Source organism: Mustela erminea, chromosome 20 (assembly GCF_009829155.1).
Source record: "Mustela erminea isolate mMusErm1 chromosome 20, mMusErm1.Pri, whole genome shotgun sequence".
Classification (NCBI taxonomy): Eukaryota; Metazoa; Chordata; class Mammalia; order Carnivora; family Mustelidae; genus Mustela; species Mustela erminea.
Window position 1 is genome coordinate 24,188,779 of NC_045633.1, and position 144,179 is coordinate 24,332,957.

The window sequence follows — 144,179 nt, forward strand, 5'->3', positions numbered from 1 at the left end:
AAATATTTTAGCAAAACAGACAAAAGTTGCAACACCAAGAAAAGAAACCAAAACAAAGAGCTCTCAGCATCCGGCTCCTTCTCCAATGCCACCTTCCAGGAGAGCTGCATCGTGCTAGAAAACTTCCATGCCCCTCCCAGCTGGGGCCAGTACAATGAGGGGGGAGAAAGCAATGGCTGTTACAGGAATAGCCTGTCACCACACATCACTGCTCATGTCTGCCCACATTCTCCAGCAAGAAGTCATGTCTTAACAATGAAAAAGGATCATTGCAAACTAATAAGGCAGCACATTCCAGACACGGAGGCATCGACATCCTGGACAACACTTCCTCTATCTTCCTCAGCCACCAGAGAAGATTTTGGTTTGGTCAGAATAGAGAGAATGTGACGAAACTGGATGCCCTTTCTCCACAAAGTTTCTGAGCCACTTGAGGGGTATCGTTGGCCTGTAAGTCCCTGACTCTCCCCACGCTGCCTCACTCCTGACAAATAGTTCCTCTACTTTCTACACTTTCTGTTTATGGCTACAAAGACACTTGAGGAATTAGGGCCTTGTGGTCTGAAATGGGCACTGGAAAAGTGTCTTCCGAGGGACATAATACGAAAAACCATTATTTACACTCAGCAGCTGTGTTTGTCTTATTTTTTTAAGATTTTAGTTATTTGACTGACAGAGATCACAAGCAGGCAGAGAGGCAGAGAGAGAGAGAAAGGGAAGCAAGCTCTCCACTGAGCAGAGAATCTGATGTGGGGCTTGATCCCAGGACCTAGGATCGTGACTGAGCCTAAGGCAGAGGCTTTAACGCACTGAGCCGCACAAGCGCCCCCTGTGTTTGTCTTAAACACAGTCATTTTGAAATTTCAACCTCCTGAGTTCCAGAGTAATTTTGTACAATGGGAAATGAAGATGGGAAGGCCATATAAGAGGATTCACAAACGTGTATATGCTTCCCAGTGGAAAACTCCACACATGTGATGAGAAAAGAAATCAGCTCTCACACTAACTTAGGACCAAATGACCTGCTCCTGGAAACCCAGCTGAAGGGCTGGGAGGCAGTGGTCATGCACGTAATCACTGACATCCCCCTTCAGAACGTGTGAGCCACTGTGCGATTACGACAGTGCACCTGAGACCTTTGACACTTCAAAATACTGTAGAAAGGGCTGTTATGTGGGATGGTTCTGCACGGCACATTTTCCAGCAGAAGTAAATTGGGGATGACTCTTGAAACATGCCCTGAGAACACTGCAGACTGCAAAGGAGACAGTATAAAATGCAGAGAGAGTCTTCCTCAGTTTCCATTTGTGAGGATTACCAGACCCATCTATCTCCAGCATGAACAGAACACCAGTGCACCTGAACGTAACCTAGAGGGAGTCGGGCTGGCCAGAGGACGTCACTGTGGAGGGAGGGGTCCTCCTCCCCCAGTTACTTTCCCGGTGTGCACTGTGGGCAGGCAGGGGTACACATCCGCCCATGCATCTTCCCCACCACCATGTTCCAAGACAGTAGCATCTCTGCCAGAACAGCCACCCGCCCCCTGTGTCTTACCTAGAACCTGGGGTGAAGAGATGCCATGGGGAAAACTACTGTCACCACATGTTAATATAGGTCTGCACATCTCGACAGAGACAAGAGTGGGCAACCAAAGATAATCAACTAAGGAAAAAACTCCACTCAGGACAGGCCAGTATCAACAGCTGGGACCACACCTCCCCCATCACGGCAAGCACAGCAGCTCCTTCTATACATTGAGAACAAACACAATGAGAGGCCATGGGAAGCCTGGTGTCCACGCATGGAAGTGCAGGCGCTTGTGGGAAAACCGGAAGCCCACCAGCATCCCCCCTGACCAGCTCTGCTTCCCTCCCTGACAATGGGATCTTCTACGCTCCACAAGGGCTGTCCATGGCCACAGACACCACTGAGGAGATAGGAGTGTCCGGAGTCCTGCAGAGGACCTGGAAGAGTGCTTTCTGAGAGTAACAGGACCCCTTCGAGTGAGCGAGACCAGCTCTGTGGATCCACGTCCCCGACATTCGGACAGTCCTTAGCTCAGGCACAGAGCAAATGCCTAGTCCTTGGTGCTGAGAACCAGTGATGGGCTGATTCGATATGCCCAAATGCAAACCGGTGTGTCTGGAGAGCACGGGCAATGCTCCCAGGATGGGTGGGGAGAGACGCTATGAGCTGGCACAGCCATCAGACCCCATCAGAACCCGCTCATGGGAGCACAACTGGAACACGTGTGAGTTGTGGGCCTTGCAGAGAGTCACTGGGATTCCCTCTTCAGGGCTGCTGCTACAGGGGGTATTTTCTATGACACACCTGGCACCTGCCACAGTTCACCATCATCTCACCCAGGGGCCACCTGGAGGGAATCCAGCTGTCGTCTTCATCCACTCAGATGGGACGCACGGGAGGTCACAGCTCACCTTCTCCACAAACACTCAAGCTGCCCAAAGCATGTGGGGCAAGTGTGACGCAGTCCTGGCTTTTCCCATTCTCCATCTGAGGACCTCTGCAGACATCCTCCCAGGTTAGTCTCCTGACCCAAATACTAAAAATGCTCCTCCTCCCACAGGAAAGCAAACTGCAAGGAGTCAGCCGGACTAGCTGACTTCACTGTGGAGTTAGATGTCATCCTCCTCGAGTTATTTATATACACACATACATGCACGTGCGCGCGCACACACACACACACACACACACACACACACACACGCGCGCGCGCGCGTGAGGTGAGCATCCTACCTTCCCATGTCTCAAAGCATCTACAGCTTTGGGAGGAAGCACAAATTTGAAGATCTCTAAGGGAGCATCAGGGAGGCTCCTGGGTGAACAGCGAGCACTCTGAAAGGGATGATCACAGGACACACCAAGGCCATAAGGCCAGGACAGGGACCTGTACACACTGCAATCCATTTCAGAAACAGACACAACTAAAAATGCCCAAGTACTTATCATATGCATCTCTGGGTTCCTTTGGAGGGCTAGTGCTGCTGTTCATCCTGGGAACCAGTCTAGATGCTAGATTAGACAAAGGTCAGAGGTTTATTGTGGTTTGCATGCCCTCCATGCCTTCCTCTCCCATCTTGCACTCTTTCCCACACTTGGGTCCCTTATCAGAGGGTTACTTGTGTCCCTTATCAAAGGGTTTCATCCGTGACTCCTTTGCAAAGAGAGACACCAGTCACCTCTTGCATGAGACACTCCAGGGCCCTGGTTCCAGTGTTTCTGTAAGTAATCCATCACGTGTGGACAGTTCGGGGTACAACTGGCTATCAACACTAAAATTGGGGTGCTCAACACACATCAGACAAGATCACTTTATCTTCATAGATTAAACACCTAAGTGAGAATAGCCTTGCATGGGTGACATCCACAAAACCTCAAATGAACAGCCCATGTTCTCTTCTCAGGCCACAGGTGGATGGTTCATTTGTCCATCCTGCAGTTGAGACCTAGCATGCGTGACTGGCCAACAAATAAACATTTCAGGGAAGAAACAGACTTTGACATTTGTATAGTCACGAACACAGAAATCATAGGCAGATTGAGCAATAAAGCTATGGCATTGCACCGATAACATGAGAGGAGTAAAATATATTTCATTGCTGAATATGGTCCTATGGATGACAAATAAAAAATATATATAAAGGAACCTCCATAATGAGTAAATAAATGCCCTTTTTCACAAGTAGTTTTTTTTCCCCCAAGACTTGACCGCTGAGTCAAAGTGGGAAGGGCGCTCACCTCGCACCTTCTCGTGCTCAGCTCTTCCGAAGGGGGTAGCAGGTGGAAAGGTGTGGAGCGGTGTGAGCTCCATCTTTCATGGGGGCAAGTGTCCTGCTGCCTGGGGGCATATAAGGAAAGCACCCTCTTGTCACCCCTTCAGACAACCTGCAGGCTTGTGATTCTCTCCAGGACACACAGCGATCACCCACAGGAACAGGAAGGACACCGTGTGGTTTCACAGCAGAAATCAGGCTGCTGCATTTCCCATCGTGCTCCCTACCTTGCCACACAGGCTTCTGCAACTCAGGCCTTCCTGGCATCGGTTCCCGCCTAATGGATCCCACAGGCAGAATCTCCCCTTTCATCATGCGCAGTCTTGAACACAGAAAAAGAATGGACGTCTCTAAGAATTACAACACCACGTCCTCTCCTAGGCAATGAACAGCATAGCCGTCACCTCTCCAAATACCCGTTAAAAACGCACGTCAAACTCTCACACCTGTATTTCAGGTAGGTGTTCTCCCTGCTCTGCTGCATCATCCTTGTTTCCCAATACCGAGCCTTCATCTGCGGCAGAAAAACACACCCACCTTCAGTTGTGCCCGACTGTGCCCCAAACGAAGATGAGGAAAAGGAAAACACTTACCCAGTTAGCCAGAGCATTCCTTTCCTGAACTGCAATCTGAAAAAGCCAACACACCAGAAGCCCATGTTCAGGGCTCTAAGGGCCACTACCATCACCTGCAGGGGGCGCCAAGGGGTCAGTGTGTTGGACACAACTCAGGTTACCTTGTAGTTGAAGGTGAGGTCAGACTCCTGCAACTGATTTCGCATTTCTTCCACTTCTTGTCTGTGAGGGACAATTGTTTTCATCAGACAAAACCCAACACTGGGTGTGATTTTCAATCATCTGCCAATGTGGCCATCCTCCTCTTATCTGTCCCCTCATACAATTGATCCTGACACAGGAAACACTTTCACCTGACTATAATTGGACTGTAGGATCAAAGCTATTCTTTCAGCCTTTCCTTCATCATTTTTCTTCACCTGCAGTTTCAGAATTGACATATTTTCCTTATGTGTTTTCAATCTATCCCTCAGTTATCACATGACAAATGTCTTTTGTCATGAAGCTCTCTTCTCCTTTAACTTCTATCCTCGCTATGGTTCCCAGGTTTGCAAAGACCAGCGCCATCAGATGCCACTACCGGGTTTATGGGTAGGACTCATCCTAGGACAAACTGTCTCCCTCACGACACAACCCCAAGGACACTGGTATGGAGCCAGTTTCCACAGAGTCCGGCCAACAGGGGGATCTGGACATGTTTAGTAACGTAATTGTTTTGTGCCTTATCTTTCCGTGTCTGTTAATTCGCTCTGTATACATCCTCTGATTTTGGTGTATATTACTTAATTGACTCCTCAACATGTACAAAGATTAACAATCCGAAGGGAGGGAGGAGTCAAGATGGAGGGGAAGCATCAGGCTGAGATGACATCAGGTAGAAGGAGATGAGCTAGATAGCTTATTAAACCATTCTGAACACCTACAAATCCAACAGGAGATCGAAGAGAAGTAGAGCAACAATTCTAGAAACAGAAAATCAACTACTTTCTGAAAGGTAGGACCCATGGAGAAGTGAATCTAAAGTGACAGGAAGATAGACCCCAGGGGGAGGTTCCGGCTCCTGGCAAGCAACAGAACACAAAACCAGGACTTTTAAAAGTGATGTCCACTGAGGGACATCGCTCCAGAGGCTAAACTGGGGTGAAGCCCATGTGGGGATGGCGTGGCTCCAGGTCCTGCAGGGTCCCAGAAGGATGGGGGTGTCTGAGTGTCACAGAACTCACAGGTATTAGAGCAAGGAAGCCGGCAACAGAGACAGAGCCGAGGAGTGACCTCTCAACTCAGGGTTACCTTGAACCGTAATCCATGGCACAGGCCACTGCTCTGTGAGTGGGGTCCCCACAAGATCCAGGGAGATCCCCCCAGAAGAGCTCAGGGATCTAAGGGTTTCGGAGACTCCAGGTGGAGCTGTGTGCCAGAGACAGAGACAATTGGTCACAGCCTGGGTGAGCTCTGAGCGCAGCCAGAGGCCAGGGGATGGGAATGGTTGAGCTCTTTTCTCTGAGGGCGCACTGAGGAGTGGGTCCCTGAGCACTCGGCTCCTCCAGGCCAGAGATTGGGAGGCTACCACTTTCATTATCGACCTCTGGAACTCTATGGAAAGTGTTCAGGGATCAAAAGCTCCTGAAAGCAAACCCGAGTGGATTACTTAGTCTGGCCCCTGGAAAGGGTGGTGCAATTCTGCCTGGGGCAAAGACACCTGAGAATCACTACAATGGGCCCCTCCCTGAGAAGATCAACAAGAAATTCAGCCAAGACCAAGTTCACTTACCAAGGAGAAAAGCTTAAAGCAGAGGAGAAAGCAAACCACGGAATTCATGTCTTTCTCCTCTTGATACTTTAGTCTTGCAAAGTTAATTTTTTTTAATATTTTTTATCTTCTGCTAATTTTTTTTAACTTTTACCCTTTCTTCTTTTAACGTTTTATAACTAGTTTAACTTAACAATACTTTTCATTAGAAAAATCTTTTTCAAGGGTGGCCCAGTTGGTTAAGCAGCTGCCTTCAGCTCAGGTCATGATCCCAGCGTCCTGGGATCGAGTCCCACATCGAGCTCCTTGCTCCACAGAGAGCCTGCTTCTCCCTCTGACTCTGCTTGCCACTCTGTCTGCCTGTGTTCGCTCTCGCTAGCTCTCTCTCTGACAAATAAATAAAAACATCTTTTTCGAACCTTCATTATTATTGTCATATGTTATCCTTCATTGTATCTAACTTCAGTTTTGGTATACATATAGGGTTTTTTCTTCTAAAAAATTTGGGGTACAACTTCTTCTAATAGATCAAACTACATCCTAAATCTACCGCCGGACTTGTTCTACTCTCCAGCCTGAGCAAATCCTCTCCACTTTTTTTCTTTATTCTCCCAACCAACTTACATATCAACTCCTTTTTTAGAAATTTAAAAAACATTTTTTTTCATCTTAATAGTCATATTCCATCCCTTCATTGTGTTTACTCTTATATATGTTTTCCATTCTTTAAAATTTGGGGAGGTAATTTCTTCTAAGAGACAAAAATACATTCAAAATTAAGTGAGTAACTCTGTTCTAGTTACCAGTCTAGTATGTATATATATATATATATATATATATATATATATATATATATTTCTTTTTTATATTATTTCCTTATTTGTTTTCTTTTTAAAATTTTTTTCCCTGAACTTCTTTTTACCCCCTTTCTCCCCCACCATGATTTGGGGTCTCTTCTGATTTGGCTCAAGCACACTTTCCTGGGGTCTTTGCCACCCTTTTAGTATTTTATTTGCTCCTTCATATATTTTTATCTGGACAAAATGACAAGGCGAAAAAACTCACCACAAAAAAAAAGAACAAGAGGCAGTACCGAAGGCTAGGGACCTAATCAATACGGACACTGGTAATATGTCAGATCTAGAGTTCAGAATGACGATTCTCAAGGTTCTAGCCACGCTCAAAAAAGGCATGGAAGATATCAAAGAAACCCTATCTGGAAAAATAACAGCCCTTTCTGGAGAAATAAAAAAAATGCAATTTAACCAAGTTGAAATCAAAAAAGCTATTAAAGAGGTGCAATCAAAAAATGGAGGCTCTTACTGCTAGGATAAATGAGGCAGAAGAAAGAATTAGTGATATAGAAGACCAAATGACAGAGAATAAAGAAGCTAAGCAAAAGAGAGACAAACAACTACAGGACCACTTGGGGAGAATTCAAGAGATAAGTGAAACCATAAGACAAAACAACATTAGAATAATTGGGATTCCAGAAGGAGAAGAAAGAGAGAGCGGAGCAGAGGTATACTGGAGAGAGTTATTGGAGAGAATGTCCCTAATATGGCAAAGGGAGCAAGCATCAAATCCAGGAGGCACAGAGAACCCCCCTCAAAATCAATAAGAATAGGTCCACACCCCATCATCTAATAGTAAAATTTACAAATCTTAGCAACAAAGAGAAAATTCTGACAACACCCCGGGACAAGAAGTCTGTAACATACAATGGTGAAAATATTAGATTGGCAGCAGACTTATCCACAGAGACCTGGCAGGCCAGAAAGGACTGGCAAGATATATTCAGAGCAATAAGCGAGAAGAATATGCAGCCAAGAATAGTATATCCAGCTAGGCTATCATTGAAAATAGAAGGAGAGATAAAAACCTTCTAGGACAAACAAAAACTGAAAGAATTTGCAAACAACAAACCAGCTCTACAAGAAATACTGAAAGCGGTCCTCTAAGCAAAGAGAGAGCCTAAAAGTTGTAGATCAGAAAGGAACAGAGACAATATACAGTAACAGTCATCCCAGACAATACAAGGGAACTAAATTCATATCTCTCAATAGTTACCCTGAATTTAAATAGGTTAAATGCCCCAATCAAAAGACACAGGGTATCAGAATGGATAAAAAAAACAAAACCCAACCATATGCTGCCTACAAGAAACTCATTTTAGACCCAAAGACACCTCCAGATTTAAAGTGAGGGTGTGGAATACAATTTACCATGCTAATGAACATCAGAAGAAAGCTGGGGGTGGCAATCCTTCTATCAGATCAATTAGATTTTATGCCAAAGACTATAATAAAAGAGATGAGGAAGGACACTATATCATAGTCAAAGGGTCTTTCCAACAAGAAGATCTAACTATTTTAAATATCTATGTCTCTAACATGGGAGCAGCCAACTATATAAACCAATTAATAACAAAATCAAAGAAACACATCGACAATAATACAAGAGGAGTAGGGGACTTTAACACTCTCCTCACTGAAATGGACAGATCATGCAAGCAAAAGATCAACAAGGAAATAAAGGCCTTAAATGACACACTGGACCAGATGGACATCACAGATATATTCAGAACATTCCATCCCAAAGCAACAATACATATTCTTCTCTAATGCACATGGAACATTCTCCAAAATAGATCACATCCTGGGTCACAAATCAGGTCTCAACCAGTATCAAAAGATTGGGATCATTCCCTGCATATTTCAGACCACAATGCTCTGAAGCTAGAACTCAATCACAAGAGGAAAGTTGGAAGGAACTCAAATGACAGAGGAAGGAGGCTAAAGAGCATCCTATTAAAGAATGGATGGGTCAACTAGGAAAATAAAGAAGAATTGAAAAAAATATTCATGGAAACAAATGATAATGAAAACACAATGGTTCAAAATCTGTGGGACACAGCAAAGGCAGTGCTGAGAGGAAAATATATAGCGATACAAGCCTTTCTCAAGACACAAGACAGGTCTCAAACACACAACCTAACCCTACACCTTAAAGGAGCTGGAGAAAGAACACCAAAGAAAACCTATACTGAGCAGGAGAAGAGAAATCTTAAAGATCAGAGCAGAAATCAATGAAATAGAAACCAAAAAAACAATAGAACGAATCAATGAAACTAGGAGCTGGTTCTCTGAAAGAATCAATAAGATTGATAAACCCCTGGCCATACCTATCAAAAGGAAAAGAGAAAGGACCCAAATTAATAAAATCACGAATGAAAGAGGAGAGATCACAACCAACACCAAAGAAATACAATTATAAGAACATATTATGAGCAACTCTGTGCCAACAAATTTGACAATTTGGAAGAAGTGTGTGCACTATTAGAGAAAATATAAACTACCACAACTGAGCCAGGAAGAAATAGAAAACCTGAACAGATCCATAACCAGTAGGGAGATTGAAAGAGTCATCAAAAATCTCCAAACAAACAAAAGCCCAGGGCCAGATGGCTTCCCTGGGGAATTCTACCAAACATTTAAAGAAGAATTAATTCCTATTCTCCCAAAACTGTTCCAAAAAACTGAAATGGTAGGAAAACTTCCAAACTCGTTTTATGAGGCCTGCACCAACTTGATCCCCAAACCAGACAAGGATCCCATCCAAAAAGTGCATTACAGATAAATATCCCTAATGAACACAGACACAAGAATTCTCACCAAAATACTAGCCAATAGGATCCAACAGTACATTAAAATGATTATTCTCCACCACCAAGTGGGATTTATTCCAGGGCTGCAAGGTTGGTTCAACATCCACAAATCAATTAATGTGATACAATATATTAAGAAAAGAAAGAACAAGAACCGTATGATACTCTCAATAGACGCTAAAAAAGCATTTGACAAAGTACAGCATCCCTTCCTGATCAAAACACTTCAAAGTGTAGGGAGAGAGGGCACATATCTCAATATTATCAAAGCCATCTATGAAAAACCCACTGAAAATATCATTCTCAATGGAGAAAAACTGAGAGCATTTCTGCTAAGATCAGGAACATGGCAGGGATGTCCATTATCACCACTGCTATTCAACATAGTACTAGAAGTCCACGCCTCAGCAATCAGACAACAAAAAGATATCAAAAACATCCATATCGGCAAAAAAGAAGTCAAACTCTCACCCTTTGCAGATGATATGATACTCTATGTGGAAACCCCAAAAGACCACTCCAAATCTGCTAGAACTTGTACAGGAATTCAGTAAAGTGTCAGGATATAAAATCGTCAAAAAGGCAAAGAAACTATACTCAGAAAACTATAAAGTTCTCATGAAAGAAATTGAGGAAGACACAAAGAAATGGAAAAATGTTCCATGCTCCAGGATTGGAAAAACAAGTATTTTGAAAACGTCTTTGCTACCTAAAGAAATCCACACATTTAATGCAATCCCTATCAAAATCCCATCCATTTTTTCTTTCAAAGAAATGGAACAAATAATCCTAAAATTTATAAGGAACCAGAAAAGACCTCAAATAGCCAAAGAAATATCAAAAAAGAAAGCCAAAGTTGGTGGCATCAGAATTCTGGCATTCAAGCTCTACTACAAAGCTGTCATCATCAAGACAGAATGGTACTGGCACAAAATAGACACACAGATCAATGGACCAGAAGAGAGAACCCATAAATAGACTCTCAACTCTATGGTCAACTAATCTTCAACAAAGAAAGAAAGAACGTCCAAAGTCCAAATGACAGTCTCTTCAAGAAATGGTGTTGGGAAAATTCGACAGCCACATGCATTAAAATGAAACTGGACAACTTCCTCACATTACACATGAAAATAGACTCAAAATAGACGAAGGATGTCAATGTGAGAAAGGAATCCATCAAAATCCTTGAGGAGAATACAGGCAAAAGCATCTTCGACCTCAACCACAGCAACTTCTTCCTAGAAACATGGTCAAAAGCAAGGGAAGCAAAGGCAAAAACAAACTATTGGAACTTCATCAAGACCAAAAGCTTTTGCACAGCAAAGGAAACAGTTTACAAAACCAAAAGACAACTGACAGAATGGGAGAGGATATTTGCAAACGACATATCAGATAAAGGGCTAGTATCCAAAATCTATAAAGAGCTTCCGGAAACTCAACACCCAAAGAACAGATAATCCAATCAAGAAATGGGCAGAGGACATGAACAGACATTTCGGCAAAGACATCCAGATGGCCAACAGACACATGAAAAACTGCTCCACATCACTCGGCATCAGGGAAATACAAATCAAAACCACAATGAGATACCACCTCACACCAGTCAGAATGGCTAAAATTAACAAGTCAGTAAATGACAGATGCTGGCGAGGATGCGTAGAAAAAGGAACACTCCTACACTTTTGGTGGGAATGCAAGCTGGTGCAACCACTCTGGAAAACAGCATGGAGGTTCCTCAAAAAGCTGAAAATAGAGCTACCCTATGACCCAGCAATTGCACTACTGGCTATTTACCCTAATGATACAAACGTAGTGATCTGAAGGGGCACCTGCACCCGAATGTTTATAGCAGCAATGTCCACAACAGCCAAACTATGGAAAGAACCTAGATGTCCATCAACAAATGAATGGATGAAGAAGATGTGGTACATATATACAATGGAATACTATGAAGTCATCAAAAGAAATATATCTTGCCATTTGCGACGACGTGGATGGAACTAGAGGGAATTACCCTTATCGAAAGAAGTAGATCGAAGAAAGACAACTATCATATGATCTCCCTGATATGAGGAAGTGGAGATGCAACGTGGGGGGTTGTGGGGTAGGAAAAGAATAAATGAAACAAGATGTCACAAAACAAACTGAGGAATGCTGGGTGAGGGGGGTAGGGAGAGGGTGGTGGGGTTATGGATACTGGGGAGGGTATGAACTATGGTGAGTTCTGTGAAGTGTGTAAGCCTGGCGAATTACAGACTTGTACCCCTGGGGCTAATTATACATTATAGGTTTATAAGAAACTTTAAAAAATTAAAAAAAGAAAATCCAAAGGGAACTTTTCAAGAGCCAATAGTATGTAGTGTCTGAACTTACCTGTACTTCTCCATTTCTTCTTCAGTTACTTTCAGATATTTATCGGCAGCTAACAGCTCATTCTTAGTTGCATTCAATTCATACAGTGTCTCTTCTAGCTTCCTAAGATGGGAGAGGTATATACATTGTCCAGTAGCCAAGGTCCTGAATTTCTGCCACTTATTCTCCCAGCACACTTGATGGCCTATGTTGGAATGTCCCCGCTAAAAGCACAGACTGACAACACAACAGGGAAATGAATGAAGGCCCCATTTAGGGTTGAAGAAACATCGAACTCTGGCTGCTGGCCAAGTTCCCTGCAATCGGGGCTCTCTTTATACTTCTCTACTTTAATTCATTCACCATGTCACCAAATAACATTGAACTCTGTGCCCTCTTGGAATACATCTTTGGTTTGAGATGGTGAAGGCTCATTTCAATTCAAAGTGAAAAGCCAAGCCCAACGAGCTACACTCATTAGGATGAAGCAGGGGCCCATCATTAGTCTCACACCTCCGTGGGGAGCTCTGATCCTCAGACCAAGGCTGTGCCCCACACAGTGAGCCCAAAGGAACCTTCCAGAATATGGCTTCACTGGCATGGAAACTCACTCCCACACATCTCTAGGCTTTAGAAGTACAACCCCTGGCCCCTCGTGAAAGATCCTGGTGTAGGAAAAGATCAATCTTAGTGCCGAAAATATGTCCTCAAATAATCCATGTGAACTGTCACATACTCAGGGTGTTATCTCAGGGGAACAGACTTCAGATGGAAAACTGTCAACTCCACTGAGTCTACCTTTAAAAAAAAAGATTTTATTTATTTATTTGACAGAGAGAGATCTCAAGTACACAGAGAGGCAGGCAGAGAGAGAGGGGGAAGCAGGCTGCCCACTGAGCAGAGAGCCCAATGCAGGGCTCCATCCCAGGGGGACCATGAACTCAGCTGAAAGCAGAGGCTCTAACCTACTGAGCCACCCAGGTGCCCCGAGTCAACCTTCTTGAACAAGACCAACTTCATGGATGGTGAAGGCAGCAAACTGCGATGCTTAGAAAGGTTGTTCTGCTGGGCTTCCCTCGACTCTTTTGTTCATGGTGTTGATTCACAAGGTTTCAACAGGACACTTGTCAAGAATCTCATGCAGAAAGACTTAGGGACAGACAAAAGCTCTAGAAAGAGAAGGACAGGAGCATCTGCTTCTGGTCTCTCAACTATCCTTCTGCAAATGTCTCCTGGAGTGGCAGTCAGTGTGTGGCTCAGGGATATGGTGTTGAAGAGAGAATGGTGGTCAGGACACTGGAAGCGCCACAAGAAGAACTTACCAATGAACAGAACCCAAGTGCCTGTGAGAGAGAGCGGCCTCCACCCCCGATGTGGAAAGGAATAACACAAAGCTGAGTCTCCAGGGTAGACAGGGAACAGTTTTGCTTTTCCACATGAATGAGGGACTCCAACGTCCTGATCTCCTCCTGAGAAATAAAAGGAAACACTGGACAAGAGAGCAAACTTGTGAGTGAATGCACACAATTTCTAAAGATCACAAGAGGAAACATGAGAACCAGATGAAGAAGAAGGAAGCCTAGGAGAAAGCAAGCCTGACAGTGGGAGCCAATTTCCCGAGGACACATCAGTGAATTCTAGAACAGGCAATGAATACAAAGTAAATGAACAAGCAACCTTTTGGGGACAGGTTGGAATGCAACAAGCGAAGCTCCGGTCCAGCCAGCAAAGATGAGACTGAGTGAAAGTGCAGGCTTTGGTTGGGATCCAAGAGAGTAACACCTAGAAAATCATGTGGAGGGGCACCAGGATGGCTCAGTCATTATCTGCTTAAAAGTATTTGGTTCAGGTCATGATCCCAGGATCCTGCAATAGAGCCCCACACTGGACTCCCTGTTCGTCAGGAAGCCTGCTTCTCCTTCTCGCACTCCCCCTGCTTGTGTTCTCTCTCTCGCGGTGTCTCTCTCTGTCAAATAGATAAATAAAATCTATATAAAAAAAGAAAGAAAGAAAAGAAAAAGAAAAAGAAAATCAGGTGGACAGGAAACACCCTGGCCTCCTAAGGGATTGGGCTGCAGCGAATAATCTCAGTTGTATACCAGATGAAGGGACCCAGTATTGCTGAAGCTGCAGCACACTTTCCACAAAGAAACTTTCCCTGTTTCTACAGGAAGAGAATTCCATTTTTCTCTCCATGTTCTGGACCCAAGTCTCATACTGAACAAGAAATGGACCTAATGCAGGAGTGGACAGAGCACGTGATGAGAGTGAAAATGAAGGGACAATGTAGACTGACCCAGAGGGGATCCAGGTATCAAAGTGATTAATGTTGGTATCTTCCCCCTTCTTCCCCAATGAATCACACAACAACATGTGGCGAGTTGTTAGAACAGAAAGGAAAATGCAGGTTACACAAATCAAGATAGGAAGAGCAGGCACAATTCTACAGGATGCATTTGGCAAAAGTACTCGAAGATCCAATTCCAGAAGATCCAAATACTTGCCGCCACGAAAATTCATACAACGGTATCTATGAAAACACCGCAATAGCTTACTCTTCTGCAGTCAGTTTTTGTTTTTCAGAGAACTTCACCGCCATATCCAATTTCTTCTTTAGCAGGTTCAATTCTGCTTCTTTAGCTGTTTTCTGAGAACTCGGGGCATTACCCCAGTCTTCCAGGAACGTTTTCCTTTCTGTAAAGGATGAGTTTGCTTTAGTGGGTTTGTGCCATGACCTGAGAACTTGGTTTCGATGGGGAAAGGAGAAGGGCAAGGCTGTGAAGGCAGGAAGGCATTCTCTCCCTGCCCGATGCAAACTCATTGCCACTATATGGAGATTTCATCCCCCAAAACAAGGTACCTTTCAGTTCTTGGTTTTTTGATGTCAAGGCTCTCAGCTTTTGATCCGCCAGTACATCTTGGGCCTTTAAGACAGATTTGAGAAAAGACATATGAGGGCAACTAACAGGACAGGATCATGGAGGGCAACAAAGAAAGCCCTTGAGGCATAAATAGACTAAGGGGAACGTAAAGAAACCAGTTCATGTCAAAAAACGCACAAATGACTTTTTTAGAGGAACAGATATAAAACAATCTTCTACTATACAATTGGGCTTGCTATCATCCTTCACTGCTCATGTATTTTGTGGGATTTTCTACATGACTTAGAGGGCAGCGCTGAATGATGTGACGCTTACCCAGCTGTGAAATAAACCATAGTTCCTAGGCCTTGAAATTGCAAACCTCATCAGGGTGGTCCTAAGTGAAATCGCAGCTCATGGTTCAGTAGGAGTTGCAGTGCCCAGACACCCACGCTCTACTGCATAAACAGCACACGAGTACTCTGCACTCACTTCACCCAATCAACCAAAAGCCTCCCAAGCCACATTATGATACAACTAACACCTAACTTTTACCACATCCACATTCTTGATATTCTTTTCTCTCTCAGCTTGTAAGAGAGCCTGTTTACAATGAAGGGAGTCCTTCAAATTTTCATTAATCTCTTCCACCTTTTTGATGTTCTCCTCCAAGAAAACATATTGAATGAGTAACAGTGATTCATTCCTTGGGGCACCTGGGTTGCACATGGGTGGCCCAGTCTGTGGAGTGTCTGACTCCTGCTTTGGTTTGCCTCAAGTCCTGATCTCAGGGTCATGGGACTGATCCCTGCATCAGGTGAAACACTCGGCATGGTGTCTGTTTGGCATTCTCTCTCTCTCTCCTTCAGAGCCCCTCCCCTCACTCTTTCCTTCTCTCAAATCAATCTTTGAAATAATAATAATTTAAATAATAATAATAATAATAATAATATTTCATTACTTTTATTTCTGCTGTTAGAACACAATTCAGGCAAAGAAAGGAGCCTTACTTTTAATTTACATACTTCAGCAAGGGAAAGCTGATGTTCTCTCTTTGTTTCTGCTTGCTTCTTTGCTTCCCTGATCTATCACACATTGAGAAAGGAATCAAAAGTCCAAAACAGCATGTTAGAGAAACCTGTCTTTGTGACTCCTTTCACAAAGAGAGAGGCAGTGCTCTACATTTGTGAAGCTTCTCTTACTCAAGGATCTTTTCTGGGTTGCACGAAATAGATCAATAGAATGAACTACCAGAGGGTATGTAATCAAAATGAAATCATGAAAAAATATTTGAAAGGTCACACATACCTTCTCCTCCCATCTCGCTATGTTTTTTTGAAGATCCCCGTTTTCATTTTTAAGGTCATTAATCTTCATCTTGATTTGGTCTAAAGTAGCTGAAAGGAGAAAAAAGAATTTTAAGATAATTAGCAAAAACAGCAACATTGAATAATCCCCATATATTAGCACCAGTGTAGATTCTCTGACACTTGGGTGTCACTAACTTGCTAGCATTCCCATTGTGCTTGAAGAAAGCACGTTGTAGAAGCATTTGAAACCCAAGACTTTCTATATCAGTGAGATTCCTACTTAAAATGTTTTCCAAACTTAAAAAAAAAAACAACAATCGAATGTCTTCTCATTTTTCTCCCACCTGTAAGCACCATTCTTGGAAAATTCAAACCTTGCATATGCTAATGTCATCGCCAGAGACATGACAGAAAAATCAAGCATCCTAGCAACTAACATCTCTCTCCTCAAGTGATTCAGATACAAAACCAGGTCCCTGCAAATAACCCATAATGAGCAAAACTATACTTTGTTCCTGCTCAGTGGAACGTCCACTTCCAGGTCCTGCTTGGAATTCCACACAAGGAAAGCTCAAGATGTCAGGTGAGTGACAACTCACAGGCCTTCAGAGACTTTCTGCTGCTCACAGATCGCCTTTCATGGATCCCAGGCTGGGGGCTCTGGAGGACAAGATCTCTGCTATTAACACACTTGGGTACAATCTCCACGTTATGTAAGAGAGTCTTTGGAGGCCCTGGATAATGCACAAGCCTGAGAAGACAAGCTTTTTTCATCACAACAGGAGAATGTTACCCTCCACCCTTACAGGAAAACAACACTCATGAGGAGACTGCATAACACTTGAAAGGTCTAGAACACAGACTCCCTTAAGAGCCACTTAATTTTCTCATCGTGGGGCACCTGGGTGGCACAGTAGGTTAAGGGTCTGCCTTCTGCTGGGGTCAGGATCCTGGGTCCTGGGGTCGCATCCCACATCCAACTCTCTGCTCAGCAGGGACCTGCTTCTCCCTCTCTGTCTGCCTCCCACTCTGCCTGCTTGTGCGCTCGCTCTCTATCAAGTGAATAAACAGAATCTCTTAAAAAAATAATTCTCTCATCTTGCCTCAAAGTGTAAACTTCTCTTCTCCTGACCCACTGTGAGCGCTCTCCTGCTCTGAGACCTCTCTTCTCACCAGTACCACTGCCGCACTCACAACAACGAACGACATTCAATGGTTTCCTAAGCTCCAGGTGGCCACCCAGGCCATCAACAGCCAGCACCATGGAATCACCACAATCCATGAGCCCCACACACTATCCATTATCCCCGCTGGCACAGGCTCTATTCCACTCATTCTCCCCTGGCAGGAAAGGCTTCCTCCACTTCAGACTTAAAACCATGATTTAATTCTCTCCTGTGACACACACTCTGCATGACAAGATCTGCCTTCTTCTCTAAGTGTAGCCGGTTTGCTAGACTCAGAGAGTTTTCTCCTCTTGACATTTCACCAAGAGCCAGCTCATGGAGAAGTACTCACTACAGACCTCACGCTGTCATCATCACTTGCCTCCTAAACATGTCTCTGCAAAATTACACCTTGTATTGTCCATAGTCCTATGAGGAGTTCCCTCTCCTGGTCTCTTAGAGATGGCAACTCCCTCCACACTGTCACTTAGACTCCACATGGGGAAGAGAAGCATTTTCAAGACTTAAGTCAGTGAGACATCAGAAGTCACCATATTTATTCCTCATCAACTTAAACACACATCAAACACGGGTACCGAGAATTTTTGGCAAAGAAAACTAAAGCTGAAAACCTTACCTTCATATTGTCGAGGCTTTATCTAAGAGAGGAAGAAACAAAGATAAGCTGGATGTCAAAACATATTATGAGTAATAATCTATAGTACAGATAGTACCACAATTGTAATCGAAAGATATTACAACAATCACTTTTCTTAGCAGCATGAAATCTCAGGATTAAAAAGGAAGACAAAATTAGAATTTCTGATGAAGTCATCATGGTTCACAATCAATTTATGATAAAGAGCACAAGTGTGTTTGACTTATTTTTGACCCCAAATTCTAGTCACATGGTATTCAATGAATGTTCAACCTATTCAATTTTGACAAGGGATCATGCAGACATTGAAAAAATATCCATTAATTCATCATTTCCCTAGCTATTTTTTATGTTAGTCACCACACAGTCTGTCATTAGTTTTTGATTTTTATTAATTTATTTTTTATTTATTTTCAGCATAACACTATTCATTGTTTTTGTACCACACCCAGTGCTCCATGCACTCTGTGCCCTCTCTAATACCCACCACCTGGTTTTCCCAATCTCCCATGCCCCATCACTTAAAACCGCTCAGACGGTTTTTCAGAGTCCATAGTCTGTCATGGTTCACCTCCCCTTCCAATTTCCCCCAACTCCCTTCTCCTAACTCCCCATGTCCACCATGCTCCACAAATAAGTGAACCCATATGATAATTGACTCTCTCTGCTTGACTTATTTCACTGAGCATAATCTCCTCCAGTCCCATCCATGTTGCTACAAAATTAGGTCTTCATCCTTTCTGATGGAGGCATAATACTCCATAGTATATATGGACCACATCTTCCTTATCCATTCGTCCATTGAAAGGCATCTTGGTTCTTTACACAGTTTGGTGACCGTGGCCATTGCTGCTATGAACATTGGGGTACAGATGGCCCTTCTTTTCACTACATCTGTATCTTTGGGCTAAATACCCAGGAGTGCAATGGCAGGGTCATAGGGAAGCTCTATTTTTAATGTCTTGAGGAATCTCCACACTGTTCTCCAAAGAGGCTGCAACAACTTGCATTCCCACCAACAGTGTAAAAGGGTTCCTCTTTCTCTACATCCCCTCCAACACATGTTGTTTCCTGTCTTGCTAATTTTGCCCATTCTAACTGGTGTAAGGTGGTATCTCAATGTGGTTTTAATTTGAATCTCCCTGATGGCTAGTGAGGATGAACATTTTTTCATGTGTCTGATAGCCATTTGTATGTCTTCATTGGAGAAGTGTCTGTTCATATCTTCTGCCCGTTTTTTTTATATGATTATCTGTTTTGTGAGTGTTGAGTTTGAGGAGTTCTTTGTAGATCCTGGATATCAACCTTTTGTCTGTACTGTCATTTGTAAATATCTTCTCCCATTCTGTGAGTTGCCTCTTTGTTTTCTTGACTGTTTCCTTTGCTGTGCAGAAGCTTTTGATTTTGATGAAGTCCCAGAAGGTTATTTTGGCTTTTATTTCTTTTGTCTTTGCAGACATATATTGAAAGAAGTTGCTGTGGCTGATATCGAAGAGATTACTGCCTATGTTCTCCTCTAGGATTCTGATGGATTCCTGTCTCACGTTGAGGTCTTTTATCCATTTTGTGTTTATCTTATGTACGGTGTAAGAGAATGGTCGAGTTTCATTCTTTTACATATAGCTGCCCAGTTCCCCCCCCCACCATTTATAGAAGAGACTGTCATTTTTCCACTGTATATTTTTTCCTTCTTTGTCGAAGATTATTTGCCCATAGAGTTGAGGGTCCATATCTGGGCTCTCTGTTCCACTGGTCTATGTGTCTGTTTTTATGCCAGTACCATGCTGTCTTGGTGATCACAGCTTTGTAGTAAAGCCTGAAATCAGGTAACGTGATGCCCCCAGTTTTATTTTTGTTTTTCAACATTTCCTTAGCGATTAGGGGTCTCTTCTGATTCCATACAAATTTTAGGATTATTTGCTCCATCTCTTTGAAGAATACTGGTGAAATTTTGATTGGAATGGCATTAAAAATATAGATTGCTCCAGGCAGTATAGACATTTTAACAATGTTTATTCTTCTGATCCAAGAGCATGGAATGGTCTTCCATCTTTTTGTGTCTTCTTCAATTTCTTTCAGAGTGTTCTGTAGTACTCGGGTGCAGATCCTTTACCTCTTTGGTTAGGTTGATTCCCAGGTATCTTATGGTTCTTGGTGCTATTGTAGATGGAATTGATTCTCTAATTTCCCTTTCTGTATTTTCATTGTTAGTGTATAAGAAAGCCACTGATTTCTGTACATTGACTTTGGATCCTGCCACATTACTGAATTGCTGTATGAGTTCTAGTAATTTGGGGGTGGAGTCTTTTGGGTTTTCCATATAAAGAATCATGTTATCTGCGAAGAGAGAGAGTTTGACTTCTTCATTGCAAATTTGGATACCTTTTATTTCTCTTTGTTGTCTGATGCTGTTGCTAGGACTTCTCATACTATTTTGAACAAGAGTGGTGAGAGTGGGCATCCTTGTCGTGTTCCTGATCTCAACGGAAGGCTGCAAGATTTTCCCATTGAGGATGATATTTGCTGTGGGTCTTTCATAGATAGTTTTGATGAAGTTCAGGAATGTTCCCTCTATCCCTATACTTTGAAGCGTTTTAATCAGGAACGGATGCTGGATATTGTCAAATGCTTTTTCTGCATCAATCGAGAGGACCATGTGTTTCTTCTCTCTTTTCTTAGTAATTTGTTCTATCACATTGATTGATTTGCAAATGTTGAAACATCCTTGTAGCCCAGGGATGAATCCCACCTGGTCATGGTGGATAATCTTTTTAATGTGCTGTTGGATACTGTTTGCTAGGATCTTGTTGAGAATCTTAGCATCCATATTCATCAGTGATATTGATCTGAAATTCTACTTTTTGGTAGGGTCTTTGCCTGGTTTGGTGATCAGGGTAATGCTGGCTTCATAGAAAGAGTCTGGAAGTTTTCCTGCTGCTTCAATTTTTTGAAACAGCTTCAGGAGAATAGGAGTTATTTCTTCTTTGAAAGTTTGGTAGAATTCCCCAAGGAATCCGTCAGGTCCTGGGCTCTTGTTTTTTGGGAGGTTGTTGATCACTGCTTCAATCTCGTTACTAGATATCGGTCTATTCAGGTTGTCGGTTTCTTCCTGGTTCAATTTTGGGGGTTTATAGTTTTCCAGGAATGCATCCATTTCATCTAGGTTGCTACGTTTATTGGCATATAACTGTTGATAATAACTTCTGATGACTGTTTCTACTTCCTTGGTGTTTGTTGTGATCTCTCCCTTTTCTTTTGGAATAGTGTGGCCAATGGTTTATAGATCTTATTGATTCTTCTGAAAACCAGCTTCTAGTTTCATTGATACATTCTACTGTATCTCTGGTTTCTACCTCATTGATCTCAGCTCTAATCTTGATTATTTTCCTTCTTATGTGTGGAGTTGGTTTGATTTGCTCTTGATTCTCCAGTTCTTTAAGGTGTAGAGACAGCTACTGTGCTCTGGATTTTTTAATTTTTTTTTTGAGGGAGCCTTGGGTGGCTATGTGTTTCCCCCTTAGGACCTCCTTTGCTGTATCCCATAGGTTTTGGACCGAAGTGTCTTCATTCTCATTGGTTTCCATGAATTGTTCCAGTTCTTCTTTGATCTCCTGGTGGGTCCAAGCATTCTTAAGCAAGGTGGTCTTTAGCTTCCAGGTGTTTGAGTTCCTTCGGAACTTTTCCTTGTGATTGAACTCCAGTTTCAAAGCATTGTGGTCTAAGAATATGCAGGGCATCATCTCAGTCTTTTGGTATTGGCTGAGTCCTGATTTGTGGCCCAGTATGTGGTCTATTCTGGAGAAGGTTTCATATGCACTTGAGAAGAATGAGTATTCTGTTGTTTTAGGGTGGAATGTTTTGTATATATCTGAGGTCCAACTGGTCCAATGTGTCATTCAATGCTCTTGTTTCTTTATTGATTTTCTACTTCGATGATCTGTCTATTTCTGAGAGGGGCGTGTTAAGACTCCTACTATTAATGTATTCATATCGGTATGACTCTTTATCTTGATTAATTATTTTCTTCTGTAATTGGCTGATCCCATATTGGGGGCATAGATATTTACAATTGTTACATCATCTTGGTGGATAGTCCCTTTAAGGATTATGTAGTGTCCTTATGTATCTGTGACTACAGTCTTCAGTTTAAAATCTAATTTATCTGATATGAGAATCGCTACTCCAGCATTCCTTTGAGGCCCATTGGCATGAAAGATGCTTCTCCATCACTTCTCCTTCACTTTCAATCTGGGTGTAACTTTAGGTTCAAAATGGGTCTCTTGTAGACAACATATGGATGGGTCCTGTCGTTTTATACAATCTGCAACCCTGTGCCATTTTATGGGTGCATTTAGGCCATTTACATTGAGAATGATTATTTATAGATACGTTTTTATTGACATCGTGTTACCTTTGAAGTCTTTCTTCCTGTAGATTGTCTCTATATTTCTATTCAATACTATTCTTAGGATTTTCCCTTTTAGAGAACCCCCCGTTAATATTTTCGGCAGTGTCGGCTTGGTGGTTGCATAGTCTTTTAAGCCTTGCAGGTCTTGGAAACTCTTTATCTCTCCATCCATTTTGAATGTCATTCTTGCTGGATAAAGTATTCTTGGCTGCATGTTCTTCTCATTTAGTGCCCTGAATATATCTTGGCAGCCCTTTCTGGCTTGCCAGGTCTTTGTGGACAGGTCTGACGTTATTCTCATGGGCTTTCCTCTGTAAGTAAGGAGCCTCTTTGTCCTAGCGGCTTTCAAGAGATTATACCTACAATTATGATTCCTCAATTTGACTATCAGGTGTCTTGATGTTTTTCTGTAATCTATAATCTTGGGTGTAGACCGTTCCGCCTCTAGTACATGAATGCTGGCTCCATTCGCGAGACTGGGAAATTTTCATGAAGAACATGTTCCACTGTATCTTCTAGACTTCTTTCTTTCTCCTCCCCTTCAGGGATTCCAATAATTCTGACTTAGGAACGTTTCATGGCATCATTTATTTTCCCGATTCTGTTTTCATGGTTTCTAAGCTGTTTGTTCCAGGTTTCCTCTTGATCCTTTCTCTCTATCTCTTTTTCCTCCAGATCACGAATTCTATCTTCTGTCTCAGTTACCCTAGGTTTGAGAGAATTTAGATTAGATTGCAACTCATTGAGAACATTGTGAACATCATCCCTGGTAACTTTTAGCTCTGCCCTAACATTGTGAACATCCTGTCTGGTTGCTTTCAGCTCGGCCCTAATCAATTCCGTTTGGTCATCCATGGCTTTCTCCAACCTAGCTATTGCCTGGATAATTGTTAGCCTGAATTCTCTTTCCAACATGTTGTCTATGTTGATAGTCTTTAGCTCTGTTGCAGAAGGTCCATCCTCTGTATTTTTCTTCTGTTGCTATTCCTCTTCCTAGTCATTTTGGTGAGAGATGACTGAAAGATGTAGCTGGATGTATCGACCGTGGTGCAGTCAGGGTGCACTCTGGAACACTTCTGATCAATCAGGATTCCCCACCCAAATAGAGAAAAAAGACAAGAAAAAGAAAAAAATAAGAGGGAGAGAGAGACTGGAAAGAAAGGGAAGATGAAAGAGAAGGTTCAGCCCAAATGGGCCTCAAGGTAAGATTTATGAGGTATAGAAACAAAAATAGACAAACAAAAAAGACTGATAAAATTATATAACAAGAGAAAAATATTTAAATATATGCAAATACAGGAAGAACCTTGTTGAAAAGAACCCCAAGTGTAAGATTTATATACTATCAGGACAAACACAAAAACACAGAAACACTGGTGGAAGAAAAAGATGGGAGAGTGGTTGTAAATTCTCAGTGTGGGCAAGGAAGGTTGTTTTGATCCTTCCTGCATGTATCTTGATGTCTTTGTTAAAGGACTCAACTTTCCTAGGATAAAGGGGGATTAAAATTTGGTTTACCTATAGGGGTAGTATTGATTGGGGAATGGGGATTACTTTGAAGTTTAACTCCATATGAATATTAGAAAATAAAAATGAAAAGGAATAAACTAGACTAAACTAAACTAAAAAAATTTTATAAAATAGAAATGCAAAAGAGAAACACAGGTGTATGCATCAAGAATTTCAGGTTAGAAGGTTATTATGGAATTTGATGTAGTGGACAGCTCACTGTGATGATAAATAGGTTAAAAAATTATCTATATAAAAAAAAGTGACCATATAGTGGGAACAAATTAAAAATAAAAGTTGTCCTATGAAGTAGTCATGATGGTTCTCTTGTAGTCCTTTTTTTCTCTTTCCTGGTAGGTTTTCTGGGGGAGAGGACTGCCACGTGGGTTTTCAGTCAATGATGTTCCCTGAGTTAAGTCCTCCAGTCCCCCTCAAGGGGGTGGGCTCTGAGGAAACCAGTTTTTTCAGGCTTTTGTTCTCTGGAGGTTTTTATGTTTGTTCACCTTTCCCCCCCCACCCTCGTCTTGACCACTTTTGATGGTTTTTGTAGGTTTAGAGGAAAGAAAACTGCACACTGACCTCCCTCTCAGAGAGATGCCTCAGTCTGTTCTTCTGTGGGTGTTGCAGAGCCCCTATAAATTTCCCCTTGGCTGCTGGCAGAGTAGGTTCCAAGTCGCGGTCCCTGGGGACGTAGGATCTTCCGCTTTTACCAAAAAGCATGGCAGCAGCGGCTGTCTGGTATCTCCAGACCGCCAGAGAGGTTCCAAGCAGCGATCGCACTCAGATTTTCCCACTGGCCCGGGCTGAGAGTGCCTGGTCTTTCTGGGACTTAGAGCACCTGGCTTGGGCGCACCTCTTTCAGGGGAGGCTCTGGGTCGCACGCGCATCTCATGCTCTGAGAATGGGGCGTAGGTCCAAAAGCACCAGGCTGGGCCTTCATGCACCTCTCTGGGGGAAGAGTTTGGGGTGCACGTCTTAGGCTCTGAAACAAAGGCGCGTATCAAAGAGCGCCGACTGGGCATTTGTACCTCTCTCAGGGGAGGATGAGGGGCGCACGCATCTCAGGCTCTGTAGCAGGGTTCGCGCATTCTGCCATCTGGAGTGGCTCCCAGCCCCTCAGAGGAACCAGAACCCACGCAATCTCGGGCACGCTGGCGACTCAGGAACCAAGACCTGGTTTTGCTGCTGCACTCTTTCTGGCTCAGCACTAGGTGAGGCTGTCCTGGAACCAGGGACTTAAGACCCTGTTCTTAACTGCCCCAATTCCCACAATTTACCCCCCTGCGTTCCTTTGCTCTTTTGGAGTGCTTTCAACCAGTCTCCAAGTTAATGCTGGTCCCCAGAGGCAGGGCAATCTCGCTCGTATTAGGGGTATTACATTCCAACCAGTCGCCTCTGGTGGCTCCCTCCCCCTTTTGTTTATCTTCCTATATCAGTCTGCCTTTCCCACTCTGCATTACCTGCCCCCTGGCATCTTCTGCCCCTGAAGAGATCCAGATGTGTAAAATTCTGATCTCAGGCTTATTTCATGGGTGACTGGAGTTCTTTGGTAGGTAATCAGCTCAATTTGGGATACAGGTTAAAAAGGCGCTTCCTCCTACTTCCCCGCCATCTTGTCCCCCCTGTCATTAGTTTTTGATGTAGTGTTCCAGGATACACTGTTTGCGTATAACACCCAGTGCTCCATGAAATACGAACCCTCCTTATTACCCATCACCAGGCTCCCCACACCCCTCTCCTCTAAAACCCTCAGTTTGCTTCTCAGAGTCCATAGTCTCTCATGGTTCATCTCCCCCTCTGACTCTGCCCCCCCTCAATTCATTTTTCCCTTCCTTCTCCAAATATTCTCTATGCTATTCCTTATGTTCCACAAATAAGTGAAACCACAGGATAAATTATTTCTCCACTGGACTTATTTCCTTAGTATATTTCCCTCACTTTTTTGCAACCAAGTATCTGCACTGAAGTACAGAACATGGGACTATTTTAAAATCCTGAAAGAAAGAAAATGGAAGGAAGGAGGAAAGAAAGCAGGCAGGCAGGCAAGGGAGCAAAGGCTGTGTCAAGGATATGCCACCTCTTTCCTTCTCTACAAAGCTTTCCTGAAACCTTACAAAGAGTTGGCTGTTTGCTGAATTCACACACAGTTACGGCACATCAGGTGTATGAAGTTTCCCAGACTGTTTAAATGCAGTGTCATCAAAAAGAAGTAAAAGCCATCGGATGAGAGAAGAGTGGGCCATGATGAGAGATGAAGCATAAGCCACGACAGAAATGACAGCTGATGTTTCCAAAAAGGGGGGCCAGACAATGCAGACTTGAGTCACCCTGATGTTATGAAAGCTCAATAACATCTAGGCAAGACCACATTTTGACACCATTAACATATTTCCTGTTTTAAAAGTTTTACAGCATGATGAGAGACTGGGGCTAACCACCAAATCTTGCCAGGATATTGGAATATCACCATGCTATTAATAAATCAGTCATAGTATGTTGTTGGGGAGAGTGCATCAGGGGAGGGAAATCAGAAAGCCATGGTTATTCCTTTAATTTCACATGTTGATTAGGAACCTCTGAGCTCCCGTGACCTGTCACTAGCCCCATGGGCAGGGGAAGTGGAAAGGTAGATGGCTACATCAAATACATAATATTTTTCTTTTCTCTTTGAAGGGAAGTTTTCTCCATTGTGAGGGAGAGGGGGAATAGTCCCACAGAGAAAGAAACTTAAAAAAAAGAGTTCTTTCTTCTTACAAAGGTCTGCCCTCCAATGAAACTATGTCTCCAGAGTCTAACTGGGGGTTTCCCAAAGACTAAGCCACAGAGGTGAGGGAAATACCCAACTCCAGTGCCATCTCCTCCCTGTCTCACCAGCGAGGACCTCAGTCTAACCCCGAGCCAGAGGAGCAGAAAACTTCACCCTAACTCCCACTTACCTCACTTCCCTCAGCAGGACACAGTATCTAGCTTTCAACACAACCCTACAAGGCATGCTGCAGGTAAAAACCATGACAGCAAGCACGAGAATCACACTTCCTGTGGCAGAAGTGATGGGGAGAGCAGGCTGGACTTTCAAGTCTCTTCGATGTATGATACTGGGTCTAAGGGAAAAGTGCACGAGAGGAAGAAGAGATGGTAAATGTGGGCAGAGATAGGAAACTCTAAGATTGTAACATGTTGTCTAGAAAGACAACAACACCACTATAGAAATCAAGAGAGCTTGTGCTGGCTTCATGAAGAGACTCAAAATAAACCAGAGGAAAGAATCATTGACAGTAAAGAATGCCAGTAGAAGCTTCCAAAAAAGAATCACAAAGACAAAAATTACAAAGACAACACGGAAAACCCAAGACTGGTAGGTCATTACAAAATGTGTAACACACACATAACAGGAATACCTATTCCTATAGGAGAGTGGATGGAGAGCTATTTGAAGCAATAATGACAGAGGATTGTCCCAAATTAATGGAGTTACCTAATCAACATCCAGGAAAATCAAAACATTGAAAGCAGGATAAATACCAAAACACACACACAAACAACGAACCAAAACCACCAATGTTGCATAATCTAGAATATTCAGCTACAGATCATTAAAGACAAAGAAACTGTTCTGGAAATCTGGAGCAGGGGTTGGGAGTGGGAGTGGGAAGGGTGAGAGGTGAGCAGTAACACCTTACTCCAGAGAAAAGGGATAAGAACGACATCACACTTCTTTTCAGAAACCATGCCATCAAGAAGGATGAAGTGTTTATACTGTTTAAAGGAACATCGAGCTAGAAACCTGTGGCCAGTGAAATGATCCTTCAAAACATACCACAGAATAAGGAAAACCGTCAGGAATAATGACGGGCATTATTTCAATGATGAAGGGGTCAATTCTCCAAAAAGACACAATTTCTAATGCGCATGCATCAACAACAGAGTGTCAGAGCACATGAAGCAGAAACTGAAAATACTGCAGGTGGGAACAGATGAATCCATTCCTACAGCTGGAGAATTCAAAATCCTCTTATCCCTCATTGACAGACCCAGAGATGCAGAAGTTCCATGAGAACACAGGTGAACTGACCAGCATCACCCATCCACCCCATTCACTAACATCGGCAGAATACTTCATTCAACAGTGAGGTATAGACATTCTGCTCAAGCGCACATGAAACAGTCACTAAGAGAGCCAATATTCGGGGCCATACAACACATGTGAACCACCAAAGGAATCGAAATCACAGGAACTATGCTCTCAGACCCCAGCTGACTCAAACTAGAGATCGAGAACAGAAAGATAGCTGGAGAAATGACCAGAGAGAGAGAGATTCAACAGCCCACTTCTAAAGAAGACATGGGTGGAAGGGCAGGTGGGTGGAGGGATGGGTGAAGGAGGTGAAGGGAAAGAAGAGTGCACTTCTTCTGCTGAGCACTGAGAAATGTACAGAATTGCGGAGTCATGTTGTACACCTGAAACTCACATTACACTGTTTGCCAATTATGCTTGAACTTAAAGAAAAAGAACATATGGGGGCGCCTGGCTGGCTCAGTGGGTTAAGCCGCTGCCTTCGGCTCAGGTCATGATCTCAGGGTCCTGGGATTGAGTCCCACATCGGGCTCTCTGCTCTGCAGGGAGCCTGCTTCCTCCTCTCCCTCTCTCTGCCTGCCTGTCTGCCTGCTTGTGATCTCTGTCAAATAAATAAATAAAATCTTTTAAAAAAAAGAACATATGGATCAAGAAGGCACTTCAACAGAAATTTAAAACTACATCAATCCAGGTGATAATCAAAATTGTCATATTAGAGGGAAATTTGTAGTACTGAATGGACATAAAAATGTCCAGGGACTATAATATTTTTTTGCTTATTTATGAATGAAAGTACAGAAGGTACATTAATATACTTACAGCGAGGATGGTTCTCCAGAGGTAAATGAGAAAGGCACAAGTTCCCAAGAAGGCAGTTAAAATGAGAAGCTTCCACAGAACTTCAATCCCATGAGGGCCAAGACGGAAATGATCAGGCAAGGAAAGGACAAGCTGAAATACCATTTGAGACAATGAGGAATCTCAAAGACATTTACTGTGTATCTGTCACAAAAAATCAACTTTACAAACCCTCAATCAGCCTCCAGGAGGTAAGCATACCTCCCAACTAGCTCTTCCTGGAGGAGAAGGAGCACAGAGGCATTTCCAAGGAGCTGGGGCAAACTGTTGGCAGTGATGAGTGTGTTTATCAACTTACCATGATGATGGCTTCCTTGTTGCTTCCCTATGTCTAATATCAACAAAAAGTATTCTTTGAAAAGATGTTGTGATCATATATACATTATGACACACTGAAGCTGCAGGCAAAACCTAATAGACAAATCTTAAGAGATTTTATTTTATCTACAAGCACATTGCAATTGTTTTTTCTATAGCTAACAGAACTTGAGAATTTATAAGCCAACATAAAATAAACAAGGTAAGTCAATGTAAACTTAGAATAGGTAAGGAGTCAGTGACTTCTATTGTACATCCATGAAGGACCTGGAAAAACTCCTTTGGACCATTTCCAAAACGTCCAAAATTTATGGACGAATGAGAGAAAGCATGAATAGAATTTGTACTAGAGGTACAAATGAGCACATTATATGGACACATGTTTATAGATCAGGACATAAGTGAGACAGACAGGAGGCTGCTTGTTAATATGACATGTGATTATTGCCCAATAAAAATAAATCAGAGTTACTGATTAGTTTCTGAAAACATTGATGTTTTCTTTCAATGCTCACTCTGATTCTGAATCACAAACCCAGATGTCAGATTTCTGAAGTACATAATCAGGTGATCATGTATGTTCTAAGGATATCTGTGAGGTTTAGTATCTCCAAAAAGCCAATGGAAGCAATTCATGTTCCTATTTCTTGGTACTGTAAATCAATCATGCAAGAGCAACTTAAAATTTAACTTTCTAAAGAGGGAAAATATTAACGAATGTATTTATTTATTTGAAAGAGAGAGGGGGAAGGGCAGAGGGAGACTGAGTAGCTGAGTGCCAACTGAGCAGGGAGCCCAACCAGGGCTCAATCCCAGGACCCTGGGATCATGACCCAAGCCTAAGGCAGACACTTAACTGCCTGAACCACCCAGGTGCCTGTGAATTCTAAGAATACAAAATTCCTGGATATGAACACCAAGGCTAGGAACACATCACTTTACAAAAACTACATTTAGAAGTATTTCAGGAGAAAAGACACTAACAATGCAATTCATACTAATTCACACCAAGCTTGAATTTTGTGCAAACACACCTCTCTAGAAAGGAGCTCCTGAAATCTAAAACATTTTCCTCTTCAGCCCTCACAGCTGAGGTCAGGAAAATGTGTGCTGGTGGGAAACGTACACTGTCTTTGAATAGCCACTGTCTGGAAGAGAGCAGTAGCTGTCAGCACAATGGTTGGTCATGGGGATCAAATGCACAAAAGACAGAGGCTGTCTTGTCAGGAATGTAAAACACGCCCAGCTGTGGGCACTCAGTACATCTGGCAGCTGTCTGGATGCTGATACCAGTAGCTGAGTCTTAACTAGAGGACAGCCAGTGGGGCCAAAAACCATCAGTTCTCTGACAGTGGCCATGAGCAGGAGGAGGTGGGAAATGCAAGACCAGTTCATTTAGGCAAGAGTTCAGAGATGAGGAAGGGTGAGAAAGGTGAACTGATCCATGAGATGTAGCCCAGGTAGAGGGGAATGATTCCAATCCAGACGACCAAGAAATTCCCTCTTCTGAAGACTCAAATGAAACAGAATGGAGTCTACTTTGACTAGAGGTCTTCATGTGGGATGGGTGTGCCTCAATACAAGCAGCCTTCTTGACTACTGACACTTCCGGATCCCTCTTTCATAATCTGGTGCAAGCAGATCTAAAGAAGTCTACTTATTTCCAGGGGTGTTCCCTAACTGTTGGCTGACTCTCTCTTTCTCCTGGGGGTACAGGGTTTACTTTTTCATGACAGAGTGAAATATTCATGCTGGGAACCACGTATTTCTTTATATTTGGACAATCCTAAGGACATCCAGAACTTTCTTATTTTGGGAAAATCAATACTCTGCACATACTTTGTCAAAGAAAGGACAACAACTCATTCACTTCCTGATCACATCACTCCTAGTGATTTTCCTGTGACATATATCCCAGCAGGTTGCGGTCTATTAGTGTCTTCTGGGATTCTCAGGTCTCCATGGACCTGGTGGGACACACGGTCCCTGGGGACAGCCTCCAAGACCAGAAGGAAAGGGCTGATTCAAAAGTTGCTAAAAGTCAACCAACCAAGAAGCAGAGCAAAAAGGACATTTCACTTCTTAACACTCTAGTCCCAACACCAATGCTTAAGATACCCACGGCTGTCAAACTTTACAAATATAAACAATGCGCTGACACAAAAACAAACTAAACAGAAGCTGGACCCTGAATTTACCAGGCTTGCAGTAGGATCTTCACCAGGATTCCAGGGGACAATCTAACACCCCTAGCTCCTACTAAATTAGAGTTCCTGACATTTTCAAAGACAATTTTAAAGAGACATAATGTACATATCACAAAGCCCCCTATTTAGGACAAAGAGCTCAATGGCTTTTCCTATCTTCACAAATCCTTCCTCTTGACACTATAAACCTGGTGCCTTCAGGTTTCCATCCTACCAAAGCTGTGCTTCGTGGACCAAGCAGCACAGACAGGACCCAAAATATGAGGGAAATGGCTGTGCCCACAACCCTTTCAGGTTGACCCTGAAACCTGCCCTGTGGTGTCCAGTCGTCAGGAAGAACTCTCGTTCTTCTGAAGTTACCATGAAGAACCCCATGAAAAAGCTGTGGTTAAATAACCCAGTCGGAAGGAAGACACCACTAGCAGCTCATGGGCACCCAAGTAGCTCAGTCAGATAAGTGACCAAGTCTTGGTTTGGATGAAGTCATGATCTCATGGTCCTGAGGTTGGGGCCCACTTTGGGCTCTGTGCTCACTGCACAGCTGGTTTGGGATTTTCTCTTTCTCACCCTCTCTGCTCTGCCCCCTACACATGAGCCCTTTTTCTCTATTCCTCAAATAAATCATATCAAAAGAAGAAGAGGAATAAGAATAAGAATAAGAATAAGAATAAGAATAAGAATAAGAATAAGAATGAGAATGAGAATGAGAATGAGAATGAGAAGGAGAAGGAGAAGGAGAAGGAGAAGGAGAAGAAGGAAGACACGAGTGAAGTGTCACATTTACTCACATTTGGGTTTGGGGAACTGGGACACTGGAGCAAGACAAGCCAGAAGAGCAGCCTTTGCACCATCATGTCCTGGTCCTTTTAAGGGGCACTGTGGGCCCAGGGAGGAAGTGGAGATGGTTGGGGGGCAGGGGAGTTTGAGGTGGGGGTGTTCGGAAGGGGTGGGGAGGGGCAGGGTGGTAATTAGGGAAGGGAATAGGGAAGAAATAAGAGGGTAGGATGGGGAAGGTGTTGGTCAGGAGAAGGAGGGGTCAGGGACAGTGTCAGGCAGTGTCAGGGTCAGATTAAGTACTCAAGGGGAAGTAGCACGGTTCAGAAAGGTCAGGAGGTCAGCAGGTTAGTAAAGGACAAGGTCAGCAGGACACATTAGCAGGTAAAGTGAACTCTCAGGAGCAGTTGGTGTTGAGAATCCATCCTCCACCAAGCCTTCCGGGGTTGGAACGTTTCCTTAGCAACCTAGAAACATTCTAATCTCTCCACCAATCCCCTGCCTTTGCCCCTAGTAGCTCAACATGGATGCCACAGGTGACCTCATTGGTACAAAGCCCCTTCCCACCTGATACCCCAACACGTGCCATCCCAACGACAGATCCTCTCTGGATCTTTAGCCATCCTTCTTGTTTGCTTGCTCCAACCCAGGTCCCTGTTCCCTCTTCTGGGCGCTCTCTGCTTCCCTTCCAAACTCCCGTCTGAGAGCCACTGGCTGAACAATGTAGAAAGCAAAGGAGAACCAAACTGCAACAACAAGCAAGTACACAACCAGAGTAGGAGGTTCGAGCCCTCTCTCAGCAACTCAACGCAGACAGAACATCCACAAGATGTAGATCTTAATGGCAAACCATCTGAATCCCATAGCTGTCTCCATACATCTGTCCACATCCACAGCCACTGATTTTAGGCACATAGGAGACCATTACAAAAATGTGCCCAATTTACTTTAGCCATAAGGGAAATTTCAATTTTGTTTCAGATGCATTAATTCAGGCAACTACAGAGCATCTTGTGGTAATATAATGTGCTAGAAATCACTGATAAAAAGTGAACTAGAAATTCCCCTATGTTTAGAAATTGAGAAGTACCTCTATCATGGGAACAGGAGTAAAGAAATAGAAAAAAGAGGGGCTCCTGGTGGCTCAGGTCATGATCAGGTCCTGGGATCAAGCCCCACATCGGGCTTTGTGCTCAGCAGGGAGCCTGCTTGCCCCTCACTCTCTGCCTGCCTCTCTGCCAACTTGTGATCTCTCTCTCCCTCTGTGTCAAATAAGTAAATAAAATCTTAAATAAAAAAGAAATAGAAAAGGAAAAGAGCAACACTGGAACTGAATGATACGAGGATGATACAACTGAAATCAAATATGTCTTCTGGGCTGGAATATACTCCGGTATTAGTCTGAGAAGACTTAATGGTCTCAAAATCATCCCCAATTGGCTGAGACATTGGAACACCTCCGACAGAGTAGATCTGTCACTTCTCTTTGTGACCCTCCTACCCACTAGCTTCGGCTTTACATGAGGAACCTTTACAGGGAAACAATCCAATCAGACTCTCATGTCATCTTCTGGGACCTCCAGGAATGAGAGCATTTTAAGAGAAGACTTTCACCAGCTTCTCCCCTGGCGGATCCAGGACAACACCCAGAGAGCTGGCAGCTCCATCTGTGCTGGGTGGGGACAGCCAAGCAGGTGGGCAGGGCCAGGGACCCAGGAGACTAGACAAACCCCTTGTTATCCTCTCTCCTGGGGCCTGTCCTGAGCTGAACTTCCTAAACTGTGTCTCCCTAGGACTCTCAAATGTTTCCTCAACTCCTTCTGGCCCAAGACAGCTGATTGTCAGTGCTCTACAAACCACCACTTTATTACTGTGTAAATTTCTTGTAGTACTACTTAAATAGAACAACAGCTTGTTTTTTCTAATTAACATATAATGTAGTTTTTGTTTCAGGGGTAGTCTGTGATTCATCAGTCTCACACAGTTCAAGCACTCACCAAAGCACATACCCTCTCCAATGCCCATTCCCCAGCCACCCCATCCTTCCCACCCACTTCCACTCCTGCCACCCTCAGTTACTACAACATCTTAAACATACACATACAGAAACCATAAAAAACAAGCCAACAACAAAACAAGGATAACAAAACAAAGTATTCAATTCTGCTTAGATGCTGCTGTCCACCTCAAGAGCCCCAGAGTTGGGCTGCCCTGGTTGTAGAAGGAGACCAGCTATGGAAGGGGTGGAGTCAGACTAGCCCAAAAGTGAACAGGAGAGAGGCCCAACCTGTAAGGGGGGCCAGGGACTTCCATGGAAGATGGCCAGAGTCACCTTGATTAGAACTGGAACCGGGAGCAGGGAAAGAAGCAGGGAACAGAGTTTGGGGGCCTCAAATAGGTGAGATCAATCATGGAGTTGAGGAGGTGTCCCCAAAGCCAGTGTCAGCCTCCCATCTATGAAACCCTTTGTAGCCCCTGGAGACAAGACGGGAGCCTAGAGTTTGAGATCCAGCTGTCCTGCTTACCTGCTGTTTGGCAGGGTGCTCATTTCCTTCAGTGGGCCAAGAGTGTCCATGCCCGTGTCCATAACTGTGTGGAGGACAAGAAAAGTCAGTTGTTGAGAACACACAGACATTGGCGTCATCACCTCCATGGGCTCAGTGTCTTTGGAGATCCAGTGCCTCATGTCTCACCCCTGTTAATGGCAGCCTGGGTGACAACCACAGGTCCCTCCTGTTTCAGGCCTGTGCTATGCCCTGCCCTTTGCCCACATCAGCATTCCGGCACCAGATGGCAGGAGGACCCCATGAACTGTGGGGAGAGCTCTGGGTCCCTGGCAATACTGAGAGATTCCTGGACCGTGGGAAAGGTGATCAAGTGAGGGATTATACAGGACTGGGCAACTGAGCTCCAGGGCACCCTGGAAGGAATGGGGAATTGGGCACCTGTGGAAAGGGCTGGAGGCATCTTACAAGATTCCTGGGTCCCCACAGGGCAGATCCCTCCTACACTCCTGCTGGTGCTGGCAGGGATCTGGAAGCACCAGCAGCACCAGCAGCAGAAGTAGCAGCAGATCAATGGGATGCTGGATGGACCTGGGAAGAATGGTCTGGCAGGTAAGTGGAATCACCAGGCTGGGATGCCCTTGGCCTCCTCCTCCTTCCCCAGCCACCTCTCAACCTCTGACCCTGACTTCACCTTCCAGCAGGGCGTGGGAAAGCCAAGCAGAGGTGGACACCCGCGGCCAAGGAAGGGTCCCTCCCCAGAGCTCTGTGTCCTTGTTTCTGAACAGACAGAAGGAGTCACCCGGGGCCCCTGGAACAGGGAGGGAGAATCTGGCCCCAGAGCCCTCTCTGATGGGGCCTGGGGAGAATCCTGGAGGGACTGAATGTAGCACTGGTTCGTAGTCTAAAAAGTCTATGTTTATTAAGGAAATGGAAAAAACAAGTTGCCAGTTGAGCCTCTGGAAGAGAACAGGACCAGTTTCCATTCTTCCAATTTCTACTCTTTGCCTGGAAAATTACTTCACCTCTCCAAACCTCTGTGTCCTTCTCTGTGATGTGGGGACAGCACGGCTTCATTCCTCAGGGCATGGATGCAAAGATTCATCGAGATCCATCATACAAAGCTGGTTTAAACTGATACTCATACCTATAACTATCCTCATTTTTTCTTAAAGATTGAACTTATTTTTTCTCAACATTATGCTAAATAAGCTTTATATTTACTTTCTTAAAAAGATTTTATTATTTGAGAGACAGTGAGCACAAGTCATGGGCAGACGCAGAGGGAGAGGGAGAGGCAGCCTCCTCGCTGAGCAGGGAGGATGCAGGGCTCAGTCTCAGGACCCTGAGAACAGGATGCCAGTTAAAGGCAGATGCTTAACTGACTGAGCCACCCAGTCACGGAGGGCCCCTGAGAAGGAGCCCCCAGGGCTGCAGCAGTGGGAACAGCCCCAATCCCAATCCCTAGCGGGAGACATACATCCCCAGCGCCAGGATATCCTCCAGCCCTGGGAACTCCATCTTAGCAGTGCCTGCTTCCCCCCACCCCGGGTGGCCCCAGAGTCCAGCCTGTGCCAGTCCCTGCCTGCCCCCAGCCCTTCCTGCCATTCCACCCCCTCCGCTCCATGCAGGTACCTAGTCAGGCTCTTCTTGTGGCCCATGGTCAAGGATGGACTGTACCCCCGCCCACCCTCCAAAAGCCAAAACCAGCGCTGCTTGGAGGAGTAACGCCATAGGTGGAGTCCTCGTGGTCCGTCCCTCTCCCTTCACAGCCCAGGACCTCAGCCCTACCTAGGCCACTGGGCCTCGAGCACCCTTTACCGCCGCCACCACCTCCACTGCCGCTCCTTGAGCCTCCACAGCTGCCAGTCTCCTGAGACCAGCTCCCACCTGTGCTGCCTCCACTGAGTGCATGTCAGGGAGTGTGTGCTCCTTGGGGGCGTGCGGGTCTGATGGTGACCTAGTGGCCCAGCGAGGTGGAGCGTGTGATTCCGGCAAGTGGCGATGGGCTCCAGACCCTGCAAGTCTGCCTTAAGGGGCTGTAGCGGGGACCCAGTCCAGAAGCCGTTCCCAGGGAAGCAGTTCCCCACACTGAGGCTTGCAACTGCCAGTGCTGCTTGCTATGCCTCCAGGCTTGGAGTGCCCTGGGAGCCAGCGGGCCTCTTTCTTTTGGCCCCAGTTCCCCTGCTTCCTTCTGCTCTTCTGCCACCAGGAGCTTTGGAGCAGCCTCTCCTAAAATCCTGGCCTCCTGCCCATACCCCAGGCCAAAGCCCCTTCCCAGGCTTCTGAGGCAGGAGAGAACTGTGCTGACAAAATAAAGACAGCAGTGCATACCCTGGAAAGCTAAATCCACACGTGACAACACAGAGACCAAAGGCTTAATTACACGTGCTCCATCAGACCCTGTCCAGACACCAGTGACCTGTGCGGCAGGGAGTCATTCACAATCTCTCTCCTGCCTGGGACTACTGATTTTAATGATGGCATGCCATGTTCTTTTGAGGAATTGTGTAATTTTCTGAATGAGTCAAGTGACAAACAGTACAGTCAGCAGTGTTCTACTACATATTCTCAGTCCATTTTCAGGGCTCAGAGGGTTTAGCATCCCACTCCCGACTCTGGCTCACTTCATGATCTCAGGGTCCTGGGATGGAGCCTTCAGTCTGGCTCCTGGCTCAGTGCAGAGTGTACCTGACATTCTTACTCTCTCCCTCTACCCTCCCCATGCCCCCGATGGAGACTCTCAAATAAACAAATATCCTTAAAAGGATAAAGAAACCTTTCAAACAAACAAAACAAAAACAAAAACAAAAACAAAACCCTCCTTCCCTAAAAAGGAAGGAGGGAACCATGGGGGCGAAGACGCCACCCACAAAAAGGCCCTCCTGAAAGAGCCAAAGAGAAAGTGAGAGCCAAAGGACTGCAGCACACGTCATTTAGGTGTCGGAGGCAGGCCCCCGACCAGGGCGGCCTCCGCCATTAAAAGATGGCGCCTGGCTAGTTGCCAGGTTACGATTGCCTCATGAGACTAAGCGGAATGCCCAAAGAGGAGGTAAACAGCATTGGTTGCTAGCACAGTTGTTCGTTTAGGTGTGCAGCCTGATTCGCTCCCTCCTGTACCCTGCTCGCTGATTGGTCATGTAAGCATATATAAGTGTGTAGACTTGCGGAAATAAAGAGAGAGAAGATACATCTGAACTGGGGCTTCTTGTTGTCCTTGCGGGTCGAGGGCGATAAATGGCGCCGGCATCCGGGAACTAAATAAAGGAATCTTGCAAGGTAATCCGCAGGAAAGCGGGGAGTAAAGTTCCGCAGGTAAGCGGGGACATTAGCCACGTTCAAAAGTGGGAATTCCGCGATAAAGCGGGGAGTAAAGGCCACATTCAAAAGTGGGAATTCCACGGTAAAGCGGGAAGTAAAGGTCGACTGAAGTATATGCGTGTAAAAAGTTAATGTGTTAGTTACTGTCTTTAACGTCCGCGTCTGTTGTCTGTGTGTTCATAATGGGATCTGAAGTATCTAAAGTGCGGTTGGAAGAGTCTTTAAAAGACCTGCTGAAAGCCAATGGAACTTCACTAAAAGCAAAAACTGCTCGGGCCTTTTTGAATACAGTGGAAAAGGCGGCTCCATGGTTCCTAGATGAAGGCTTGCTTAACATACCTCAATGGGAAATTTTCCTTAGGGGAAAATTTGAAGAAACAGGACAATAAAACGCCTTTGCCACCCGGGTCCCTGGCAATATGGACCTTAGTCCGGGGATGCCTGGTGGGGCCTAAACCCAAATGTGAATCAGCTCTACAAGAGGGAACATTGGCACTGGAGGAAGTGAAAGAGGAGCGGTCTTCTCGTGCCTCAGAGGGGGGTAGTTCTAGTGAAGAGGAAGAAGAAATGTCAGGGGAGGAGTTAGACCGTAAAATGCATTCCAACTTTGACAGTTGAAACTGTCGATTCCAGCGACGCCTAGTGCTCCTCCGCTGTATAATCCTATGGCGTGCCAAGGAGCTTGTAGCTGCTTCACCACATGTGGTAGTGGCAGGGTTTCGAGCTGGAGAGATCATGACCTGGCCTCTGCCTTCCCGGTTTTAGAGGACCAAAACAACCAGCGGTATCATCAGCCTCTTGATTTTAAACTAGTTAAGCAATTAAAGGAAGCAGTCATGCAGTATGGCCCTCAGGCAGTCTTTACGGTATCTTTGTTGGAGACCATAGCAGGAATGAACTTAGTCCCTGAAGACTGGGGTAACCCAGCCCGCACAACCTTGTCGGAAGGGCAATATCTAGTATGGAAAACAGCCTGGCAAGAATACTCAGAGGACACTGCCTGCCGTAATGCAGCAGCTGGAAATCCTCAGTGGGACCTAGAAATGTTAATGGGAATAGGACCGTACATGGGAAAGCAGGCCCAAATACAATACAACCCTGCGGTGTATCTGTAAATAGCCGCGGCGGCCACTAAAGCATGGAAGACAATTCAAGGCAGTGGGGATTTACAGGGTCAGCTGTCTAAGGTAATACAAGGACCAAATGAAGCATATGCTGATTTGGTAGCGAGGCTGATGCAAACAGCTGGTCGAATATTTGGGGAGGTAGAGGCAGCCATGCCATTGATAAAACAGATGGCTTATGAGCAAGCTAATAAATGGTGTAAAGAAGCCATCAGACCTTGGAAAAGCAAAGACTTGAGTACATATATTAAAGTTTGCAGGGATATCAACGACAGTGTTATTCAAGGGCAGGTTATGGCTGCAGCTATCACTCAAGGTTTACAAGGATTACAGGGAGCTCAACAATATAAACATAGGGGTGCTCCTGGAGTTTGCTATTACTGCAAGGAGCCAGGACACCTTAAGCGTGAGTGCCCCGAGAGAAAGGTTTCCTATCAAGAGCCTAAAAAACCAGGTATCTGCCCAAGATGTGGGAAGGGTGCCCACTGGGCATATGAATGTCACTCAATAAGGGATATACAAGGAAACTCTCTGCCTCCAAGAGGGTCAAAAAATGGGAAGGGGGGCCCCACACCCCAGGGCCCTCAAATGTATGGGGTGCTCCAACAGGTGGCTCGCTCGCATTATCCGCCAACGAGCCAAGGCGAGCCACAACAGGGAGTGCAGGATTGGACATCCGTGCCGCCACCAGACTCATACTGACTCCAGTATGGGGACCCAGGTAGTCGAATCAGATTTTAAGGGTCCATTACCTGAGGACACCGTGGGCCTCTTGCTAGGACGGAGCTCCATGGCGTTATCAGGACTCATTGTTCACCCCGGAGTTATAGATGCTGATTATAAAGGAACGGTGAAAATCCTGGTATCCTCCCCACGTGGAATTACAGCTATTAGTCCAGGTGATAAGATAGCTCAAATCGTGGTATTGCCTAGTTGTCACAAGCTTTTTGGAAGCCATGAGGTTACGCGGGGACAAAAGGGGTTTGGTTCATCTGGAGCTCCTCTAGCATGGGTCACGCTAGGCATGGAAAATAGACCCCTTTACTCTTTTTGGATAAGAGACAAGAAATTCATGGGCTTATTGAACACTGGAGCAGATCGCAGTATCATCAATGAAGCTGATTGGTCTAAGGATTGGCCTGTGCAAAAGGCTGATCAAACACTTCGAGGATTAGGGATTGCTCATAGCCCCATGTGCAGTGCAGCTACACTGCCATGGAAGGATGATGAAGGCCACCATGGACTTGTGCAGCCATATGTCCTTAAGATTCCCATTTCATTGTGGGGACGGGATGTCTTGGCCCAAATGAACCTGAAGTTGACTACAGAATTATTCTATAGTGAGGAAGCTCAAGCCTTAATGACTAAGTCTGGTTATCCTGGAACGGGAGGCCTAGGAAAACAGCTGCAGGGCACCCCTGAACCTATTCCCTTGACTAATTACTTCTCTCAAAGAATAGGTGGGCCAGGGCTGGGTTTTTCTTAGGGGCCACTGAACCTCTAAAAATTCAATGGAAAAACAGTAAACCCATGTGGGTTCCTCAGTGGCCCCTGCCTAAAGAAAAATGTGAAGCTGCCCCCACGTTAGTAAAAGAGCAACTTGCCACCGGGCATATTCGGCCCTCCACATCACCATGGAATACGCCTATTTTTGTGATTAAGAAGAAGTCGGGGAAATGGCGATTGTTACATGACTTACGAGCTGTTAATGAAAGATGGTGGCCATGGGAGCAGTACAGCTAGGGGCTGCCTTTAGTCTCAGCCCTGCCCTCTGGTTGGCCCTCTGTTGTAATCGATATTAAAGACTGTTTCTTTTCCATCCCATTGCACTCCGAGGACATCCAATGTTTCGCTTTCACAGTACCATTACCATTAATCATTCTTGTCTGGATCAACACTATGAGTGGGTGGTATTGCCTCAGGGCATGGCCAACAGCCCTACAATGTGCCAATTATTTGTGGACCAAGCCCTGAAGGAGGTTAGAACACAATTTCCCCCACACACTGGGTATCATTATATGGATGATATTTTGCTGTGCCATAAAAAAGAACAATATATTGAGAAGGCCCTTTCTTTTCTTTTCAAACATTTTGAGAAATTCGGATTACACATAGCACCAGAAGAGGTCCAAATGACGCCCATTAAAGAGTATTTGGGAACTAGGTTAGAGAATACTAAAGTCAGACCTTTAAAGATAACCCTGCGGATGGATCACCTAAACACGTTAAATGATTTTCAAAAATTGTTAAGAGATATCAATTGGATCAGGCCCTATCTAAAACTCACTGATCAGGAATTGTCACCCTTATTTGAGACACTCAAAGGAGACCCTAACCTCACCTCTCCTCATCAGTTGACTGAGGGGGCAAAAGCAGCCATCAATCTGATCCAGAAAAGGCTAGAAGCTGCTCAGATAGACAGAAATGACTACTCCAAACCTTTGCTATTTTGTGTCCTTGCCGAAAAACGAGCTCCCACTGCAGTTTTTTGGCAATCTGGCCCCATATCATGGGTTAGTTTGACCCACTCTCCAGGGAAGGTCTTGCCCTGGTACCCAAGTGCCATTGCACAAATTATACTTAAAGGGATTAAACTTAGTATAGCAGCATTTGGTAAACAACCAGATACTATAATATCACCATATACGCAGGAACAAGTAGTGCCTAGAAGCCTGTGATGATGACTGGGCCATTTTGATAACTATAACGTGCACTCAATTTGATAACCACTACCCATCACATCCATGGCTACAGTTCAGTTTATCCAATCCAATCATATACCCTAGGATCACTCACCATAAACCCCTCAGTAATGTAAGGCTTATATTCACTGATGGATCTAAGCAAGGAGTAGGAGCTATAGTTACCAAAGAAGAGAGTTGGACCTTCCTATTTCAAAGCTCCTCTCCCCAAGAAACCGAGCTGCTCACAGTGATAAAAGCATTTCAAATGTTTCATCAAGAACCCTTCAACCTTTTATCAGATAGTAGATATGTGGTGCAAGATGTCTCTATCACTGAAAATGTGGGTTCTATTAATGCCAGGTCTACTATCTCTGAGGCATTACAAGAAATCCAAACATTAGTTTGGGACAGGAAGGCTCCATTTTATATTGGCCACATATGAGCTCATACAACCTTACCAGGCCCCCTGACAAAAAGTAATCGGTTAGCAGACGCCTGAACCAGAGGAGAATTTGTCTTTGCCATTGAGGACCCAGTGCAACAGGCGAGACATTATCATAAGCTGTTCCATGTGAATGCTTTAACTCTTTGCCTCAAATTTTTTTTTAATTTTTTATTTTTTATAAACATATATTTTTATCCCCAGGGGTACAGGTCTGTGAATCACCAGGTTTACACACTTCACAGCACTCACCAAAGCACATACCCTCCCCAATGTCCATAATCCCACCCCCTTCTCCCAAACCCCCTCCCCCCAGCAACCCTCAGTTTGTTTTGTGAGATTAAGAGTCACTTATGGTTTGTCTCCCTCCCAATCCCATCTTGTTTCATTTATTATTCTCCTACCCATTTAAGCCCCCATGTTGCATCACCACTTACTCATATCAGGGAGATCATATGATAGTTGTCTTTCTCTGCTTGACTTATTTCACTAAGCATGATACGCTCTAGTTCCATCCATGTTGTCACGAATGGCAAGATTTCATTTCTTTTGATGGCTGCATAGTATTCAATTGTGTATATATACCACATCTTTTTGATCCATTCATCTGTTGATGGACATCTAGGTTCTTTCCATAGTTTGGCTATTGTGGACATTGCTGCTATAAACATTCGGGTGCACGTGCCCCTTTGGATCACTACGTTTGTATCCTTAGGGTAAATACCCAATAGTGCAATTGCTGGGTCATAGAGCAGTTCTATTTTCAACATTTTGAGGAACCTCCATGCTGTTTTCCAGAGTGGCTGCACCAGCTTGCATTCCCACCAACAGTGTAGGAGGGTTCCCCTTTCTCCGCATCCTCGCCAGCATCTGTCATTTCCTGACTTGTTGATTTTAGCCATTCTGACTGGTGTGAGGTGATATCTCATTGGGGTTTTGATTTGTATTTCCCTGATGCTGAGTGATATGGAGCACTTTTTCATGTGTCTGTTTGGCCATCTGGATGTCTTCTTTGCAGAAATGTCTGTTCATGTCCTCTGCCCATTTCTTGATTGGATTATTTGTTCTTGGGTGTTGAGTTTGCTAAGTTCTTTATAGATTCTGGACACTAGTCCTTTATCTGATATGTCGTTGCAAATATCTTCTCCCATTCTGTCAGTTGTCTTTTGATTTTGTTAACTGTTTCCTTTGCTGTGCAAAAGCTTTTGATCTTGATGAAATCCCAATAGTTCATTTTTGCCCTTGCTTCCCTTGCCTTTGGCGTTGTTCCTAGGAAGATGTTGCTGCGGCTGAGGTCGAAGAGGTTTCTGCCTGTGTTCTACTCAAGGATTTTGATGGATTCCTTTCACACATTGAGGTCCTTCATCCATTTTGAGTCTATTTTTGTGTGTGGTGTAAGGAAATGGTCCAATTTCATTTTTCTGCATGTGGCTGTCCAATTTTCCCAGCACCATTTATTGAAGAGACTGTCTTTTTACCATTGGACATTCTTTCCTGCTTTGTCGAAGATTAGTTGACTGTAGAGTTGAGGGTCTATTTCTGGGCTCTCTATTCTGTTCCATTGATCTATGTGTCTGTTTTTGTGCCAGTACCATGCTGTCTTGATGATGACAGCTTTGTAATAGAGCTTGAAGTCCGGAATTGTGATGCCACCAGTGTTGGCTTTCTTTTTCAATATCCCTTTGGCTATTCGAGGTCTTTTCTGGTTCCATATAAATTTTAGAATTATTTGTTCCATTTCTTTGAAAAAGATGGATGGTACTTTGATAGGAATTGCATTAAATGTGTAGATTGCTTTAGGTAGCATAGACATTTTCACAATATTTATTCTTCCAATCCAGGAGCATGGAACATTTTTCCATTTCTTTGTGTCTTCCTCAATTTCTTTCATGAGTACTTTATAGTTTTTTGAGTATAGATTCTGTGTCTCTTTGGTTAGGTTTATTCCTAGGTATCTTATGGTTTTGGGTGCAACTGTAAATGGGATTGACTCCTTAATTTCTCTTTCTTCTGTCTTGCTGTTGGTGTAGAGAAATGCAACTGATTTCTGTGCATTGATTTTATATCCTGACACTTTACTGAATTCCTGTATAAGTTCTAGCAGTTTTGGAGTGGAGTCTTTTGGGTTTTCCACATATAGTATCATATCATCTGCAAAGAGTGATAATTTGACTTCTTTGCCAATTTGGATGCCTTTAATTTCCTTTTGTTGTCTGATTGCTGAGGCTAGGACCTCTAGTACTATGTTGAATAGCAGTGGTGATAATGGACATCCCTTCCGTGTTCCTGACCTTAGCGGAAAAGCTTTCAGTTTTTCTCCATTGAGAATGATATTTGCGGTGGGTTTTTCATAGATGGCTTTGATGATATTGAGGTATGTGCCCTCTATCCCTACACTTTGAAGAGTTTTGATCAGGAAGGGATGCTGTACTTTGTCAAATGCTTTTTCAGCATCTATTGAGAGTATCATATGGTTCTTGTTCTTTCTTTTATTTTTTTATTTTTTATTTTTTTTTTAAAGGTTTTTGAGGTTTTTTTTTTTTAAAGATTTTATTTATTTATTTGATAGAGAGAAATTACAAGTACACTGAGAGGCAGGCAGAGAGAGAGAGAGAAGGAAGCAGGCTCCCTGCTGAGCAGAGAGCCCGATGCGGGACTCGATCCCAGGACCCTGAGATCATGACCCGAGCCAAAGGCAGCGGCTTAACCCACTGAGCCACCCAGGCGCCCCAATTCTTTCTTTTATTGATGTGTTGTATCACATTGACTGATTTGCGGATGTTGAACCAACCTTGCAGCCCTGGAATAAATCCCACTTGGTCGTGGTGAATAATCCTTTTAATGTACTTTTGAATCCTATTGGCTAGTATTTTGTTGAGTATTTTCGCATCTGTGTTCATCAAGGCTATTGGTCTATAGCTCTCTTTTTTGCTGGGATCCTTGTCTGGTTTTGGGATCAAGGTGATGCTGGCCTCATAAAATGAGTTTGGAAGTTTCCCTTCCATTTCTATTTTTTGGAACAGTTTCAGGAGAATAGGAATTAGTTCTTCTTTAAATGTTTGGTAGAATTCCCCCGGGAAGCCGTCTGGCCCTGGGCTTTTGTTTGTTTGGAGATTTTTAATGACTGCTTCAATCTCCTTACTGGTTATGGATCTGTTCAGGCTTTCTATTTCTTCCTGGTTCAGTTGTAGTTTATATGTTTCTAGGAATGCATCCATTTCTTCCAGATTGTCAAATTTATTGGCGTAGAGTTGCTCATAGTATGTTCTTATAATAGTTTGTATTTCTTTGGTGTTAGTTGTGATCTCTCCTCTTTCATTCATAATTTTATTTATTTGGGTCCTTTCTCTTTTCTTTGTGATAAGTCGGGCCAGGGGTTTATCAATTTTATTAATTCTTTCAAAGAACCAGCTCCTAGTTTCATTGATTTGTTCTATTTTTTTTTGGTTTCTATTTCATTGATTTTTGCTCTGATCTTTATGATTTCTCTTCTCCTGCTGGGCTTAGGGTTTCTTTCTTGTTCTTTCTCCAGCTCCTTTAGGTGTAGGGTTAGGTTGTGTACCTGAGACCTTTCTTGTTTCTTGAGAAAGGCTTGTACCGCTATATATTTTCCTCTCAGGACTGCCTTTGTTGTGTCCCACAGATTTTGAACCGTTGTATTTTCATTATCATTTGTTTCCATGATTTTTTTCAATTCTTCTTTAATTTCTCGGTTGACCCATTCATTCTTTAGAAGGATGCTGTTTAGTCTCCATGTATTTGGGTTCTTTTCAAACTTCCTTTTGTGGTTGAGTTCTAGCTTTAGAGCATTGTGGTCTGAAAATATGCAGGGAATGATCCCAATCTTTTGATACCAGTTGAGTCCTGATTTAGGACCAAGGATGTGATCTATTCTGGAGAATGTTCCATGTGCACTAGAGAAGAATGTGTATTCTGTTGCTTTGGGATGAAATGTTCTGAATATATCTGTGATGTCCATCTGGTCCAGTGTGTCGTTTAAGGCCTTTATTTCCTTGTTGATCTTTTGCTTGGATGATCTGTCCATTTCAGTGAGGGGAGTGTTAAAGTCCCCTACTATTATTGTATTATTGTTAATGTGTTTCTTTGATTTTGTTATTAATTGGTTTATATATTTGGCTGCTCCCACGTTGGGGGCATAGATATTTAAAATTGTTAAATCTTCTTGTTGGACAGACCCTTCGAGTATGATATAGTGTCCTTCCTCATCTCTTATTATAGTCTTTGGCTTAAAATCTAATTGATCTGATATAAGGATTGCCACTCCTGCTTTCTTCTGATGTCCATTAGCATGGTAAATTCTTTTCCACCCCCTCACTTTAAATCTGGAGGTGTCTTCGGGCTTAAAATGAGTTTCTTGGAGGAAACATATAGATGGGTTTTGTTTTTTTTTATCCATTCTGATACCCTGTGTCTTTTGACAGGGGCATTTAGCCCATTAACATTCAGGGTAACTATTGAGAGATATGAATTTAGTGCCATTTTGTATTGCCTGTACGGTGACTGTTACTGTATATGGTCTCTGTTCCTTTCTGATCTACCACTTGTAGGCTCTCTCTTTGCTTAGAGGACCCCTTTCAATATTTCCTGTAGAGCCGGTTTGGTGTTTGCAAATTCTTTCAGTTTTTGTTTGTCCTGGAAGCTTTTAATCTCTCCTTCTATTTTCAATGATAGCCTAGCTGGATATAGTATTCTTGGCTGCATGTTTTTTCTCATTTAGTGCTCTGAAAATATCATGCCAGCTCTGTCTGTCCTGCCAGGTCTCTGTGGATAAGTCAGCTGCCAATCTAATATTTTTACCATTGTATGTTACAGACTTCTTTTCCCGGGCTGCTTTCAGGATTTTCTCTTTGTCACTGAGACTTGTAAATTTTACTATTAGGTGACGGGGTGTGGGCCTATTCTTATTGATTTTGAGGGGCGTTCTCTGAACCTCCTGAATTTCGATGCTCGTTCCCTTTGCCATATTGGGGAAATTTTCCCCAATAATTCTCTCCAGTATACCTTCTTCTCCCCTCTCTCTTTCTTCTTCTTCTGGAATCCCAATTATTCTAATGTTGTTTCGTCTCATGGTGTCACTTATCTCTCGAATTCTCCCCTCGTGGTCCAGTAGCTGTTTGTCCCTCTTTTGCTCAGCTTCTTTATTCTCTGTCATTTGGTCTTCTATATCACTAATTCTTTCTTCTGCCTCATTTATCCTAGCAGTGAGAGCCTCCATTTTTGATTGCACCTCATTAATAGCTTTTTTGATTTCAACTTATTAGATTTTAGTTCTTTTATTTCTCCAGAAAGGGCTTTTATATCTCTCGAGAGGGTTTCTCTAATATCTTCCATGCCTTTTTCGAGCCCGGCTAGAACCTTGAGAATTGTCATTCTGAACTCTAGATCTGACATATTACCAATGTCTGTATTGATTAGGTCCCTAGACTTCGGTACTGCCTCTTGTTCTTTTTTTTGCGTTGAATTTTTCTGTCTTGTCATTTTGTCCAGATAAGAGTATATGAAGGAGCAAGTAAAATGCTAAAAGGGTGGCAACAACCCCAGGAAAATATACTTTAACCAAATTAGAAGAGATCCCAAATCGTGAGGGGGGAGAAAGGGGATAAAAAGAGGTTCAAAAAGGAAGAAAGAAAAAAAAAAGAAAAGAAAAGAATTTAAAACAAAGAAAAATAAGAAAAATATAAAAAAGAAAAAATTTATATATTAGATAAACTAGTTAAAAAACGTTAAAAAAGAAAAAGGTAAAAGTTAAAAAAAATTTTACCAGAAGGCGAGAAAAAAACAAAAAATGAAAAAGAAAAAAATTAAATTAACTGCAAGACTAAAAAAAAATCACAGGGAAAAAGCCGTGAGTTCCGTGCTTTGCTTTCTCCTCCTCTGGAATTCTGCTGCTCTACTTGGTATTGAAACCGCACTCCTTGGTAGGTGAACTTGGTCTCGGCTGGATTTCTTGTTGATCTTCTGGGGGAGGGGCCTGGTGTCGTGATTCTCAAGTGTCTTTGCCCCAGGCGGAATTGCACTGCCCTTAGCAGGGGCCGGGCTGAGTAATCCGCTCGGGTTTGTTTCCGGGAGCTTTTGTTCCCTGGGCGCTTTCCGTGGAGTTCCGGAGAACGGGAATACAAATGGCGGCCTCCTGGTCTCCGGACCGGAGGAGCCAAGAGCCCAGGGCCCCACTCCTCAGTGCGCCCTCAGAGAACAGCGCCCAGTTACTCCCGTCTGCCTGACCTCCGGCCGCGCTCCGAGCTCACCGAGCCTGCGACCGGTTCAAGGTAACACCGAGCTGTGAGCTTACTGTCAGCTCTGTCTCTGTAGCCGGCTTTCCCGTTCCAATACCCGCAAGCTCTGCGACACTCAGACACCCCCGATCCTTCTGTGACCCTGCGGGACCTGAGGCCACGCTGACCCCGCGTGGGCTTCGCCCCGGTTTAGCCTCTGGAGCGATGTCCCTCAGCGGAACAGACTTTTAAAAGTCCTGATTTTGTGCGCGGTTGCTCCGCCGCTTGCCGGGAGCTGGCCCCTCCTCCCGGGGTCTATCTTCCTGTCGCTTTGGATTCACTTCTCCGCCGGTCCTACCTTTCAGAAAGTGGTTGTTTTTCTGTTTCCAGAATTGCTGTTCTTCTTCTCTTCGATCTGCCGATGGATTTTCAGGTGTTTGCAATCTTTAGATAAGCTATCTAGCTGATCTCCGGCTAGCTGAAGTAGTCTCAGCCTGCTACTTCACCGCCATCTTGACTCCTCCCTCCTCTTTGCCTCAAATTTAACATAATAAAAGCGCAGGAACAGGACATAGTAGTCTCCTGCAGAAATTGCGTGACCTTACTACCTGCACCGTCCTTGGGGGTTAATCCTAAGGGTTTGTTACCTAATCATATATGGCAAATGGATGTCACACATGTTTCAGAATTTGGAAAGTTAAGATATGTTCATGTCTCTGTAGATACCTCCTCTGGAATAATTTTCACCTCAGTGCATACGGGGGGAAAAATCCAGAGATGTTATCGCCCATTGCCTACAGGCTTTCGTGGCATGGGGAAAGCCACACCAGTTAAAGACAAATAATGGCCCAGCCTACATCTCACAACCCTTTAAAGCCTTCCTACAACAACTTGACATTCACTTGATACATGGAATACCCTATAACCCACAAGGACAGAGTGTTGTGGAGCGCGCACATTTTACAATAAAAAATGCTCTTTATAAACAAAAAGGGGGAATAGGGGACACCTTCAGGTCCCCTAAAGATAAGCTCAACACCATTCTCTTTATTTTGAATTTTTTAACGTTGGACAAAACGGGTAAATCAGCTGCAGACAGACATGCAAGTGATGCTGCTGCTCCCCCTAAGCCTTTAGTACTTTGGAAGGACATCCTCACAGGAAAGTGGAATGGACCAGATCCAGTGTTAGTATGGAGTAGGGGGTCTGTTTGTGTTTTTCCACAGGAAAAGGAGGCTCCAATTTGGATCCCAGAGCGGTTGGTGCGTGAAGCCTTGCCTCCGAACACCAGTCAGATGCTGAAGATGCTGATGATAACTCTGGGGATGCTACACCTCCTGCAGCCGACTCAAGCCAGAGAGCTGTGGGCAGTGGTTAAAGCATGGCCATATCCTTTACCAGTGACTAACTCTTCTCTCATATTCCCTCCTCTCCCTTTGATGCATGGCAGGTCTGTAACTTGCTAGGAGCATGTACTGATATCTCAGCAGTGTCCATGTTAAATGGTGGCAAATTCCTCAACTGTTCTTATAAACAAAATGACTCTAGTACCTTTGAGGCAACAGTTAATGTGTCTTGTCCCAATAATATTACTTATCAGCCCACTCCCATATGCGTCTTGCCACCGTTCCTTTTCCTCGTAACAAATGCTAGCGAGCTGAATGATATGTTAATTGCACTAAGAATTGCCATCTTTCCCAGTGCTGGAATGTAACGACCTTCAAGCTGGCTGTGATTATGCGTATCCCTACCCATGTTCCTATCCCAGTTTCCATTCCAGAGGACAAGTTACCGGTGGTGCTATCCAGAAAGAAGAGAGATTTTGGTATCACAGCCGCCGTTGTGACAGCACTGGCTATATCTACAGCAGCTGCCACGGCAAGCAGCAGTCTCACTTGCTACAACTATACCCACTGCAGAAGCTGTGAACACCCTTGCAGAAGGAATGGCGGCTGCCCTTCAAACACAGTCTCAGATCAATGCACATCTGCAAGCAGGAATCCCAATAGTCAACCAGAGAGTGGTTTTGGTTCAAGAACAAGTGGACATATTGGGGGCCCTATTGGGACTTGGATGTATAGCACCCTTCCCGGCAATTTGTGTAACTCCCATAGCCTATACTAATATGAGTGACTTAAAGAATGTCTCCTGACAGCTCTCCCAATACTTGCGGGGGAATTAGTCCGCAGAATTCCAAAACTACACTCAGCACCTGCTACTAGGCATAACAAGGATAAAGAACACCAGAGTTGAGCTGGCAACCCTCCCAGAGATAATCAAAACATTGCAAGATGCGTTAACCTTTACGAAACAATGGGCTAGCGTAATTGGTCTGATGATAAATCTCGTAGTGGGCTTGATTCTGCTAGTAAGGAAACTGCAAATTTGGAGGCGACAGCAACATAGGCAACAGCAAGCCATGGTGCAGGACTTGTTAGCCATCGAGGCTGGAACATCCCACCAAGTGTGGCTAAGTATGCTGGATCGGTAGTCAACGGCGGGTAAGATTGGTGGGGGAAATATACCAACCTAAGACAGGACGCAGATCATTGATATCTGCCGTCTAATGATGAGTAAGGATATTCCCCGCCACTGACAACCTAAGACAGGCACGATCCCTGCCATTAAAGAAAAAAGGGGAGATGTCGGAGGCAGGCCCCTGGCCAGGGCGGCTTCCGCCATTAAAAGATGGTGCCTGGCTAGTTGCCAGGTTACGATTGCCTCATGAGACTAAGCGGAATGCCCAAAGAAGAAGTAAACAGCATTGGTTGCTAGCAAAGTTGTTCGTTTAGGTGTGCAGCCTGATTCGCTCCCTCCTGTGCCCTGCTCGCTGATTGGTCATGTAAGCGTATATAAGTGTGTAGACTTGCGGAAATAAAGAGAGAGAAGATACATCTGAACTGGGGCTTCTTGTCGTCCTTGCGGGTTGAGGGCGATATTTAGGGATCCACTATTACCTGAAGTTCTACTGAACTGAGTTAGTGCTGACAACTTCCTCAAGTAGCTGCCGTTTACCAAAAGAGCTTTTACTAATCTTGGAATTTCTTCAGCATTGACAGAAGCACAGGAGAAACCTATTCCACATGAGGAATGCACTCCAACCTCCCATCCCAGTAATTGACAGGATACACTGACAAGTTAGCTGGCCTGGTCTCATGTGGCAGGCAACTAAGGAAAGGTTGACTAGCCTGTCCACGAAGGTTCCACCTTTAATTCTCCCCAACCCCAGGAGCTAAATGGCAGAGTCTTCAGAAATAACCTACAGAAGTAACTACCCCTTGCCCCCAAAACAAAGGAGTGTGCACGCTGCCCAAAAAGGCAAAGGTGTACCTTAACACTGTCTAGAACGAGTTTCTCATCATTGTGTAGTTTCACATTCTGCTCTGATTTCTCAAAACACTTGCCACTGGCCACAGTTATTTCACTTTTCTGTTTACTTGCTGAATTTCTCTTCTTCTCCACAGTATTCCAAACGCAATGAGAACAAGGACATTGTCTGTTTTTCCACCACTAGACACTAGAGCCCATTTCATAGTATGCTCCAGAAAAACCTGTCAAATAAGAACAACTACCCAGGTAATTTACTGGAAGGTTACCAAGTAGACAGAAGATCAAGTCAGTATCAATAAATCACTAAGCCCAATGTAATAGCAAATACAAACAAAATTATTACCGTTTTGGGATAAGGGCGATCTTAGAAGCCAAAAGGTTGGGTAAATTAGATGGCTCAGAAGACATGTAGTTTTTCCATGTATTTCATGGAGAAGGTTTATTAAAGACAAACACTACAGTAAAACCCATGTGCCCTAAGGAGCAAAACCACTGTGGTGGATGACCCCAAACCACAGGGAAGAAGCCTGGCTCTACTCCAGGTTAGCTACACCCCAGCCCTGTTTTCTGGGAGTTGTTCTTTTTTTTTTTCAATATGAAACTCATTACCTCAGTGAGATGCACGTTTGAGGCAAGATTAGAACTTTCATGTCTCGCTAAGGATGAATGTTTTCCCCGAAAACTTCTAAAGTACTTCATGACTATCCAAGGGCTATTGAGTTGTTAGGCTACCTGAATTTGAGGAGAGAAACGTCCAAACTTACAACTTCAAAAAATGAGGGAGCTCCAGAAGAAAGGAAATGTTTTACAAACAAAACAGTGTACCAACTTCTCATTCAATATCCTGAGTACCAACTTTTATCCTTTCAAGACATTATTTTATGACACATCTAAAGTAAATTCCTCACTTCTCCCTGCAAAAGCTCTACAAACTTCTCAAGGAGAAGGTGTGCAAATAAACACGAGTTGACCCTAGTATCCCAATAAAATCGGGCACTGAAGAATACAAAAGTTCTAAATCCATGGGAATTACCCAACACCAAATTTTACGAACTTTCGAGTGAGTGTCACATAAGCAGTAGCTGAGGGTTCAAATGCGGCACTATGATCAAAGAGGCACTAATCATCTCCTGCTGCAGCAGTAGCTTGGCCATCTTTACTTCCAAAAAAGACATGATTGGATTCAGAGAAGCAGCAAGACTGAAGCAAAGTACATTGAATCTACCACCGAGTCTAAGAAGTTACTCTGCTCAACACTCAAGAACGTCCACTTCACAAAAGGGTTAAGTAAAGTTGTTAATTTGCAGGGGTAGCTCATCCTAAAAGCCGATGGCATCATCCTTCATGACACTGGCAAACCCTACTTTATCCGTCTCCTCTTATCACAGAGGAAAGGGACAGAGTTTCCTCCCCACCCACAGCCACCTTCAATATACACCCCTTTATTTCCTATGTTGAAAGGCTTAGGGTAGAGTTCTCTCAGCATGGTGAGGAGTCAACCTTCCTGGCCAGGAGCTGGTGACCCCTCCAGGCTCTTAAGTTGTATCACAGAACAAACAGGAGACAACCACAGGATAGGATGGAAATCTTCTCAAACTGGTTTGTGGTGATGCTTGCACAAGTCTTTAAAACAACTGAAATTCAATGAATTGTGCACTTACATGAGTGACTTCGACAAGATGGAAATCATACCTCCATCAAACTACACAATAATCACCAGCCAGGGGCAGACTGCGATGACACAGTTAGAAAAAGGAGTGTATCCAAGACTCACAGAGACCCTCCATATGACTGACACACCCAATATACATCTCTGTTGCTCCCTGAACCTCCGAGGATCCTGTTCAGTATTTCCTCCTGCTTCCCTTCACATGTTCCTCTGGCGCATCTGACCTCCTTCCCATTCTGCTCCAGAGCAGACCTTATGAATCCCTTCCACGAATCCACCTGGAGTATTCAACACATAAAGTACACCTGGCAATAACAATGAAAAGTTGGCAGGGGATCTTGTAGACATCGATTCCTTTTTTCAGAAGAAATGGGAAGGAAAAGGAGGCATTCGAATTGACTCCCCTAGCCAGAGTGCTCTAATCTCCCACACAGCACCTTATTTATACCTGTCTCCGGGGCTGTAAAACTTGATTCTGCTCATCCTAGTGCCTTTCTAACCAACTCCTTCCCCACCCCTCACCAATATCTTGACCAGTACCTTTCACCTCCTAGGAATTTCATAAATGCTCTTTGGGGAAGTTATTATTCTCCTCACCCAATTAAGTGACACCTGTTCTATCCTCAAAGGGTAAATACAGTTCTGTGTCCTACTGGACCTACCACTCATCAAACTCTGACTTCCTTCCTAGACTTGGTCGATTATGGCAATAAAGACCAAAATGATGAACAAACTCCAAAATGACCACGGGTTAGACCACCAGTGAGACTGTTGTCATAATACGAATATGAAATACCAGCTCAGAGCCATAAAACCTAACTTCTACGCCAGCCAACAGGTTAACAAATCCCTTTTAAGATTTTTTAAAGATTATTTATTTATTTATTTGACAGAGAGAGATCACAAGTAGGCAGAGAGGCAGGCAGAGAGAGAGGAAGGGAAGCAGGCCCCCTGCTGAGCAGAAAGCCCCATGTGGGACTCCATCCCAGGACCCTGAGATCGTGACCTGAGCCGAAGGCAGTGGCTTAACCCACTGAGCTACCCAGGCACCCCCCCCTTTTAATATTTTTTAAAGCTATTCTAAAATCCCCAATTCTTACCTCATCCTCAGCATCCAAACCCAACAAGTTTTCTACTGTCATCAATACCAATATGCAAGACAGAAAGTATGAAATCTCTGCAATACCAAAAAAGAATTACAAGAAAAAGACCCAGGAAGATCACAGAGCAGTAACTAGGATGGCAGGGAAATTAACCAACTGTTTCTATACCTCATGACACCTGGATGAAGACCTGTTGAAAGTCCCCTTCCCACAGGAATCCCATTTCTGGCCTAAGAAAGCCCAAATGGGGTTTGCTTTCCAATTAAAGATGGCTTCAAGAATGTTTCTCCAATACCTAAACACTGACAATAACCAAGTGATGAAAAAATAATGAATACTGTTATGCTGAAAATAAATAAATTAATTAAAAAAAAGATGAAACAAAAAGGCCACAGAAAGTTGGTGCCACTTTTCAGAGTGTTAAGTCCTCTGATCTTGGAAATCTGAGTTCAAATCCCACTCAAGCAGAGACCTCAAAAAATTACACGAAAACCCTTAAAGAGAAGAGAGAAGTACCCTTTCCTAAAACAGTCTGACTTCAGTAATCTCCTAGATTCATTAAAAATTGGAATGTCACTCTCAACATCTGTAACTCTGGAACAAACTTCGAACATTTCTATGGCTTTTAAAATCAAAACCTCTCATGTGCTTCCAAAATTTGGTAAATCAGATTTTTTGTAAGAAACATGTAGAAACTGAAATGCATTTCATTAGAAGATAATTATTCCCTGCAATACACATCAGTATAAACTTGAATTTGGTTTTGGTCTTCACTGGTAAATTTCTCAAGTTCTTAGGAGTTTCCTAGACATTTACTTGAACATCATCTAAGGGAACACTCAAAGCAGTACCACAATAAAGAGGTTTGGCCTCTGCGGGATTCTACATGTAAAAAAACAAAAAAACAAAAAAACCCAGGACACATAAATTAAACACAATCACACTGCTTTAAATAACATTTCTAAACTTTCATGCCACTTGATGGAACTCCCTGTTTCGGAGAGCAAAACAAAATCTATTCAGCTCCCATTAAGTGCTTTTTCTTTTCTTTTCTTTTTATTTTATTTTATTTTTTTTAAAGATTTTATTTATGCGACAGAGAGAAATCACAAGTAGTTGGAGAGGCAGGCAGAGAGAGAGAGAGAGAGAGAGAGAGAGAGGAGGAAGCAGGCTCCCTGCTGAGCAGAGAGCCCGATGCGGGACTCGATCCCAGGACCCTGAGATCATGACCTGAGCCGAAGGCAGCGGCTTAACCCACTGAGCCACCCAGACGCCCTTTTCTTTTCTTTTTAAAAAAGATTTTATTTATCTGACAGACAGAGATCACAAGTAGGCAGAGAGGCAGGCAGAGAGAGAGGAGGAAGCTGGCTCCCTGCTGAGCAGAGAGCCCAATGCAGGGATGGATCCCAGGACCCCAGGACCATGACCCCAGCTGTGCAAGGTAGCATGGTCCAGGCCCAGATGTTGCGGGGTGCCAGTGGGGGCGCCCTGTCCACTCCCCAATCCCTGTTTCGGTCCCTGGAAAGAGTGGGTGGGTGGTGGCCCAAGCCATGGTTCCAGCCCAGGATTCCTAGGAAATTGCTATGGCTCACCAGCGCCTGTGTTTTGCTGTTTCTCCCCACTTTTCCCCTGCTCCAGGTCCCCACTCCTCACTCCTCCTAAAGCCAAAAGGACCAGTGAACCTGCCACAGATGAAGGCTTTTGGGATTGGAGCATCTCCACCTTCAGAAGCTGCGCTGAAGCCTTGAAATGCAGTATCTGCAATGTGAGGGAAGCCACCTCCACCAGATACTTGAAGATCTGGGTTAGCTTTGGCAGAAGGGCTTTTGTTGCTTAAGGTGTGGGAGAGGGTGGAGCGCTATCCTTGAGGCCCTCTTTCCAACTTGTTGATGATGGCTTTTTTGCATTTGGGGGTGGTTGATGTGTGGTTTTGGTTGTGTGTATTTTGTGTGTATTTCCCCGCCACAGCCTCTCCCTGTCCCTGGATCTGCGTTTTAGCAGCGTGTGCCTCCCCACACCCCAGGTGGCCCTGGAGCCTAGCAGTCACTGGCCCACAGCAAGCCCCCAGCCCTCCCTCCCCTTCCACCCCCTGAGCTCTGAGCAGGTACCTGGTCAGTGATATGCTGTACCCCCACCCACCCACCCCCGCCCCAAGCGGAAAGTGGAACTGCTGGGAGGAAAAACGCAGTCCCCCTCCCTTCCCCGAGCCCTTCCTTGGCCCGACCTCAGCTGGACCTCAGCCCCTGGGACTCAAGCTCCCAGGCCACCTCCGCTTGCACCACTGCAGCTGCCAGTCTCCCTCCAACCTGCACCGCCTTCTCCAAGTGACTGATGAGGGGCAGGGCCAGGCGCTGCACTGAGGCATGCAGTGGCATGGCATGGCACGGCGTGGTGTGCTGTGGCATGTGCCAAGCTGTCGGTGCGCCTGCCTGGGTGGGTGTGCTAGCTTGGGGCGCGTGGGACTGCTGGTGACCTGGGGGCCCGGCGAGGTGGAGCCTGGGAGCCCCACAAGCAGTGATGGGCTCTGGACCCCTCATGTCCCCCTTACGGGGCTGCATTTTCAGTGCCTGAGTTTTGTGATCATGGGTCTTTTAAGTATGAGTTTGCCTGAGTATGTATGAGTTTTGTGATTATGTCAAATTTATTCCTAAATCATTTAAGGTTTGATGTTTTTTGTAACTGGGATTGTTCTTAATCTCTTAATCTCATTTTTGCGCTGCTCAATTTTGGTGAATAAGACTACAACTTGTCTTGAGTACTGATCCTGTATGGTGGAACTATGCTGGACATAATGAGGTCTAATGGCAATTTTGCGGATTAATTTTGTTCTACAGAAGAATTCTATAGAAGAATTTTTTTCTATAGTATCTTCTGAAAAAAAAAAAGACATTTTCACTTCTTCCACTCTTATTCATACTCCTATTATTCCCTTTTCTTGCTAAATACCCAAGACAGAATTTCCAATAAAATGTTGAATAAAAATGGCAATTGCAGGCTTTTTTTCTTGTTCCTGACCTTAGGGAGGAACCATCTCGCCTTTTACCATTAAATATGTAAGTGTGGGTTTTCATATACAGCTTTTTATTACGTTAAGAAAATTCTCTTTTATTCAGTTGACAGATTATTATCACCAAATGGTGTTGACATTTAACCACTTTTTTCTTCTATATTTATGAAGGTAATCATGTGGTTTACCCTTTATTATATTAATATGGTATATTAATTATATTGATTAAATATAATTTTATTTATTTATTTGAGAGAGAGAGAGAGAGAGAGAGAGAGAATGAGTGAGGGAACACAAGCAGGGGAAGTTGGAGAGGGAGAAACAGGCCCTCTGACGAGCTGGGAGCCTTATGCAGGGCTTGATCCCAAGACCCTGGGATCATGACGTGAGCTGAAGGCAGATGCCCAATGACTGAGCCACCCAGGTGCCCCTAAATATCACATTTTGAGCAAACTGTGCATACCTGAGATAAATCCTCTTTGGCCATAGCATTTTATGTGTTGCTGAATTCAGTTTACTAGCATTAGTATTGAAGACTTTTGTGTCTACAGTTCTAAGAGATATTGGTCTATAATTTCATTTTCTTGTGGTATCTTTACCTGGTTTTGGGATCTGGCTAATACGGACTCTCACAGAATGAATGCCAAGTGTTCTCTCCACTTCTACTTTTTGAATGATTTTTGAATCTTCCTTAAATGTTTTCACAGAATTCACCAATGTGTGATATGGTCCCAGATTTTTCATTATGGAAAGTTTTTGGATTACCTGTTCGATTATTTTACTTGTTTAAGTTCCATTCAGATTGTCTACTTTGGGGTTAAGATTAAGGAATTTGAGTCTTTCTAGGAACCTGCCAAATTTCTTTCGTTTTCTAATTTATTAGCATGCAACTGTTCCTCGTATTGCAATTTAATTCTTTTTATTTCTATAAGGCTAATAGGAATGCCTCTCTTTCATTCCAGATTTTTTCATAATTTCATAGCTTTGGTAAGAATAGCCAAAAAATTGTCAATTGCTCATCTCTTTAAAGAATTAGCTTTTGGGGCACCTGGGTGGCTCAGTGGGTTAAAGCCTCTGCCTTTGGCTCAGGTCATGATCTCAGGGTCCTGGGATCAAGCCCCTGATCAGACTCTGCTCAGCAGGGAGCCTGCTTCCCTTCCTCTCTCTCTGCCTGCCTCCTGCCTACTTGTGATCTGTCTCTGTCAAACAAATAATAAAATAAAATCTTTTTTTAAAAAAAGAATTAGCTTGGGCACCTGGGTGGCTCAGTGGGTTAAAGCCTCTGCCTTCAGCTCAGGTCATGATCCCAGGGTCCTGGGATCGAGCCCCATATCGGGCTCTCCACTTCTCGGGAGCCTGCTTCCTCCTCTCTCTCTGCCTTCCTCTCTCTCTGCCTACTTGTGATCTCTGTCTGTCAAATAAAAAAAAAAGAATTAGCTTTTGTATATATTGATTTTCTCTGTTGTGTCTTATTTCATTTATATCTGATCTCATCTATCAAAATTTCTTTCCTTTTGCTTGCCTTTTAACTCATTCTTCCTTTATCATGTTTTTATTTTATTTCTTTATTTGAGAGACTGAAAGAGTGAGTGAGAAGGGAAGAGCAGAGGGACAAAAGCAGTCCTCACTGAGTACAGAGCCCAACACGGGGCTCGATCCCACAACCCCGAGATCATGACCTGAGCCAAAACCAAGAATTGGTCACCTAACCAACTGAGCCACCTATAAGCCCCTAATTTGTTTTTCATTTTGTCATTTCTTAAGATGATAGGTTATGAAAGTAACACTTTCTTCCTTTTTATATATATATTTACAATCCTAAGTTTCCCTCAAAAAAAAAAACTTAACTGTATCCCATAAGACTTTGTATTTTATATTTTCACTTTCAAGAGATGAGCAAGTGACAGATTTTTGGCTTTCATTCATCTCAAGGTATTTTCTAACTTCTCCCGTGATTTCTTTTTTGACTCATGTCTTATTTAGTAGTGTGTTATTTATTTTCCACATACTTGTGAATTTTGTTTCCTTTTGTGAACCATTTTTATTTTATTGCATGGAGTTAGAGACCATACATTGAGTGACTTTAGTTCTTCAACATGTATACTATATTTATAGGTCTTTTGGTTTTTCAGACTGGATAATCTCAATTGATCTCTATTTATATTCCCTGATTATTTCATCTATTACTACCACTGAGCTCATCTGGAGAATAATCTATTTCAGTTATACTGCAACTTTCATTTCATTCTGTTCTAATTTTATTTTTATTATATTCTTGATTTGGTGTGGCACCATTCTTGTACTTCCTGTGTATTCTTTTTTTAAAGAGTTTATTTATTTATTTGACAGACAGAGATTACAAGTAGGCAGAGAGGCAGGCAGAAAGAGAGAGAGGAGGAAGCAGGTTCCCTGCTGAGCAGAGAGCCCAGTGCTGGGCTAGATCCCAGGACCCTGGGATCATGACCTGAGCCAAAGGCAGAGGCTTTAACCCACTAAGCCACCCAGGCACCCCAGTGTATTCTTTAAACATGGTTTTTCTTCAGTTCTTTAACATATGGATTTAGAAGAATGACAGTTTTTGTCCACATCTTTATCCATTCAACCTATATCTGGAGTTCTTGGGAAATGGCTTTAATTGATTGTATTTTGTTTTTTGTTTTCCTAGTGTATAGATAGCTATAATTCCCTTTTGCTGGAGTATTGTGCAATTTCTTGAGAAAATTAAGGTTTAAATTATATAATGTGGTAACTATAGAAAGTAGATCCTCACCCTGGGTTTTGAAAGGCAGCCTAAACATCAAGGCCAGATCTCCTGAGACTACATTTCACTCTGTTTCCCCCCTACATACACATACTTGCACACTTCATCTGACTGTATTTTAATTATTAAACTGGTTATTGGAAAGCATATGTCTATTTACTTATTTACTGCTGTTTAATTTTGATGTTATTTTCTAATTATACAATGATTCTCTTTTAGCTGCTACTCCATGGAGTGTGCATCAAGAATGCAACAAAATTCTATTGGCTTTCTTACCACAAATGTTGTTTTTCATTTCACAAATGAAATGTGAAATTTTCACAAATGTAGGCTTTCATTTGACTTGAGCTCCCCAATACACTCAAATCAAGAAAGATTATTAAATACATAGAAAAATGGGGATTCAAATTGTGTCATGCTTTCTGCCTACGCATAATAGGCATGTGATGTAAAACGGATATCGAGACAAAAGATTTAGTTTGGTTTTTAATCGTTGCACCTAAATACTGTCAGACTGCAGACAAATCAATCATTATGTTCTTATTTGTAAACTGGGAGTAATATCAGCTCTACTTAATACTTCAATATTTATGCATTTTTACATCAAATGTTACATATTTCTACATAAACATTATAAAATGCATTTTATTGAGATAAAATGTATATATTTTCTCGTGTACCTACCTAGTTAGTATATAATAGATATGGTCATAAATTACTTTCCCAAGGTTACACTCTCTTAAATTCTGTATCTGAAAGTCAACCTTTTCTTTTTTTGTTTTTTTTTTCCACATGAAACTATGCAAATTTATTACACAGATGTTCTTAGCTCTATTCACAATGCCAAAAACTGGAAAACTACCTATATACACAAGTATATGCATACATAAGCACATATGTATATATATACATGTATACACAATGGAATAATGTTTTTTTAAAAATTTATTTCTTATTTATTTTCAGCATAACAATATTCATTATTTTTGCACCACACGCAGTGCTCCATGCAATCCATGCGCTCTCTAAAACCCACCACCTGGTTCCCCCAACCTCCCACCCTCCCCGCCCCTTCAAACCCCTCAGATTGTTTTTCAAAGTCTATAGGCTCTCATGGTTCAACTCCCTTCCAATTTCCCCCAACTCCCTTCTCCTCTCTATCTCCCCATGTCCTGCATGCTATTTGTTATGCTCCACAAATAAGTGAAACCATATGATAATTGCCTCTCTCTGCTTGACTTATTTCACTCAGCATAATCTCTTCCAGTCCCTTCCATGTTGCTACAAAAGTTGGGTATTCGTCCTTTCTGATGGAGGCATAATACTCCATAGTGTATATGGACCACATCTTCCTTATCCATTCGCCTGTTGAAGGGCATCTTGGTTCTTTTCACAGTTTGGCGACCGTGGTCATTGCTGCTATAAACATTGGGGTACAGATGGCCCTTCTTTTCACTCCATCTGTACCTTTAGGGTAAATACCCAGGAGTGCAATGGCCGGGTCATAGGGAAGTTCTATTTTTAATGTCTTGAGGAATCTCCACACTGTTCTCCAAAGAGGCTGCACCAACTTGCATTCCCACCTACAGTGGAAGAGGGTTCCCCTTTCTCCACATCTCCTCCAACACATGTTGTTTCCTGTCTTGCTAATTTTGGCCATTCTAACTGGTGTAAGGTGATATCTCAATGTGGTTTTAATTTGAATCTCCCTGAGGGCTAGTGATGATGAACATTTTTTCATGTGTCTGATGGCCATTTATATGTCTTCATTGGACATGTGTCTGCTTTGCACCCAACACGAAATACACACAACCAAAACCACACATCAACCACCCGAAAATGCAAAAAAGCCATCCTCAACAAGTTGGAAAGAGGACCTCAAGGATAGCCCTCCACTCCCTCCCACACCTTAAGCAACAAAAGTCCTTCCACCAAAGCTCACCCAGATCTTCAAGTACCTGGGGGAGGTGCCTTCCCTCACATCGCAGAGGCTGCCTATCAAGGCTTCAGCTCAGCTTCTGAAGGTGCAGATGCTCTAACCCCAAAAGCCTTTCTCTGCAGCAGGTTCCCCGGTCTTTCTGGCCTTCGACGAGTGAGGAGTGGGGGAAAAGGAAGGGAAGAGACAGGGATCCAGTTAAAAAGGAGGAGAAACAGCAAAACACAGGCACTGGTGAGCCCTCGCAATTTCCCAGGCATCCAGTGCTTCAAACTTGGTTCAGAGACCGACCACCCACCCACCTATTCCAGGGACCGAAACAGGGACCAGGAGTGCACGGGGCGCCCCCATGCGCACCTCACAACCTCTGGACCCAGACCATGCTGCCTCCCACAGGCAGTGGAGATGGCAGCGGCCTGAGAGAGGCCAAGGCCGGCATAGGGAGCGGCGGACTTGTGGACTGCAGCGTGGGGCTGGGGGGGGGGGTGCGGCAGGGGAGACACTGGCCAGATTTGGAGGGAGCGTGTAGAGGCAGCCAGAGGCCTGTGGCGGGGAATGGGCCAGCTCCTTCCTTCTGCCCTCCCAGGCTGGTTCCCTCCCTTCCTCCCTACCTGGGTAAATCTCCCTTTGCCTGGGAGGAATGGCCATGGCGGTGGCAGCGGCGGAGGGCCACTGAGGAGGAGCTGCCAGGGCTGCTGCACTCAGAGCCGCCAGCCTCCAGCGGGTGCGACGGCGCCCACTGCTGCCGCAGCCTCCCCCAGCCCCGACGATCTCCATTTTAGCAGCACTGGCCTCCCTCCGCCCTGGATAGCCACGGAGACTGGTCGTCGCCAGCTCCCTCTAGCCCCCAGCCCTCCCTCCCCTTCCACCCTCTCAGCTAAGAGCAGGTACCTGGTTGGGCTCTCCTTATCGCACAAGGACGAGGCTGGGCTCTACCCCCGCACGCCCCCCTCCCAAAGCCCAAAGTGGCGCCACTGGAAGGAAAATGCCGTCCACGAAGTCCTCCCAAACCCGGCCCCCCTCCCTTCTCGGCACCAGTCCTCAGCCCTACCTCTGCCCTTCCTCAGTTGCTGGCCCTCGAGCTCCCGCTGCGGCCGCTTGCGCAGCCCCCGCCGCCGCCATCTGCGTTGCTGCCATCTGCGCCGCAGCCGCCGCTTGAGTCGCCAACACCGCTTGTGCAGCCAACGCAGTCTGCGCCGACGCCACTATGTGCTCCACCGCTGCTACCGCCGCCGCCGCCGCCGCTTGAGCCTTGGACGCCCAAGCGGTCGCCGCTTGTGCAGCCCAGCTGTCTGCGCCAGTGCTGCTTGCACCGCTAACACCGTCGTCTGTGTCACCGCCCCTTCCGCCGCCAACACTGCCTGCGCCGCCGCCGATGCCGCTTGTTCGGTCGGAGCCACCACCGTCTGCACCGCCGTTTGCGACGCCGAAGCCGCTGTCTGCACCGTCGCTGCTACCGCCGCCGCTGAAGCCGCTGCCGTCTGCACCGTCGCCATTGTGCGCCGAGGCCGCTTGCACCGTTGACGCCGTCGTCAGAGCCGTTGCTGGTTCCGCCGCTGAAATCGTCTGCGCCGCCACCGACGCCGCTTGTGCCGCCTCTGAAGCCGCCGCCACTGCTATCCCCACCGACGCCAACGCTTATGCCGCTGCCGCCACCGCTTGAGCCCCGGACGCCTTCGGAGCCGAAGCCGCTTGTACAGCTGAAGTCATCTGCCCCTACGCCCCTTGGCGACCTCGAGGCCACTGTCTGTGGCGCCACTGCTTCCGCCGCGGAGGCCGCCTGCGCCTCTGACGCTGCCGCTTCCGCCGCCAGCGGCGTCAGCCCCCATAGCGGCGATGGCGCAGCTGGGGCATCGGCGGCCTAAGCGGCGTCTGAGGCGGTGCAGAGGGCGTTGGCCGGAGAAGAGGCGGCGGCGTCGCCAAACAGGCGGGGACGGCGCTGGCGTCGGCGGCGCATGCGGCCTGGGCTGTACAAGCGGCGTCGGGATTCAAGTGGCGGCGGCGGCGGCAGAGTCGGCGGCGGCAGCGGTAACAGCGGCGGTGCAGACAGCGGCGTTGGCGGCGCTAGCGGTGGCGGGGCCAACGGCGGCGGCGGTGGAAGCAGCGGTGGCGCAGACGACTGCGTCGGCGGTTCAGGTGGCCTCGGGGCAGACAGCGGCGGCGGTGCAGAAGGCGGCGGCTTCAGCGGCGGCGGCAGAGTCGGTGGCGGCGGCGGTAGCAGCGGCGGTGCAGACAGCGGGGTCGACGGTGCAAGCGGGGCGGTGCAGAGGGCGGTGGCTTCCGCGGCACAAGCGGCATCGGCGGCGGCAGCGGCGGAGGTGCAAGCGGCGTGGGCGCAGACAGCGTCCGCTACACAAGTGGCAACGGCTTAGGCGTCGAGGGCTCAAGAGGCGATGGCGGCGGCAGCATAAGCGGTGTTGGCGGCGGTAGCCGTGATGGTGCGGACAGGGGGGTTGGCAGCGCATGCGGCGGCGGTGCAGACGGAGGTGGCTTCCGCGGCAGCGGCACAAACGGCGGTGGCGGCGGCGAAGGCGGTGTTGGCGGCGGCACAGACGACGGAGTGGGCGGTGCAAGCGGCATTGGCGCAGACAGCTGGGCTGCACAAGCGGCAACCGCTTGGCCGTTTTCAGCTCCAGCCGCGGTAGCGGCGGCGTCGGCGGCGGTAGCAGCGGTGGAGCAGACAGCGGCCTCGGTGCAGACTGCGTCGGCTGCACAAGCGGTGTTGGCGACTCAAGCGGCGGCTGCGGCGCAGATGGCAGCAACGCAGATGGCGGCGGCGGGGGCTGCGCAAGCGGCCGCAGCGGGAGCTCGAGGGCCAGCAACTGAGGAAGGGCAGAGGTAGGGCTGAGGACTGGCGCCGAGAAGGGTGGGGGCAGGTTTGGGAGGAATTCCTGGACGGCATTTCTCCTTCCAGTGGCGCCACTTTGGGCTTTGGGGGGGGGGTCGGGCGGGGGTACAGCCCACCCTTGTCCTTGCGCGATAGGGAGGGCCCGACCAGGTACCTGCTCTGAGCTGAGAGGGTGGAAGGGGAGGGAGGGCTTGGGGCGAGAGGGGGCTGGCGACGACCAGTCTCCGTGGCTACTCAGGGCCGAGGGAGGCGCGCGCTGCTAAAATGGAGATCGTCGGGGCTGGGGGAGGTTGTGGTGTCAGCGGCCCGGTCGCTTCCGCTAGGGGCTGGCGGCTCTGGTGCAGCAGCCCTGGCGCCGGCTCATCAGCCCCCCTCCGCCGCTGCCACCGCCATGGCCATTCCTCCCAGGCAAAGGGAGATTTACCCAGGTGAGGAGGGAGGGAGGGAGGGAGGGCGCCAGCCTGGGAGGGGAGAGTGAAGGAGCCGGCCCACTCCCCGCCACTGGCCTCTCGCTGCCTCTGCGTGCCCCGTCCAGATCCAGCCAGAGTCTCCTCTGCTGCCCCCGCCCAAGCCCCACGCTGCAGTCCACAAGTCAGCCCGCTCCCCGCGCCCACCACGGCCTCTCTTGGGCCGCTGCCATCTCCAAAGCCTGTTCGAGGTAGCACGGTCTGGGCCCTGAGGTTGCGGGGTGCCCTTGGGGCGCCCGGTGCACTCCCAGGTCCCCGTTTCCGTCCCTGAAAAGGGTGGGTGGGTGGTCTCCGAGCCAAGTTTGCAGCACTGGATGCCTGGGAAATTGCGAGGGCTCACCAGTGCCTGTGTTTTGCTGTTTCTCCTCCTTTTTAACTGAATCCCTGTCTCTTCTTTCCCTTTCCCCCACTCCTCACTCGTCAGAAGGCCAGAAAGACCAGGGAACCTGCTGCAGAGAAAGGCTTTTGGGGTTAGAGCATCTGCACCTTCAGAAGCTGTGCTGAAGCCTTGATAGGCAGCCTCTGCGATGTGAGGGAAGGCACCTCCCCCAGGTACTTGAAGATCTGGGTCAGCTTTGGTGGAAGGACTTTTGTTGCTTAAGGTGTGGGAGGGAGTGGAGGGCTATCCTTGAGGTCCTCTTTCCAACTTGTTGAGGATGGCTTTTTTGTATTTGCAGGTGGTTGATGTGTGGTTTTGGTTGTGTGTATTTCTTGTTCGGTGCAAAGGTCCAATTCCCAGCATGACTTGAGGGAGGATATTTGTCCAAGTTTTTGTCTCATTTCTAATGGGCTGGATTGGTTTGACACTTGTATCCATTGGGTTATTGGTATGGATGGGCTCAAAAAGAGAGGAAGCAGGGATTTTTCTGTGGATTGGAGGAGTTTAGACATTTTCTTTTGACCGTGTGTAGAGTGGTTTTAATTTGCCTGTCCTGAATTACGTTTTCTTCTCCTGAGCGATTTGGTGGTGGAGGTACAGTTATGCTGGTTGTTGTGCTTTTCCTGTCTTGAGCGGCAAATGTCTGTTTCTTTCTTGTGTTTGAAGATAAACGTTGGGGTTGGATAAAGAAAGTGTAATTTTTTGGAAAGCTGAACTGTCAGTTTGTGTTTGTTTGTTTTCTGATGATCACTGCAGTGCGGTGATGGGTGTCTTTTTAGACAGCGTTAAGGTACACATTTGTCTTTTTGGGCAGCACACAATCTCCTTTCTTTTGGGGCAAGGGATAGTTACTTCTGAAGGTTATTACTGTAGGTTTTGCCGTTTAGCTCATTGGGTTGGGGATAATGTAAAGTTGAGACCTTTGTGTAGAGGCTATTCTGATTTTCCTTAGTTGCCTGCCATCTTCTGAGGCCAGGCCAGCTAACTTGTCAGTGTATGCTGTTAGTTGCTGGGATGGGAGGTTTCAGTGATGTAGGTTCATCCTTTGCTTCAGTCAATGCTGAAGAAATTCCAAGATGAATAAAAACAATTTTGGTAGGGATGCCTGGGTGGCTCAGTGGGTTAAGCCACTGTTTTCGGCTCAGGTCATGATCCTGGGGTCCTGGGATGGAGTGCCCCATCGGGCTCCTGGCTCGGCGGGGAGCCTGCCTCTCTTTCCACCTCTGCCTGCCTCTCTGCCTGCTTGTGTGCTTTCTCTCTTTATGACCAAAAAAACCAAAGCCAAAACCAAAAACAAAACTAGTTTGGTAAATGGCAGCTGGGTGAGGAAGTTGTCAACCCAAACTCAGTTCGTTAGAACTTCAGGTAATAGTGGATCCCTGGATGTCTCCTTTGCAGTCTGAACTGAAACATGTTTATTCTTTGGCTCTCAGTTTCTCTTTGGCTCTGTCACCTGGGCCTTTTTGGTTGTGTTGTCTTCCTCCCCATGGGGAAGTTCTCTTCTTCTTTTTAAGGGAAGGGGTTTTTTGTTTGTTTGTTTTTAAGGCTTATTTATTATCTTAAATATTCTTTTTTCCTTGAGAGAGTCTCTGTGGGGGCAGGGGAGGGCAGAGGGACAGAGAGAGAATGTCAAGTACACTCTGCACTGAGCCAGGAGCCAGACTGAGGGCTCCATCCCAGGACCCTGAGATCATGACCTGAGCCAGAGTCAGGAGTTGGATGCTTAGCCCATGGAGCTACCCAGGCACCCCTTTAAGTAAACTTTTTGAACCGCAGCATATATACACAGAAGTGCACAGATCATAAGCCAAAAGCTTGAGGAACCTCCACAAGGGGAACACACCATGTGACTTTACACCCAGGACCCCAGAGTCTGTAATAACCCTCTTGAGGGTCACTTCTGCCACGGTTCTTGACTTCTGTTGCTGGGGAGCTGTTGCGCATGTTCCTGAATTTGGTGTACGTGGAGTCATCCAGTTGGATGCACTCCTGGGCCTGCCTTACGGAGAGTCATCCGTGTTTAAGTGCGTGGTTGTGAGTTGACCAGTGCTTCTGTTTCATCCTCAGACTATTTTAGAGCTCCACTCTGCGTGTAGACCCTTAAACATTCTAGAAATAGGATAGCTCCTTGGTGCCTTTTTATTACCTGCATTAAAACAGGTAATTTTTTAATGAACAGAAGGTGTTCATTTGAACACAGGTGTCTTCTTTCAGCTGTAGTGTAAGGATCAAGCCTGGTGTGTGGAACTTTTCTACAGCCCATAAACGGAGAAATCTTTTGCCTCCTCAGTTTTAGAGTTCTATCAGTCACTGCTCTTTCAAGTCATTGGTGAAGTGTATAGAAAATGCCTACTTTCAGGGAACCGAATGGATGTTGAAAAGGTGAGACAAAAAAGGTCTTCAGTGGTGGGAGGCGCACCCTTGGAATAAGTGAGTCCATGGGAGACATAGTTGGTCTGTGTGGGTACATTGGGAAAGGCTTTACTGAATCTGGGATTTATGATTCTTGGAGGTCATTTGTTGGGCAGGCCACTACACGTTAGTTGTTTGTTCCCTCCTCCATCCTTTTTCAGCTCTTCCTTCACTTCAGAGGTCATCCACTCCTTTCCACTTCTCCCCACAGGCTGGTAACTCCCATTTACTGTATAATAACCATCACCAGCCTTATGCGTCCAGGCCCGAGGCAGGCAAATCCAGCTCTCTCTGCTTGGTCCACTGGCAGTTTTCATGCCTTTTCTTTTCTTTTCTTTCTTTCTTTTTTTTTTTTTAAGATTTTGCTCATTTATTTGACAGAGATCACAAGTAGACAGAGAGGCAGGCAGAGAGAGATAGAGGAGGAAGCAGGGTCCCTGCTGAGCAGAGAGCCTGATGTGGGGCTAGATTCCAGGACCCTGGGATCATGCCCTGCACTGAAGGCAGAGGCTTTAACCCACTGAGCCACCCAGGTGCCCCTCTCGTTGCCTTTGAAATAAAGTCCAAATGCCAAGCATCACGAGGGGCTCCTGATTCAGTTCTTTTGTGTTCCCTTAGGATTTCTGCAAGCAGACTGCCACCAATCCCCATCTGCCCTCCACATTAGGGGTCTGTGTTTCCTGCCAACTGCTTTTGTCTTGGGCTTGGACCATGGGACCTCATTTCCATACCTTCACACCTTCTCTTCCTCTGGATTTTCTCTGAAATGCTTTCCTTTGCTTCTGTGTCCTGCCTCACTACCATTTGGACTCCTCGATGTCTCGGGAAGCCTTTTCATCAATCCAGTCAGGTGTAGCTCATCTTTGTAACACTCGAGTTGTATTTTTATTGGCTTACCTCACCCTCCAGATCGTGCACAATTCATTTAACACTTGAACAGAAGTTTTATTGGATCACCTATTACATTTTACCATTTTTGAGGGTAGGACCTTTTGAAAACAAAACAAAACAGAACAAAACAACCTAATGATTTTGAGGGGGGTGGGGACAGAGGGAGAGAGAAAGTTTTAAGCAGTCTTCATGCAGACTCTGAGCCCCACATGGGGCTCCATCTGATGACCCTGAGATCCTGAGCGTCTGACCCTTAACTGAATTGAGCCACACAGGTGCCCCCTGAGGGCAGGACCTCTCTTTTCACATCTTTATTTTTCTAAACTGTGTAGTACAGTGCCTGGCACTGACAGGGCTTCAGGAAATGTGTATAGCATAGATGAAGACGAGTTTTAGTTGGAATCCCCCTTAAAACTGTTCCATCCATTTGAAAGTTTTATGTAATAAATAACCTTTCATACTAGGGCTTGAATCCTGTGTCTGTAATGTTACTAGGATAGGAGAAAGTTGTCTTGATGAAATGTGTCCTTAAAAGTAATAAATCTGTTTTTTCTCATTTTGTTTTTCTCACCATGGGCTGGAAATTAAACCCAGAACTTGAGTCTTGGATGCTGTAGGCAGTGCCTTGAAAGTACTTCCTGGAGCTTTGTGGAGCTTCAGAGCATGAACACATTGACCTGAACCAGAACTCTGATGATTCCTAATCCTATTTGGTTGTCCATTTGGTTATTTAAGTGGCTGAGAAAGTCTTAAAAGTCTGCTGAGGAAGCGCAGATCCGTCATGTGCAAAATCGGTTTTGAGGAACTAGATGGGTGTGCACGTGACCTGGTGTCTAAAGGCAGTTTAAGAATGGGAACAGAACATGTTGGGTATCGATGGAGGGGTTATGCTGTCCGTCGTGTAAGTTCTCTTGTGTTCATCTACCTATAAGTTGGAAGTTGTACACAGAGTATATTCTGTTGAGGACTGTGGATTAATTCTGTTAAATGGAAGTCTTGACTCATTCACTTCACGTATTGAGCTTTAATGTCAGTTCTATTCAGTGATTGACTGTCGTGTCAAAGAAGAATTGTCAGTAAAGACACTGCAAAAAACTACAGTGTTAGTCAGAAATCAGGAATAGTGGAAATCATAAGGTAAACAAGGGAAATTTTAATTTTTCAACAGGATTAGATAATGCTCTCTTCTCCCTCCCTTTCTCAGTTTAGAAAAACTATTTAAGTGATCCTTTGGTTGAGAAAAGAAACTGGTGGAAGGGATATGTTAAAAATAATCTTACTTAAAACTTCATATTAAGAGCATTCGCAATACATTTTAAGATGAAGTTACTTTTGCGAGGGACAGGAAATTAAAGGGAATGTAGGCTGCCAGTATTATCAGCCTGTATTGGATCTTCAAATCTGTCGAGTACTTGGTGCTTAGTCAGGGAGAAAACAAAAGAAAACAAAACATAAACCTGATGACTGCTTTCTGAGAAGAGATGAGATTTCCTATGTACGGTAGAAGGTTTATACACTGTTCATTCTTTTCTAGAAGTAAAAGTTGTCGAATATCATAAGTCTGCCAGAATATTCGAGGTTTCAAGAAATAAAAAATTCAGCTTAAAACGACCTTCAGTCAAAACCAAACCGTTCTGTGGTCTTGGGGTGCCTGGGTGGCTCAGTTGGTTAAGTATCTGCCTTTGGAACAGGTCAGGATCCTGAGGTCCTGGGATTGAGCCCCATGTCGGGCTCCCTGCTCAGAAGGTCTTACTTGGAGAGAAATGGGGCACTTATCCAGGTGGATAGGAGGTAGCTACCGTAGTAACACCTGCTTGTAGCCGGGTTAATACCCATGTGTTCACTTCGAATTTCAAACTTTAATAAGCATGAAGGTTGGAACTCGGTTTATCTGGTACTACCAAAGCCTCTTTTGAATTTTTATCCCACGAAGGAGAGAGATTATCGGCACATTGGTAAAATTTAAAAAATAAGTGATGTATTTGTAGGGTATGTTCCTGTATCATTCCATATATTCCTGATTCTCCTTTCTTTTGGTTGTGAAGGTGGTAATACATGCTTGGATGAAATTAGGGGACAAAACAACATAAAGGTCACTTTTATTCTGCCCATGCAGAATTACTTTTATTTGACCAATTTATTTGTTTATTCCCTGGACCACAAATATTTGCATAATTATAGTTTTCCTGGTGCTGTTTAATATGCTAGTTCATTGAATTTTGAACGTGCTCTAGGTTGTAGTTCCATGTAGAAATGGGGGTATCAGGCAGTGTGTGATACAAAACTAATTGAGTCTCTGGTTTGAAAGACATCAGTTCTGACCTGTTGGTTCTCTGTGGTTCATTTGGGGTTTTTCTTCTCTAAGGAAATTTTTTTGTGATCACTTCATAGTTTTAGGGATTCCTTTTTGTAGGAAATAAAGCTAACATCCAGTTTCCAGTTTTCTTTTTGTTTTGTTTTGTTTTGCTTTGGGGGAGAATGAAAATATGTCTCTGGATTCTTAGGATCTGTGGCATGATTAACTTTGCTGAAGTCTTTCATGAAAAGAAAAAGTATGGAAGACAATCCAGATTTAATGTTTTTCTACTAAATTTGTTTAACATTGTGGTGCTCCAATGTTCCTATGTATCGGAATCCCCTGGAATGCTTGTTGAAACACATTGCTTGATTTCCGGCTCTACCCACCACTTTCTGGGGTTTTTTTTTATGAAGTAGGTCTGGGGTAGGGCCTGTGAATTTGCATTTATTTCTTAGAAGTTACCAGGTGATGTTAGTGCTGCTAGTGCTGGTCTAGAGAGCGCTATTGGGAACTATTGGTTAGATGACCTTAAATGCGAAAGAGAGGCCAGCCACGTTTCTTAATGAAACTGGAGATAGTTTTATTGTTACAGAAAATTGACGTCTTGGTATTTCACAGGGAATTTAAGAGAAGTGATATCCATTCACGTTTTAATTCATTAATTAATTAATTTAAATGATTTTATTTGTCGGGGGAGGTGGGGGAGAATGAGGAAGCACAAGCAAGGAGAGAGGCAGGCAGAGGCAGAATCAGGCTCCCTGCTAAGCGGGAAGCCCCATGCGGGACTCGATCCCAGGACCCTGGGATCATGACGGGAGCTGAAGTCAGTTGCTTAAGTGCCTGAGCCACCAAGACATCCCTGCGTTCATTTTTTTCACTTAGAGCTGGAATTAGATGTGGTTTCTTAATAAAGACATTGTGTGTAGTAGCAGAGCACTTATCAATTGGGGAGCCATATCCACTAAATTTTTATCATCCACATTGAAAAGTCAGATATTGTCTTGGGCTATTAATATGTGTTGGATTTCAGATACATGTAGTTTTAAAGGATGTTTCTTTTTAACATATGTTTGAGCCAAGTTTGATAGTCAGTAAACTAACCTTTCAATAGAATGTTGGCCAAAGAATATGAATAGGTAGTTAAAGAATGACAAATTAAGTCCAGAAACATGAGAAATATATAACTTCTATTACTTCAATACAAAACAATATTTTTGGGAAGTCAAATTTTAAAGACTACAAAATTGTTAGTGCATCTAGTAAGAAGTGGACATTGTAACAGCCTTGGTGGCTAAGATAAGCTGCTTTACATTTTCTGAAGGCCAGTTGGTAGCAATTCCTTTAAAAATATTTGTAGCTTGTGACCCAGCATTTGCACTAGGAATTAGTGTTCTCTGCATATGCATTTTCTGTGTAAATTTATTTGTTATATCGTTATTACAACAAAAAATAGCTTCCTGGCCAATATACTCATTAAATGTTGGTAGTATGCTTCATGAGGGGCAGGTCTTTTGCTAAGACCACAAAGGTCTGTGGCCCAAAATGTAGAGTTTGATAGTAATTCTTGCTGCAAGTTAAAAACAAACAAGCAGTCTACATAGAGGTCAGGGAATTGATACAAAACTGTGTAATAGTTACAAATATTTGCAGGTCTTAAAAATGTCAGCTTTACTTTTCGTATGGTAAAACTGGAAATAACCCAAATGTCCTTCAGTACAAGAGTGGCACATCCATACCAGATGGAATACTTCTCAGCAATTAAGAAGGAACAAACTCTGGATGCATGCAACAACTAGTATGGATTTCAAGGGCATGATGCTGAGTGAAAAAAAGCCAGTCTGTACAGTTCACACACTGTAGGCAGCCATTCACGTTTTTGTTATCACAAAAGTTAGATTAGCAGTCACCAAAGGGTTAGGGCTGGTGAGGTTGGGGGTAGAGTGGGTGGTTGTGACTGGAAAGGGTTACTGAGAGGGAACGGTTTTGTGTTGATGAAATCTGATCTTGATTGTGGTGGTTGTTACCTGAATCTACACTTGTGATAAGGTGACCTAAAATGGTACACATGTGTTCCAATGTCAGTTTCCTTGTTTTGATGTACTGTAATCCAGAGGATGCAACCCTGTCTGGGAAATGGGGTGCAAATTATATGGGACTTGATACTGTTTTTGCAACACCCTGTGGCTCTGTAGTTATTTCAAAGTAAAATGTGAAGTTTTAGAAAGCATATATAATAAAAGGAAGTATTCACAGTATTAGAATAAAACAAGTTTCAAAGTGATAAAACATATGATCCCACTTTAATATTTCATATCACTTAATACATCTGCCTGGAAGTAATGAGTGATCAAAATATTCCGAGCAGTAGCATGGTGGATTCTTTTGGATTCTTTTGTGAGTGTGTGTATGCTTCTCCATAATGTCGATAGTTTAGATGAGCTGGTATCACTTTTGTCGTTTGAAAAACAGTATTCATAATAAGTTCCAAAAATCTAATTCTGGAATGTTGAAATTTAAATAACAGTTACATTGAGATTGTAAAGTTTTGTTTATATTGGTTACACCAAGTTAGCATTTAATGAGGTCTTAGCTGAGATTGGAGAGTATATTTATCCTCTAAAAAGCTCTTTTTTGCTCTTGGTATTACAAATGTCCTGTTTGATGTTCTGACTCCCCAGTGTTGTCCAATGTAAGTATATACATTGCAGGCCACATGAAATTTCAAGCTTCATTAACCACAGTGAGAAAGTAAAAAGCAGGCGAAATGATTATTTTTAAAGATTCTATTTCTTTTTTGTCAGAGAGCAAGAGTGAGAGCAAGAGCTACAGCAGATATGCTCTCAAGCCAGAGAGCCCCTGTGGGCACATGCACAATCCTGGGGGAAGGGCAGGCAGTGGAGGCAGACCAGGCAGAAATGAGAAGCAGGCTCCCTGGTAAGGGGGAATTTGATCCCAGGACTCTGAGATCAGGACCTGAGCTCAAGCTTAATTACCTGAGCCACCCAGGGGTCCTTTGGTGAAATCATTTTTAAGAAATTTAGTTTGTTTAATCAGTTATATCCAGAATATTATCATTTCAATCTGTAATCAGTATAAAATCACAGTGAGATGTTTTACATTCATTTTATCATACTGTGATAAAAATCATACTGATGTGGGAAACAGAGGCAGAAGAAACATTATTAAATTTCCTTACCTCCTGACAAGCCCTTAAAACAGGCAGTGACTCTCCTCTAGGGACTCACCTACCCCCACCTTAAGGGCTTGCTAAGGGCAAAGGGCAGTCCTAGCCTGATGGACCCCCTCTCCCTCACCAGGACCCTGTGAGCACTTTAACAATTCCTTTGGAAACTTTCTCTGAACCTGCCAGATAGTGCTGATGATCATTCCCAAGCATATGGCCTACTGATAGACATGTAAAGGGTCTCACAAAAAGGTATTACTACTAGTAGAGAATAACCTTTCCCCCCCCAAAATAGCTGGCCCCTGAAGGTCCTAGAAACCTTGCTTCCAAAATTCTTTAGAGACTGACACCATGCCTAAACCCTTCCCCACCTTACAAATATATAATAGACCACTCCTGAGAACCCCAGGGCAGCATCTCTTCCTGCCCACAGGTCCTGTCCCCATACATTAATAAATCACCATTTTGAAACAGAGAGGCCTCAGGAATCCTTTCATGGTACTGAGCTCCAGACCTCACCCCACCAAACCTCAACTATGTTCTAGAATTTCATCATTTGGCATCCAACTGGGGCTGTGAGTCTTTACATTTGGACTCTGAGCTTTGGTGCAAAGTTGGTGAGTCCGTTCTCGCTTCTTCCTTTACTCTCACTTCAGGGCTTTTCAAGGAGTATGGTCTTACTGGAACACTTTCATGTCAGTTGCTCAGGCTTTAATCTTCTAGCCCGTGGCTACTCCACAGGGAAGAAAACATCAGATTTTTGGCTGGAAGTTAGTACACTGGCTGGAATGGTAATAAGACCCAGAAACTTGATGTCCTCTCTTTATTCCTGTTCTTATATAAAGTTGTCTTTCTTGTGTACGGGGCAGCCACCTCAGTTACCAGGAAGGACAGCTGCCAATCTTAAGACTCCCATGTGAGGTTTCTTTCTGATTGATCTAATGTGATCTCTTCCACATGCCTGGCCTCGCCACTTCCTGCCATGGGACTGCCACTGGGAGATGGCCAAATGCAGCCCCCGATTGAATTAAAATGCAACCGGGGATCGTTTCCTAGGGAAGTGGGTGGTAAGGACCCCATGTGTTGGAATGTCACATAGACCATGATGTTTCAGTCTTTACTGTTTCACGTCAGTGTCTTCTCCAAACTACTTAAAGCTATGAAATTGGGTAATTTCCCCTTGCCAAACATTTTTTTGTTTCCCATGGGTTAAAAATGGCAGGGCAGCCACACAACTTTTAGAGTATAGGATGGCACAATATCCTAGTCCATTCACCGGGCACCCATCTGTAGCCTAGGATGCGATGGGGAAGAAGAGGGATGCTGGCACCCCTCCAGGGCCTTTTATGGCAGGAATGCCTTCCAAGGAAGGTAGAATGGTGATCAATAGCGAGTTCTTGAGGGACACCTTCTTGAGGGTGGCTTTTGACATATGGGCATCTCTGACATATCCTGTGTGGGACGCCACCCAGGCATCAGGGGGGATTTGGTAATGGACCTTGTTTCCTTTTCTGGGAGTATGGCCTTAGTAGGCTTCTTCAGTCCCAAGGACTCTACCATGGGATGCTTTTGAACCCACTGGAAATAATTTGGATTGCAAAATTTAGGAGAGGACTGAGCTCCTGTAACACTGCATGGCCTCAGTGGGATCTATCAGTTAGATCTCCTGTGCAGGAAAAGGGGTGAATGAACCTATGTTGCCTTCATTGTTCATGCCTAGGCCATCATTGCTCTACACCAGGACCCTGACCTAAGGGTGTTTTGCAGAATGTGTTTGCCTGAACGAGTGAGCTAGTCAACTCCCTCCTGACATATTGGGTGTCAGGGTGTCATATTATGTCAATAAGCCTTCTAGTAAACCCAGGTTGCTAGGCCACCCCTAGGAAAGGGGACTCTGACTTTCCCTCTCTCTGTTTCTCCTCATAGATGGCGGGGGGGGTGCTTCTCCTTTACTCATTTCTGTGTTAATGGCTATAACTGGAGGCAACTGGGGTTAGTCTAACTCGAGATGGAGACTTTGAGGAATATTCCCAGGCAGCTGCCAAAACTCCCTTTGTTTCAGGGAAATTCCCTTTCTTCTTTGGCCTGACATGGACTGCTTAACCCCTCCTTCCTGGCAGGAAAACATGGCTTCTGCTCCTCTGTTGGAGCTGTCCTTTTAACCATTGCTGGTTTTCTAAGGTTTGCTCTTCCAGACTAAGGAAACTTTATTCTTAAGAGGTCCGTGACTTAGAGCAATGTAAAAATATTTATTTGTAAATCAAGCCTTCAACTTTTCTTTCTATCTGAACGCTCTAAAACTCAAAAGGTCTCAGTAAGTATTTTCCTCCATGGCAATCAGTCATTTGAATAAGTTCAATAAGAATCTGTTCTCCTTGTAACAGAACACCATGGGAAACATGGGATATTTTGCCAAGGCTTTGACTGGAATGCCCTATTTGAGAAAGACAAAAAGAACAACTCAGATATGACCAGACAGCTTTAAGGAACTAAGGTTGCCTTTTTGAAACCTAGAGCCATAAAGCCCCTTGAAACTGTTGGCCCAATACCTGGCTTACAGTGTTCCCAGAAGCCTCACCAGGTGAGTAAAGAATGTCACTTTCTGGCAGGTGCTGGAACCTTGGGATACCCTGGGGGACCTCAAGAAGAGGAATTCACCCAAATTCACAGGTATTGCAGGCATGTCTGATGGCAAGTACGTGGCTTGGCTTCTGGCCTGGAGAGGCTATAAAAAGTTCAACCTAGAAATTCCTTACAAGAAGTTCCAGTAAAGCAGATTCTAAAAGATCTATATGATCACTCACTGTTCTTGCTGAGCTTATGTAAATAATTAGGCCACATTTGTTAAAACTGGACTTGTTTTTCAAATAAACTAGTCCTGATTTGCCTATCTCTGGAAATGAGGGTTATTTTAGAGAGAAATTTACGTTTTAATAACACACCTTTATGAAGGTTACATTCTAGATTGAATTGTCTTTAAATGTTTGTTTACCTAAGCTAGACAATTTGAGATGCACTTCAGAAAAGTTGCACAATAGCTCATTCAGAGGATCTTCTTGCATTTTTATTCTGTGGGGATAATAACATGAGCCCATGGCACTTGGTTAAACCACTGGAAAATAAAATTGATTCCCAAACAATTGTATAACTTAACTATCACCTTGAGCATTGTACTTCTCTATAGAGCATAACTGTTCAGATGTTACTGATCTTGCTTACTGTATTTGGCTAGATTTAAGATGCCCCTGTTTAAAATACAAATGATAGTTGGTTTACTAATGCCATGAGCTTTCATGAAAAGAGTAAGAAAATCTAGGTGTGCCATAGTGCCCACTATCACTTTGTAATTGCCAAAGCCTTAAAACGTTAAATATTTCGTGCATTCAGCCTGGCATCCAAAATCTTCTGGAAAGGTAGAAAAAACGAATCATACCTTAAAATGTCATATTACTACGCTTAGTCTATAAACCCAGGAAAATTGAATTACTCTCCTACCAATAGGACTTCTCACGATGAGAACTGCTCCAAAACAAGCTGTAGTACTCAGCCCTTTTGACTTATTACATAATAATATTATATAATAATGATTATTATAATTATTATATAGTAATGAGTTATTATATATATGTATATAAAATATCTCTTTCCATAGATCTGTTATTAGATGAAGATTATAATGCCTTATTAAATACTCACCAGAGGCTGGTTTAACTTATAAGATACTCAATGAAGATACTAATCATGTACTCCCCAAACCTGATTTAATTATAGCTGAAAACCGACCCCATGTAAATCTCAGAGACATGGTTTATTTAAAAAAAAATTGGAAGTCACGTACAACAGAAAGCCTACATCCAAAATGGAAAGGTCCGTATCGGGTCATACTATGTACTCCCACTGCGGGAAAGTTAGAAAGACACTCTTCATGGGTGCGTATATCTAGAGTAAAACCCTAACCTCCTTCACAGAAACCGAGTGAGCAAATGAATGTGCCTTCTTACTCCTCTTAGCCCATAGAAGACCTCAAACTTCTCTTCAAACCAAAATGAAGGTTGTAATTCTCTTTATCTTCCTTTCACCTATCTTAACTGACCGTTCCTTTCTACCGTGGGCACAGCAGTATACTGAACTACATAATCAGTTTGTTGGATATGTGGAATTTTGCCTATGTCAAGTACATCCAGGTTACCCTGGTGTGTTTTGCCTTTACAGGGCATTCTCTGCAGGATTATATTTCAGATATAATATATGGAGACAGTATGTACCAGGATAACTCTATCACTAATCCAGATGTTTCTTCCTGGCCCATCCTCAGTGAAACATAGAGTTCACCAGGACTCCATGACCAAACTTTTTCATACTCTCAAACTATTAAAGTCTTAACTGACCTTATAAGCCTACAAATTAATACCCAACAACTAGGGCCTAAGCCTAAGCTACAAAACCCTCCTCATTGCTATACCAAGGATGGCATATATCAGATTTGGGATACATATTTGTGGGTCCTACCCACCATTGGACAGCTCAGTCAAAAGGCAGTTTTATACCAGGAACAAAGAAATCATATGTATGAAACATGGGCAAAATGCACACATCTAGGACGGCTATCATTAGAAATATGTTCTGAAATAATAGTACTCCAGGCTACTGACTGGTTTGCTACTGATTGGGTAAGGTGTCCTGGCATTAGATGGACAGCTCCAGATGGAACCCACTGGCTATGTGGAACTAACCTGTGGCCCTGGCTTCCTCCAGGGTGGATAGGTCGCTGCACCTTAGGATTTGCCTGGATTCATGGGCGCGATACTAAAATCATCACTACTCCAGCTAATCTCCCAGTTTAAAGCAAAGATGGACATGATCTGTTTTTAAGTGCTATGATCACTTCACATCCATCCGTAGTATGTATGGACCACATCTTCCTTATCCATTCATCCGTTGAAGGGCATCTTGGTTCTTTCCACAGTTTGGTGACCGTGGCCATTGCTGCTATTAACATTGGGGTAGAGATGGCCCTTCTTTTCACGACATCTGTGTCTTTGAAGTGAATACCCAGTAGTGCAATTGCAGGGCCACAGCAAAGCTCTATTTTTAATTTCTAAGGAATCTCCACACTGTTCTCCAAATTGGTTGCACCAACTTGCATTCCGTCCAACAGTGTAAGAGGGTTCCCCCTTCTCCACATCCTCTCCAACTCATGTTGTTTCCTGACTTGCTAATTTTGGCCATTGTAACTGGTGTAAGGTAGTATCTCAATGTGGTTTTAATTGGAATCTCCCTGATGATGAACATTTTTTCATGTGTCTGATAGCCATTTGTATGTCTTCATTGGAGAAGTGTCTTTTCATGTGTTCTGCCCATTTTTTTGACATGATTATCTGTGTGTATTGAGTTTGAGAAGTTCTTTATAGATCCTGGATATCAGCCTTTTGTCTGTATAGTCATTTGCAAATATCTTCTCCCATTCCGTGGGTTGCCTTTTTTTTGTTGACTGTTTCCTTTCTTGTGCAGAAACTTTTGATATTTGACATGGATTTCTTACATGCAGATATAATTGTGTTTCTTTTTTGTAAATATTGTAGTCTTTGCCTTTTTAAAGAGACCATTTTGGGTTTTTATGTTTATTGATAGGATTTGTTTTAAACCTGTCTTGCTATTTGTTCTCTGTTTTTCCCACCCATCCTCTTTCCTCTTTTCTTCTACTGTCTTTGGCTTAGTTGAATTGGTTTTTGTTTTTGTTTTTAAATCCAGTTTATATCATTTCTTTTTAGCTATAGCTCTCTGGTTTTAGTTGTTCGTTTAGTATACCTCTTTACTATGTATCTAAGGTCATCTTCCAGATTTTTTCCCTATCCAGGTGACCCCTGACCAGCTTGGGGATTAGGGATGCCAGCCCCATATAGAGTTGAAATCCCAATATAACTTATGAGTCCGCCAGAACTTACATACTTCCAGCCTACTGTTTACAGGAACACTTACCAATAACATAAGCAGTCAGTTAACGTATTATGTATGCCGTCTATATTTTACAGTGTATAATGTGAATTCAGTTAGAGAAAAGAAAATACTAAGAAAATCATAAGGAAGAGAAATACTGTATGAAAAATACAGTATTTTTCATACCATGTATTTTTTGAAAAGATATCTGTCGGGAGCCAGTACAGGAGGCCTACTATAAGAGCTGTAAGGGACTGAATATGATTGGCTGTTCATTTAGGCCCACTCGCGCGGGAGGTGCATGAGCACAGTGCGGTGATTGGCTAGGTGGGCTAAGCTGCCGGTGTATATATGCTTGAATGTACTTGTAGAGGGGTGGGCCCGCCGGGAGCCAGGCCCTGCCGCGCCGCGCGGGCCAGAGGGGGCCGCAGCCCGGACCATGGCGGCGGCGGCCCCGGTGCTGGCGGGGCGGCGGGAGCTGCGTGCTGTGCTGCGCCAGAGGGGGACGAAAGATAAAAAGAAGCCATTAAAGAAGCTTGCCTCCACGCGTGTCTCCGCGTCGTTCTTGCTGGCGAGAGCGACAGATATCCACTTGTAATTGAACCCACGTAGTTCAAACCATGTTGTTCAAGGTTCATCTGTAGTAGAAGAGTACAGGTATGCTGCCACTTTCCTGTAACTAGCCTTTCTGCTGATAGTGCTGTTGTAATCCTCCGTAAGAGAATTTTTATATAGTCACTTATCTTTTAAAGTGATTGCAAAATATAAAAGAAGAAATCTTTCCTATTTTTCCACATACGTACCAGTTCTGGTGCTCTCCATTCCTTTGTGTAGAGCCAGATTTCCATGGGTAATGTTTTCATTCTGCCTGAAGGACCTCCTGTAACATTCTTTTGTTTTTTTAAAGGTTTTATTTATTTATTTGACACAGAGAGAGATCACAAGTTGGCAGAGAGGCAGGCAGAGGGGGGGGGGGGAGGCAGGCTCCCTGCTGAGCAGAGAGCCTGATGCAGGACTGGATCCCAGGACCCTGAGATCATGCCCTGAGCCGAAGTCAGGGGCTAACGCTCTGAGCCACCCAGGTGCCCCTTCCTGTAACATTCTTATAGTTTGCGTCTGCCAGTGATTGATTCTTCTGTTTATTTCTCAGATTTTATTTTGCTTTTCTTCTGATAACAGCTTTTTGAGCTATAATGCATATATAGTACGGTTCATCTAGTTAAAGTGTGCGGTTCATTGGTCTTGAATGTATTGGCAGAATTATGAACTGTGGCCTCATTTCATCACCCCCATAAGGAATCCCCTGGTTTTTCCTTGTCACTGTTCAGGGTGCCCCCACTCCCAGTGCACACAGCCATCCCCAGTGCTAGGGAACCCCTGATAAACCCTCTCTCTAAAGATTCAGGGTTCTGGGTATTCTGTATAAATGGAATCAGATGACATGTGGTCTCTTGTGACTGGGTCCTTTCACTATCATCATGTTTCTAAGGCTCATCTTGGAAACATGTATGTTGTAGCATGTATCAGTATCTACTCCTGTTAATAGCCAGATGATATTCTGTTGTATAGGTAAATGACCTTTTGGCTATGAATGAATAATGCTGCCATGAACGTGAGTGTACACGTTTTTGTATGGATCCATGTTTTAATTTCTCTAGGATTTAGGATTGGACTTGGAATCACTGGGACAAATGGTAACTCTTTAACCTTTTGAAGTATAGGCTATTTTTGATTGTGGCTGCACCAGTTCATATTGCCAACGGTGTATGAGGCTTCCAGTTTCTGTCCTTGTTTTGAAAGACGTTTTCAGTGGGTATAGAATTCTGGGTTCAGTTTACTTCTTTCAGTACCTTAAAGGTGGTGTTCCATTGTTTTCTGGGTTTCATTATTTCAGATGAGTAATCTGCTGCCATCTCCCACCCCCTTTTTTCCTTGTCTAAAAGGTGTGTCTTTCTTGCTTCTACGATTTCTCTTTATCCCTGGCTTTTAGCAGTTTATGATGGTCCTTGGTGTTGTTTTCTACATGTTTCTTGTGCTTAGGGTTTGTTGAGCAGCTCTGTGCTTTCTACTTAAAGCCTGTAGGCTGTTGGGAAATAAATAAGGAACATTTTTATAAAATGAACTAATGTTCAATCTACATTCCTAATGACTATAGTTGCAGCTTGCCCAGAGAGCTAGGATTCTTTGAATTGCCCCGGGTACTGTTTTTCCTCCATGGAAAAACTGCTTTAGAATGGACCTTAGAGATCATTTTATCCAGTAATTACATCCAGGAATCCAGTGAACTTAAGTGACTGGCCCCAAGTCATGAAACAGGTTAGTAATAATAGAACCTGGACTAGACTTCTGGACTAGTTTTGTCCTCTTCTGCCAAGTCGTATCACCTTTCTGACAGACCAAGCATTAGGAAGATGATAAGAGGCATTCCTCTGTACTCTGCAGTATGAGTGCTATTATGCCTTAGATTTTATGGTTTCTTTACATTGAAGATTCAGAACTGTGGTACACACGTGTGTATTTCATAACGAAATAAGAACTGTTTCTTCTCAATTCCAGCTCTCATTTTTCTCTGTAGAAAGCACTTCCGTGAAATACTCTCCTTTACAGTCTGAACTATCTTAGACTTCCAGTACTTGGGTGTTGTCATAGGAAGCCCTGTGATTTGGTTTGCACAACAGGGAAATTTGATACAAGGGGATTCAGGGTGTGAATTAGCTTTCTCTTGATTTGTCTGTGGACCTAATGTCTCCCAGTGGGAGAGATGTATGAATGTGGGTGGTGATTTGTTGTTGCCATCACATGCATAAATCTCCCTAAGATTTCCTTTGTTTTTCGACTCCTTTCCTTTGATTATTCTTCTCGGATGATTTTCTTCATAGATGATTGTGGAGCTCCTGTAGTACTTTGGCAGAGGCAGAATGGTTTACATGCTTTTATCCTTTTTGAAGTTTATGAGATTAGCTCTACAAAATATGCATTGGAAATACTAGATTGTCTCGTCATATGGAACATCTGGTTGTCTTGGAGTTGAAGTTTGATCAGTATGGTTATATGAGGCTTTCAGAAGTACATTTAGAAGTACATGATGAGAGGATTTGTTAGAGAAGTTTGAATGGAGCTTGGAAAACTGAAATGTTAAAATATTTTAAAGAAAATACTTAAGAAAAGGATGTTTTTTTTAAAGGTTAGATATACATATACAGAATAGTCAGATTAATCCTTCTTGGTGTACAGGTCTGTGAATGTTCATGAACTTATTAACCCTGTAATTACAAGCAGTAATAATATTTGCATCATCCCCAAGAGAACCATTTTGTTTTTCATCATCAGCAGTGTAGAATTCCGTTTGTGCATCCTCAGTTTTTGACATCGCTGGTTCTTTGTCCTTTTGTAATACCAATATAATAGATTTAATGGTCTATCTTTGTAGTCTTAATTTGCATTGCCTTAATGACAAATGATAAGTGTCTTTTAATGCGTGCTTTTTTTTTTTTAAGATTCAGTTTATTTTACAGAGATCACAAGTAGCCAGAGAGGCAGGCAGAGACAGAGAGGGGGAAAGAGTCTCCCCACTGAGTGGAGATCCCTAGGTGGGGCTCAATCCCAGAACCCTAGGATCATGACCTGAGCCGAAGGCAGAGGCTTTAACCCACTGAGCCACCCAGGCACCCCATCCTTTCATGTGTTTTTATGCAAGTCACCCATCTATCTCTGGGGAAATGCTTTCAGATATATTTTTTTGCCCATTGCATTTATTACTCAGCTTTCGTACAGGTTTTCATATATTCCAAATAACAGTTTATTAGATACATATTTTGCATATTTTCTCTCCTAGTCATTGGCTTTTCATTTCCTTCGTGGTGTCTTTCAGTGGGAGAGGGAATTTGAGGAAGGTGGTCAAAAGGCACAAATGCCAAGTTAGAAATAAGTACTAAGGATGAAATGTACAGCATCATGACCATGAGTCTGTTGTATTATGTATAGGAAAGTTGTTAAAGGAGTACATCCTGAGAGTTCTTACCCAAGGAGAACTTTTTTCCTTTTTATTGTATTTATAGAAGATGATGGCTGTTCCAAACTTGTGGTAATCATTTTATGACATATGTAAATCAAATCTTCATGCTGTTCACCTTAAACTTTTATAGTGGTATGTGTCAATTATTTCTCAAACCTGGGGAAATGCCCTCTTTCAGAAAATGGAGATTTTTAATTTTTTGAAACTCAATATATGTATTTTTTTCTTTTGCAGATTATGCTTTTTATGTTTTTTTTTTTTTGAAGATTTTGCTTATTTGACAGAGATCACAAGCAGGCTGGGAGGCAGGCAGAAAGAGGGGGGTGTGGGGAAGCAGGCTCCCTGCTAAGCAGAGAGCCCGATGTGGGGCTCCATCCCAGGACCCTGGGATGAGGGCCTGAGCTGAGGGCAGAGGCTTTAGCCCACTGAGCCACCCAGGCGCCCCTGCTTTTTATGTTTTATCCAAGGAATCTTTGCATAGACATGGTCCTAATGATTTTCCTTTATTTTTTCTCAGAAGTTTTATAATAACTTTAGTTTTACATTTAGGTATTTAATCCATTCTTATATATGGATAAGAATATGGATTGAGGTTCTTAATTTTTTATGTATGGGCATCCCACTGTTTTATGTACCAGTTATTGAAGACTCTCTTTTCTCTAATGAGTTAAATTGGTATCTTTGTTCAAAATCAAATGATCCTATGTATGTGTGTATATATATCTGAACTTTGTGTTTTTGCCAATACCAGCCCATCTTTAATTACTATTAGCAGTCATCATAAATCATGAAATCCATTAACATCAGCCCCTCAGCTGGGTACTACTTTTTCAGAATTTTAAAAAATTACTTTCTTACTCATTTAGAGTCTATGAGGTCCTCTTTTTTCATCCTCATTTCTGTGAAATTTGGTGAGATTGTGGCTGGATTGCATTGACTCTGTAGCTAGCACTGTCCAGTAGCAATAAGAACTTCTTGTAATGAGGGGGATGTTTCCCATCTACACTGTCCAGTATGGCAGTGATGGACAACATGTGACTTGAGCACTTGAAAAGTGATTCGTGAAATTGAGGAAACGAATTCTAAATTTTATGTGATTTTAATTAAATGCAAATGTAAATAGCCATGTTACTAGCGACTGTTGTGTTGTGTATCATAACTACAGGTCATTTTGAGGAAAATTGATTTTAACATTAATAAGTTTTCTCACCTACAAGCATGGTATATCTCTTACTCAGTTAAGTCTCTGATTCTCTCATCAGTGTTTCGTATATTGTAGCGTACAGATCTCCTACATATCTTTTTACATTTATCCCTGAATAGTTAATGTGTTTTTTATGCTATTAAGTTGTATTTTATGTTTTATTTCCAGTTGTTGGTAATATGTCAATAATATTGTATTTATTTTAGTATTTTCATGTTTCAGGTATGAAAGAACTTTGCACTCCTGGTATAAACTCAATTCTTTATTACGTTTTACCCTTTTTATGTATTGCTGGATTCAATTTTCTAATTTCTTAAGGTGTTTTGGTTCCATATTCTTGAGAGTGCTGGATCGTTCTCTTGTGTTGTCTTTATTTTTGGTGTTCTGATAATGCTGACTTCATAACACTGAGTTAAAAAGGGTGTTCTCTTGGGAAGGAAGAATTGGTGAAGCATTCTTTCTTAAATTTTTGGTAGAAATTCACTAAAGAAGTTGTCTTGGTGGTGGTATTCTTTTGGTTTTGTTGTTTTAATTGTTGAAGTCTTTAAGTACAAATCAGTTATTTTAATTATATAGGTCTTTTTACTTCACCTATTCTTATGTAACCTTTGATAATTGGTGAAATTCTTTGAGACATCTCATCTAAGCTGTCACATACACAAATTGTAAGTTTCCCTTATCCTTTTAATATCTATAAGTCTTGTAATGATGTCTTTTTCTTGATTCTTGGTAGAATTTGCATCTTTTTTCCTTTGACTTAATGTACTTTTCTGTTTTTAAAACCTTTGGAAAGACGATCTTTTAAACTAATAGAAAAAGATGAAGTAATACTCATTCCCTAAATTTAAGAAATGTTAACTCTTTTTGTGCATTGGATTTGGATAGTTTTTTTAAAATTAAGATTTTATTTATTTATTTGCCAGAGAGAGAGAGGGAGAGAGAGAGCGAGCACAGGCAGGCAGAGTGGCAGCAGAGGCAGAGGGAGAAGCAGGCTCCCCACGGAGCAAGGCGCCTGATGTGGGACTCGATCCCAGGATGCTGGGATCATGACCTGAGCCAAAGGCAGCCGCTTAACCAACTGAGCCACCCAGGCGTCCCTGATTTGGATAGTTTTGATTAAAATATTCAAACACTGAACAATTTGCAGGAATCAAAACAGTGAGCACGTCTTCTTTTTCTCCCTCAGTGCCTTTCTGAACCACCGTTTCTGAAGGAGATCTATATCATTCCTTTGCATATTTCTGTATTTTTTTGGTACATATTTGTATGAATTCATCATCTGTATAAACCTTTTTTCTAGTTGGAAAATCTGCCTAAATGGTGTACTTTACGTATCTTTTTGCACCTTGGGTTTTTTGTTTTTGTTGTTGTTGTTGTTTGACTTAGCTTTGTGTGACATACAACCATGTTGATACTGGATCTAGCATGCATAAACAGAATTCAAATTTTCTTGTAGAATACCAACAGTTTGGGGTTATCAGGTTTCAGGTCTAGAAAAGAGAGTGGAAAATCGGAGGGTGATAAATGGTATTCGAATCTTTTATTGTACATTTTCCTTATCCAGAAGTTAAACTTCTTTTCGTATGTTTGTTAGCTGTTTGAAATTCTTCTGTTTGTCAACTGTGTTGGGATGTTAAGAAAGTATAATCTTCTGGGCATTTTTCCCAGAGTTATAATTTGAACTTTGGTGCTCCTTTCATTTTGTGCCTTTATACACTTTTCTTATGTTTTCTGTCCTTTGTCTTGTTACCTGTAATTTCAGGGTGCAAAAGGACCAGAGTATGTGCCCGTCTTGATTTTCTTTCTTTTACAAGTTTCAGGTAATGTAAGGATGTTACAGTTTTCAGATGGCTCCTTTACTGTTGCTTTTTACTTTGAAATGGGAAGGAAAGCTTCTTCACCTTTACTCTCTGCCTTCCTTTTTCTGGCAGCTGTCCATTGCATGTGAAGACTTGCTGGGTGCCATCAGTAGGTCACCAGGTGGAAAGGGGATAGCTTTGCATGCTTTATGGGGAGTTAAGAGACAAATCGGGCTCCCAAAAGATTTCCACTAACCAGATATCCTATCAGATGGGAGTTGAAGGTGTCAAGGTGCTAAGAACCTAGGTTGGTGATTTGAACTGACTTGGTAAACTTGGAATTAATAATAAAGTGTATGCCTCTGTGTGTGTCCTACAATCTCGAAGGCATGGCTTCATCTGTACCATACCTTTCTGATTGAAGAGATTGTTCCAGGGTTTTTGGTTAAAAATTAAAATCCACCTCTAGAGATTGTGTTTTGCAGCTCGATGTAGAAGTTTTCAGTGCTGAATTTCTTTCCTGTGTTTGTTCTCTGGTGTTTAAGAATCAGTGGCTAATGATTGTTTGAAATCACTTTTCTTTGGTCTGCTGTGTGAAGGGTTTATACCCCATAAAAAAGATTCATATATTGGAAGACTTAAAACGTGATGCAGCCTCAGAATATGTGAGCTACTGGTATTCTGTAGAGGTAGCAGTGCAAATATGCTATGTTGAAATTTTTTTAACTTTAAAAAAATTTTATCTTGAAATACTTGTAGATTTATATGCAGTTATAGGAAATACTAGAGACATCTCACATCTCCTATAACCTTTATCCTGTTTTTCCCGGTTATAATGTCTTGAATGACTGTAGGAAACAGTAACACATCCAGAAACTTGACACCGACACAGTCCAGACTTTATTTAAATTCCCAAGTTTTACTTAGACCTATCTGTGACATTGTCAGGTAGAGGAAATGAGAAAGAAATAGAGTGTATGCGTAATTAGTTGTAGGTAATGTTACCATACATGTAGTTTGTAATGCCACCATCACAGTAAAGATACAGAGGAAGTCCGTCACAAGAATCCCTACAGTCCCGTACTCTGCTCCCAGCCTCTTCGGCAACCACTCATCTGGACTCTCTCCAGTGATGTTGTCATTTCAAGAAGGTTTTGTAGATGGAATCCTATATATGTTACTCATTAAGAGTGGATTTTTTTTCACTTAATCATAATTTATTTAAGGTGAATTCAAATTGTGTGTTTTACTAGTTATCCCTTTTTACTCTTCAGTTGGTATTCCATGCTGTGGACATACTGTGGCTATAATATCCACCCATTGTAGGGTATTTGAGTTGTTTTCAGTTTTGGGCTATGATCAGATAAAGCTGCTAGAAACACTTACGTAAATGTTTTGGTGTGAAAATAGGTTTTTCTTTCTTTAGAATAAATGCCCAAGAGTATACGTACTGAGAAATGTATTGACTGTGTTTTGGATTTTTTTTTTTTGACCATGTAGATGAGAATGAAATACCTGCTGTTAGACATTGCTAAACAATACACCTTAAATGGAAAACTGTCATCTTAAGTTCCTTTTAATTGTATTACAGTTGGTTTTTGAAAATACAATCTTTTGCCTTTGGTAACTGTGAGAATTTGTTGAAAACTAAATTAGCTTCTACTAAAAATTTTGGAGGGTTGGGTTTTCACTTATAACAGTATTGTTTTTAATATTATAATACACAATTCACCTGTCAAACAATTTAGCGAGTTTATACATGTGTCCATTAAACAGATATTTGTGGAGAGAGGGAGAGAGAATCCTGAAGCAGACTCCCCACTCAAGATGAAGTCCAACGCTCGGCTGGATGCCAGGACCCTGAGATTGGGACCTGAGCTGAAAGCAAGAGCTGACCGCGCATACCATTTGGTTTAAATGGTAAAGATGTTTCTTAATTCCCAAGATACCCATTGAAGGGCAAAGGTCAAAATGGCTTCAGATTGCCTTAGAGATCCAGGATCCCTCTGCTACTTCTTGTTTCCCTAAGGCTGGTTCCTCACAGTTGGCAGAAGACCTTCACTGGTAATTTGGGCTTCAGGTCCTGGTGTAGAACACTAAAACTTTGGTTCCTTGTAGCGTACACCAGGGAGAGTTTAGGCTACCATAGCATTTTCCAGGTTGTGTAGATCAGAGTTCAGGCTACTGCGCCATTTTCTACGTTGTAGCTATTATGTTTATTGCTTCCTGGTTTTCCCACTGCGACCTGCCTAAGGGATGTGAAGGAGTGGTACCTATTACAGAGCTGGGGGAAAGGCTTAGGAAGTCATTCAAGTGAGTTTTAGGAAACAATCTTGGAGCTCTTTTCCCATAGACCTAGAACTTGTGGTCGAGCAGAATTGTCTGACTGGCTCTTGCCAGTGAGTTTGCTGAGGGAATAAATGGTGTCAGGTCTTCTAGGTGAGCTATGAGGTGAGGTGCTGTGCTCTGTAGGGTCCTGGGAAGGGAGTTAGGCACCTGAGCAAATAAAGAGAAGAAACGGCCGCTGGCAAGGGGTGGAACGGTGAGGGGCTGTGTACGTGAGCACCAAGACAGATGGCTGAGTCTTTGTAATGAGGTTTGTAATGGTGCATGAAATGCGCCTCTGATGACCTTTGGAGGTAGCTGATTGTCCTCCTTGACCTGCTTCCTGAGAACTGGGCCCGAACCTATTGACCTCCCTTCACCTGCCTCATTTCTTCCCTTATAGGTCTGCAGTAAGTGTCAGCTATTGGCATGATCCTTCCATCCAGCATTTTATAAGACTGTCTAAGGAGAAGAAGGCCTCCAGAATTAACAGAGGCAAGTGACTCCCTCCCTCCCAATGTCCCCTCATCATCCCAGAGGCCTGAGGTTTTAGGGGTTCATTCTTCAAAAGAGAGAGTTCCAGTGTTCACTCTCTCTGGTGGCATATGAAAGTGCTCATTTCCCAACATCCTCACCAGCACAGGGAACTTTTCATTGTGGTTCATCTGTTATGCGAAAAATGTGATCTTACAGTATATTTATGTTATTGTATTCCTCTTATTTGGGGGCTGAAATTAAGGATCATTTTTATATGCTTAAGAACCATTTCTAGTATCTTTTACAGTGAATTGTCCAAGTAAGGAATCACCTTTTTGGCCATATTAAAGTGATAATAACACTATTAGGCTCTGCAAGTCCTTTCTATCAAGGAAGGCAATGAAAAGATTTGAGATGGGAGGGTGACTCATTCTCGATCAGATGGAGAAATTAGCCCAAATGACCCCACGTCCTTGGGCATGCAGGGAATCCTGGCTAAAAAGATAGAGCCTCTGGGTAGATTTTGTAAGAAATGCAAAGAAAGTTTAAAGTGACAGTAAGGACAAGGACCTTCCTTTGAGCTGAGGGTGAACCCAGGCTTTAGGAAGATGGGACCAGGCCTGCCTAAGAGGCCTGAAGCCTCCATTCGGGGCTCCTGAGGCAGCTTTCGGGGCTGCCCCTTGGAGCCCTGGGGACCTGGGTGCCCTGAGGCAGCGAGTCAGCAGCCTGCCTGCCTTCTTTCTCTGCATGGGCTGGCATGTCCAGAGTGCTTCCCAAGTAGGGTGTGGTGAGCATCTTTTCAGTTTTTGTTTCAACATCCAGTCTGTTGTGGATGATGCTGTATAACATACAACAAAAATGATTTCCTAGAAATAAAATGCAAGATAACCTGTAAACTACAAGCTCAAATGATTTATTAGGAGAATCAATAGAAACAGAACTCCTATATCACATTGCAGTACATTTCTAAATGCTGCTCAGGTTTTGTTCTTAAGATAGTTACACTTTAAGCAACAGGGCTGTAGAACACAGATTCTATCTTCCTTTCCCCCTTTTATTCGCCATCTCCTTTACCCAAGCTCCTCACCCTGGAGCTGAATAAGTCCATTTTGGGGGCAATGTTTGCTCGTGCCTTCCTCTCCTGCAGTCGGTATGTGAGGTCAGTTTATAAGCATAGAGAGTTTTACCCACACAGGTTGGAGATGAAGGGAACATGGTAAGAAATACGGCTTTATTTTATTTCCTTTTGCTTGGATATTTATCTGCCCCATATTCTGACCGCAAAATATTATATCGCCTTGATCTCGCATGTTGATGTTTAGCTGAGTCCTCAGTAGTTTGCACCTGGGCACGAAAAGCATATTTCGAAGAGGAAATTAAGATCTGATGTTTTGATGTAAAACACTTGTCTTTCCTGTGTACAATCATGGGACATTTTATGGTAATCTTTAAAGATTTCATTTATTTATTTATTGGGGAGGGAGAGCATGAGTGGGAGAGCCAGAGGGAGAGGGAAAAACAGGCTGTCAGCAGAGCAGGGAGCAGATCCTGACCTGAGCCAAAGGCAGATGCTTTACCGACTGAGGCACCCAGGTGGCCCAAGGGACATTTTTATTTCTAAGATCTTTATTTCCACCATTAAATCATTAAATAGATTGTAGTTACTTTGGTTCCAGCAGGTTTAAGTTAAAAAGAAGAGAATGTGAAAGTCTTGATTTCTCCCATGAGTCCACAGGAAAATCACTGACCCCAAAGAAGAGCAGCCAAATCCTCATTGGCTCTTCTCCTAGGGCGGGCTCTGCAGGGATGCTTTCTGATCTCACTGAGCGATAACTTGTCTCTGTGTCTCTGTCTCAGGATATTTTGCTCGAGTCTATGGCGTCAGTCAGCTGATAAGGGCATTTCTGCAGAAGACAGAATGTCATTGTCAAATTCTACATCTTAGGACTGGGATGGAGACCACCTTCTGGAGATTAAAGGTAAGTGAACATTCGCCCTCTTGTTTCCTGAATTGTTTCATTTGTGAAGGTGCCCGCCTGGTTCAAAATGTTTAAAATATATTAGAAGGTGACTGCCTGTCTCCCACCCCTGTCCCCAGCTACTTGCGCCTGCTGCCGCCGTCAGCCACGTACTTGATGTCACCGGGGCCCCGGTGAAGGATGGGTGCCTGGCTTCTCATCCTTTGCTGTTATCAACAGGGCTCCTGATAAAAACCCTTATCGACGTGTCCTCTGCATGAGTGGAAGACCCTGCCAGTGGGACTGTGAGCGCTAGACCCCCGTGTCTGCTGTATTCACAATCACGAAGATTTTATTGTCAGCGTGACAGTGTCTTCAGTACAGTTTAGAGATGTGCAAGGCTGGTGATAGTGATATGTACAAAGGCCTTTCATAGCTTCTCCCTGATTTCATCCCTCACCTGCTCAGTTAACGATCAAGAACAGTTTTAACTTCTCTCACAGGAAATGAGACGGGTCCGGTTAGTGGCAGAAGCAGGACCGAATAGACTGCCGGTCCCACAAGTCCAGGTTGCTCCCGTGTTTCTCTGTACAGAGCCTTGTGCTTGCTCAGGGATGTCTTTGTGGTCCATCAGTCGGTGGTGCCTGTACCTCAGTGGCCATCGTGTGGCGGAAGGAGCTGGATCAGAATGCAGGGGCAGATCGTGTGCAGTAGGAACAGATCCCACTGGAGAAATGCCTCCTCTCAGCCCCACGTCCTTTCAAATTGGTCCCGAGGTTTGTTTTCTCCTTCGTGTCATATAGCTGGGTTGATCAGGAATACATCTGACATTTTCATTTCTGGTCCAGGTACACTGAGTCTTAGGTACCCCTTCCAAGGATAAGGTTATCTGTCAGTAGTAAGGATGGCAAATAGCACAGGGTAGAACAGATTTAGTGGAGGTGTTTTGGATCGGTCCAAAGGGTTTTTTAAAAAACTCAAGTCCCCTTGAAACAAAAGAATGCCTGTTCCAACCATCTTCATGTTCATTCCCTGCTAGAGGGTAAAACTACTTGACACTTGCCACTTGACAATGGCAAGGTCTCCAGTATCTTGTAGGTTTTCCTTAGCATAGGACAGTTCTTTTGAAACCCTTCCCTCTCCTTACCTCCCCCACCTTTCAAGGGTGTATCAGTCCCCCCCCCCAACACTGATGCCACTCTTTCTGTGCACAGATCCTGTCCCCGTGCTTTAATAAAACCACCGTTTTGCACCAAAGAGGTCTCAAGAACTCTTTCTCGACATCGGCTCTGGACCTCACCCCACCAAACATCACATACATTCCAAAACTCTATGACTGCTCCCCTGTCTACCTGCCGTTTGGCATTATTTCTGTCATTTCCTACAAATGACGGCAAAGGAGGCACTGCTAGGCTTTAGGGGACAGGCATCAACTCTGGAACAGGATCAGTGCACACTAAGATCATGGAGTGGAGTAGCAACCAAATTAAACACAAAACAAAGCCACTAAGCGAAAAGTTATGGGGGAGGGACCCGCAAATCCTCAATTGCAAGTTTAGAAAATGAGAGGGGGGAAGGGTCAAGATGGCAGAGAAGTAGCAGGCTGAGACTGCTTCAGCTAGCCGGAGATCAGCTAGATAGCTTATCTAAAGATTGCAAACACCTGAAAATCCATCGGCAGATCGAAGAGAAGAAGAACAGCAATTCTGGAAACAGAAAAACAACCACTTTCTGAAAGGTAGGACCGGCGGAGAAGTGAATCCAAAGCGACGGGAAGATAGACCCCGGGGGGAGGGGCCGGCTCCCGGCAAGCGGCGGAGCAATGGTGCACAAAATCAGGACTTTTAAAAGTCTGTTCCACTGAGGGACATCGCTCCAGAGGCTAAACCGGGGCGAAGCCCACGCGGGTTCAGCGTGGCCTCAGGTCCCGCAGGGTCACAGAAGGATCAGGGGTGTCTGAGTGTCGCAGACCTTGCGGGTATTGGAACGGGAAAGCCGGCTACAGAGACAGAGCCGACAGTAAGCTCACAGCTCGGTGTTACCTTGAACTGGTCGCAGGCTCGGAGAGCTCGGAGCGCGGCCGGAGGTCAGGCAGACGGGAGTAACTGGGCGCTGTTCTCTGAGGGCGCACTGAGGAGTGCGGCCCTGGGCTCTCGGCTCCTCCGGGCTGGAGACCAGGAGGCCGCCATTTGTATTCCCGTCCTCAGGAACTCTACGGAAAGCGCTCAGGGAACAAAAGCTCCTGAAAGCAAACCTGAGCGGATTACTCACCCCAGCCCCGGGTAAGGGCGGTGTAATTCCGCCTGGGGCAAAGACACTTGAGAATCACTACAACAGGCCCCTCCCCCAGAAGATCAACAAGAAATCCAGCCGAGACCAAGTTCACCTACCAAGGAGTGCGGTTTCAATACCAAGGAGAGCAGCAGAATTCCAGAGGAGGAGAAAGCCAAGCACGGAACTCATGGCTTTTTCCCTGTGATTTTTTTTAGTCTTGCAGTTAATTTAATTTTTTTCTTTTTCTTTTTCATTTTTTGTTTTTTGGTTTTTTTTTTTTTTTTCTCGCCTTCGGGTAAAATTTTTTTTTTTTAACTGTTACCTTTTTCTTTTTTAACGATTTTTTACTAGTTTAATATATATATTTTTTTCTTTTTTACATTTTTCTTAGGTGTTTTCCTTTTTTTTTTTTAATTCTTTTCTTTTTTCTTTTTTCTTTTTTTTTTCTTTTTTCTTTTTTTTTCTTACTTCCTTTTTGAACCTCTTTTTATCCCCTTTCTCCCCCCTCAAGATTTTGGATCTCTTCTAATTTGGTTAAAGCATTTTTTCCTGGGGTTGTTGCCACCCTTTTAGTATTTTACTTGCCCCTTCATATACTCTTATCTGGACAAAATGACAAGACGGAAAAATTCAACACAAAAAAAAGAACAAGAGGCAGTACCGAAGGCTAGGGACCTAATCAATACAGACATTGGTAATATGTCAGATCTAGAGTTCAGAATGACAATTCTCAAGGTTCTAGCCGGGCTCGAAAAAGGCATGGAAGATATTAGAGAAACCCTCTCGAGAGATATAAAAGCCCTTTCTGGAGAAATAAAAGAACTAAAATCTAACCAAGTTGAAATAAAAAAAGCTATTAATGAAGTGCAATCAAAAATGGAGGCTCTCACTGCTAGGATAAATGAGGCAGAAGAAAGAATTAGTGATATAGAAGACCAAATGACAGAGAATAAAGAAGCTGAGCAAAAGAGGGACAAACAGCTACTGGACCACGAGGGGAGAATTCGAGAGATAAGTGACACCATAAGACGAAACAACATTAGAATAATTGGGATTCCAGAAGAAGAAGAAAGAGAGAGGGGAGCAGAAGGTATACTGGAGAGAATTATTGGGGAGAATTTCCCCAATATGGCAAAGGGAACGAGCATCAAAATTCAGGAGGTTCAGAGAACGCCCCTCAAAATCAATAGGAATAGGCCCACACCCCGTCACCTAATAGTAAAATTTACAAGTCTCAGTGACAAAGAGAAAATCCTGAAAGCAGCCCGGGAAAAGAAGTCTGTAACATACAATGGTAAAAATATTAGATTGGCAGCTGACTTATCCACAGAGACCTGGCAGGCCAGAAAGAGCTGGCATGATATTTTCAGAGCACTAAACGAGAAAAACATGCAGCCAAGAATACTATATCCAGCTAGGCTATCATTGAAAATAGAAGGAGAGATTAAAAGCTTCCAGGACAAACAAAAACTGAAAGAATTTGCAAATACCAAACCAGCTCTACAGGAAATCTTGAAAGGGGTCCTCTAAGCAAAGAGAGAGCCTACAAGTGGTAGATCAGAAAGGAACAGAGACCATATACAGTAACAGTCACCTTACAGGCAATACAATGGCACTAAATTCATATCTCTCAATAGTTACCCTGAATGTTAATGGGCTAAATGCCCCTGTCAAAAGACACAGGGTATCAGAATGGATAAAAAAACAAAACCCATCTCTATGTTGCCTCCAAGAAACTCATTTTAAGCCCGAAGACACCTCCAGATTTAAAGTGAGGGGGTGGAAAAGAATTTACCATGCTAATGGACATCAGAAGAAAGCAGGAGTGGCAATCCTTATATCAGATCAATTAGATTTTAAGCCAAAGACTATAATAAGAGATGAGGAAGGACACTATATCATACTTAAAGGGTCTGTCCAACAAGAAGATTTAACAATTTTAAATATCTATGCCCCCAACGTGGGAGCAGCCAACTATATAAACCAATTAATAACAAAATCAAAGAAACACATCAACAATAATACAATAATAGTAGGGGACTTTAACACTCCCCTCACTGAAATGGACAGATCATCCAAGCAAAAGATCAGCAAGGAAATAAAGGCCTTAAACGACACACTGGACCAGATGGACATCACAGATATATTCAGAATATTTCATCCCAAAGCAACAGAATACACATTCTTCTCTAGTGCACATGGAACATTCTCCAGAATAGATCACATCCTGGGTCCTAAATCAGGACTCAACCGGTATCAAAAGATTGGGATCATTCCCTGCATATTTTCAGACCACAATGCTCTAAAGCTAGAATTCAACCACAAAAGGAAGTTTGGAAAGAACCCAAATACATGGAGACTAAACAGCATCCTTCTAAAGAATGAATGGGTCAACCGGGAAATTAAAGAAGAATTGAAAAAAATCATGGAAACAAATGATAATGAAAATACAACGGTTCAAAATCTGTGGGACACAACAAAGGCAGTCCTGAGAGGAAAATATATAGCGGTACAAGCCTTTCTCAAGAAACAAGAAAGGTCTCAGGTACACAACCTAACCCTACACCTAAAGGAGCTGGAGAAAGAACAAGAAAGAAACCCTAAGCCCAGCAGGAGAAGAGAAATCATAAAGATCAGAGCAGAAATCAATGAAATAGAAACCAAAAAAACAATAGAACAAATCAACGAAACTAGGAGCTGGTTCTTTGAAAGAATTAATAAAATTGATAAACCCCTGGCCCGACTTATCAAAAAGAAAAGAGAAAGGACCCAAATAAATAAAATCATGAATGAAAGAGGAGAGATCACAACTAACACCAAAGAAATACAAACTATTATAAGAACATACTATGAGCAACTCTACGCCAATAAATTTGACAATCTGGAAGAAATGGATGCATTCCTAGAAACATATAAACTACCACAACTGAACCAGGAAGAAATAGAAAGCCTGAACAGACCCATAACCAGTAAGGAGATTGAAACAGTCATTAAAAATCTCCAAACAAACAAAAGCCCAGGGCCAGACGGCTTCCCGGGGGAATTCTACCAAACATTTAAAGAAGAACTAATTCCTATTCTCCTGAAACTGTTCCAAAAAATAGAAATGGAAGGAAAACTTCCAAACTCATTTTATGAGGCCAGCATCACCTTGATCCCAAAACCAGACAAGGATCCCACCAAAAAAGAGAGCTATAGACCGATATCCTTGATGAACACAGATGCGAAAATACTCAACAAAATACTAGCCAATAGGATTCAACAGTACATTAAAAAGATTATTCACCACGACCAAGTGGGATTTATTCCAGGGCTGCAAGGTTGGTTCAACATCCGCAAATCAGTCAATGTGATACAACACATCAATAAAAGAAAGAACAAGAACCATATGATACTCTCAATAGATGCTGAAAAAGCATTTGACAAAGTACAGCATCCCTTCCTGATCAAAACTCTTCAAAGTGTAGGGATAGAGGGCACATACCTCAATATCATCAAAGCCATCTATGAAAAACCCACCGCAAATATCATTCTCAATGGAGAAAAACTGAAAGCTTTTCCGCTAAGGTCAGGAACACGGCAGGGATGTCCATTATCACCACTGCTATTCAACATAGTACTAGAGGTCCTAGCCTCAGCAATCAGACAACAAAAGGAAATTAAAGGCATCCAAATCGGCAAAGAAGAAGTCAAATTATCACTCTTCGCAGATGATATGATACTATATGTGGAAAACCCAAAAGACTCCACTCCAAAACTGCTAGAACTTATACAGGAATTCAGTAAAGTGTCAGGATATAAAATCAATGCACAGAAATCAGTTGCATTTCTCTACACCAACAGCAAGACAGAAGAAAGAGAAATTAAGGAGTCAATCCCATTTACAATTGCACCCAAAACCATAAGATACCTAGGAATAAACCTAACCAAAGAGACACAGAATCTATACTCAGAAAACTATAAAGTACTCATGAAAGAAATTGAGGAAGACACAAAGAAATGGAAAAATGTTCCATGCTCCTGGATTGGAAGAATAAATATTGTGAAAATGTCTATGCTACCTAAAGCAATCTACACATTTAATGCAATTCCTATCAAAGTACCATCCATCTTTTTCAAAGAAATGGAACAAATAATGCTAAAATTTATATGGAACCAGAAAAGACCTCGAATAGCCAAAGGGATATTGAAAAAGAAAGCCAACGTTGGTGGCATCACAATTCCGGACTTCAAGCTCTATTACAAAGCTGTCGTCATCAAGACAGCATGGTACTGGCACAAAAACAGACACATAGATCAATGGAACAGAATAGAGAGCCCAGAAATAGACCCTCAACTCTATGGTCAACTAATCTTCGACAAAGCAGGAAAGAATGTCCAATGGCAAAAAGACAGCCTCTTCAATAAATGGTGCTGGGAAAATTGGACAGCCACATGCAGAAAAATGAAATTGGACCATTTCCTTACACCACACACAAAAATAGACTCAAAATGGATGAAGGACCTCAATGTACGAAAGGAATCCATCAAAATCCTTGAGGAGAACACAGGCAGCAACCTCTTTGACCTCAACCGCAGCAACATCTTCCTAGGAACAACGCAAAAGGCAAGGGAAGCAAGGGCAAAAATGAACTATTGGGATTTCATCAAGATCAAAAGCTTTTGCACAGCAAAGGAAACAGTTAACAAAATCAAAAGACAACTGACAGAATGGGAGAAGATATTTGCAAATGACATATCAGATAAAGGACTAGTGTCCAGAATCTATAAAGAACTTAGCAAACTCAACACCCAAAGAACAAATAATCCAATCAAGAAATGGGCAGAGGACATGAACAGACATTTCTGCAAAGAAGACATCCAGATGGCCAACAGACACATGAAAAAGTGCTCCATATCACTCGGCATCAGGGAAATACAAATCAAAACCACAATGAGATATCACCTCACACCAGTCAGAATGGCTAAAATAAACAAGTCAGGAAATGACAGATGCTGGCGAGGATGCGGAGAAAGGGGAACCCTCCTACACTGTTGGTGGGAATGCAAGCTGGTGCAGCCACTCTGGAAAACAGCATGGAGGTTCCTCAAAATGTTGAAAATAGAACTGCCCTATGACCCAGCAATTGCACTATTGGGTATTTACCCTAAGGATACAAACGTAGTGATCCAAAGGGGCACATGCACTCGAATGTTTATAGCAGCAATGTCCACAATAGCCAAACTATGGAAAGAACCTAGATGTCCATCAACAGATGAATGGATCAAGAAGATGTGGTATATATACACAATGGAATACTATGCAGCCATCAAAAGAAATGAAATCTTGCCATTTGCGACAACATGGATGGAACTAGAGCGTATCATGCTTAGCGAAATAAGTCAAGCAGAGAAAGACAACTATCATATGATCTCCCTGATATGAGGAAGTGGTGATGCAACATGGGGGCTTAAGTGGGTAGGAGAAGAATAAATGAAACAAGATGGGATTGGGAGGGAGACAAACCATAAGTGACTTTTTATCTCACAAAACAAACTGAGGGTTGCTGGGGGGAGGGGGTTTGGGAGAAGGGGGTGGGATTATGGACATTGGGGAGGGTATGTGCTTTGGTGAGTGCTGTGAAGTGTGTAAACCTGGTGATTCACAGACCTGTACCCCTGGGGATAGAGTATTATGCCTCCATCAGAAAGGATGAATACCCAACTTTTGTAGCAACATGGACGGGACTGGAAGAGATTATGCTAAGTGAAATAAGTCAAGCAGAGAGAGTCAATTATCATATGGTTTCACTTATTTGTGGAGCATAACAAATAGCATGGAGGACATGGGGACTTAGAGTGGAGAAGGGAGTTGGGGGAAATTGGAAGGGGAGGTGAACCATGAGAGACTATGGACTCTGAAAAACAATCTGAGGGTTTTGAAGGGATGGGGGGTGGGAGGTTGGGGTACCAGGTGGTGGGTATTATAGAGAGCACGGATTGCATGGAGCACGGGGTGTGGTGCAAAAATAATGAATACTGTTATGCTGGAAATAAAAAAAAAAGTTTTTGATCAAAAAAAAAAAACAATAGGTATGAGGTTAATAAATTGAATAAAGGTGTGAAGAACTTGAAAAAAAAAAAAAAAAAAAAAAAAGAAAATGAGAGGGGAAGGAAAAGCATTTTGGTACACACACACCAGAAGAACTGTCACATGTGCTTTGGCCAAACCTCACTCCCCATTTGACCCAGTCGTTGGGTGAAAAAAGAAAAAAGCAATAGCTGTGGAAGACTCACACTTTGGTATCTCATCCAGAATAAGCAGTCAGTAGGTCCAGTACAGCCAGCAGCCCTTAGGACCTCGAAAGCTGTGCCCCAGATAACTGGACATATGACCATCACCTCCAGGACCTCTCAAAACCACCAGTGAGTGGTTCCTATTCCAACAGCCAGATGGTCTACAAACCCTGGTGTCTGCTGTCATTTCATAGTGGATAATGTTTCCTGTCAGGCATTAAAGCAGAAACCAAAAACACTTTGAGAGGATCTGCATCCAAACCCAGAGGGAGAAAGGATTTTTTAAAAGCTCTTTGAAAAAATAAAAAGAAAAATAAACCTAAAAGTCGGCCCAAAGCATTTCCACAGTTCTTTCCTCCCAGAGGCCTGGGTTTGGAGGCAGCAGCACCTCCACGGTCCCTCCATGGATAGCAGGAACTCCGGAGGCAGATCCTATGGGCCTGGACCTCCCCTTAATTCTTTCCTGCAATTAGGCACTTGGAGGCTGAGGATCTGCAGAGGTAGGTCGCCCCCGAAAGGCAGAGAGCACCTCCCCCAGAGCACAGTGTCCATGGGGCCTCAGGCACATCAGTGCCCAGAGTTTTCACCCTGGTGTGGGGAGCAGGGGAAGGCTCAGGTGCAGTCCCCCCAGGGCGATGCTGGGCGTGGCCAGGACAGAGGGCTGTGGACACCCCCTGCAGGGGGCGTCTTGGAAAGGCCAATCCACCAAGTAGCTCTTCCCAGACTCTGGCACCGGCCCAAGCTGGCCTCCAGTCTGTGGCTTGGCGCAGACCCAGACCAGGACCCCTTGTGCCTGGTGCGTGGTGGTGGCAGGGGACGGGAGCACGCCACCAGGAGAGCCGCCAGCCCTCCCGTTCCGGCTCCTGACCTCACCTGGCACAATCCCGGCCCGAATGGGCGTATTTACAGGCCAGGGTCTGGTTGGCCAGCTGCTTCATGCAGCAGAATTGCTTCTTCATTGTGGCAATGGGGTGGGCATCGGGGCTCCCACGGGGCAGCTGCCAGCGCGGTTCCTAACCCTCTCCCCTGAACTAGCATCAGTGAGGCCTGGCAGTTGGGGTGGAATCAGGCCTCTGCTGCTGCACACCTGCCACTCTGTGCAGGCGGAGGACCCGCAGACCAGGCGTGTCCACCATTCTGCCCTACCGCCTGCCTGGTTTAGGCGCACAGCTGTGGGAGGTGATAGAGGCGCAGCGTGGGCAGTGGCCAGTGAACCGCCAGAGCAAATCACGACTAAGCTGTCCCTGCAGAACTGATGGGACAAGGAGGGACAGAGCACTCTGGAGCCACTGGAGGCTGGAAATACACAAAGTCTCCATGAGGGCCATCCTCTGTGCGGATATAGACCTCTGTGAAGTGCTCTGAGGATCGTCTCTCCTAGCTGGATGGATGTGTGTGACCCTGTAATTTACACCAGAATGAAAAATGTACTGTTGGGTGAAAGACCATACCACAGGACTTTGTGTATTGTGATCCCACTTAGGGTGAAGTAGAGGGCCATGTGCATTTTCTGGGGGCAGGCACCTGGGTGCAGTCAGGCGCGATCATGCACTAGGGGCACACCCTGGACAGGCACCAAGGAGGACAAGGGGCCCAGGCCTGGGAGGGAAGTTGTGGGGATGAGCTGTAGGGACAGGGACCAGGACCAGTGGCCAGAGGGCCTTGGCTGTTCGGAGCTACCTGACCAACAGAGGTGCGTGGCAGTGAGTTGCAGGAGGTGGGGTGGGGGGGTGGAGGGGTAGGGAAGGGGCATGCAGGCATTGCCTGGAAAGGTCTGTATACTTAGGCACAAGGGAGCTCTGGAGAGGGGGGTGGGAGAGGGGCATGCAAGCCTTGTTTGGAAACAAGTAAAAAAAACAAGTTTTTTTATGCTTAGGCACACCTGAGCTCACAGGAGGGAGCGGGGGAGGGGCATGAAGGTGTTGCCTGGAAACCTCTGTAGGCTTTTGATTCTTAGCCTTGTGCAGCTTGGGGTTCTGGGACACTTGGTGGGGTAGTCCGACTGGGCTGGACACTTTTGTACCACGGACCAGGACAGTTGTACGACCGTCAGATGTTTTCCTGGGCTGGTAGGCTGGGCTCTGGCCTAGGCCATTCCCTAGGGGCCGTGGACAGCAGCCAGACCTCTTTGACCAGGGACATCGATATTAAGAGACATGTGCTGGGGAAAGGGACTTTCCCTGGGGATGCCAGGGATTTGGCTGATGTCATCTCAACCCAGACACCCATCAGTAGACTCCTCCATGAGATTGAAACATTGGAGGCTGAAGTGACTCATTGGAAGAGGTTGTGCCAGTGTTCCACCCAGGGACCAAATACCATCGACACAGAAATACTGTGGAAACTGAAGAGCCACTTCAGGGACCTAGAGCAGCGGTGGAAGCGGGAGTTGGGCAAACATCAGCTAGAGGTGGCGGGGTTGCAAAACACCCACCAGCGGAAGCTAGCAGACCTCACTGCCTGGCACCGCAAACAGCTTAGAGACTATCAGCGGATGGATTGGCTCTCCAAAGAGGAGATTGGGAAACTCACTCAAATTATCCAGCAAAAGGATTTGGAAATTCAGGATCTTTCTAGGAAAATCTCTGTGGCTTCTCACTGCCAGAATGGGCACGTGGAACAACTTCAGCGCCAATTGCAAGAGTGTACTTTGAAAAGCGAACAGGTCTTGGTGGTCCTAAATGAGAAGACGAGGGAGAATAGCAATCTGAAAAGGAACTATCACAGAATGACCAATCGACTTGCTACCAAAGAAGCAGAACTCCAGAAAATGCAAGAGGAAAATCAAAAACTGTCCACTAGAATAGAAAGCAGTGACATAGAGGTGTTTAAAGAAATGATTCGGAATTTGTCACACATTATTCGAGAAAAAGACCTGGAAGTGGATGCGTTAAGTCAAAAATGCCAGACGTTAATGACAATCCTGCAGACACCCAGCACTGGTCATGCGGTTGGAGGAGTTTCTATTGATCAGTTCCAGCAGCTTCTACAGGAACGGGACACATTAAGACAGTGGGTGATGATCATGGAGGAGTGGAAAGAGCAGGTTCTGACCATGGTCCAAAATATGAAGCGTGAGTCACCCCAGCTTCAGAGAGATCTGCGACAACTCCAGGCATGGGCTTGCACCAACAGCAAGGTTTTGAAACCACAGACGACCTCTCTTGTCCAGATCCACACTTACCAAGGACATGAAATAAACTTACAAGAGCTAGAGAAAGAACTGGCACAACTTCAGCTCTGCATCGGGGAGCTCTGCAATGCCAAGGACCTCCTTTTAGGGAACCTTGACGCAATTTTCCTCTGGCCCTGCAGCGACTCTGCAGAGGCAGCCGACTCTCTGAAGGCCGTAAAATCTGACCAAGTTAGTGAGTCTTCTCAGGTGCTCCGAGAGGAGGTAGAAGAGCTCAGAAAATCAGGGCAAGGAAAAGATAAAAAGATTCAAACCCTCCAGGAAGATCAGCAGAGACAGATTGCTTCAGGGGCTGCTACGGGGGAAGGAGAAGGGAAGCCACAGGAACACAGCGATTCCAATTCCCACATGGAGCAGCGGAAGGAGAAACAGGCTGTTCTACAAGATTTCCCTCAGGCTCAGGAGCTCCGAATCCCAGCGAAATGTGAGGAACTTCTTTCTTTACAGGAGAAGCTCAGGGGCCAACTGAGTGAGAATGAGCTCCTGAGGCAGGCAGTCACCAGCCTGAAGGAGAGGATAGCAGATTTTGAAATGGATGTGTGTCGGCTGAAAGAGGAAAATGCAAAGATGGTGGAAACATGTAGAGAAAAGGACATGGAAAATCAGGCCTTGCAAGAGACAAATCGGCTACTTTCAAAGATGCAGAGGGAGGAGGAATCCCAGCCTGCCGTGATGAAAGAGAAGGCACTTGCTCTGGAGCAACTGCTGCGAGAGAAAGAACAGGGCGAGAGCGGGGAATTGAACCGGCATATGGATGCCGTTCAGTCAAAGCAGGAAAAGGCAGTTGTGGGTCAACAGGAGAGAGATGATGTCGTGTTGGCACAGAAACAGAAAGAAACGGAAACCTGTGCCCACCAGAAGGAGGGTCACCAGTTACATGAGAGAGAATTGCGCCTAACCCAGGAGCTGGAGAGAGGATGGCACCTCGCTGCAGAAGCCCAAGATTCTTGTTGCCTAGAAAGTTTGGCTTCAGAAGACCAAGTGGCTCAGCTAAGAGAGGAAGTGACGGTCCTGCAGGGAAAACTCGTTTTGTCTTCCGCTGCCATGGAAAAGGGCAAGCATGGAGCCAGTCTGCAGGTGGAGTTGCTGCGGGAGCAATTGCACGTGGTCACCCAGCAGAAAGAGGAAGCTGCGCTCTGGCTTGCCGCCTCCCAGGAAGAGGGAAGGCACTATGATTGAAGGCTAGTGAACCTCAAGCTGGAACTCACTGAATGGATGGAAAAGGCAGACACCCTATAAGGAAAACTGAAGTCGTTACAGGGACGATTGCATCAAACAAATGCCGACTTGGAGGTGAAGGAGGACCAACTCCAAGAGTTCAAGAAACAGAATGAGGTCCAGCAGGAAATACTGGAGGACACACAGAAGAAACTCTTGACCTTAGTAAATAAGGCTGAAGGAATGGTGGACAAAACCCTCCTAAGGAGACTTTTCGTGGGATCTTTCCAGGCAGATGATGCGGAACGGCAAGAAGCATTGAGGTTGATGGCAAGCACACTGGGGATCAAAGAAGACCAGCTGCAGCAGCTGCGTGGTCAAGAGTCCACGGGTGTGCCCAGCGGGGTAAGTGGGGAGCTTGGATCCAGAAGCGCCCCCAATGCACCTGGAAAGCCAAATCACCAAGCTGTGGCCAATCATTCTTTTTCAGGACTTTTTGTCCAGTTTCTAGAAGTGGAATCTCATTCAGCTTCTCCATTGCCAAACTCCTCTGCTCATGACATGAAACTCTCAGATTCAGGAGGAAGGGGACAACTGCCTAAGAAACAAGGCCCACCACGACTGAATGCTACCCTGGGATCCACACCCGGAAAAAAAGATGTCAAGCCCAGAACCACAGCTGTGTCTCTTATTAACCCACCTGGACCGGAAATGGATGGGTCAGAGCACCTTCTTCTAAATGTTATCTCTGATTCTTTACCCAGATACACGCCCTATATACTGTCACCTGCCAAGAAGGTTGGAATGGTGGCCAAAGACCTCTCAAAGAAATAGATGATTGTTAAGCCAGAGACGAGACCATGCTTTGAAGATCCCAAGTCACTGTGTGTCTACCTTAACCCCAAATGCCCTTTTTCAAAATGTAAACTATTTGCAGTTCTGCTTTCAAATTAATAAACATAGTATTTTATGACTTAACAAAAAAGGGGTCATTTAATAACTGCAGAAGTATTTGCCAAAGTGAAAACAGTGGTGGCTTCTTTTTCTTTTTTTAAGATTTTCTTTCTTTCTTTTTTCTTTGACAGAAATTGGGGGCACACAAGCAAGGGGAGAAGCAGAGGGAGAGAGAGAAGTAGGTTCTCCACTGAGCAGGAGAACCTGTGACCTGATACTAGGACCCCGGGATCATGACCAGAGCCAAAGGCAGATGGTTAACAGACTGAGCCACCCAGATTCCAGAACAGTGGTGACTTTGTTAGGACAGTTAACACTGCTGGGCTTGGGGGCTGTGGTCAAAGGATTCTTCCAATAATGTCTGTAATGCTTTAAGGTTTTCACAAGGGTCAGGTGTCTTCGTATATCTGATCTAGGGAACACATCAACTCGTTTTAGTCTTCCAAATTTATCAAATACACGAGTACACACTCCTTATATGGGAAACAAAGTGAATAGCACAAAAGTACAAGATGAATATAAGGTAAAAAAAAAAAAAAGGCAAGTTTGCTTTTCCCAGGGAAGTCTCATTTCTGTTCGCTTATTTTTTAGTTTCTATTTTTTCAAAATCATTTCCTTTTCTGTTGTCTGCAAAAGCACTCTATGAGTAACCTGAGTCCTCTTGGGCCTTATGTATATTTGTCTAGTTAGGAGTATTGTATTCTCTGACTTGTTTTATTTTTTTCCCTCCAAATCACTCTGCCTTGGAGACCATTTGAAATGGGAATGAATCCCATCTTATTCTTTAAAAGAAAATCCAGCTGCTTATGGTTCTACCCTACATTATGCAAATAGCTCCCCTTGATTAGCATTTAAGAGGTTTTCACCTGGAATGTCCATGGTCAACTCCCTTGTTCATTTCTTCAAAATCCCCTTCAAATCTTCCTTTGCCCTTCGAGGCGAATTGTTCCATTGCACCTTGGAAAGGATCCATTCAGATTTCTTTAAGGACCTCATTCCATTTTCCATTCTGCTCTCTCTTCAGCCTGCCAAATATGGTCATTCCTTCCCTGCTTTCCTGTTGTCAGTGCTCTGATTCACCCACTGCTGTCTCAGACTGGTGCAGTAGACTCCCTAACAATCTTGCTGGTTCCACTCTTAGCCTCCCTTGAATCCATTCTGAACTCTGCTGTCAGGATGAACTGAGATGAACATGTGATGTTACTTCCCTGCTGTAATTACTGGAGCGTTTCCCCACTGCCTGGAGTTTGGTGTTTAAGAGAGCATCCAAGCCCTTGCCTTTGCGGCCTTCCTTCCTCTTCATCGTTCACATAAAGGCTGCCCTTTAGCTCCAGGTGAATTCTTGCAAGCCCCAAATAGATTATTATCCAAATAACTTCAAGTCCATGAGCCTCCTCTTTGTGCCTTGACAAAGGTACAAGTGAGAAAGATTTCATCCTCTTCTTCACCCGTTGGCGAAGGGAGGGATTCCAACCCTAAAGCTATGCAATGTCCACATGCAACATAGCTGAGATCCACCGTAATTTGTTACCGACCTATCCTCATGGCCCAGGGAAGGAGGACACACACATCATGCAGGGCCATGGGGGACGTTGCACCTGGGAACAGAATGGACAAGGGCTGTGGGTGCAGACTATGTAGTAAGAGGAGAGTGAAGGTGAGCCCTACTTCCTGCAGGAGGGCTGTGCCTGGTACCTGTGCTTAGGAGGCCTTGTTGGCCAGAGGATCTGATCTGTGGGAGCAGAGTGGGAAGAGAACATGGAGTGAGGCCATTTGAGGCCATCTGAATCTTAATCAAACTCGGACTTTCCATCACAGTGGACTCTGATATTTGGACATCCATTTCATCTGAGACCCTTAAGGCATAGGAAAGGTGCTTCTCCAGGACGTGAAGCTGTCATGTGAGCAGGAGGGAGACGTGGTCATCAAAACCAAAATGTAATATCTTCCATAGATGTTCACGCAGTTGATCCCAAGGAAATCCCTGGGTGGCCAAGGGGTAGAAGGAAGAGCTGAAGTCCTCCAGCACCATGGAATCTGGCAATGCACTGTGGACAGAAGCCTCCACCTCCACCTGCAGGTAGGATAAGCAGTCTTTGGCTTCAGCCTGTAGCAAGTAGGCCTTGGTGACTCTATTAAGCTGGGTGCCATGACCCAGAGAATAATAGACAGCTGGATAGGAAGGCTCAGAGCCTGTGAGAGACTCTATTTCCAGGAGAGCCCAGTGCATGGCCAGCAACTGCTGCTTTCATGGTCTATAACCCAGGGCCAAGGAGGGCTGTTTCTTGCATTGGGATGCCATGGACAATTGACAGATAGCATGGGTGGTCCAGGGACTCCAGGAAGGAGAGAGGAGGCTTCTGAAGCCTTTTCTCCTGGGCAATAACAGGTGATTTTTTAAAAAGATTTTATTTATGTAGTTAAGAGAGAGCTCTGGCTGGAAGAGGGGTGGAAGGGAGAGGGGGAAGCAGACTCCCCACCAAGCAGGGAACCCCCCTGCCAGGCTTGATGTCAGGATCCTGAGATCAGGACCTGAAACTAAGGCAGGTGCTTCACCAACTGAGCCACCCCGCCACCCTCAACAGGTCATTTTTACTTGCACATTTTTTACTTGCCTTTTGTTGAGAGGAAACCCTCCTGCCTTCATTGTGAGCTCATTGACAAGTAACAGCCGAAATGGGCTTCTGTAAAATTTATAAACAAGGAATATGTTGCCTCAGAACCCAAAAAGTACTGAAAGATGTTGGACTTCTATGTCCTTTTTTCTTTTTTAAAGATTTAATTTGTTAGTTGATAGAGCACGAGAGAGAGAGAGAGAGAGAGAGAGAAGAATAGAAGGGGCTGGCAGGGGCAGAGGGAGAGGGAGAAGCACGCTTCCCGCGGATCAGGGAGCCTGATGCAGGGCTTGTTGCAGGACCCTGAGATCAGGACCTGAGCTGAAGGCAGACACTTAACTGACAGAGCCAGCCAGGAACCCCCGCATTTGTAGGTCCTTAACAAGTTTGCCAAATAAATTTCCTCACAGTAGGATCTTTTTTTTTTTAAAGATTTTATTTATTTATTTGTCATAGAGAGAGAAGCGAGAGCAAGCACAGGCAGAAAGAGTGACAGGCAGAGGCACAGGGAGAAGCAGGCTCCCCGCCAAGCAAGGAGCCCAACGTGGGACTCGATCCCAGGATGCTGGGATCATGACCTGAGCCGAAGGCAGCCGCTCAACCAACTGAGCCACCCAGGCGTCCCACACTAGGATGTCTTAAATGTGATGTCACACCTATGTTCCTGGAGAAAGATGGGTGTAGTAAGTTCCTACCCACAAAGGTTGCCTCTGATAGCAGAGCAGTTTGGATGCCCTTTGTATAACAAGGTATATCATGTGTCCTTCAAGGTTGAGGCACACATGCCTGTGAGGATGTTGAAATAGGCACTGGTCAGAACATCTTGGCCAAATCTATCATAGCGAAGTATTCACCATCTTTAAATTGGTTGGGTTCCCTCATTTTTTTTATTTTTTAAAAAATTTTATTTATTTTGACAGAGATCACAAGTAGGCAGAGAGGCAGGCGGGGGTGTGGGGGAAGCAGGCTCCCCACTAAGCAGAGAGCCCAATGTGGGCCCGATCCCAGGACCCTGAGACCATGACCGGAGTTGAAGGCAGAGGCTTTAACCCACTGAGCCACCCAGGTGCCCCATCCCTCATGGTTTTTTAAATGACTTTATTTCTTTATTTTAAAGAGAGAGCAAGAGAGAGAGAGATAGCAAAGGAGCGGGGATAGGGGGTGGTGGTGGGAAGGGAAGGGCAGAGGCAGAGAAAATCCCAAGTGGACTCCACCCCGAGCATGTAGCTGGACATGGGACCCAATCCTATGACTCTGAGATCATGACCTGAGCCAAAAACTTAACCCACTGAGCCCCCCACGTGTCTCAGATGTTTTAAGGGGACTGGGGTTTATTTTAATCAGGTATGGTAAGACAGGCAGATATACAAGTAACTCTCACAACGGAAGAAGTGTTTTTGGACTCACAGATCTCATGAAAGGAGGTGCTGGGAGGCATGGAGGGCCGCCCCGGGAAGCACCAGGCTTGGTCAGGAGAAAGAGGAAGTGAAGGGACAATAGGGGGAAGACCCTTTATCATGGATTCCGTGGGAAGGGGCAGGGGAGTCCGGGTAAGCACGTTTAAGACTGCCTAGTTTGTGTCATCTCAGTGGGTTCTGGGACACAGTGGTGTCTGGAGTAGTCTGTCCTTACCCCTGGGGTGATTAGGGCAGGGCATAGTGGCCCAGAGTGTAAGAGTTTCTTACAAGAGGTGGTTGGGGGTAAAGCCTCTGATTTGGTTGCTTTACCTGTGAAAGGTTTGCTGGCAGGCAAGCTGCTGACCATCTCTAGGAATTCAGTAAGCCTGCCAAGGACAGTCCCTCCGAAGTCAGCAAGGCCTGAGATGTCAAAGCATTAAATACAGAGGATAGAAAATATGGTTATTATATTTGCTATAAACAGGATTTGAGCCCTCGTAATAAGTCCATTAAGGTTAGGCAACCAGTGCCTCCTAGCAACATTAGAGTTCATTCAGAACCTATGATGTAGAGGCACAAAAGCCAGTCGGCCTCCTTTTATTTTTGCCAATTAAATTATTTTAGTAAATGTTGGATTTCTTTTTTTTTCAAAGATTTTATTTATTTATTGGAGAGAGAGAGAGAGAGAGAGTGCAAGTACGTGTGATAGAGCAGGCCTCAGGGGGAGTAGCAGGGAGAGGTCGAGGGAGAAGCAGACTGACTCCTTGCCCAGCAGGGAGCTTGAGATGCGGCTCTATCCCAGGATCCTGGAATCAAGACCCAAGCTAAAGTCATTGACTAACCATGTGAGCCACCCAGGTGCCCCTGTAATTTTTGGATTTACAGTTGGTTCAAATTTTAAACCTATGTTGAATTAGTCGGGGCAGGTGGGGGGTGGGTTCTGCCTCCTGTATTCAGATTTTTCTCTTCCACTCCTCCTATGCTTGGGTCTGTTTCTTCCTGGAAGAAGAAACCCCTGTGGGGTGGGGGAGTGTCTCATTACCCTGCTCCTCTTTCTCGGGTTTTTTTTCCAGAGTGTCTCAAATCAGCATCATCAGCCTTGGAGCTTCCGTTGTGGCAATGGTTGTATGGTTTCAAGTCTCCCGGTGTAAGTCAAGTGGGAATTGATCCCCTCACTGTGCCACAGGGGTCCCCCGTATGTTTCCCCCATAATCCTGAGGATCAGGATCTTGTGCCAAACAGATTAGGCAATGGGGTGGTCAGTGGAAAGGCACAAGACCCACAGCCTAGTCGTTGATGAAGCAAAACCATCTTCTGCTACAGCCCTACCTTCTCTCAGTGTAGACTGTTTCCCTTCCCCCCTTTTCCCTCTCTACAGATTTCCTCAGGATAGATTTTCATTTCTAACCACACAAAGCCATGAGATTTTGTTTCTGTCCCCATCTAATCACATGGCGCACATGTTCTGCATGTTTATGGGGAAAGGGAGCTGGTTTGGTCAGCCCACAGATGGCCATCCTCTTCTTGTGGGAATGCCAGTCCATCTCCCAGTGTTCGAGTCCACAGCCAGAAAAATCATTCTGTCCATGGCCAGAGTCAGAGCCTCAAGCCCCCGAATCACAAGATTAGTCTATCGACGAGCTGGGGAGCAACAACACTACGAGAAAGGCAAGTGTGCTGGTGAGGTGTTTGGCACTGGGAGAGAAGTGGAACACCAACTGCCCCCCCCCCTCCACTTTTCTGCTTTTGTTCAGCTGGTGGGCCCTGGGCTGCCATGGATGTCTACCTGAAAACCTTGAGGGCTCAGGAAGACACATGGTAACAGGGAGAGGAGTGGCAGCTTGGAGTCGGGCAAGGCCACTCCCAATGCCTGAAACACAGTGACTCGGGAGGCAGCCAGGGAGCCATTCTTACATTTCCCTGGGGCCTCGGTCTCCCTCCTTTGCACCCACAACACAGAGGGTCAGCCCCAGGACTGTGCTTGAGGTGCACTTTCCCCCATAGACCTGTACATCAGCCCCAAGCACTGGGCCATCACCCAGTCCCTGGAACTCAAGCACACCAGTCAGCATGTCCTGCAGTTGCCAACCTCAGGGGGGAGCCTTGGAGACCAATGCAGGCCACATAGGTGACACCTCTCCCCCAGATACAGTCAATTCTCATTCATTCTCACCTTTCTGGCAAGGATGGGGTACTATTTTGGAAATGGATGGCGACCTCCATTTGAGAGAATAGAACATGAGCCAACACAACTTGCTAGTGATTGCCAGTTCCCTCCCAGATCGTCATTGTCACCCCTGAAGACAGTGACTTAGCAAAGCAGCAGGTCAAGCTGACCTCATGTCTTCATTTAATGTGGGGACACCCTGTTTGTGATGCCACTTGTTTGAATCACCTTCTCCTCAGGTCCCTGATGAGGCCTGAGGAGACCTGCTCCACATGTTTGGGGATCCCCTGACACCTGCTACATGTGATTAACAACAGTTTCCTAGTCACATATACTCACACTTCAGGGGAGAGGATACCAAACACGGTGCAGGACTGCACATAGATTGCACTTGGGAACAGAGAGAAGGAGCAGGGCCTTGAAGGGCAGACTTGGTTGAAACAAGAGGGCTGGCAAGTCCTGGTTCCCATGGGAGGGTATGAGTGGCTTCCTAGAAAAATTCAGTGGGCTTCTAGAGAACTGAACACTGCTCCCCAAAAACCAGTAGGCTCTATGTCTGGTCCCTGTGATGAGAAGGGTGTGTGGTTAAGAGACCTCCCCTGGGATAGGGAGAGGAGAACGTGCATGATGCCATTTGAGTCCCTCCTTGATCTACAGGTGTCAAGACAGCCCTTATTACAGAATCTTAATTTCAGGCCTTATGCCATAAGAGGGTACGACAAAGTAATTCTTACCTTATGTAAAGTAACTTGTATTCCTCTATGCTAGCAATGAATATGTGGGCTCCACAATCAAACACACATTCACAATTACTCGTACAAAGAAACTACTTTGGGATAAATCTAACAGTGCCTGTCCAGGCATCCCATGCTGAAAGCTATTTAGCACTGATACAGGAAGTCAAAGATAAAAATAAATGGAGAAATACACCATGCTTGTGATTTGGAAGACTAAGCATTGTAAAGATGTCATTCTCCCCAGACTGATAGAGTTAATGCAGTTCCTATCCAAGTCCTGTCAGCTTTGTTTGTTTTTGTTGAAATAGACAAAAATATTCCAAAATGTATGTGGAAGGACAAAGGAATTAGAGTAGTTTCTTTCTTTTTTTTTTTAAAGATTTTATTTATTTATTTGACAGACAGAGATCACAAGTAGGCAGAGAGGCAGGCAGAGAGTGAGAGAGGGAAGCAGGCTCCCTGCTGAGCAGAGAGCCCGATGCGGGACTCGATCCCAGGACCCCGAGATCATGACCTGAGCCGAAGGCAGCGGCTTAACCCACTGAGCCACCCAGGCGCCCATGAATTAGAGTAGTTTCAAAAACTATTTTGAAAATAATACTAATGTGGGAACACAGTCTACAGAGTTTCAGAACTTAGTAGTTAAAATAAGGAAGGTTGTGTGCTATTTGCAGGACAGATACATGGAACCGAGCAGAACAGGGGCACCTGGGTGGCTCAGTGGGTTAAAGCCTCTGCCTTTGGCTCAGGTCATGATCTCAGAGTCCTGGGATGGAGCCCCACATTGGGCTCTCCCCTCAGCAGGGAGCCAGCTTCCTCTTCTCTCTCTGCCTGCCTCTCTGCCTACTTGTAATCTCTGTCTGTCGGGTAAATAAATAAAATCTTCAAAGAAAAATTTTTTTAAAAAAGAACAGAGCAGAACAAAGAACCCAGGAATAGTCCCCACAAATAACCCCAACTGTGCTTTGAAAAGGGCACTAAAGCAACTGCAATGGGAGAAAGCTGGGTTTGTATTCTCTACAGCCTTCTAAAGCTTGTGGAAGTCAGAGAGGTTAAACTCAGAAACAGCAGCAGCAGAGAAGGATGATTGTGGTGTGACCCAGGCCCTACCAGGTGGGAATGGGGAAGAGAGAGATTGGGCGCCCCGGGTTGTGTGGGCGGGGTCCAAAGAGCTATCCAGTGATGCTTTCCAAAGGCCTAGGGAGCTGGGAAACTGTCCAATCAGCGTGTGGGCGCAGGCACCAATGAGGGGGAGGGTTGTTAGGGTAGCTGACGGGGGCGGGTCACCAAGATGCCTCTGCTGAGTGCGGGGCGACCAGCTCCCATTTTCCAGCCTTCTGTGAGGCTTGCTTCTTGCCTGGCATCTCCGGATCCCGCTTCCTTGCCCTGGTTGGTGCAGAACCTCCAGACCCATGGCCACTGGCCTGAGGACGCCCTTTTTCACCTCCTGTACTTCCTCTTCAAGGTCGACGCAGAGGATGACAGATTGAACGGCCCCTGGGAAGATGCTTCTCTGAGCAGCGGTACCTGTGGGGCATGATGTCAGGACCCTGTGTCCTTGGGGGGGCTGGGGCCTTGCTGGGAGGCAGCCTGTGTCTCAGGAATACACTGGATTGCCAAAATGTATCTGTCAGCTCCTGTGCCCCTCGTTTCCCATCTGTGAGGAGCCCAGAGCAGGGCTTCATTTATGGAGCTGCTAAATATCTCAAGTGTGTTGTGAGAAAGGGGGAGTGGGAATGCGGCCTGAACCAGGCACATGGACTTTCTTGGGGCTCATATCCTGCTAAAAACCCGACGTGAAGCAAGTAAGTTGTAGTTTTGATGAGGGAGAAGTTTCGGTTCTCCCTCTTGAATAGTTACATTCCACTAGGGGCTTTCAGGATCTCCACTGTGCACCTGAGACAGGGCCAATTAGGGGTGTGTGTGTGTGTGTGTGTGTGTGTGTGTGTGTATGTAGGGGGAATGGCCTTTTGGATGGGTGGTGGGCCTTCAGTGACTGGAAAGCATGATCAGTAGGACTGACAGGATGTGTGTGGAACTCACCAACTGGTTGGAAAAGACAGGAAGGAAATAATGATCCGTGAAATTCATCATTACTATTTTGCATTGAGTGCTGAGAAATACAGCGTGCGTTAGAGTTTGTCCTTTACTGAGTAGTGTTTAAGCTGAAACCAGAAGGCTAAGAAATAAAAGGCGGATGTGGGAAGGTGTTTAGTGAGAGCAGGGAAGGATGTGTACTGTTACAGGAACTGAGAGAATGTCCTTGAATCTCGGGCCACGTGGGGACTATAGAGTGGGGAAAACCAAGGTTTGGGGTGAGGACTTGGACTTTTTGTAGGTTCTTGGAGACTAAACATAGTGATTTAAAACATGATGCCCAGGCCCAAGCTGATCCTAGCTCTGCCTCTTATGAGCCGTGTTACTCTACCATTGTAGGTCTCAGTTTCCTGAAGGAAGAAATGGGGGTGACAATAATCCCACTTCATAGATGATTGTAAAGATGAAATGATATTTAACGTTAATAAAACACTCAGAGCCATGTCTGACATGTAGTAGGTGTCGGTGGTTGATTCAAGAAATAAATAGGGGCACCTGGGGGACTCAGTGGGTTAAAGCTCTGCCTTTGTCTCAGGTCATGATCCCAGGGTCGTGGGATCCAGCTTCACATTGGGCTCTCTGCCAACAAGAGGCTGGATCCCAGTACCCTGAGATCAGGACCTGAGCTGATACCAAGAGTCGGATGCTTTGCCAAACTGAGCCACCCAGGCACCCTTACAGGGCCTGTTGCCTTAGGAAAATAAATTGCAAGGGTAAAGAAAGAGGAGGGAGAAAGTGAGGCCTGTAATTAAAAGAGGCTTGAGAGACTTGTTAACCAATCGCAAGGTATGGGTCTTATCCTCACTCAGGATTTAACAAATACAGAGAGTCTAAATATTTATGACATAATCAGCTAAATTTCTTTTATTCCCCAAATTTTACTTATTTAGAGAGAGATCACAAGTAGGCAGGGGCAAGGCAGAGAGAGAGGAGGAAGCAGGTGCCCCGCTGTGTAGGGAGCCTGATGCGGGGCTCGATCCCAGGGACCCTGGGATCATGACATGAGCCGAAGGCACAGGCTTTAACCCACTGAGCCACCCAGGCGCCCCAATCAGCTAAATTTGAACTGTGACTTGACATGTCATGATATTGCGAAATTATTATGAAATGTTTAAAGAGTGAGTATAGTTTTGCGGGCATATCTATGTGTGTGTCCATCAAGGGCAGTTTTGCTCCCTAGATGTTTGGCAAAGTCTAGGACATATTCGGTGGTCATAAGCACAAGTGAGGAAGAGGCTCTCTGCACCTCATGTATGGGGACCAGGGGTGCTGCTAAACATCGTAGTATACTCAGGATAGCGCCATCAGCAAAGAATGATGGGGCCCAAGATGTGGGTCATGCCAAGGTTGTGTAAGCCTGTTCTGGAGACAGGTGTTGACGTAGCCATGGGTTCAATGATAGGATGAAGATAGTTGTTTCAAAATGTTATGGGGGCTGTGGGGATGGGCTGTGAGCTGAGAATTATTTAAGTTAGTGATGGGAGTTCCTTATACCATTCTCTCTATTTGGGTGTGTGTATATGTATCTATCTGTATGTTTATATCGTGTGTGTGTGTGTGTGTGTGTGTGTGTGCAGTATGTGTGTATATTATATGCAATTGTATATTTCCATAACAAAAGCTCACAAGCTTGCTAGGGGTGATGTAGAGTCTGTGTTCACGTGGCATCTGGTGCCAGCACGTGGGGAGGGTGGACAAGCTGAGACAGGATTTCGCAGGAGCGGCAGCAGTGGCGTCCTTAGCAGGCTTGGTCTGCAGTGGAATGTTGGTGGTGTCTGGCTGTCGAGCTTCCCTTTATCCCTGTTGTTTTTTTCATTTTTTTGTCTTGTTCTTTGCCCTTCCTAATAGCCTTCCAATAAATTCTTTTTCTGTTAAATTTAGTCAGAATCAGTTTCTGTGAAGCAAGAATTCTGACTTACACAAGAAAAGGGTGAAGCTGATGTATAGAGAAATGGTGATCTGACAGACTGTGGGAGGAGAGATAGTAATTAGGAGAAACAGATATATAAAAATATATCTATCATTTATATATCTAACAACTAAAATTTACAGAGTGTATAGATAGATAGATAGATAGATAGATAGATAGATATATGTAGATAGATAGATATATCTATATGCACATATTGTATGTATATAATATTTGAGAGAAAGAGAATCTTATGGTTTCTGTTTTTCTTTTTTTTTTTTTTTTTTTTTTTTTTTTTTTTTTTATTTATTTACTTGAGAGAGAGACAGTGAGAGAGAGCATGAACAAGGAGAAGGTCAGAGAGAAGCAGACTCCCCATGGAGCTGGGAGTCTGATGCGGGACTCGATCCCGGGACTCCAGGATCATGACCTGAGCCGAAGGCAGTCGTCCAACCAACTGAGCCACCCAGGCGTCCTGGTTTCTGTTTTTCTTGTTCTTAACTTCTATCCCTCTCAAGACCACAGTTTAATTCTTGTCCAGGGATATTATGAGATAGCCCCATTTTTTTAATATAAGAAACTCTCCTTTCTACTTCAATAAATGCAAGTGATCTTCTGTCACCTACAACCCACAGAAGCTCAGCATAGTTTAGATGCTGATGTGCTCACCTAACCACCTTTTTGCTATACTTGCTTTTGCTCACCGCTGTGCAGAAGTTCCACAAATGTCTGTTTCATGGGCACACACGATTGTCATTTGGCTCCAGACAAGGAATGAATGTGCTGTTCATGGAAGCATAGGCACTCTGGTCTTCTTGGCCTTTCAAATAATCATTGTAAGTGGATACACTTATTGAGAGTTCATTCTGTCAATTGTGCCTGTCTTTCATAAGTTTTGCCAGTAAGCCACAGTCTCTCTGAACACCCCTGACTGTAGGGTCCTCAGTCCTTGGGTTTGTGAGGCACAAGGAATGAATGAATCCAGCGGGGTCCCTTGAGAGACAGCCTGCCGGCCTCTCCTGGTGGGTCCTATACCGACAGACAAAGGCCATTGCAACTTCATTGAGAAAGGTGGCATATAATGTGAAAGAGTGTACAGGCAGGATAGCCTGGGTTTTCCGAGAACAGGCTTTGAGTCAAATAGCCTTAGACTATCACCCTATTTCTACCCTGTGCTCCTGTGCTTCCTTAGGCATGTTTTTTGACCTCTCTATCCTCGGTTTTCTCGTCTGTAAAATGGACTGTTTTATGGATTAAATGAAAAAGATGTATACATATGTAAATTCACAGAGAAGATGGCATATGGGGAGCCCTGTAGAAATGGTATTTTTATTATTACTCAACATTGTGGTTAATATTATCATAGGAAAGTTCTTCCGGTATAAAGAGCATGAAGCACGAGATGCTCCATTTGGCCCCTTCCAGGCCCTATGGTTTCCACGATGCCATTTACTCATCAGCTTAGTGATCTCATGCATGGGTGACCCCTTCTGGGCCAGCACATTAATTATGCAGCCTTGGTAGCTCCCAGGGGCCTGGTCTTGTGGGGAGGGTTTTTGTGTTGGAGCTGTTGAGTCCTGGCTACCTGGACTCCATCACCTTCTACCTGTGTGACACTCTTGACCTAATCACCCTGTGACAGGAAAGCAATTCGGGCTGTTCCTTAGGGTTGTTGATGATGATTAGATGGAATGATACCTATAAAGTGCCTGGAACATGTCAAGAAATGTTTGACCTCATTCCATCTTCTTACTCTTCTTTACTAGCTCGCAGAACAACCCACTTCTACCCATTTCTGTTTCAGAGAGGTGAGGTGATTCTGCGAAGGCCATAGTGTTAGGCGAATAAGGTGAGGAAAAGACATTGCAGGTGTTGTGAAGAGCATGAGTAAAAACTGGGGAGTAGGAACCCACTGTGAAGCTGCAGGTAACCGGGCGTGGCTGGAGAGCCAGATGTGGGTGAGGGAAGGGTGAGGGATGAGTTTAGGAAGGACTTTGGATGTTGTGCTGAAAGACAGTGGGTCTCTGAGGGACTTTTAAGTTGGAGTGACCTCATTTAATGTGCATTGTCAGAGCATTCCAGAGGAGAGGTTGGAGGAGGAGCCAGTAGAGACAGAGTGACTCCAGAGGAGGAGGATCTTCTCTGAGGGATCATGGCAGCCAGTGCAGAGGGTTTGAAGCAGGAGTGAAAGGATCTGAGTCCTTAAGAAGGCACAGCCCACTAGGGAAGAAGAGGCCTGCATGGGAGGGAAAATGATGTAGTACAGTGCCCAGCACGGATGCCAAGAGCATGCAGCCTGGAACCGCCGGTCACACAGGCCTATGGTGACGGGTCCCATATTCACGGAGCAGTGCATTCAGATCAGATGGGGTCAGAGCAATAGATTCTGCCAGTTCTGCTTTGGTCAGTAAAACTCAGGATTTAGCTTCCTAACGTCCTGCTTTGTTAGGACTGCTCTCTCTTCTCAAGGGGTATATGTGTGTGTTGGAATAAGGGACCAACGTCCTAGTTACAAAATCAGGAGAGAAACCTTATTTTTGTCTGTGAGATTCTACCTGCCTCCAGCCCTCAAATGAGAGTGCGGCATTTTTTGTCATCAGGCAGATGTGATTCCAAGTTCACACCCTGCCACGTCACTGTATGACCTTGAGAAGAAAACCTCATTTCTGGGTCCTCGGTTTTCTTATATAGACAGTGGGAGTTATTATGCTGTCTTCTTCCTAGAGTTGCTGTAAAGATGAGATAGTGCATGTGTGTTTGTTATCTCAGAACATAGCGTGAAGTGCAAAATGGACATTAAGCATTGTTTCTTGCCTTGTCATTTGTGGCCTTGTATCCAGGTCAGATAGTTTGGGTTCCCATCCTGACATCAAGTCGTGAGAGCCATTTTGTTTCTATACAGATTTCAGTGACTACAAGAGAGTCTGAATATATGACCAAACAGACTTGAATTGTCCTCAGTGGTCCAGAGCCTCCGATTTCCAGGAATGGTTCAAGGATCCCCCTGGGGGCATAGTCCACATGGAACTCACTCAGAAGCTTTCTGGGACTTGGTGACACTTCTCACTGTGATAATGGCACAGCTGAATTTCCCAGAAGGGATCATTAATCACAGTAGCCACTGATCCCACAAAGGACAGAGCTGAGCTCTTTGCCAGGCATCTAGGACAAATAGGATTCTTGCTTATGATTCTTGGTTTCAGTCCACCAGGGAGAGAAGGAGAAGCAGACTCCCCCTTTCCATGGAGTAGGTCATGGTTAGATATAGACCATGGATTAGTTTTCAACTTCCCTTACCTCTAAACTCAGCACTTGCTTCCTTCTACCCTGTCTACCCCCAAATCATACCAAATGCTGACCTGCTGGGATATATGATGTGGCTGTGGAGGAGGAATGCCAAAAAGTAGAGCAAGGACATATCCCGTATCTTCTTGCATATTCACTGTATGTCCACTCCAGGTTTTTGATCCTGTGAATGAATAAGAAAAAGAAATAATAAATGGAACTTCATGAGTCTATGCTTTTCTTCACAGCATCCTTCCTTTCATATAAAATCCAGAAGCCATATGCAACCATGCCAAGGTATCTGTGTCATTCAAATGTAGAGCCCGTCTCCTGCAGTGAAACATGCAGATCAAACATGAATGCTTTTCTGTTGCTGTCTAAAGCTGCTTTCCACCAGGATGGCACTGCAGAACTCATTGCTTTGAGGAAAGGACAAACATGGAAAAATTAGTCCTCAATTTCACTTCAAAAAAGGGAAACTGAAGATCTCTTGCATGCAGAATAGAACCAGGACCTATAAACTCTGCTGGAATTGATGATCTTGAGTATATCATTGACATTGGCCCCAGTTTTTTTGTCTGTAAAATGGGTAGATGAAGTTAGATCAAGTGTCCCAGTAGGTATAGTCTTGGCTCTTGGCATTCTGGGTTGGATCATTCTCATTGTGGATGCTGTTCTCTGCATCACAGAATGTCTAGAAGCACCCCTGCCCTCAACTCAGTAGACGTCAATAGGATTTCCCTTATGGGGACCAACGGTGTCTCTAGACGTTGCCAGATATGCTTTGGACATAAAATCACTCTGGTTGAGAACCACTGAATTAGATTTGTTAGATGATAAGCAATTTAAAATTTTCCAGGCTGGAGTGAGAGTCGGGGCTCTGCTATCTCCTGGTACCTAGCCCTGTGTGTGGCATTGTGGCAAGCATTCAGTACAAGCTGAACGAGTGAGATGAAATAGATAGTTCCTTCCAGTTCTAGATCAGTTCTTTGGCAGCAAGAGAATTACTAGATGGTAATGATCTTATCACCCATGTGACTGCTTCTATTTGGGTACTGTTTAGCAACAAATAGTGACTATAATTATCAAGGAAGGTCCATTCAATTTCAACAGCAATCTCAGATCGTGTCCCCTGAAAGTTAACTCTGAATTTTATGAATATGACAAAAAATTTAGTTGAGAAAAATTAGTCCAGATCTTGGAATATCATGATCTGAACCAAAATCAGACACTTATCCTGGTGAGCCACCCAGGTTCCCTCAGCCTGTTTTTTAAAATGGGATTTTACTGGAATACTGCCATACTCATTTATTAACAGATTGTTTAGGGCTTCTTTGATAACACCAATGGCAAAGTGGAATCCTTGGGACAGAGAATCTTTAGCAAGTAAAGTCCAAACATTGACCATGTGGTCCCCTTATAAAGAAGCTTACTGGCCCCTCTTGTAGAGCACAAGTTTTCTCAGGGATGCCCTGTTGCACAGTAAGAAATATGCTTATATTTAATGAGCGTGTGTTAGGTTGTGCCATATTAAATTGTCATCTTTGTAGGTCAAAATGGTCAGATATTGGCACTTATGTATATGGTCCACATAATGTAACTTTCCAAGCATAGATATATGGAGTACAGTCTGTGCCCTTAAGGACACGCACATAGGTACACAAATGCACACATGTTACTGCTGTCAGTGAATGTAGGAATTGTTATACTAGAGGCACAAACTCAGTATTTCAGGAGCACAGAGTAGCGTGTGCACGGTTCTTACCAGTAAGGGTGAGGGAAAGGGACTAGAAGCTTGAGAGGCCTCCAGAGAAGTGGCTGCATTTCTGGCTGCTGTGCATCTGAGCTGCATTTCATGATACCTGTAGGATTTGTATCGGGTCAAAAGAAGCGTTTTCTACAGGGGTGGGGGTGGGATTGACATTGAGCTATAAGAAACATGCTGCATTCTTTCGTTCAAGCACAATTGCCGTTCACCTGGAAAACAGTTGCTTAGAATTAGAGGACATTAAAGATCGAGTGAGCATGACTCCTTAATTTTTAGATGAAGGTTGGAGGCAAAGGGATAGGTTCAAGGTCTCCCTGCTGTTGACCAGTTGTTTTATTGGCAGGACTAGAGCCTATGTCTTCTATGCCCCAACTCAAGGTGATGTCCATCAGGCCACTCGGAATGCCAAGGCAAGAGTCAGAGAAATCACCTACTAGGGACAGTGGTGGCAGATAGGCCTGGGCTTGCATTCTGGCTCTGGTACTTACTGTCTCTGTTACTCATCACAGGGTTTGTGAGCCAGAATTGCCTCCTACACAGACGCCCTTAGAGTAGAGGTTTAGAAAGCTCAGAGTCTGAAACCAGACTCTCTGAGTTTCATCCCCACACCACTATGTACTAGCTATGTCACCCTGGGCACATTACTTAACTTATCTGGGCCAGTAATATAGAGATAGTACTTCTACTTACCTCACTGAGCTATAGGACTGAGTGATTTTAGGATTAAATGCAGGCATAAGGCACACAGAAAAATGCCTGAGACATGCTGAGTTCTATATGCTAACCTTATTAGAAGAAAAACAGTGGATTGGGACATCTCAGTGGCTCAGTTGGTTAATAAGTGTGTTCCTTTGGTGCAGGTCATGATCCCTGAGTCCTGGGATCCAGCCCTGCCATGGGCTCCTTGCTCAGCAGGGGGCCTGCTTCTTCCTCTACTACTGTTCTCTTTGCTTATGCTCTCTCATTCTCTCTCTGACAAATAAGTAAATAAATAATAAAATCTTTCAAAAAAGAAAAAAACAGTGTATCCTAGGACTGTTCTAAGAACCAAGGAGAGTAATTTAGGGGAAGCCTTTTTCCATACTTGTAGAACAATACAAGTAGAAATGTATTTTTCTTCTCTTTGTGAATTGAAAGACTAGCATCCTGGAGATTGATGGTGATGATTTTCATTTCTTACAGCCTTACTATTTGCCAGGGACGTGACTTCTGTTAGTTAAGCCTCACAAGATCCAGAGATGGTTCTTAGTTTTGGCTGACAATTGTGACTGCGTAGCAGAGTGTAGGAGGACAGTGTGCTGTAGACTCTGGGGCCAGGCTGCCTGGGTCTGAATCCTTGCTCAGCCTCTTACTGGCTGTGTGAACCCAGCTGTGTTGCTTACACCCTGTGCCTTGGGTTTCTAGTCTATAAATGAGAATGATGAATATAGTGGTTTTGAGGATTAAAGGAGATAATTTTGTGAAGTGCTTAGGACAGTGTTTGATGTATACTATTTGTTTAAGGAAGAATGAAAGCGAGAAGCAGACTCCTTGCTGAGCAGGGAGATGGATACAGGGCTCAGTCTCAGGACTCTGAGATCATGATGTGAGTTAAAGGCAGATGCTTAACTGACTGAGCCACCCAGGTACGCCTGTCATCACCATTTTCACTATTACTGTAGGTAGAGTGCTGTGGGCATTCAATATATGCTGGGGATTAACTCTGTTGATATTATTGATATCACTAGTAGAGCACAGGGCCTGTACACAGTAGGCACTCAGCACACAGGGAATCAATGAATGCATACTCTAGAGCCAGTCTGCTCAGATTCCCATTCCGGCTCCACCACTTTAGAGCTTTGTGATCAGGCAACTTATTTAATCTCCTTATGCTTGTTTCTGTCTCTGTAAAAGAGGGTCTCAAAGTCCTAAATTAATGGGGTTGCTGCTTGCACACACACACACACACACACACACGCGCTTGCACACACACACACACACACACACACACACACACACACACACGTGAGGCCACACTGCCCTCTGCTGACCACACCGTGTAAATGCACATGTACGTCCCCTGGGCCTCCTTCCACCCTGGGTCCAAGGCATCCCTATACCTGCCTTAATGCGCACAGACAGACACAAGGATGGACCTCTGTGTCCTCCTTACCTCCCTTCAAATCGGGTCCGGGCTGCTCCCCACAGCTGATTCAGCCACCTCAGGATGTTCTCTCAGGTCGTTCTCCCACTCCATGGGCCCGATGCGGTTCCTGCAGGATCGATGGCTCTTGCTTGGTTTCCGAGCAGCTGCCCAGGCCAGGAAACCCAGGCCCTCAGGGCTCGGGTTTTGAAGGCTCCCATCTACCTCTGGCCTGCAGGAAAACTGTCTCAGGGAGCCAGATACCTGGGACCTGGCTCTGTCATGGGCCCCAGACATGAAGAATGCACACTCTATGATGAGGAATACAACACTCGCACGCTCCCCAGAGTTTCTCACCTCACTGCCTCCGCTCAGAGAGGTGGGTGAATATTTAACCCTCCCCAAGCTCTAGGTCTTGCCTCTAGCAGCTTCCCTTGGCCTGAAACATAATGGAACTCTCAACCTTTAACTTAAATATTGATGCAAATTCTGTATACTCTTCCCCGTTAGATTAGCATGTTTCCATCTGAACCCTGCATTTAGCCCATCCATGTCTGAGCCTTTCAGGGACTCCTACGGTGTCAATCTGCACTATTGGTCAGAGGGAGGGTCTTGCCACACTTGCCAGCCAGTCCTGGAAAGTGGTTGCAGGACCATGTGAGGGTTCACGTGGTTTAGAGCAGAATGCTGACACCAAGACCACTGCTCTCATCCAGGAAAGAGGATGCATGACACACCATTAGAATTTTCATAGGAATTGCACTGAATCTATAGATTGTTTTGGGTAGTATGGGCATTTCAATCATGGTAATTCTTCCAACCCATGAGCATGGAGTATGTTTCCATTTGTTTGGGTCTTCTTCGATTTCTTTCAGCAGTTTCTGGTAGTTTTCAGTATACAGGTCTTTGCCTCCTTGATTAATTAGACTCTAGGTATATCATTTTTTTGATCCATTTATAAATGGGATTGCTTTCTTACTTTCTCTTTCTGATAGTTCATTTGCCTTTACCGCTAACTGGTCTCAAGTTTTACCTTTATCTCTCTTGCCACCAGTAACCATTATTCTGACTTCTAAAACCATAGATCAATTTTGCCTTCTCACTTATACAAATGGAATCATTCAGTCTGTGCATCTTTGTGTCTCACTTCTCTTCAAATAATGCCTGTGAGATTTATACATGTCATTGTCTGTTATCTGTACCAATAGTTCATTCTTCATCATTTTGTAGAATCCCATTCTTTGAACATACCTAAAATGTACTTCACTCTACTTTTGGTGAGAGAATGGAATTGTTTCCAGTCTGGGATAACATGAATAAAGTTGCTATACATATTATAGTACATGTCTGTTGCTGAATACTTGCAGAGATTTTATGATTGATATATATCCAGGAGTAGAGATGCGGAATCGTAAGGTGTACATAGTTTAAGTTTGATTAAGTTATTACCACACAGTTTTTTAATGCCTAACATATACTCCTACCACAGTGGAAGCTGAATAAAATTGAATAAAAGTTCCAATTGCATAATTATGCTGAGCAAAATAAGTCAGAGAACGACAAATATCATATGATTTCGCTCATGGGAAATCATTGATGAGCACTGGATTTTGTACTGTGTGCTGAATCACTAAATCCTACACTTGAAACTAATATTATACTTTATGTTAACTACCCAGAATTTAAAATAAAATTTAATTAATTAAAAAGTTCTATTCGCTCCATACCCTCAACAACACTTGTTATTATGAATCTTTCAAACTTTAGTTATCCCTATAAGCATGCAGTATTATTTCATCAGAGTTTTCGTATAATTTTAAGAGCCATGTAGTAGTTCCTTCTGTCAAGATGATAAAGTTTTTTAGTTTACTAATCTTTAATTGTTGGAGGCTTGTTTTTGTTTTCTTTTTAATTCTTTACAAAACACCTGGATGATCATCCTTTAATATAAAATTTGTGTGCGCCAATATCAGAAATGAAAAGAGAGTTATCACTACAGAGGAAGCTGGGTGGCTCAGTGGGTTGAAGCCTCTGCCTTCGGCTTGGGTCATGATCCCAGGGTCCTGGGATTGAGCCCTGCATTGGACTCTCTGCTCAGCGGGGAGCCTGCTTTCTCCTCTCTCTCTCCCCCTGCCTCTCTTCCTACTTGTGATCTCTGCCTGTCAAATAAATAAATAAAATTTTAAAAAAAGAGTTATCACTACATATCTTACATTTAAAATAGTTAGGGGCGCCTGGGTGGCTCAGTTGATTAAGTGTTTGCCTCAGCAGTTTTGGCTTAGGTCATGGTCTCAGGGTCATGGAATCAGGCCCCAAGTTGGGCTCTGTGCTCAGGAAGGAACCTGCTTGAGATTCTCTCTCTCCCTCTACACCTGTACCAATCTCTCACAATCTCTCTCTAACATACATAAATCAATCTTCTTTAAAAAAAAAAAAAGATAACAAGACAATACTACGAGCAGTTTTATGTCAACAGATTCAACAATGTAGATGAAATGGAAAGATGCCTTGAAAAATATACCTTAGTGGCGCCCGCGTGGCCCAGTGGGTTAATCCTCTGCCTTCGGCTTTGGTCATGATTTCAGGGTCCTGGGATTGAGCCCAGATTGAGCTCCCTGCTTCCCCCTCCTCCTCTGCCTGCCTTTCGACTTGTGAACTCTCTCTCTCTCTCTGTATCAAATAAATAAAATCTTTAAAAAATATATATAACACCACAAAATACAACACAAATCTGAATGATTCAATATCTATTTTAATAATTGAAATATTTATTAACAACTTTACTGGAAATAAAGTCCTAGATCCAAGTAGTTTTACTGGCAAATCCTATCAAACATTTATAGAAGAAATAACACCAAAATTACAAAAACCCTTTCAGACAGTAAAGGAGCAAGTAACACTGGGTGTTATGAGGTTTTAAGCCTTTGCCAATGTGAAAAGTGAAATCACTTTAATCTTATTTGTCCTTTCATTACTAATAAGATTGTATATTTGTTTAAATATTTTTGTTTGTTTGTTTTTTCAGAGAGAGACAGAGCGGGAACACAAGCAGGGGCACTGGGAAAGGGAGAAGCAGGCTTCCCACTGAGCAGGCAGCCTGATATGGGGTGTGATCTGAGCCATGACCGAGCCAAATGGAGATGCTTAACAACTGAACCACCCAGGCGCCCCAAAATGTTTCTTTTTTTTAAAATAAAATGTATTTATTTGAGAGAGAGAGAGAGAGATATACCACAAGTAGGCAGAGGGGCTGGCAGAGAGAGAGCAGGGGAAGCAGGCTCCCTGTTGAGCAAAGAGCCTGATGTGGGTCTCAATCCCAGGACTCTGAGATCATGACCCAAGCTGAAGGCAGAGGCTTAACCCACTGAGCCACCCAGGTGCCCCAGATTGAAGTTTTTTGTATATTTGCTGTCCTTTTCCCATTTTAAAATCTTTGAGAGAGGGAGAGAGAACAAGGTAGAGAGAACACGAGTTTGGAGGGGAAGGCAGAGGAAGAGAAAGAGTCAGAGAAGAGAGAATCTCAAGCAGGCTCCCCACTGCATGGGGAGCCTGGCACTGACATGGGGTCAGTCTGACAACTTAAAGTTCATGACCTGAGCCAAAATCCATCAAGAGTTGGACCCCTAACTGAGTGAGACTGAGCAGAGGGTGGTGTGCTCATTATGAAATTAAAAGTCCTCAGTTCACAGTCCCTCTACCTCCACGCTATGGTCTAAAATACCTGCTTGTCATTAGAGCACTTTTGACCTAAGGTATCATTCAAAGACTGCAACTGTGGGAGAGACGGATCATGAATCCAGTCACTCCTCATTTACTAGATTTTCAGTAGTGCACTAAGGCACAAGGAGACAAGGTAGTTTGGTTTTGATGGAGAAAGGAGACAGGTCGTGAAAAACCAGAATATAAAAACCATAAAACTCAGTCCTGAAGGAGGCCCCATGCAGCCTGATAAGTGGAGTTAAAGAAGCAAAACAAGCCCTCTGGCAAAATATTTCACTACAGACCAGGGCCTGTACCATATTTGTCTGGGGGATAATCTGTTCAGGGAACCAGAAATGTAATAAGACAAAGAAAAGTGCAGGATTATAATTCTTGGAGAGACTGAGAGTGTGTGGCTGGAAGTAATTTGGAATATTGTCTAAGAAACCCATAAAGGACACATGAGTCAAAGGAGTAGGTTGCTAACCACCTACCTGAGCAAAGTAGATCAGACCAACTGCAGGGCTTTGCTTCTGACTGAGAGGAGCATGCGAGTTTAGGGCCAGAGGTGCTTTGCTTGGCACTCTAGGGATGAGGCTGCACACTGTCACCTCTTTCTTTTTCATCCTTCCCCATGCAGCAAGTAGCTTTTCCTCCAAACAGATGTTGAACAAGTGTCTAAAGGATGTTGGTTAAATTTTCGTTATGAAGAATATTGGGGTCCCTGAAGGGCTGCCCATCTCAGTCTCACCCTGGCCGCAGGAAGGCGGAGAGAAGAGAAGTGGAGAGATGCCGCACTTTTCCTGGTACTCACGTGAGTCCTCAAGCTCTCCAGCTTGCTCCCTCCTCCCTTCCTGACAAAACAAAGAGAAAAAGAAGAAAAGGGTAAAAGTCGGAGGATGTATTTGGTTATAAAACACCAGAACTCCTTTCCCCTGCCTATAATGTAAGGGTGATAGAGCTCCGACATCTCCAATCCCCATTCCAAAATTGGAGAAGCTCTGAAAAATAAAACTGCTTCTCATATTTCATTTGATGCAAAACCTGACCTATCAGGAAGTGAAACTCTCTGTAGTCTTTATCCTAATCAGTAGACATATTCATATATTTCAATGCAGAAATATTTACTGGTATGATTTCAAGATGCAGCTCCATGGTTTTATGTACCATATCACCTTTATAAAAGCTGAGAAACAATGAAATCTAAAACACGTTAGCCCTATGGTTTTCAGGTAAGAAATAATATTGAAAGATATTTCATAAGCGATAAGTGAGAGAAAGTTCACAAAGCACCCAGAACGTGCCTGACACCCAAGAAACAGGAATTTCATTTCCTTCTGCCCATGTTTGGTTTGTTTGGAGAAGGAGCCCTTCTTCAGAAATTAGCTCCAGGCTGGCTAACGGGGATCAGATATTACCAATGAGGTACAGAGTGAAAATATTTGCAACTTCTACAACAGAGAGCTAATATATATCTAACATATCCAGAACTCTTAAAGAAGAAAAAGACCAAACTTGGTAGGAAAATAGGAAAAATAAACGAATAGATAGTTTATAGGAAATGATAAGCAAATGTTCCTTAAACATTAAAAAAAAAAAAAGCCCACAGAGGGTTACAAGAGGGAAGGGATGGGGTGAAAGGGTAATTGGGTGATCGGTCCTGAGGAGGGCAGGTGTGGTGATAAACACTGGCTGTTACATTCAACTAATGAATCTTTGAACACTACATCAGAAACTAATGATGTAGTATATGTTGGTTAATGGGACATAATAACAATAATGATGATAATAATAAATAAGCCACCCTTGGAAGACTTCTTGTTTTCTGCTCCCTTCAACCCAGGTCCCTGTTCCCTCTTCTGGGTGCTCTCTCCTTCTGTTCCAAACTCCTGTCCGAGAACCACGAGGTGAACAAGTAGAAAGCAAAGCAGGACCAAATTGCAACAACAAGCAATTACACAACCAGAGTAAGAGGTTCCAGCCCTCTCAGCAACTCAATGCAGTCTACAGAGCATCCATGAAATACAGGTCTTGATGGCAAACCATCTGAATCCCACAGCTGTCTCCATACATCTGTCCACATCCACATCCACTGTGGAGGACACATTGATTTTAGGCACAGAGACCGTTACAAAAATGCTCCCGATTTACTTTGGCCATAAGGGAAATTTCAGTCTGTTTCAGAGGCATGAAATCACACAGAACATGTTGTGGTAACATAATGTGCTAGAAATCACTGATAAAAAACTAACCAGAAATTCCCATATGTTTAGACAGAGAGAAGTACCTCTAACAATGATATAGGAGTAAAGAAATAGAAAAAAAGAGCTACATTGGAACTGAATGATATGAGCATAATACAATTGTAATCAAATATGTCTTTGGCTGAGAATATCCTGGAAATGTGGTGAGAACACTATATGGTCTCAAAATCATGCCTAATAGACTGAACCCTATAAATCCTATGTGATGAAGGAGAACAAAAAACCCATCCTGACATAGGCCTCCTGTCATTTGCTATCAATATCCCACATCCCTTCTCCAACCCTGCACAGTCCCCCAGGTGGACTGGCACCATGTAGTGGCCCCAAGTGGCTCCAGCAAGGATGTCAAGCTGTCTTCTGACTCAGGAAGTTGGATGCAGTCCTGTAGACATGCTCTGACCAGTAAGATGTGCAAGGGAGTGAGACATGCCATCTCGAACAGAACACCTGGGACTGAATGAGGTTCCCCCTCTGTCCATCTCATACAGCACCTGGCAGTTACCTATGGTGGGTGCTCTTTTATCCTGGCCCCATGAAGACCGTGTGGACATGTGGCAGGTGCTAGAAACATACTTCCCTAATAGAAGCCGCTAAGGCACAGGGTTACAGGTTACTCACAGTAACATCTGGCCCTTCCTAATTGGCACGCATCGTCCAGTCTTCTCTCTGTGAGGCAGCACAGCCTTAAAGGCAAACCATGAACTCTGTTGTCTGAGACACAGGGTTTGACTTCCACCTCTTCCCATGTCTTTACTCCAACCTCAGGCAATTTACTGTGAGTCTCTGAGCCTCCATTTCTACTCTAGAAGGTGGTTGGTTATACCATCTCAGGTTTGGGGGGATTAAGAAAATAATAATATATGTAAAGTTTGAGTCAGCAACTGGCACAGACAGCAAATGCTCAATAAATTTTTGCTATATACCTTTATGTCTCGATTGTAAACATTCTGAAAGTTCAGAAATGTATTGTGACAAAAGAAGGACTTGTTCAATTTTTGGCTTGTGCATCCTTTTGAACTGTGTTTTTCAACAAACAGTGTAATATTTACATTCATTGACAGTATTTTTCCTCTTAACATGGTACTGTGCTCTTTTTAAGTTACAAATTATAGCTTGCTTCAGCTTTTTAAATTATTTAATGTTAAATATTGCCAATAATTTAATCGTTTTTCTATTGTGGGGCATTTTCATGGGCTGCACATGGCATCAAAAACAAGTGAAGTAGATTAAAGTATATCATGTATTACAGGCTAGAATAAACACTTTGTTCACTGTTGTTTGTCATGTATCTATATATGTCTACATATATGTATATATGTATACAATTTAAGATGTACACCCAGAGACTCTAAGATGGTGGAGAAATAGGAGACCTTCATTTCATCTGGCCACAGGAATTCAGTTAGAGAGTTATCAAATCATTCTGAACGCCTGTGAACTCACCCAGAGATGTAAGAAAAGAGTAGCTGCAACTCTAGAAATATAAAAGCGACCTCTTTCTACAAGATAGGACATGTGGAGAAGTGAATTCGCGTTGATATATTGGAAGATAAACTGCAGGGAGGTACCAGAAAATGATATAGTAGAGGACTGCAAAGTAAGGACTTTTTTAGAAGTTTGCTCAGATGAGGGCCATTCCTGCCTGAACGGTACCCAGGTGGTGAAGCAGGGCAGAATCCTAGGTGGGACAGTGTCATCTCGAGATGCCCAAGGTCACAGAAGTAACAGGGTTGCCGAGTGTGGCAGAGCTCCCAGGCATTGAAGCGGGGACTCTTGCTGGAATCATCAAGCCCCAGTGTGGACTCTCAGCTCCAGGCTGCCATAAGCCATGGGACCCAGCAACAGCACACAGTTCCAGCAGGGACCCAGCAACAGCACACAGGGAAGATCCCCTCTCCTCCCAGCAGGAGCGGCTTGGGTGTGCCCTGCAGGAGTCTCTAGGGTTTGGAGACTCGAACAGGGTCCCGCCCTGAGATACAAATGCTCAGTCACAGGCTGGGTGAGCACACAGAGCAGACAGAGACCAGGGAGCCAGGGACGATTCACTGCTTTTCCCTGAGGGTGCACTGCGGAATGGAGCCTCAGACTCTTGGATCCCGGCCTGGACTTTGCGAGGCTGCCTTTTTCATTCTCCTCCTCTAAGGAGGCACAGAGAACCTTCAGGGAACAAAATCTGGAGCAAACTGGAGTAGATTACTGAGCTTGACACCTAGGCAAGTACAGTGCAATTCTGCCCTGGGGCAAAAATGCCACAGAATCAAGGCAACAGGCTCCTTCCCCAGAGGATCAGCAAGAACACACAGCCAAGTTTACTGATCACTGAGAATGCCCAAACCCCAGTGCTAGGGGAATATAGCATATAGAATTCATGGGGTTTTTTTTCCACGATTTTGTCCTTGGCTTTAAAAATAAAAATATTTTTAATTGTGTTGTTAGTCACCATCAAATATATCATTAATTTTTGAGGCAGCATTCCAAGATTCATTGTTTATGTACAACAGCCAGTTCTCCGTGCAATACATGCCCTCCTTAATACCTACCACCAGACTCATGCATCCCCCCCACGCCCTCCCCTCTAAATCCCTCAGTTTGTTTCTCAGTCTCTCATGGTTCATCTCCCCCTCTGATTTCCCCCAATTCACTTTTCCTTTCCTCTGCTGATGTCTTCCATGTTATTCCTTATGTTCCACAAGTAAGTGAAACCATATGATAATTGACTTTCTCTGCTTAACTTAATTCATTCAGCATAATCTCCTCCAGTCCCATCCACACTGATGCAAAAGTTGAGTATTCATCCTTTCTGATGGCTGAGTAATATTCCATTGTATATTATGGACCACATCTTCTTTATCCATTCACAGTTTTGTCTTTCAGTTTTAATTTTTTGGCCTCTTTCTTCTTGTCAACCAATTTATTTTATCCACACTTCTTTAATCTTAACTTTCACTTTTGTACTTAACTTTCTATCCTTCCATTATATTTAATTTTGTTTTTGTAAATATTTAAGTTTCTCTTTCTTTATAAGTTTGGGGTGCAGTTTCTTCTAACAGACCAAAATATACCTAGAATCTAGGGTATTATTCTCTTTGCTTTAACTGCCTAATCATACTCTCTTTTATTCCTCTCCCTCTTTCTCTTCCACTTCTTGTTTTTGTATGTTAAGTTTTTTAGTTGTTTTTTTTTGTTTTGTTTTCTTCAAGTCTTTTTAAATTTTCATCTTCATGGATACATTCTATCCTTTCCGTATATTTAATTTTATTTTTGTGTATATACGTGTGTACATATATATAAATATATATATGTATACATATATATGTTACAAGATTATATATATGGAAATCTGTAAATTTGTAAAATATAGAAGTGCCAGCAGGGACCATATTATTTCATAATATGTATTATATAATACTGTATATTGTATGTATTATTTATTTATATATATTTCATATGTACATTTATGGAAGATTTACCTTCTATACAATTTTGAGGTGGAGTTTTTTCTAACAAACCAAAGGATACACTCAGGATATGTAGTGTATTGCTCTGTTTTCCCTACATGTCCCATGATATTCTCGATGTTCTGTTCACCTGGCTGAGTAACTTCCCTTTTTTTTTTCTTTTTTTTTGTTTTTGGACTTTTAGGTTTCATTTATAGGTTGGTATTATAGAGGGCACAGATTGCATGGAGCACTGGGTGTGGTGAAAAAATAATGATACTGTTATGCTGAAAATAAATAAATGAAAAAAATTTGAAAAATAAAAAGACCTCATGTGAGACAGGAATCCATCAGAATCCTAGAGGAGAACATAGGCAGTAATCTCTTCGATATCAGCCACAGCAACTTCTTTCAAGATATGTCTCCAAAGGCAAAGGAAACAAAAGCGAAGATGAACTTTTGGGACTTCATCAAAATCAAAAGCTTCTGCACAGCAGAGAATATGGAGCTTGAAATCATATATGGAAAGTCTTGGGGGATACATAAAAGTCACACAAACACACACAGAAATATAATGGCACTAACTTCCTATCTTTTCATAGTTACTCTGAATATAAATGAAATAAATGGACAATCAAAAGGCACAGGGTATAGGATTGGATGAAAAGGCCAAGACCCATCCATAATGTTATCTAAAGAGAATCAGTTTAGACCTAAAGATACCCCCAGACAGAAAGTGAGGGTTTTGGAAAAATATTTATCATGCTAATGGACATCAAAGGAAAACTGGCATAGCAACCCTTATCAGACAAATTAGATTTTATGGGCACCTGGGTGGCTCAGTGGGTTAAAACATTTGCCTTCGGCTCAGGTCATGATCCCAGGGTCCTGCGTTCGAGCCCCACATCGGGCTCTCTGCTCAGCAGTGAGCCTGCTTCCCTCTCTCTCTCTGTGCCTGCCTCTCTGTCTTCTTGTGATCTCTGTCAAATAAATAAATTAAATCTTTTTAAAAAATTAGATTTTAAACCAAAGACTGTCATAAGAGATGAAGAAGGCTACTATATCATATTAAAGGCTCTATCAAACAAGAAGATCTAATAATGATAAATATTTGTGTTGCTAACACAGGAGCAGCCAATTATATAAGCAAATTATAACAAAATTAAAGAAACACAGCAATAGTAATACAATAGTAGTAGGGGACTTGAACACCCCACTTACAGGAATGGACCTATCATTTAAGCAGAAAATCAACCAGGAAACAAGTGTTTTGAATGACACAGGGCACCAAGTGGACTTCACATATATATTCAGAACATTCCATCCTCAAGCAAAAAAAAATATATATCATTTTTCTTTAGTACACATAGAACATTCTCCACAATAGATTACATACTGGGTCACAATCACATTTCAACCAGTACCAAAGACTGGTATTATTCTTCATGTATCCTTAGACCCCAGTGCTGTGTGAATTTTTAACTTAATCATGAAAGGAACTCACATACATGGAAAGAACTCACATACATGGAGGCTAAAGAGCATCCTACTAAAGAATGAATGGGTCAACCAGGAAATTAAACAATAACTGAAAAAAACCATGTAAACAAATTAAAATAAAAAAAAAACAATGGTTTAAAACGTTTGGGATGCAATGGTGGGCCTGAGAGGGAAGCATATAGTAATACAAGCCTTTCACAAGAAACAAGAAGAGTCTCAAATACACAACCTATCCTTACACCCAAAGGAGCTGGAAGAAGAACAGCAAAGAAGCCTAAACATGGCAGATGAAAAGAACTAATACAAATCAGAGCATAAGACAATGAAATAGAAATCGAAAGAATGGTAGAACAGATAAATGAAACAAGGAGCTAGTTGCGTGAAAGAATCCATAAGATTGATAAACCCCTGCCAGACTTATCAAAAACAGAAAAGAAAGGAACTAAATAAATATAATAATGAATTGTATTTGACCACCAACAAAGAAATACAGACACTGAAGAAACACAATTATAAGAACATATAATGAGCAGTTCTATGTCAACAATTAGGCAATCTGGAAGAAATGGAGGCATTCCTAGAGTTGTCTAAACTACCAAAACTGAAATGGGAAAAAATAGAAAACCTGAACACATAACCAGCCAGGAAGTTGAACCAATAATCACAAATCTCCCAACCAACAAGAGTCCAGCACCTGATGACTTCACAGAGGAATTCTACCTCAAAAGGAACTCTACCAAACATTTAATGAAAAACTTACACCTATTTTTCTGACACTGCTTCAAAAAACAGAAATGGGAGGAACACTTTAAAACTCTTTCTGTGAAGCCAGCATTACCTGCTCCCCAAAACAAAGACTCCAGCAAGAAGGAAAATTACAGGCCAGTATCCTGATGAACATGGATGCAAAAATTGTCACCAAAATACTAGCCAATAGGATCCAACAGTCCATTAAAAGGATTATTCACCACAACCAAGTGGTATTTATTCCTGGGTTGCAAGAGTGGCTCAACATCTGCATATCAATACGATATACTCCATAAATAAAAGAAAGGACAAGAACCATATGATCCACTCATAGATGCAAAAAAAAAGCACTGACAGGTATAGCATTTTTTCTTGATTAAAAGTCTTTAGAGTGTAGGGCTAGAAGGAACATACCTCAATATCATAAAAGTCAAAAAAGAAAAGACTAGTGAATATCATTCTCAGTGGGGAAAAATAGGGAGCTTTTCCCCTAAGAACAGGAATATAACAGGGATGTCTACTATCACCACAGCTATTCAACACAGTACTAAAAGTCCTAGCCTCAGAAATCAGATAAAAAAGAAATGAAAGGCATCTGAAATGAAAGGCAAAGACATAGTCAAAATCTCGCTCTGCAGATCACAAGATACTCTATGTGGAAAACCCAAAAGACTTCACTCCAATATTCTAGAACTCGTGCAGAAATTCAGCAATATGGTAGGATATAAATTCAATGCACAGTAATCAGCAGCACTTCTATATAATGTGAGAGAAGAAAGGACAAATTAAGGAGTCGATCCCCTTTACAATTGCACTCAAAACTGTAATATACCTAGGAATAAACCTAACCAAAGAGGCATAGGATTTGTCCTCCGAAAACTATGGAACACTCATGAAAGAAATTGAGGAAGACACAAATAAGTGGAAAAACATTTCATACTCATGGATTACAAGAATGAATCCTGTTCAAATGTCTATGCTGCCTACAGCAATCTATATATTCACCAAAATCTCTATGAAAATACCATCAACTCTTCACAGAGCTGGAAGAAATAATCCTAAAATATGTACAGAGCCACAAAAGACCCTGAAAATCCAAAGGAATGTTGAAAAATAAAACCAAAGGTGGTGGCATTATAATTCCTGACTTTAAGCTCTACTACAAAGCTGTAGTCATCAAGACAGTAGGGTAATGGCACAAAAACAGACACACAGAGCAATGGAACAGAACAGAGATTCCAGAAATGGACCCTTACCTCTATGGTCAACCAATCTTTGACAAGGCAGGAAAGAATAGTCAATGGAACAAATGCAGTCTCTTCAACAAATGGTGTTGAAAAAATTGGACAGCCACATGCAGGAGAATGCAAGGTGGACCATTTCCTTACACTATACTCAAAATGGATGAAAGACCTAAATATAAGACAGGAATCTAGAGAAGAACACAGACAGGAACTTCTATGACCTCAGCCACAACAAATCCTTGCTAGACATATCTCCAAAGGCAAGGGAAACAAAGGCAAAAATGAAGTACTGGGAATTCAAAATAAAAAGCTTTTGCACAACACAAGAAACAGTGGACCATACCAAACAACCGACAGAATGGGAGAAGACTATTGGAAATGACCTATCAGATAAAGATCTGGTGTCCCAGATCTATAAAGAATTTCTCAAACTCAACACCCAAGGGACAAATAATATATTCAAGAAATGGGGAGAAGACATGAACAGACACTTCTCCTAAGAAGACATACAAATGGCCAACAGGTATATGAAAAAATGTTCCACATCACTCAGCATCAGGGAAATAGAATTCAAATGCACAATTAAATAAAAGAAAAAAAGCACAATGAAATACCACCTCACACCAGCCAGAATGGACATAACAGATGTTGGTGAGGATGCAGAGAAAGAGGAATCCTCTTAGAGTGTTGGTGGAATGCAAGCTGGTACAGGCACTCTGGAAAACAGTACTGAGGTTCCTCAAATAATTGCAAATAGAGCTACCCTACGACCCATCAATCACAGTACTGGCTATTTACCCTCAAGATACAAAATGTAATCATCTGAAGGGGCACATGCACCCAAATGTTTACAGCAGCAATGCCCACAATAACCAAACTGGGAAGAACCCAGATGTCTTCCAATCCATTCCAGTCTTCCTATCCATTCCAAAAGATGAATGGATAAAGATTATATAGGGTGTGTTTGTGTGTGTGTGTACACATACATACATAGACACAATGGAACACCACTCAGGCATCAAAAACTGAAATCTTGTCATCTGCAATGACACTGGAACTATGACAATAGAACTAGAAAGTATTACTGTAAACAAAATAAATCAGAGGAAGACAATGATCATATGATATCATACTATCATAGTAGTGAAAGTATGTGGAATTTAAGGCATCATAGGCATCAGAGCATCATAGGGGAAGAGAGGGAAAAATAAAACCAGAGGAAACCAGGGAGGTACACAAACCAGAAGTACTCTTAATCATAGGAAACGAACTGAGAGCCTCTAGAGAGGAGGATGGTGGAGGGATACGGTAACTGGGTGTTGGACATTAAGGGGTGCATGTGATGTAATGAGCCTTGTGTTTGATAAAAGACTGATATCACTGACCTCTACCTCTGAAACCTGTAATATATACTAACTAACTGGAATTAAATTAAAGAACTAAAAACAAAAACAATGTACTGCCTACTATGACTAATGTTTTGAAAAGCATGTTAGCAGTTCTTGATTTGAATTTCTTTTTCAAATTTTAAAAGATGACAAAAAGCCTTCAGGGGCACCTCAGTGACTCAGTTATTTAAGCATCCAACTCTTGATTTTGGTCAAGTCATCATCTCAGGATCATGACATCAATCCCTGAGATAGGGCCCAGGCTCAACAGAGTATCTTAAGTGAGCCTCTCTCTCCCCTCTCCTCTCTCTCTCCCCTGCCCCATCTCTCTCAAAGACAAATAAATCTTTAAAAAAAAGATTACATATAAACTGCTCATATATTTCTAGACACTGGTCTGATTTTTTTTTCCTGTAAGTTGACATGCCAGCCATAGATTCCCATTGGTTTTCTGCCACAGGAAAGAAACTTTCTGTCTTTTGAGATGATATGCGACTATACAGAGAAAACACTAAAGACTCTACCAAGTAACTACTAAAGTGATTAATGAATTCAGTAAAGTTTCAGGATATAAAGCTAATACACAGAGATCTTTTGCATTTTTATACACTCCTAATGAAAGTGAAGAAAGAGAAATTAAGAAAACAATCCTGTTTACAATTACTGCAGAACGTTTAAAACACCTAGCAATAAACTTAACCAAGGAGGTGAAGCACCTGTACTCTGAAAGCTATCCAACACTGGTGAAAGAAATGGAAGATGACAGAAACAAATTCATGAGCAAATGCCATGTTCCTCAATTGGCACAACCAAGATTAAAATGTCCATACCACCTAAAAGAACCCACAGTTTAATGCAATCCTACCAAAATATCAACACCAGTTTTCACTCAACCAGAACAAAGAATCCAACAGAACGGAAAAAACCCTGAGTGGCCAAAGCGATCTTGAAAAAGAAGAACAACACTGGAAGTACCAAAATTCCAGATTTCAAGGTATATTACAATGCTGTAGTAATCAAAACAATAAGGCCTGGTACAAAAATGAACACACACATCAATGAATACAACAGACAGTCCAGAAATAACCCCATTCTTGTATGGTCAATTCACCCATGACAAAGGAGATCAGAAATGCACAATGGGGAAAAGATCTGTCTCTTCAGCGAATGATATGGAAAGAGAGGACAGCCACCCACAAACAATAAAATTGCACTGCTTCCTTACACCATGCCTAAGAAAGATTCAAAACAGATTAAAGACTTACATGTGAGACCTGACGCCAGTGGCAGTATCATAGCCAATGAGGTTTATCCGAGGCTCGATTATTGCTAATTGAAAATTCCTAAATAATATAGGCTGTAATGTCTTTAACATTGACCAGACATGCCCAGGAATTGGGCCCAGAAAAGGAGAAACAATGTTGCAAATCTAATGACATAAAAATTTAAAAATGATAAAAATATAATAAAAATATTTTAAATATTTAGATATTTATTAAATATTAATAAATATTAAACATCGACTATTTTAATAGTTAAATATTAAATATTATTAAATGTATATTTGAATATTTATTAAATATTAAATAAATAAAACAAACAAAATAATAAAAAAGAAGGAATTCAGGCTTGGAGCAAAGAACAATCTGGCCCTGCCCCACATTCTATAATTCCCATTCCTGACAACTGTACCATTATTAAAAGATTGGTCTGCTGACAACTTGAGAGAGTTCATGAACCAGTATTGGCGGGGAATGTTACAAGACCTTTTGCAAAGACTGCAAAAAGAGCATACCTTGCTTGTCCCACTTGCCCAAAATACAATCTTGGGAAACAAATCCATACCTCCCCTGGGCATTTTAAACCACTCAATGAACCATCTGACATTTGGCAACTGAATTTCATGCAATTTCCTCATTTCATGGATAGAAGTAAGTGTTAGTTAATGTGCCTATGTCCTCTCACTAGACAAACGCTTTCCCTTGGAGAAAGGCCAATGACTGTTTTGCGGCTAAAATCCTGTTAGAAAAAAATTACCCCTCCCAGGGAAGCCCTCTTGAAGTATACACAGTGACCAGAAAACCCATTTTACCCTGCAGGCGTTTCACCAGTTTGCGATGTTTTGCTAGTTTTAGAAAAATTTCATTGTATGTTACTGTCCTCTATCTTCAAAGTTAGTCTCACAAAATGACCACACTACTGGGGACTCCATTGGCAAAATCTATGGAGACTTTCCAACTCCCTGGGTCAAAGGGATTGCTGTCACTCCTAAATCTCAGGTCCACCCCTTTGTGGAAATCAGTCTCTTCCCCTGGGAGATAGTCACTGGATTTGATTTGAATTCGATGTGCATTCGACCACTGCCTCTCTGGACCCACAGTTGGGAAAGGGGATGTATTTCTAGAAAGCAAAGATCGAATTGCCTCTATTCAACCTAACCACACTGCAGTAGAGCAGACTTTTTCACAGTGCACTCCCAGGGGACACTTACCCTGACACTTACCCTGACCCCCACACCTTGCAACCTGATTCTGTTGGGAAAGATCCCACAAAGATTCTCTCCAACCTGCCCTGAAAGGCCCCTCTCCAATACTACTAACCAAACCTTGCACTGCCAAACCCCAGGGAAATGGATGCTTGGGTCCTTGGGTCCTTGGGACACGTTTAAAGAAGTCGCCAAGGCCTGACTTGACCTCTACATTGTCTGGTCACAAGAAGGTTATTACTGCACCAACTGAAATACAAAACATCTGGGGAGACAGCCTTCTCCACATGTCCGGGCCAGGCCTGCATTCCTCTCCTCACTATTGCTCCTTCTCCATTGTCGATGCAAAGAACATGCAATTTTCTGCATCTCCCAGTCTCTTGCAGAAGGAGGAAACTTCTTTGGATTATGACCTTTCCAAAAAACACTCATTTTGATCTTGTGAGCATTTAGAAGGTTCAGAATTCAAAAGTCGTTCCTTTACTTCTACTATTAACTGAATCCTGATTCTAAATCAAATGCATGGTTTCTGAATTTACAACATAACAGACCGCTTTTGATAACACATAGAGCTCTAAACAGTTCTTTTGAAAAAACAATACTGTTTGAGAATGTCCCGGACGTATTCCTATTCTTGCAACAAGTTGTCTAATGAATGCTTCACATATTTCAGTGTATCCTATGTCCCCAAACACGCTCCCTGATTTCATTCGGTGTACTCTCCCAGTATTTCACTATTTTGCACATAGCCACTCATGGAGGACATTCCAGAAGGCATACAGGACTCTGAGTTGGCCTTCATTGGGAGAAAATCTTTCTCCTTCGGTCCAAACAAGTGCCAATAAATATATTCACTGGCTCCTTTAATGCACAGGGTCCTGGTTTAGAACCAACATATGCTTTGGAATTGTCACCATGCTTTGATTCTGCCCTTGTTGTCTCTAAAATCCTGTGTAGAAACACTGTCCCCAGTGAGGTGATGCTGACTCACTGATCTCAGTCTTGAGCAGATACAAATTTCACATGGGAAGCTGGGGAAAGTTTCTCCCTTCTAACCCTTCCTGCTCCTCAGTGGTCACTTGAGTAGTTTACAACTGTGATGCACACACCCTCCAACATGAGACATGCCAACCAGAAATGGTTTTGCTGGCACTGAAACACAAAACCACTAAATACAAAGAACTTGACTGTCGATTGAAATTCCTTCAAGGAAACTTTCCTAAAGTTTTAATTTATATTACAATTAACTCACACACTGTTCTATTCATTTCAGGTGTATAATCGTGATTCAGTACTTCCATGCAACTCCTGGCGCTCGTCACAAGAATACGCCTCAATCCCCATTACCTGTTGAACTCATCCCGCCCACACACCTCCTCTATGATTACCAACAGGTTGTTCTCTAGTTAAGAGTCTGTTTCTTAGTTTGCCTCTTTCTCCTTCTCTTTGCTCGTATGTTTGATACCATAATTTCCACAAATGAGTGAAATCGTATAGTACCTATCTTTCTCTGACTGACTTATATCGTTTATCAAGGCAAATCATGATCATACGGGACAAAGTCATAAGGGGAACATCACAGCAGAGGGAAGAGGTTTTGGTAGGGGGTGTTCTGACACACTACCACTCCAAATAAATGGGGAACCAACAGGAGGACATGGACTTGATCTTGCACATGGGTGTCCCACTATTCCAGCTAGCAGAGCTCTAGTCTCATCTCTCTCCAGCCCCCTACATCCTCCAACAGGACTCCCCCATGAAAAGCCATAAAAATTTGAACTACCAGATGCCTCCAATGCACTTCTTGTTCTTCTTTCAAATTGCCCCCTGTCTCTGACCACAGTGAACCTCTCCGAAGTTCCCCAATGTGCCAAAGGATCAGTCACCGCTTCTTTGGCCTGCATTCAGTTTTCCTTCCTTCTCAACAAACCCAACATTTGCTGATACTTCTAACCTTGAAGGTTACAAACTGGACAACAGTTTGTTTTTACCTGGGATTCTGAATCCAGCAGTAATCTGCAAGTAGGCCCCAATTGCATTCTTCTAAGACACCCTGAGAGTCAGCAGGTTGTGTTTTCAGCTCCCAACTACAGGCTGCTCCTCTTCCTCTTAATTTGAGTCGGGATTTCTCCCCAGAAACAGGTCTGCTTCTGTAACAAACCAACCATGGCATTTAAGGTAGGGCATTGCAGAACCCCTCCATCCAGAGATTAGGCCCTAAGTAAAATAGGTCTTATTCAACTACCCTCGAGGGAAATGAGGAGCAAACCATGGGAACAACACCAAAAATGCAACAAGGTGGCGGCTTACCTACCAGCATGTCTCGGGAAGCAGCCCAGAGCCACCTCCTCAGCTCTCAGCCAACGAGGCCACTTCTGCATCGCACCACAGGAGGTACCAACTGCTGCAAATACAGCCCTGGCCCTCTGAGGGGTACTGGGTCCTCAGCTGGTGGCAGAATCCCTTTGGGTCCTGAAGAACCCAGCCTCAGGTGACGCCATGGCGCGCACTAGGACCCCTGAGGCTGCTGTGCCCACGCACAGACAAACAGCCCCCTGCCAGCTGGAGGTGCTTGGTCGCCCTCTGCTGGACACTCTGGGAATCTCTGCAAGGCACTAAGCAGGGGCAGGGGTCAGCTCAGCAGGAGGCACTGAGGCAGCTCTGGTCCCAGGGAGCCTGTTCTCTGCACTGAGATAGACCATTGTGACAGCGCCTCAGACACAAAGAAACTGATTCCTTCTCCTTTCTGTGTGAGTGATGAATGAAGCCAAATTTGACAATGTTATTATGTAATGTGTAGTGCTTGCACCCCTCCTTTCATTAATACACACTACAGGGGCACCTGGGTGGCTCAGTGGTTTAAAGCCTCTGC

The 144,179-nt window shown here is 43.9% G+C and overlaps 2 protein-coding genes, 2 long non-coding RNA genes and 1 pseudogene across 5 annotated transcripts; 2 read left to right on the top strand and 3 right to left on the bottom strand.

Moving 5' to 3' along the window:
* Positions 1-4,092: 4,092 nt before the first annotated feature.
* On the bottom strand, positions 4,093-4,411 carry LOC116580864. The gene is made up of 3 exons (XR_004281811.1): positions 4,388-4,411; positions 4,241-4,308; positions 4,093-4,116 (listed from the first exon to the last, which is right to left on the bottom strand). It is a non-coding gene; the product is annotated as an uncharacterized LOC116580864 (long non-coding RNA).
* Positions 4,412-4,521: 110 nt separating this feature from the next.
* On the bottom strand, positions 4,522-64,225 carry LOC116581465. The gene is made up of 11 exons (XM_032328642.1): positions 64,117-64,225; positions 63,448-64,012; positions 34,808-34,871; positions 28,945-29,076; positions 18,113-18,134; positions 16,308-16,396; positions 16,010-16,084; positions 14,999-15,062; positions 14,694-14,832; positions 12,160-12,261; positions 4,522-4,591 (listed from the first exon to the last, which is right to left on the bottom strand). The coding sequence occupies exons 1-11, from the start codon at positions 64,223-64,225 to the stop codon at positions 4,522-4,524; spliced, it is 1,431 nt and encodes a 476-aa protein (XP_032184533.1).
* Positions 64,226-64,232: 7 nt separating this feature from the next.
* LOC116581466 (glycine, alanine and asparagine-rich protein-like) lies at positions 64,233-121,174 on the top strand. The gene is made up of 8 exons (XM_032328643.1): positions 64,233-64,568; positions 64,615-65,234; positions 90,560-90,651; positions 92,491-92,612; positions 108,401-108,526; positions 111,532-111,605; positions 114,828-114,878; positions 120,897-121,174. Exons 1-7 carry the CDS (start codon positions 64,233-64,235, stop codon positions 114,850-114,852), a joined length of 1,395 nt encoding a protein of 464 aa, XP_032184534.1. The 3' UTR covers positions 114,853-114,878; positions 120,897-121,174.
* Positions 121,175-128,742: 7,568 nt separating this feature from the next.
* Positions 128,743-143,847, bottom strand: LOC116580867. Of its 2 annotated transcripts, none has more exons than XR_004281814.1 (3): positions 143,622-143,847; positions 143,299-143,457; positions 128,743-129,096 (listed from the first exon to the last, which is right to left on the bottom strand). It is a non-coding gene; the product is annotated as an uncharacterized LOC116580867 (long non-coding RNA). The 2 variants fall into 2 exon arrangements; XR_004281815.1 differs by having other exon boundaries at positions 143,618-143,847.
* On the top strand, positions 140,094-140,287 carry LOC116581555 (annotated as a pseudogene).
* Positions 143,848-144,179: the final 332 nt, after the last annotated feature.

What these genes read in the sequence shown, in the direction of transcription:
- LOC116581465 (XM_032328642.1), bottom strand. Translation starts at nt 64,225, where the DNA reads ATGGGGGCTGACGCCGCTGGCGGCGGAAGCGGCAGCGTCAGAGGCGCA. An exon ending in CCTCGAGGTCGCCAAGGGGC is followed by an intron (nt 64,013 to 64,116) that starts GTAGGGGCAGAT and finishes CGGTGGGGATAG; the next exon opens with CAGTGGCGGCGGCTTCAGAG. An exon ending in TAGCGAGATGGGAGGAGAAG is followed by an intron (nt 16,085 to 16,307) that starts GTATGTGTGACC and finishes AATGTGTGATAG; the next exon opens with ATCAGGGAAGCAAAGAAGCA.
- LOC116581466 (XM_032328643.1), top strand. Translation starts at nt 64,233, where the DNA reads ATGGCGCAGCTGGGGCATCGGCGGCCTAAGCGGCGTCTGAGGCGGTGC. An exon ending in CCACCTTCTGGAGATTAAAG is followed by an intron (nt 92,613 to 108,400) that starts GTAAGTGAACAT and finishes TATCTTCCATAG; the next exon opens with ATGTTCACGCAGTTGATCCC. An exon ending in ATGGTTTCAAGTCTCCCGGT is followed by an intron (nt 111,606 to 114,827) that starts GTAAGTCAAGTG and finishes TTCCTCTTCAAG; the next exon opens with GTCGACGCAGAGGATGACAG.